Raw genomic sequence first — 129,805 nt, forward strand, 5'->3', positions numbered from 1 at the left:
CATAAATTATAAAATGATACTCATCAAGCAAAAGCCCACTGGTCAAGATATAAAAAGATAATGGGTGTATGATCCAGCAATCCCACTCCCAGGCATATACCCAGACAAAACTATAATTCAAAAAGATACATACACCTCTATGTTCATAGCAGCACCATTTACAATAGCCAAGACGTGGAAACAACCTAAATGCCCATGGACAGATGAATGGATAAAGAAGATGTGGTACATGTATACAATGGAATACTACTCAACCATCAAAAGAATTTGCAGGAACATGGATATACCTAGAGATTATCCTACTAAGCTAAGTAAGTCAGAAAGAGAAAGATACACCATATGATATCACTTATATGTGGAATCTAAAATATGATACAAATCAACATATCTATGAAACAAAAACAGACTCACAGATATAGAGATTTGTGGCTGCCAAAGGGGAGGGGCGTAGGGGAGGGAAGGAAAGGGAGTTTGGGATTAGCAGAGACAAACTACTATATATAGGATGAATAAACAACAAGGTCCTACTGTATAGCACAGGGAACTGTACTCAATATTCTGTGATAAACTATAATGAAAAAGAATATATATATGTATATGTATAACTGAGTTACTTTGCTGTACAGCAGAAATTAACACAACATTGTAAATCAACTATACTTCAATAAAATTATAAAATAAAATAAAATAAAAAGATAATGGGTGGCAAGTACTTCAGAAGCCTAAAAGGGAATCTAATCACCTTCTGTAAGAAACAGATTGCTAAAAGTAGAAAATGAGCATGTTCTCACTTCCCAGAAAGTCTCCTCATGCCATCTTTTGGGGAGGATATTGAAAGGAAGTAAAAGATAAAGAGCATGAGAAGGAAGTTACAACCTAAGCAAACCACTAAACTGTCCCAAATACAGGCCGTTGGTCTGTGAAAATTCCATTGCTATTTGATCATTTTTAAAGGCAATTTTCTTTTTTCTTTTTTTAATTAATTAATTAATTTTTGGCTGCGTTGGGTCTTTGTTGCTGCACGCAGGCTTTCTCTAGTTGCAGCAAGTGGGGGTTACACTTTGTTGCGGTGCATGGGCTTCTCATTGTAGTGGCTTCTCTTTGTTGTGGAGCACAGGCTCTAGGTGCACGGGCCTCAGTAGTTGCGGCACATGGGCTCAGTAGTTGTGGCACATGGGCTCAGTAGTTGTGGCTCGCGGGCTCTAGAGCACAGGCTCAGTAGTTGTGGCGCACGGGCTTAGTTGCTCATCGGCATGTGGGATCTTCCCCAATCCGGGGCTCAAACCTGTGTCCCCTGCACCGGCAGGCGGATTCTTAACCACTGCACCCAGGGAAATCCCCAGGGCAATTTTCTTCCTTTTTTTTTTTTTTTTACTTAATTTTTTTCAAAGTCAGTTATCAACCTTTATCATGAAAAATTCCCTGAAATATAAATTTATTCCAAGCAACAGCATACTCCAAGCCTCACTCATCATTGCCAGGTTTACATCTTAGATTCTGATCACAAGGAGCAAATGAAAGGCTGGAGGCTCTTCTTGAACTCATTTTCCATCTGCAAAAACCACTGTCTAGACAAATCTTTACCCAGAAAGAAAGCATCATCTTTGTTGCAAAAGCAAGATTGTCTAATAGTGTTACCAGAGCTTTCTGTACCTCAGTTTCCTCATCTGCACCTGTCATGCACAGTTTAACGAACCTAGGGCTGGTGTTTAAAGTGTACTACAAATATTAAGATGAGTTCCAAATGAAACTTTTGGTAGAGTTGAGTAATACAACTTGTAGCTTCCCCTTTAAGAATTAATTTCCCTATGGAATCACTTAAAACCAAAAGGGCTCTGCAGATTACCTCTGGGTTTAATCCTTTAAAGAAGCAAGAAACATCGGGATGAATTTAACTGAAACCCAACACTTAAGTACTTGCCTAAGTGCCTAAAATGGTTATAAGCCCTTCCCTGAGAGTTTTTAAGAAAAGAAATTCCTTTTCCTGAAATAGTTCAGGTTTCAAGTGAAGCTGCTACTCAGGAGAGTTAAATTAAATAACCTTTAAAAGTTTTTTCCAACCATTGGGTTTTTTTTGTAATTCTCTTATGCTTTCCCCCTCTCTCTCATTTCAAAGATAATCAGGAAGTCTCCTAGGATAAGGTTATCATATTCAAGTCTTGCCAAAAATGTAAGAAAAGAAACTCCTCTTTGATTGGATCAAGAGGAACAATTATACTTCCTAAAATGAGCTTAAGCTAAGAAAATGAAAAGGTTTATAAATAAGAAGTTCAGTACTTCTTTTCTGGTCTCCTTTCATCACTGTGTGATTTACTTTAATAGTAGCCTGTCATTTCAAACTAGATGACTCAGTGGCCTGGTCATGTGTTACAGGGCATTTCATCTGTGGTCACCCATCTTACCCATGAAGAAATTAATATTTAGTCTACTCTTTTTACTCACTGACTATTATTCTCTACCGTAACCTCCTGACCCTTGCCCAATCAGAAAGATTGGTGCTATTCTGCTTTTACTTACAGAGAAAGAACAAGGAGAAGATAAAATAGGACCTTGCTATTAGCGCGTGCTGGTTCATTTCTGATGGTCAGACAGGAAAAGCTGTTTTGAACTTTGCCCCATCAGTTCCTAAAACTGCAGCATAGGAATTTATAATTGTAACTGCCCTTTATCTTCCAAGAATGAAACTGTTTTCTCCAGTTGAAATTTAAGGGAATGAATTAATCGGTGTTTCTGGTAGGAGTGCTCTATAATTGCAAAGTATTGTGAGTATCACCATACAGTTTTTTCCTTAGATGGTCAATTAGGAGGAAGTATGACATTCTCAAAGCTAGTCTCTAATTTGGTCAGCAGACCCTACCAAGAATCTGATCCCCTCTCTGACCAGGTATAATCACAGTGATAAGTGACTTTCAAGCTTATGCCCATACCGTCCTAGATTTCTGATTTGCCCCGGAAGGAGGTTCCCATCACAGTGTTCTGAGTGCTGGCCTTTGGGCCTGACTTCCCAGTGTGCTTGGATTTGAGACTTTTTGCCTGTCCTTTAACTTGTGATTTGCCCCACCTCATGTTTAATTAGGGTTTTTATTCGGAGTGTAGAATCTTAAAGTTTACCCCTGTTGGATTTCATCTTGTTAGTATTGAAAGATTCCATAAGAAAATCTCAAGGCAAAAAGGGATCATAATGGACCTTCAAGGAAAGGAAATAGGAAAGAAGTCCAGAGAAGCAAAGAGTTAACTAGGAAGCCTAGTTGAGTGACTTCTAAATTAAGAGGGCAGACTGAACCCTCCATTTACTTTTGCTGCCTCCTAAAACCCCAATAAGTCAACAAAACAGGGATTTTTGGTTTAAGGCACAAACTCACAAAGATAAAGAGAACGGAGTGGCCATGGTACTAATAAAATTTTGGCATCTGAAAAGCTGATGGACGAGTGGTAACTAAATTAGCACCTCAGAGAATGCCAGTCCCTAAGCCAGCAGTGGGGAAAGACACAATCCCATGCGCTCCCCCAGAGTCCTAAAAACTTTAAGAACTGATGGCTTCAGGTTCTACTGAGAGTGAAGAGGAAGATGGGCTAAAACAGTTGATTAGATGAAGGTTGCTATTCAACCCCTGGAGCCCCTTCCCTACCCTCTTAGTAGGAGGTGTATTATCTGGAGTATAAGGCACCATCGAAGGTTGGCATACTGTTTTCAGAGGATTAAAGGGAATATTTTCAGCTCAGCATCATTCTTATAGACAAAATGTTAGTAGTTTCTTCTGTACAGAATCCGACCAGTCCAACAGGAAAGAGCCAAGAATTGAGACTTAAGTGCTCCTCAAACACATACCTCAGCCAGGTCATCATCATAGGTGAAGTCCACAAACAAGCCCCACCCACACCCTCAGAGTTTCCAAACAACCTGCAAGACTGCCTCTCTTAACTATAAGGAGACTTCTAAGGCTCACCATGCATCTGAGGAAAATCCCCAGTGTGAAAAACAGGTCACAACACACACACACACACACACACACACACACACACAAACTTGGAGGAAACAGAAACTGCAGAGATAAAACATCGCAAAACAATAATTAATAACCTCACAGGGCTTCCCTGGTGGCGCAGTGGTTGAGAATCTGCCTGCCAATGCAGGGGACACGGGTTTGAGCCCTGGTCTGGGAAGATCCCACATGCCGCGGAGCAACTGGGCCTGTGAGCCACAACTACTGAGCCTGCGCATCTGGAGCTTGTGCTCCACAACAAGAGAGGCCGCGACGGTGAGAGGCCCGCGCACCGCGATGAAGAGTGGCCCCCGCTAGCCGCAACTAGAGAAAGCCCTCGCACAGAAACGAAGACCCAACACAGCCAAAAACAAACAAATAAATAAATAAATTTATTTTTTTTTAAATGTCAAAAAAAAAGAATGTCTAATATATGAACAGTAAGATTTATATGAAGAATGAAGAAAGAACAGAAAAAAATGGAGGAGAGGAAATCTTCAAAGAAGACAGGCCATATATAATCAGGAATCAGAACGTCTGGAAGACAGAAGAAAATGCAGCATTGCTTTCAAAATTTTGAGGGAAAATGATTTTTCAAACCAAAATTCTATCTCATATATCAATTAAGTATAAACGTAAAACAGACATTTTTAGATATGAATAGTCTCAAAATTTTCCCTCCTACGTACAGTTTCTCAGGAAGCTCCTGAAGTATGTACGCCACCAAAAAAAGGAGTCAACAATGGGAGGGGAAGTTACAAGAAACAGAAGTTCCGAGTCAAGAGGAAGGCAAAGGGTTTCTCTAGAATGATGGTGCAGAGATATTCTGGGAAGACAGCTGTGCTGCAGGCACAGAGAGCAACCAAGTCAGACTGGAGCATGTTGGAAAGCTCAGGGAAAGATTTCTTCAAGAAGATGAAAATGATAGATGAGGTTGAAAGTGTTAAGAAGAGATTTAGACAATTGTGGAAAGTTTGTGGTTGATTTAATACAAGTATAAAGAAAACCAAGGAACAACAACAATTTTTTAAAAGACAATTATTAACCTCAGGGGAAATAAAAAGTTCTGCAAGAAAGGGTAATCATAGTATGCTCCCTGGCTCATCTGCGAATAGTATTTACATAGTTATAATAATGAAAACATGGAATCATCCTCTAACCAAGATGGGATGGTGTGATGGGAAATGTGTGTGTGTGTATATATATATATATATATATATATATATATATATATATATACATATATACATATATATATGTATATATGTATATATTGTAGTGGAGGGCAGTGGTGAAAGAGAATTAAATCTTTACCTTTCATGGAAGGAAGTCAACAGATAATGTCTAAAATGGGAATACCAAGAAATACCAATATAAACAATATCTCTAAATGACAATATTTAGAGATAGGAAGATAAATATTAAAAGAAGCAGCTTAGGACTTCCCTGGTGGCGCAGTGGTTAAGAATCTGCCTGCCAATACAGGGGACACGGGTTCGAGCCCTGGTGTGGGAAGATCCCACATGCCGTGGAGCAACTAAGCCCGTGCACCACAACTGCTGAGCCTGTGCTCTAGAGCCTGCAAGCCACAACTACTGAGCCCACGTGCCACAACTACTGAGCCCACGTGCTGCAACTACTGAAGCCCGCGTGCCTAGATCCCATGCTCCGCAACAAGAGAAGCCACAACAATGAGAAGCCTGCGCACCGCGGAAGAGTAACCCCCCGCTTGCTGCAAGTAGAGAAAGCCCGCACACAGCAACGAAGACCCAATGCAGCCAAAAAATAAATTAAATAAATAAGTAGATTAAATAAAAATAAAAGAAGATGGAAAGGTTAACAGTGTTCTCAGAACAACACTTGCCATTGACCCTCTCTGTAGGTGCTCACACTGTGTCCCCTCTATGTGCAGTGTCCTGGCTCATCAGACCTATCCCATGGAGCAGCTTGAGCCATAATCAAGTGGCCGGTGGCGAAACTGAGCAGAGCCTAGACACTTAACAAGCTAGGACTGAGGGCAGCCAAAAAACCCAGCCTTGAGACACCCTAGTTCCAAGAACATTTGGGAGAATTTTTGATCACGGGGTAAGGGAACATGAAACAGTCCCTGAAGAGAAAGAGGAAAAATAAAGAAAAAATAAGGGCCAAAACCAAGAGTCAGTGGCAAAACATAACAATTTCAATAACTGCCTAAGCCTAGAACCAACTCTTTCACTGGCTGACAATGCCACATCTCTTGACTTACCCCAAACTAGAATGATGGCTTGTTTTTGTGGCTTCCTTGTACCGTAATTAGTTTTCTTTTTATTTGTTTGCTTGTGTGTTGTTTAGAACCTGGCTTATTCAAAAAAAAAAAATTTAGGTAGCATGCTACTATAATATGTTCAGAGAGAAACTGAACAGTTTGTGTGGTTTTCTTTACTTCTCATAAAAAGGGATTTCTACTGACTGGGGAAAAAAATTATCCAAGTGGGAAAGGAGTACCATATCCTAGTATGTTAAAATAAGATTACAAAATTCTCTGCATCAACAGAATGACATCCAAAGTATGCATTTTGAAGCCAACGTTTTGCAGAGGAAAGAATACTATGCACTGTGTAAATACTTAGAGGAAGTTAGAATTTTTTTAAGCTACAGAGATGAAGGTGGTACTGTTGGAGATACCTCTGTGGTATGATGATGGGCCAAGCTTTGTGACAGAAACCATTCATTGCAAGAATTTAAAATGCAGTCATAAAATAACCCACAAATACTGAATGCCTAACCAGCAGTCAGCTCTCGATAATGCTAAGAACACATTATTTTTCACTGGAAAAGAAAAGGTGGTTATTTGTCTAGCCTGTTAAATATATTGATGGCTTTTTTAGCAAAAGTTTATTACTGTGAATCTCGTTCACTTGAAAAGCTTATTTCTGACATTTCTCACCTCAACTCTTTGGGGAGATCATTATACTGATGGATTCTTAAGTTTGTGTTATAGGAAATGAAAGCCTAGGAAGATTAAGCCATTTTTCCTTGGTCACTGCTATAGGAATTGGCTGGAGACATGTCCTTTGATGGCAGCAGCTCTTTGCTGCCACCTCAAATTTTGACCTTCAATGACATTTCAGAAGGCCTGGGAAGTGTTTCAATGTAAACGGGAAGAAAAATACCTTAAGTTTTGGCATTCCCAAGCCTAGAGCAAGTCTTTCTGGATCCTCACAGAAATCTCAATTTTCAATACTTTGCTTTTGCTCAAAATAATGCTGCATACATTTCCAATAACCATGAGTATGAGTAAAGTTTGATAAATAACGAGCAGTCCCCCACCAACTTGTACAGGTGGAAATGGGCCTGAAGGTCACTCACCATTCTCAAATATTTATAGAACAACAGCTGTGTATGTAGCGCTATCAAATGCCAGCATCACCAAGTCCCAGCTAGAAAGGTTCCTTCAGGCCAGTGGGGAAATAAGACAATTACATATGCAAAATGAAATAATAGTATAGGGCCATGAATCATTAAATGATAAATGAATGGATGGGCAGGAAGTAGCTAGTAATTTCTGAGAAAGGAGGTACCCTTGAGAATGGGCAGGTATCGTCACCCAGTGGAACCCGGCCACCTGTGTTCAAATCCACACCACCATCTGCCACCCCTACAACCTGAAGCAAATTGTTTTACCTCTCTTTGCTTCAGTTTCCTGATCTGTAATGAGCCAAGATAGGGGTGGGGGATATGTAGAAGGAAAAACTGATACTTTGCCTTGTTTTCTACATGATTATGTTTTTTACAGTCCATAGTCAGATGAACAAAAACCACTTTGACTCCGAGATAAACCAAAAATGTGTGATTCTGTCCCCCCAAATAAAGAAATCTTGACTATTTCCCATAAACTCCCTTAAAAAAGCAATTCTATCTCCTATTTCATGCAATGTTGTTAACTGAAAATACATCATGACTTTTTTTTTTGAATTTTATTTTGTTTATTTTTTATACAGACGTCATGACTTTTGAGAATATGATAATCACTCGAGAAAGTTGTTTTTTAGTGTGAACAGATATGTAACCTTGGCAACTTGGTAGGTTTTATCTCTTTAAATCCCTGGGTTTGGGTTTGCTGTGCCAGACCTTCTGAAGTTTGACTCTCCCGCATTCTTTGCAAGTAAACTTTTTCTTTCCGTTTTGAAATGCTCCTGTCTCTGAGCCTTCCTTTGACAGTAAGAATAGTACCCACCTCTTAAAGCTATTATAAGGATAGAATTAATATTTATAAAGCACTTAGCACGGTGCTAGGTTTTTGTTCAATGATAAAGTGGTAGTAGTATGAGAAGGCTTCCCAGAGAGGAGCAGACTTTATCTGGTCCAGAAAAATGAGGAAGATTTAGATGGAATAGGGAAAGGCATGAGGGCAAAAATGTCACAGCCTGACTGAGGAACCCTGAATAACCTCGTGGGAATGCAACAAAGGATTCGCTCTGAGTGTGGCAAGAGAGACAACACTGCTGGGAGTATCAGTTGTGAATTACACATTGAAGGGCACGGTCTTATTGGTGACGATAATAGAGTTAGTGATATTGTTTGTGGTCAGTGACATGACCACACTCTGCTGTAAGAAGTCCTTTTGTCCAATAATGCCTTTGGAAGCCAGAGCCCCTGTTAGTCCTGAATCGCTGTTTGAAGTTTAACTTGACTTTGCAAGCTGCCTGCTGCCTTTGCTGAAAATGAAGCAGACCATTGCTTCTTACCCACTCCCTCCAACCCCGACAATGCCAAAGTCTGCTGTTTCCTGGAAACCTGCTCAGAAGTCAGAATCGAAGCTATTTTGTAAACCAATTAGAGAAGCCACAATTAGCTCCTTTATTATGTCCTAATAGCATTTTTTTCTGCCCATCTTATTTGAGGTCAAACCACTTTGGCTCATCATATAATTTCTGCTAGCGTGTTGTAAGCTGTGCAACATTCATTTCAGTACTGGTTCTAGAACTCCTCTGCCACTGATCACGACACTACTCAAGAAGCTGAATTCATGTATGGACCAGTCTAGAGAACATGACTAATACTCTGTGAACTAGGAGTCTGAAGCTTAATTCCCTTTTGCTTCTACATTTTGTTTTCTAACCTCTGAAATTCTACGCTTCCTTCTTTTTTTTTTTTTTTTTAAATTATTTATTTATTTATTTATTTTTGGCTGTGTTGGGTCTTTGTTTCTGTGCGACGGCTTTCTCTAATTGCGGCAAGCGGGGGCCACCCTTCATCGCGGTGCGTGGGCCTCTCACTATCGCGGCCGCTCTTGTTGCGGAGCACGGGCTCCAGACGCGCAGGCTCAGCAGTTGTGGCTCACGGGCCCAGTTGCTACGCGGCACGTGGGATCTTCCCGGACCAGGGCTCGAACCCGTGTCCCCTGCATTGGCAGGCGGATTCTCAACCACTGCGCCACCAGGGAAGCCCTCTACGCTTCCTTCTTAATTTGATTTTCTAATTTTTTAAAAATCACTGCATCATGTACTGGAAACAAAGAGCTTTTCCAATTTCCTGCCAGTTAAAATCTTTGCCTTTCAAAATCTTTGACCCTACCTGAATCTTCTCATCCTAGGAGTTTTTCTGTCTTGGCTAAGGAGCTCATAAGCTTTGTGAATGTACTTTAATGAATGTAACTATTTATCTATAGCAGTTTTGATTTACTTATTGGCTAGATTAAATCATTTAGTCAGCATGGTATTGGGAAAAGAGCATTGAGTTCTTGTCCTGACTTTGACACTGTCTCATCACATGCCCTCAAACAAGACACCTACGCACACTAAGCCTGACTTTTCTCATCTGTAAAACAAGAGGGTTGAACTAGACTAGACAATACCTAACGTCCTTTCCAGCATTAAAATTTCATAATCCATGATCTCATGTGCATCTAATCGATCAAGATGTTCTAAGACAGGTCACCTCACTCCGTGGGTCTACACTGACTGCGATCAAAAACTTCTGACAAGGCTGCCAATGTTCTCTGCCTCCTGGGGTTCACACCCTAATGCTATCCTCTTCCCTCCAGTGTGAGCTGAACCTCGCGACTCCTTCCATCCAACAGAATACAGCAAAAGCGACTCCTTCCAACCAACAGAATACAGCAAAAGTGATGGGATGTCATTTCGTGATTAGGTGCAATACTGCAATGCAATCTGACACTAACCGCCGGGAGTGACTCCAGAGTCCACAGATTTAAGGGCACAGACCCCAACAAAATTGCCCGCACTTTAGATGCCAGACACAAGTTTGGGCATCCTCAAGCCACTGACCCTTCTGAGCATCTGGCTCCAGATCTAGGGATTCTCACTACCCTCTAGGGTTCAACAATTCATTCGAACAACTCACAGCACTCAGGAAAGTGCTATACTTAGAATTACAGTTTTATCGTAAAGGATACAAATTAGGACCAGGCAAATGAAGGCACACAGAGAGAAGTTGCGGAGGGCCTCAGATGCAGAGTTTTCATGTCCTCTCCCTGTAAAATTAGGACACAGCAACCTGTTAGCATGTCAGTGCGTTCACAAGCCAGGAAGCTCACTAAGCTTCAGTTTCCAAAGTTTTTATTGAAGTTTCATTACTTGTGCTGGGTTGATTTAATCATTGGTTGAGCTCAGTCTCCAACCCCTTTCTCTCCCTGGAGGCTGAGCTAAAAATTCCAACCCTCTAATCTGACTTTCCATCCTTTTCATCTCATAAACTCAGGTACGGTAGAGGGTCCCACCATGAATAACAAAGACACTCCTATAACTCAGGAAATTCCAAGGATGTAGAGGTTATCTTCCAGGAACCAGGAGCAAAGATGGGAAAAATTCTTTATTATACTTTAGGTTACAAAAGATTGTGACTTTCATCTTGCTAGCAGATCAAATCTATTACTTGTTTCAATGAAGCAAAAGGCGAGGTATTGAGGGAGGCCTCAGTCCAACAACCCTCAAAGAACTGAATCCAAATTATTAGAGAAATGCAAATCAAAACCACAATGAGGTATCACTTCATACTGGTCAGATTGGCCATCATCAAAAAGTCTACAAACAATAAATGCTGGAGAAGGTGTAGAGAAAAGGGAACCCTCCTACACTGTTGGTGGGAATGTAAATTGGTGCAGCCACTATGGGGAACAGTATGGAGGTTCCTTAAAAAACTAAAAATAGAGTTACTGTATGACCAGCAATCCCACTCCTGGGCATATATCTGGAAAAGACTAAAACTCTAATTTGAAAAGATACATACTCTCCAATGTTCATAGCAGGACTATTTACAATATCCAAGACATGGAAGCAACCCTAGTGCCCATCAACATACGATGTTTAAGAAGATGTGGTATATATATATATATATATATATATATATATATATACATACAATGGAATATTACTCAGCCATAAAAAAGGATGAAATAATGCCATTTGCAGCAATGTGGATGGACCTAGAGATTATCATATAAGTGAAGCAAATCAGACAAATATTATATGATATCACTTATATGTGAATTCCAAAAAATAATACAAATGAACTTATTTACAAACAGAAACATACTCACAGACATAGAAAGCAAACTCATGGTTACCAAAGGGGAAAGAGAGGGAGAGATAAATTAGGAGTGTGGGATTGGCAGATACATACTACCATATATAAAATAGATAAACAACAAGGATTTACCATACAGCACAGGGAACTACATTCAATATCTTGTAATAACTTATAATGGAAAATAATTTTTAAAAAGAATATATATATATATATCAGAATCACGTTGCTGTACACCTGAAACTAACATGATATTGTAAATCAATTATATTTCAATTTTTAAAAAAGCCAAAAGGAACTGAATCCAGTCAACAACCATGTGTGTGAAGTTGGAAGCTGATCCCTCCCCAGTTGAGCCTTCAGGTAACACCCTGATTTCAGCCTTATAAGAAATTCTCTCTCTCTATATATATATATTTTTTGGCCACTCCGATGTGGGATCTTAGTTCCTGGACCAGGGGCTGAACCTGCGCCCCCTGCAGTAGAAGCACGGAGTCTTAACCACTGGACTACCAGGGAAGTCCCAGCCTTATAAGAAATTGTGAAGCAGAGGACCCAGCTAAGCCCATCACAGATTTCTGACTCACAGTAACTATAAAATAATAAATATGTGTTGTTTTAATTTGTTAAAATTTTGGGATAATTTGTTACGTAAGAATACACATAACTAATATACTGACTACGTTGTGACTAAAAGACAGTGATGTCCTGAACACAGAGAACCTAGAAGGTTAAACCAAATAAATGGATTTCCTAAGAAATGCTAAGTAAATGAAAAAAATGAGATGGATCTGCTTAAGCAGAAAACTACTGGCATGGAGAGATTAAGTGACTTCCCTTAGATCAAACAGGAAGTAGTAAAGTGAAGATTTGAACCCACAGTGGCCAGAGTCCAGAACCTGTGCAATAAAAATTCAAACTGCAAAACCACAAGATAACTGCCCAAGGTCCCTTACTATCAAAGCGTTTCTCCCCTACAAGTTCTTAACTGCTGTTTATTTATATGCCATTGTTTCCAAAGAGGGTATAGAGTGTCTCAGTAATCCTACAATACACTGTAATAAAATTAAAATAAAATCTAGTGAGGAAATCAGAATGAAGAGACTATCAGGATAGAAAAAATAGAAGGAAGCTAGGAGGGCTTATTCACTGGGTAGAGGTGGGAGCCACAGATTCTGAACTCTGAATATTCAGCATTCCAGGACAGAAGAAAAAAATATGATCAATTACATGACGCACAGTGCTCTCAGAAGTTTAAAGCAATTTGTTGCACAGGAAAAGAACAACTATTAAAACCAGAGAAAATTTTTTTCCTGCAGGCTCTCACAAAGGAAATAGTGTGTAATATAGTCATCAACAGCCACAAAAACATCTATAGGGAACAAAAATAATGTTATCCAGCTTCCTGCTGATGGCTCAACACATGCACAGATTTTAGAGTAACTAGAAAAATGGATGCAATGCCTAGCTTCTCTCTCTTTCATTTTTTTTCTTTCTCAGTATTTTTTTTATTCCTCCTACTCTGATACCTGCTCTTTGGTAATTTGAGCATTAGAGAAAAAGCTGTGAAATCTTGGGCTGAAAATGAAAACCAAGTACAAAATCACTATGACAATTACTGTTATCATAAAGAGGAGGAGGAGGAGGAAGAAGAGGAGGATGTAGTTCCCTAAGTAAATCAACTGCTTCTTTCCTTTGGACAAACTAACCCTCCTCCATAGCTGTGTGTCCTGCATTCTGCCATCCCACTAGTCAAAATTTAAATGTGCTATTAGGACACGTTAGATCCCAACACTTGTATGTTCTCCGTTTGCAGTTGCAGTATGATACTATTTGATTTCTTTGCTGTGAAAACTAAATCTTACAACAGCCCAGCTGGGAATGTCCTGCCTCTTGTAACTATTTGAAGTCTCTGGATAACCTATTTGAACACTCATTATTTCCTGGATCCCAATGACCTTATAAATGAAGCTATTATATGATTATGGAAGAACTATTAAAAATAATATCAGGAAGCCAAGGGATATAAAACAAAGACATGAGTAATTGCTTTGGTCTGTGATCGTTAAATGTTTGGTTTCCATAAAAGGACAAGCACTTTAGATCGAGGCAGGAAGAGGCAAAACACTGTACAACTTCTTCCCAGAATGTCCTTTGGCAGATCAATGCCAATAGTTAGCCGTTTAATTTCCATGTGATTGTTAGAATAGACAAGCGATGGGACTTCCCTGGCAGTCCAGTGGTTAGGACTCTGCACTTTCACTGCCATGGCCCGGGTTCAATCCCAGGCTGGGGAACTAAGATCCCACAAGCCACCCCCATGGACAAAAAAATAGACAAGTGATTCTCAAAGGTAAGGGCCATCCCCCCCACCCAAGATGGGGACTTCTCAGAATTTGGAGGAGTGAACTATGTAAGTTGAAATCACATTATAATGTTCTAATATTATTTTACATTGGAAAAAAGGAAAGTGTACATTTTCAATATGAAAATGTCTGAAAGTAATTCTCAACAAGATCTTTGCTGCACAGAACACAAAGAAGCACTGTTTCTCAAGGTCATAAGAAAGTAGGGGACATGGGGGCATGCCTCGCTATGGACATACCCTGTAAATCAGTACAGGATCTGAGATTTCTATCATTATCAAAGAGGATACAGACTTAAAAGTTGAGAAACGTGCCAGACAGTTGACCATGACTGATTCATCTTCCTCTCCCTGGCACTTATCATTCCATTTACACAAAACTCCAGGACAAAAAAATCCAATCTGTGATTATAGAATGCATACCAGTGGTTGCCTGGAGCAAGAGGTATGAGGAGTGCGGATTGACTGGGAAGGAACACAAGGGAATCTTTTGGGGTGATGAAAATGTTCGGTATTGTTTTTACTTTAATTAAAAAATACGTCATTGATTAAAAATGCTAACCATCATCTGACAATGCAGAGTTGTCTCAAATCTTCAATTTGTGAAAAAAATGCAGTATGTGTGAAGCACAATAAAGCAAAGTGCAATAAAACAAGGTATTCCTGTACCACATTTTATTTATCCATTCATCCATCAGTAGACGCTAAGGTTGTTCCATATCTTGGCTATTGTAAAAAAAAAATGCTGCAAAAAACGTGGGGGAGCATGTATCTTTTTAAATTACTGGTTTCATCTTCTTTGGATAAACAGTCAGAAGTGAAATTGCTGGATCATATGATAGTTCTGTTTTTAATGATTTAAGGAACTTCCATACTGTTTTCCATAGTGGCTGCATCAAGTTACATTCCCACCAGCAGTGCAAGAGGGTTCCCTTTCCTCCACATCCTCACCAACACTTGTTATTTCTTGTCTTTTTGATGCTAGCTATTCTGATGGGTGTGAGGTGATATCTCATGGTGGTTTTGATTTGCATTTCTCTGATGGTTAATGATGTTGAGCATCTTTTCATGTACCTATTGGCCATCTGTATGTCTTCTTTGGGGAAAAAAAAAAAGCCTATTCAGTTACTCTGCCCATTTTTTAATTGGATTGTTTGGTTTTTCTGCTATTGAGTTGTATGAATTCTTTATATACTTTGGATATTAACCCCTTATCAGCTGTATGATTTGCAAATATCTTCTCCCATTCAATAGGTTGCCTTTTCATTTTGTGGATGGTTTCCTTTGCTATGCAGAAACTTTATAGTTTGTTGTAGTCCCACTTTTTTTTTTTTTTTTTCACTTTTGTTGTGTTTGCTTTTGGTGTCAAATCCAAAAAAATCATTGCAAAGACTGACATCAAGGAGCTTTCTGCTTATGTTTTCTTCCGGAAATTTTATGGTTTCAGGCCAAATTTATTTCTTAATTAGTATAAACATATGTTTGTTTTTTGTTTTAGGGTATTTTTCCTTTTTACTTATACCACCTAATTCCTCTAAAGTTATACTTAGAAAACTTTTTTGGTAGTTCTCTCTTTCCTGCTAGACCATAAGATTAATGAAGGCATGAAACCTGTGAATCTGGATCAGCAGTGTGTCTCAGGCATAAGCACTTAACACAAGTAAGTGTGAAAAAATGTTTGCTAAAAGCTACAGGCTTCAGAAACATTGTCTTGTTGAACCACAAATATTTTGTACATAGTCATATACTTGCCAATTCTGTTATATCTTTGTCCTTACTTCTTTGTGTTCTGAAATAACTTTTTATTTTTATGTTTTAAAATCATTTCTAAGACGTTACATCATTTTTCGGGGAAAAAATCAGTTTTAAAGTACAATATTTTTATTTGGGATTTCAGAGAATGTTCTATATCTTGATTGTGGTAGTGCTTGCATGAGCATGTACATTTGACATAATGAATCAAAATGTGTGCACTAGGGACTTCCCTGGTGATCCAGTGGGTAAGACTCTGTGCTCCCAATGCAGGGGGCCTGGGTTCGATCCCTGGTCAGGGAGCTAGATCCCACATGCCGCAACTAAGATCCAGCACAGCCAAAATAAATAAATAAACAAAAACAAAATGTGTGCACTTTGCATGCATATCCTACCTCTATAAAGCTGATTTTAAAGGGAATGTTAACATGTAATGGAACTCTTGATCCCCTTCACCCCAACATTCCTCCCAGTGTTCCCCATCTCAGGAAATGTCTACTGCATTCTTTTATCCCCAAGGCCTCATCAGAGAGGCCATCCTTGACCACCCTAGATTAACAGCATTCCTTTTCACTCTCTATCCCCCAATCCTGCTTTACTTTTCTTCATAACACATATCCTCATCTTACATATTATATATGTATTTTTTATCTCCCCTAACTAGAATGTATTTTGTATGTTTTGTTCCCTGCCGTATCCCAAGAACCTAGAACAGTACGTGGCACGTTGAAGATGTTCAATACATTTCTGCAGAGTAAGTTAAGGAATCCGTTTTTCTTTCCTCTTCTCATTGAAAGTCCTGAGCCCACAAACATCTTAAAATTGACATTGCTAAAGCTCAACTCTAGAAAGAGAAAGCTAAAGCTTTCTCTCTGCTGAAAGCTGAAACCTGTGGCTCTCTTAGTCTCTCCCTCCCGTTAAACGGCCCCATCATTCACCTTGTTGCTAGGAACAAGGAACAAGGAATCATCCTTGATTCCTCTTTCTCTCATTTACCACCTTCAATCCATCAAAGATCCTTATTTAGGTTTATCTCCAAAATATACCCTTAATTCATCTCTTTCTTTGCATCTCCACTGCCACCATATTAGTCCAAGTCAACATCATCACTGCTTGGCTTGTTATAATAGCTCCTGACTTTTCCACCCACATCACCCAATCCTCTCCCAGTTCAATCTCCACACAGCAGCCAGTGACCTTTTCAAATCAGAACATGTTACTTCCTGCTGAAAAGACTACAGTAGCTTCCTGGAGCTCTTAGAATAAAATCCAGTCTCCTTCCCATGGCCCAGAAGATTCTATGTGATCTTTCCCCAACCTATCACTCTCCTTCTCACTACCATCCAGCCACCTGGCTTTCTTTCAGAAGCACCAAGTTCATTCTGGTGTCGGGACCTTTGCATTTGCAGTTCCCTCTGCCTGGCATTCTGTCGCTTGAATCCTTCACTTGGCTAGCCCCTTCTTGTCATTCAGGTCACAGCTCAACCTCACCTCCCCATTACCACCCTCCTGAACTGTTCAATCTCAATTACACTTTGCATGCATCCTGTCACATTCTATGTCATTGCCATCTAAGATTACCTTGTCTCCTTATTTGTATAATTATTTACTGTCTGCCTTACTCCACAATGAGCTCCATAAGGACCTTCTCTCTCTTGCTCCCCGTGGCCTAGTGATTAGATGAGTAACTGGCATATAGGAGGTTCTCACTAAACAGTTATTATACAAATAAAGGAAAATTCACTTTTAAATAGAAAGAGGTAGAGACATAAGTTTGCAAGCGTTTTAAACAGGAAACTAGTTAACCAATTTCTACCAAAGAGGAAATATTTTATATCCCAATATTCGACCCTTTAACCTTAAAATAGTCACACTTTAATTCACTAATATCATTCCTGAGGAACTACCCTAAAGTTTTTTTTTTAAAGGTAAAAGCTATATACACAAAATGTTTATACCTCAGCTATAATGTAAATAAAAAGTTAGAAACAACCAAAATGGCTAATACTTGGTAAATGAGTAGATAAATTATAGACATTTCACATTATAACTACCAACCTTCTCTAATATCAAGGAGAAATGTATCAGTTTTGTTAAAAAACAGCAGAACACAACTTTCTGTACTTTTCTGTTTACAAGTATGTAAAATGTGAGTGCAGTACACAGGCAATTGCAGGGGCAAAACTACTGTATTAGAATGACAGAAATAGAGATAGTTTATGTTTTCAAACTCTTACTTAATGTTGAATCAATTAATTTTTATAAGAAATTTCTTATACGAAACAAAATAATGTATACCCTCAGATCCCGTGGGACTGTTCAATAATAGATACTTGAAGACAGATTTTCCAGACTTGCTGGAAACTGAGAATTTCTTAGCATTCTTGTTAATGAAGGTGCCTGAGCCCCATCCCAGATCCACCAACTCCAAACCTCCAGAGAAGGTACCCAGGAATCCTTATTTTTAACAAGCACTGATGATTTGGCAACCACTAATTTAGGGCAGCAAATGACATCATCATGACCTGAAAGATTTAATGTAGTTCTCAGTCCTCCAGTTGGTTTGCTCCCAACCATAAGTATATGTTTCTCAATCCCCTGCATTCCCTCTTATTAAAGAACCTCAGTGAACCATCTTAATAAGCCTCTCAACCTACTTTTTCTATGCGCTCACAAAGTAGCAATGTTCTCAAGCAACACATGGTAAGAGAAAAGAAATGTGGAGGCTGACTTGGATTACTCAGTGAATTACAGGTAGAAAGTAGATCATGATATAGTTTATGAGATCTGGAGACAGAGCAAAGGAAGCTATTTTTTTTTTAAGTAGCATTAAAGTGACTGTGATGGTAGTTTAGGGAGAGAGTACTAATGGAAGAAGGAAATCGATAGGAACACCAAATAGACCTTCCTATGTGCCCCTGTTTCTCATTTCCTCCCCACCCCTGGCCCAGGGTAAGTGTGAGAGGCCCAGACCCTATCCAGGGACCCAGCTCAAGTTTTACTAGGCTAAATGCTGAGAAGAAGTTCCCAAGGGGGGTGTGGTGTTCATATACTCATTCCCAACGTGCGATGACATGAAAGGGTGTTTCAAGAGCCTGTCAAATGAACTAAGGGTGTATAACAGGGGAGTCAAGAGAAAGAACAAAGGACAAAACAGGTCAAATGGCTCAGGGGCTAGGTCCTTGAATGGAGCAAACTCTTTCTTTAGACAACAATGCAAATTTGATGGTGAGGACTTCTCTGGTGGCGCAGTGGTTAAGAATCCGCCTGCCAATGCAGGGGACACGGGTTCGAGCCCTGGTCTGGGAAGATCCCACATGCCGCGGAGCAACTAGGCCCGTGCGCCACAACTACTGAGCCTGCGCTCTAGAGCCCGTGAGCCACAACTACTGAGCCCACGTGCCACAACTACTGAAGCCCGTGCGCCTAGAGCCCGCGCACCGCAACGAAGAGTAGCCCCCGCTCACGGCAACTAGAGAAAGCCCGCGCGCAGCAGCCAAGACCCAACTCAGCCAAAAATAAATAAATAAATAAATAAATTTATTTTAAAAAAAAATTGATGGTGAGGGCAGCAGAGTTCCTAAATGCCCTTCACTGTACTGAACAAGAGCGTCCTCCTACTGGTAATTGTGCTGGTCCCACCTGTAAGATTAGGTCCCTGACTGCCCTGGTTTCTTGTTTAACTCTGCAAGTTCACATTTAGTGTCAGAGTCCAGTCCAGAACATTATTAGCTCAGCTAGAGATTCTGACACGTGCCTTCCTCTCACTAGGCTCCCCCCTCACCTCCTGCTCTCTCAGATGACTTCCTAGAACTTAGAACTACTTCTTAATTCTGCCAAATATTGCCCCAACCCACCAGACAAAATGTCCTCTGATAAGAATGTTGTGGCCCAGTTTGCCAAGTCCCTTGAGAGAGTGGACGGCTGGCTACCCATCCTTGGGGGCAGTTTCTCCAGCTCTGGTTCCACCTAGTATCCTTCATCCCAGCCCTTGACACTATACTTGATTCAACATAAGAGATGACCAGGGACTTCCCTGGTGGCACAGCGCTTAAGAATCCGCCTGCCAATGCAGGGGACGCAGGTTCGATCCCCGGTCCGGGAAGATCCCACGTGCTGCGGAGCAACTAAGCCCATGCGCCACAACTACTGAAGCGCACACACCCTAGAGCCCACACGCCACAACTACTGAGCCCACACGCGGCAACTACTGAAGCTCCGCACCTAGAGCCCGTGCTCCGCAACAAGAGAAGCCACCACAATGAGAAGCCTGCACACCGCAATGAAGAACAGCCCCAGCTTGCTGCAACTAGAGAGAGCTCGCACGCCGCGATGAAGACCCGACACAGCCAAAAATAAAAGAGATGATCAATACCCAAAGAACATCTGAATGATGCTCAAGGACCTTAGTTACTTGCATGCACTTAATATTTTGTAACAGGGCCAATGATAAAGATACCTTCAAAGAGGTAACAATTTCTTAATTCCTTCAGAGACAACAAAGCCTCAAGAAGCTCAGACCTGAGCAGGAAGGCAGGCATCTAGCTCTTTAAAAGCCCCTCTCAGGGTATGCAGTAAAGGGAACCCTCCCTCCTCGTAAGCTGGTGCAGCCACTATGGAAAACAGTATGGAGGTTCCTCAGAACTAAAAATAGAGTTGTAATATGATCCAGCAATCCCATTCCTGGGCATATACCTGGACTGCACGCCTATGTTCATAAAAGCACTGTTCACAATAGCCAAGACATGGAAACAACCTAAATGTCCATCGACAGATGAATGGATAAAGAAGTTGTGGTGCATATATACAATAGAATACTGAGCAGCAATAAAAAAAAAAGAATGAAATAATGCCATTTGCAATAACATGGATGGACCTAGAGATTTTCATACCAAGTGAAATAAGTCAGAAAGAGAAAGACAAATACCATATGATATCATTTATATGTGGAATTTAAAATATGACACAAATGAACCTATCTACAAAGCAGAAACAGACTCACAGACATAGAGAACAGACTTGTGGTTGCCAAGAGGGAGGGGAGGTTGGAGAGAATGGATTGGGAGTTCAAGGTTAGCACATGCAAACTATTATATATAGAATAGATAAACAACAAGGTCCTACTGTATAGCACAGGGAAATATATTTAATATCCTATGACGAACCATTATGGAAAAGAATGTAAAAAAAATGTGTACATATGTATAACTGAATCACTTTGCTGTACAACAGAAACTAACACAACATGGTAAATCAACTATACTTTAATTAAAAAAAAAATTTTTTTTAAGCCCTTCTCACTGGCCTTCTGCTTTCTGAGATGCATTTGAATCGAGCAGATGGGATCTGAACGACAATTGTTAGTTCAGACACCATCAGATTCAGAAATATACCAGGCACCCCTAGTCTGCAGCTCTTGCCATCTCATTTTCTTTGATAAATTCTTGACTTTAACTCCCATTCCATGCTCCCAATTCTGCCACCCACCCTCTCAGCTCTTGGCATCTTCTTTTCTGACATGCAATACATTGGCTTTGCTCCTTAACTCTGCCCTCACTTCCCAATCTGGCTCTGATGCACTATTGTACCTGCTCCCCATACCTATGTCCTAACATGTGCCCCCTCCAGTAGGTATGGGACAATGACCAGGGGACAATCAAGACATTAGAAATGGTGTATGTGGTGTTTCCATCCAAAGTTTTCAGGTTTTTCTCTCTTTTAAGCTTCAGAATCATTCTAGCTTGCTGCTTAGGGCTTGAGACTCCAAACCATGGTGTCACATTTCGACAAAGCCTAGGAAAGTATGAAGTCGTTATTAATGAGTCATGGACCATCATTTCTTTTGAAGCCTCTGTAGGTAAGAGTCTCTAGTTAATCTTTTTTTTTTTTTTAATTTTATTTTATTTTATGTATTTATTTATGGCTGTGCTGGGTCTTCATTTCTGTGCGAGGGTTTTCTCTAGTCGCGGCAAGTGGGGGCCACTCTTCATCGCGGTGCGCGGGCCTCTCACTATCGCGGCCTCTCTTGTTGCGGAGCACAGGCTCCAGACGCGCAGGCTCAGTAGTTGTGGCTCACGGGCCTAGTTGCTCCGCGGCATGTGGGATCTTCCCAGACCAGGGCTCGAACCCACGTCCCCTGCATCGGCAGGCAGACTCTCAACCACTGCGCCACCAGGGAAGCCCTCTCTAGTTAATCTTGAATCAGAACCACTTTTGATCTTGAAGCTTTGTAGATCAGGATCTGCCTTGGGGAATAATTTCCTTCAGACTTCACACTGCTGTGGCTCACACGGGTGACAACTCCTCTACCACTGCCCAACCCCTGCAGACGTTAAAGAGCTGACCCCCCCATTACATTCCAATGACTAAGAACTGTAAACACCCCCCTCCACTCTGCATCATGATCATTTAATCTAATTCACTGGATATTTGTTAGCATCTACTCTGCCAATGCACCATGCCAGCTACTCGAGGCGTACCAAGATAAATGAGACAAGTTTGCTTTGAAAAGAATTACAAATCCAAATTTAAGGGGAAAAAAATCAAAAGTATTTATCAAAAAAAGTGGGATGACCTATTCCCCACAAAGTTTTATGAAAATCACAAAAGTAGAGGCCAGTGCCTGAAAGCAAGAGAAAAGAAGAGTTCTTAAATAGTTAACTGATGAGAAAATCTGAGTTCTAACAGTACTATGAACCTGAGTACACAATTATGCAATCTAAAAACAGCAGCTTCCTCATAGATTATGCCATGGGAGTGGGGATGGGAGGACACATAAATACAGAAAAGCCAACCCTGTAGCACGCCTAAGGAATAGGTGTGGAAACTTATTTGCAGTGAAGATTCTCAGAGTTTCTGATTTGGTAGATCTTAGTTAAGTCCTAGGAAACTTCATTTTTAACAACCGCTCCAGATTCTTCTGATGCAAGTTTCTGACCACAATTCTGAGACACGCTGATCCATAGCAACAGGAGATAGGGACAGATCATGCCTAGCTGTCCCAACACTTAATTGGAATATCGAGATTCAAATATCCTGCTGCCCTGCTATCAACTCATCATCTCTCGCCATCCTTCATTAAAATGTTGTCTGAATGTGCGATAAAGGGCCTATAGCAAGTGAAGGAGCCTGACATTTAAGCTTCCTTTGCTTTATGGTAAATCCACTTATGTGAAGAAGTGAACCATGGAGTCAAGAAGGTGGAGTCCCATGGTGAGACTAGTTTCCTTAAAAGAGGAACAAGATAGCCAACTCTCTGCTCTCCACCATGTGAGGATACAACAAAAAGATAAGCATCCATAAACCAGGAAGTGTTCCCTAACTAGACACCAAATCTGCCAGAACCTTGATCTTGGATTTCTCAGCCTTCAGAACTGTGAGAAATAAAGGGGTTTTTTTGTTTAAAAAAAAAAAGAAGAAGAAGAAGAAGTGAGCCATGGAAACATCTAGGTAAAGGACTTTCCAGGGAGAGGGAATGACCTTGAGGCAGGAGAATGTTGGGCATGAGGAGAGTAAGAGGCCGTGTGTCTGAAGCATAAGAGGGATGAGGAGAGCAGTAAACAATGAGGTCAGAGCTGTCATGGGGGCCAGAGCTTGTCAGGTCTTGTTGGCCTTTGTAAGGACTTTAGCTTTTACTGAGTAATGGAAACTATGAAGAAGAGAGATGGGATCTGACTTATGTTATAGTAGGGTCACTCTGGCTGCTGGGTTGAGAATAGATGAAGGAAGATGCAGGAACACCAGTTAAGAAGCCGTTACAATAACCCAGGCAAGAGGTGATGGTGGCTTGAACAAGCAGTAGAAGTGGTGAGAAGTGGAATATTCAGAATATATGCTGAAGGTAGAGCCTACAGGACTTGCTGATGGATTGGATGTGGGCTGTGAAAGAGAAGGGTCAAGAATGACTTCAACTCAGGGGTGCAGGGTTTCTTTTTGGAGTAATAAAAATGTTCTCAAATTGATTGTGGTAATGGTCACCCAACTCTGTGAATACACTAAAAGTCATTGAATTGGACACTTTAAATGAGTGACATATGATATTTAAATTATATCTTAATACAACTGTTTTTTTTAAAAATGACTTCAAGGTTTTGGGTCTGAGCAAGAGGAAGGATGAAGTCACCATTCATTGAGATGAGGAACGCTGTGGAAAGAACAGGTTTGATGGAGCTCAGTTGGGGATACAGTCACTTGGAGATGTACTAAATTTGAGATGCCTATTAGACATCCAAATGGAAATATTCCTTAGGCAGTTGGATATTTAAATCTCAAGTTCACAAGAGTGGATGGGGCTGGAGATATGTTTGTTTTAGAAGGCAATAGATGAGACCACCTAGAGAGTGAATATACATAATAAAGAGAAGAAGGCCAACGACTGAGCCCTGGGACACCCCAATATTAGGAGATCGGGGAAATGAAGAGAGAATGAAAGAAGAGACTAGTCAGGTAGGAGGAAAACGAGGATGATGTATGACCTGAAAGCCAGGCACAGCAAGTATTTTAAAGAGGGTACAACAACCTTCTCAAATGCCTTTGACAAGTCAAGTAAGATGAGAACTAAATATTGGCCATTGGATTTAGCAATGTGTAGCTCCTGCAGACCTTAATAAGAGTAATTTTGAAGGTGTGGCCAGGGTAAAAGCCTGATTGGAGCGGAATCAAGAGAGAATATGAGAAGAGAAATTAGAGGCAGGAAGCGTGGCCAACTCAAGAAGTTTTGCAGTGAAGGGAAGGAGAGAGATGGAGTAGTAGCTGCAAGGATATGTGAGGTCAAGAGCTGGGTTTTTTTGTTTGTTTTTTTTCTAAGATGGGAAAACTAATGGCATGTGTGTATGCTGAGGAGAAATATTAGGTAAAGAGAGAAATTTTAATGGAGAGAAAGGAAAATTGCAGGAGTGATTCCTTGAGTAGAGGAGGGAAGGTGGGATCTACTAGGGAAGCAGAAAGGTTAGCCCTCTCTGGGAACTAGAAAATTCATCCGAAGTAACAAAAGAGAAGGCAGAGTACATGGATAGGTCCAGGCCAGTGGGTACATGTGGGATGAGAGCTTGTGGAACTTCTCTTTTGATTGTTTCTATTTTGTCATTGAAGTAGTTAAGAAGCCAGATCAATAACTGAACGCAGGTGGGGAGGTGGAGGAGCATTGAAGGTTTGAGAAGAGAGGAGAAGCTGTGAAATAATCATTAGAAAACATGGTAGAGGAAGTGAACTTGGGAAATGTACAGTGATTGCAGAGCAACAGTAAGGCCCACTTGAGGGTCATGATCATGAATTTAAAATAAGAACAGTCAGCATGGTTACTTTTTTTTTTTTTTTGGCAGCCACATTCAGCTCTCTATTGCAGGCAGAAGTAAGTAGAGAGTTGGATCTAACCACACTTTAACCATATTATAAACCATAGTTTAGCCAGAAGCATGATAAAGCAAGAAAGGGCAAGCGAGTAGAGGATTTCTACAAGGGAGTAATGATAATGACTCTCAATGGAATTTGAGCAGAGTTAGGCAAGAAGCGATGTTATGAGAAGGATGAGGGACAGGAAAAAAACTAGCATGATCAATGGAGGTAGGTCCCAGTGGGTTCAGAGGATTATTAACATTGAGGTATTAGAGAGAGTGAGCTGCAAAGACAGGAAGAGATGGCCAGAGACTGGGGTGTTTGAAACATATATAAAAAGTTCCAGTCACTGATAATGACAAGGTCTACCACATGACTATGAGAGTAAGTAGCTGAGATAGAATGGAAGACAAGACCACTGGGAGCAAAGGAGAGGTTAGAGAAGGTGTATTAATCATGTTTCTTATTTTCTATATTTTATGATGCTTTGACATCTTGGGGCATTTCAACCTGGGGAAGGACTGCCTCTCCCAGGATTTGCATATTCCTAGAGACAGAAAACAACTTGCCTTTGAACATGTCTTTGATATGCACACCAACCAATTCAGAGTCCAACCACCTCCTTTTACCAGTCTCCGTCAGTTCAGAACACTATCCCCTTGCCCTAAATCACCCCAGAGCCAAGTACAGGACAACTAGAGACAACCTGGTAGCCCAGAGCCTGCTGAAATTGTTCAAGCTATCCAATCCTAAACTTGGTCAACTTGCCTATCTCGCTTCACCCATTCCTTCCCCCGAAAACCACAATAAAGGCCCTGGGCCATACTTTCCCCTGTGTTCCTTCTGCCTCATAGCTGATCGTGGTGCTTCCCCGCATGATTTCACATGGAATGTGTGTGTGTGTGTGTGTGTGTGTGTGTGTGATGTGGTGTGCCCCTTCCTCTCGGGAATTATAAGTAATAAACTCTCCTTTCAAGGTAGTTGTCTCTATGTCTGTCATCTTACCATACCTGATTAAAACAAAATCCTGGATACATTTAAAAACAGAGCATAAAGAAAATTAGGGTACCTGGAAGAGTCATTGGCACATGGTAAGTATTCAAAAAATTTGAGCTGTTGTTATAATTCTCTGGGCGCCTCATAGGCACTTAATCTCAACATGCCCCAAATCAGACTCATTTTCTCTCCTCCCACCCCCAGCCTGAGCCTTTCCCTATAATCCTCATCTCCATTCACAGCCCATCCAGTCATCCCATTGCTGAGTTTGTATAACAGTGTCATCTTTAACTTTTCCCAGTACCTTATTTCCAACATCCAGTCATTAAGTACTGTCAGGTTTTTTTCAGTCCTGTCACTTTTAACAATTTTAAACTTTCTGTGCATTTCTATTTTCCATCCTAAAAGTCACTGCTCTATTTCAGGCCCAAAATCTTATTTTTCCTTAACTACTACACTATCCTCCTAACTGGTATTGTTACCGAGTCCAAGCCCGCTCTGCTCGCCACATGACAAGCCAATAAATTGGGAGACGAGGTGTTGAGGCAAGGAATAGCAACTTTATTTGGAAAGCGGGGCATCCGAGAAGATAGCGGACTAGCGTCCTAGAGTACCATTTTATGGGGGTCTGGACGCTAGTTTCTTTTATAGAACAGAGAGGGGGAGGAGGTGAGGATGAAAAGTAAAAAGGCCATTAAGTGTTGCAAAAAAATCTCCTAGTTTGGCCAGCCTCGGGGAGGGGATGTGTTAATTTTTTCTTTCTTGTAGCCATTCACAGGTGGGCAGGGTCAGAATGTTTCCCTGTGAGCTGAACAAAGGCACTTTAGTTTAACATTTAGGCAGAGGGGCAGGGTTCCCTGAGGGAGGCCATTATGTACATCAGTAGCTATAGACAACATCCTTTTAGTGATTATAGTAACAAAAAGCAACAGAGAGCAAAGATTAAAGTAAAAGAGGGGCTTCCCTGGTGGCGCAGTGGTTGAGAATCTGCCTGCCAATGCAGGGGACAGGTGTTCGAGCCCTGGTCTGGGAAGATCCCACATGCCACGGAGCAACTAGAAGCAACTAGGAGCAACTAGGCCCGTGAGCCACAGCTACTGAGCCTGCGCTCCGCAACAAGAGAGGCCGCGATAGTGAGAGGCCCGCGCACCGCGATGAAGAGTGGCCCCCACTTGCCACAACTAGAGAAAGCCCTCGCACAGAAACGAAGACCCAACACAGCCATAAATAAAATAAAAATAAATAAATAAAGTAAAAGAAACAGATCCAATGTGGAGTCAGATTTTGTTCTTCCCTGTTACAGTATCACTACCTACCCACTCTCTGCCTTCCAATCTAGTCTTCCTATTACCACTAGAATCATTTTTCTGAAACACACCACTGATCAAGTCATTTCTCTACCTCAAAATGGCTTCCAATTGCCCACAGCAATAGTTTTCGCGTGTCTGCAGAGTGGTAGGTTTTGAGAAGCTGCCTCAGGCCACAAGAGAAAGGTTGAATGGGGTGAGTCTTGAGTCTTCCACTTGGCTTTAACTAGAAAAGATCTGTTTTTACCTGTTCTCTGTATTAGAGTTCTTGAAAGGTATTCACTGTAAAAAAAATCAATTTCACTACTTTATCAGTCTGGGTCCAATCAAGAGAGAGAAACCATACAGTATTTTGAACAGGAAAACTTTAATATATAGATTTAATACCTCTAGCAGCAGATTGGAACAATGAGAGATTGGATAGTAAGCAGTAAAGAGAACTCTAAAGAACATAGAAATGGCAAATATAAGGAGCAGCCATATCCTTTGAACTAAGATACAGCAGTGCCGAAGATACTCCTCCAGGCCTGAGGCCCAGACCTTGCTGGAGGGCACAGCTGTGTCTCACTGGACAGCAGAGAAGTTGAGGTTGTGTCATGCTGTGCTGGCAAAACTTGCTGGAAATAATCCACCCTCTGAGACTTACTGAAAGCGGAAAGCTGTTCTCCGGGAGGTGTCTCACCAGAGGCACTTTACTACAAAACCATCCGAGGGAGGAGGAGGTGCCAGGGAGAGCTGCTGTCTACTGGGTGCTCCTAACTACGATGCAGTGTGGGAGCTGGTGCAGGAGAAGCCACCCACGTGCTTGCTGCAGGAGCCTGCCAAACAAGCACACCGGAACCAGTAAGAAAACCCTTTCCTGTTGCAACATCTCTCTGGGAAGGAAAAATATTTACAGGGCCCATATTTGTTTTCACAAAGCAGTCAAAAAGGGTGAATTTAGAGCTCAGAGGCAATAAATGGATAACTGGCACAAGCATTTCAAAAGAATTAAGAACAAAAATAATCACCACTAGTCTATAGAATTAAAGTCCAAAATACTGTACACACGTGCACTTTCCTGATCTTCTGGTTGTTTACATAGTTCGTGTTATTTGCTCTTACTGTTCCTCTTGTTTGAAATGTCCTCACACCCTTCGTCACTTTTTAATTAAGAAAGCGTCCACATGTATCCCAATACCATCATCCTTCTAGGTAAAGCTGAAATGTAACCTCTGTGAAGTTTTCCCTGATCCTTTAAGTTGGAATTAACTACTACTTACATGTTCCTATAATTTTTGTTTACACACTTTTCTAATGGCAGGAGAAAGCTGAATCACTTTGTATGAAAAATAGTCCATGAAATTCAACTTTTCTTTCCAAATAAACTTTAGAAAGACTGTATATGAGGAAATAAGGAGACGCCAGTCCAGCCAGCCAGGTCAGTGGAATCAGTTCAGTGGATTCATGTGGTAACCAATGTTGCAGTCAGATTCACATCCTCTCAGGGATGTGAAACATCAGTTACGTTAGTATCTTCCCGGTGCCTTATCCATCTAGCAAGCAATAAGCACTTGCTGAATTGAAAGTTTAGTGGGCTAACTTTCCCTAGAGTCAAAGCTTTAAATTAAAAAAAAAAAAAAATGCATCTAATAATAGAACTTCAGACATGTGCCATGACAGGAAACTACTCATCTAGTCCAAAAATGTGCCTTAAAAAAAAAAAAATAGTAAAAGAAAAATAAAGTTGGAGGTCTTACACATTCTGATTTCAAAATTTATTACAAAGTTACAATAATCAAAACAGGGTGCTACCAGCATAAAGATAGGCATGTAGACCAAAGGAATAGAATAGAGAGCCCAGAAATAAACCCACTCATATGTGGTCAAATGATCTATGACAAGGGTGCCAAGATCATTTTTAATGGAGAAAGGACAGGCTCTTCAACAAATAATGCTGGGAAAACTGGATATCCATATGCAAAAGAATGAAGTTTGATCCTTACCTTGTACCGTATACAAAAATTAACTCAGAATAGATCAAAGACCTAAATGTAAGATCTAAAACTATATCTCTCAAAAAAAAAAAAAGGCAATAGCTTCATGACGTTGAATTTGGCAATGATTTCTTGTATATGACACCAAAAGCACAGGCAACAAAAGAAAAAATAAGTAAGTGGGACTACATCAAACTTAAAAACCTCTGTACATCTAAGGACACAATAAACAGAGTGAAAAGACAACCTACAGAATGCGAGAAACTATTTGCAAATCATTTACCTGAAAAAGGTTGAATATCCAGAATATATAAAGAACTTCTATAACTCAACAACAACAAAAACAATTAAAAGCTGAGCAAAGGCCTTGAATAGACATTTCTCCAGAGACGACATATGAATAGCCAACAAACATCTGCTCAATATCACTAATACTTAGGGAAATGAAAACTAAAACCATGAGGAGATATCACCTCACACTCATTAGGATGGCTACTATCAAAAAAAAAAAACAGAAAATTACAAGTGTTGGCAAGGATATGGAGAAATGGGAACCTCTGTGCACTGTTGTTGGGAATGTAAAGTACTATTGCTGCTATGGAAAACAGTATGGTGGTTCCTCAAAAAGTTAAAAATGAAAATACCATATGATCCAGCAATCCCACTTTTGAGCATATATCCAAAAGAACTGGATGCAGGATCTTGAAGAAATATTTGCACACCCATTTTTATAGCAGCATTATTCACAGTAGCCAAGAGGTAGAGGCAACTCAAGTGTCCATTGATGAATAAACAAAATGTGGGATATACATACAATAGAATATTATACAGCCTTAAAAAGGAAGAAAATTTTGACACATGCTACAATATGTATAAAACTTGAGGACATTATGCTAAGAGAAATAAGCCAGTTCACAAAAAGACAAACACTGGAATGATCCAATTTACATGAGGTGTCTAGAATAGTCAAATTCATAGAAACAGATAGTAGCATGGAGGTTACCAAGGGCTGGGGGCAGGGAGGAATGGGGAGTTGTTGTTTAATGAGCACAGGGTTTCAGTTTTGCAGGATGAAAGTGTTCTAGAGATTGCACAACAATGTGAGTATTCTTAACACTACTGAACTGTACTTTTAGAAATGGTTAAGATGACAAATTTTATGTTTTTTTTTTTTACTGCAATTAAAAAGGAAAAAAAATACATGGCTAATTAGAATCCATAGAAACCCTCAAAACTCTTTTTAGTTAGTCTATGAACTCACCCTTCTTTCTATATGTTACAAATCTGCTAACAAATAGGAAAAACAATGTCTGGTTTTAGTTTCCTCTTTTCATATATAAAGTCCATCTTCCTGTGGAGGTGCCACTGAATAGCTTAGCCCCCAGCATACCTCACTGTACCCAACCCAATCCTATCCTCTCAGAACCTTAACCAGGAAAGCAGATGGATAATGGGGCCAGGATAATGTACAGTGACTATATTACATTACAGTAAATTGACTTGAACATCTTTAATCCAAGGAATTCAAAAGTCCACCCATTTTCTATCTCAGCTCATCCTCATATTAACTTTGTGAAATAAAGGAAGGTAATATTATTCTCTCACTAAATATGAAACAAGAAACACACAGATCTTAACATGCGTAGGTCCATCCTGTACTAGAGATCATTATCCTGCAATGATCCTATGGTACGCTGATGGTGTAAAAACCACATTTAGAACTCAGAACTCCCAGAAGTTCAAATATCTGTTTTAGTTACAAGTATTTGTTTTGATTGGGAAACATCTCCAAAACAAGCATTGGTTTCAATAATTGAAACAAAGCAATCATTTGTTTTGAAACTTTTGTATTTCCTAAGAAGAAGGACATTCTCTTATGAGACCGCAATAAAATTATCTAAATCAGGAAACTTAATATGATTACAATATTATTATCTAACATATATTCCATATTCAAATTTTGCCAATTGTCACAGTAATGTTCTTATTGCTCTCCTTCCTACTCCATGATCCAATCCAGGATCACCCATGCATTTAGTGATCTTGTTGCTTTAGTCTCTTTTAATCTGGTAAAATTTCATAGTCTTTGTCTTTCATGACACTAACCTTTTTTAAGATGATGGAAAAAAAAAAAAAAAGATGATGGGATAGTTACCTAGATTTGTCTACCTCAAATACAGGTTATGTATTTTTTGGTAGGAATACCACATTATGTTATGTCCTTTTTAAGATATCATATAAGGAGCTGTATAATATCCGTTTCCCCCCATAACTCAGATGTTAATTTTGATCATTTGGTTGTGGTGGTGTCCACCAAATTTCACTATTGTAAACCTTTTTATTTTGTAATTGATAGGTAATTTATGGGGATTATTTTGAGACTATGTAAATATTATATTCCACATCACACCTTTACTTTCTAGTTTTAGCATCTTTTGATGATTCTTGCCTAAATCAATTTTTTATTGAGATACAATTCACGTATTATAAAATTCACTATTTGAAAGTGTACAATTCATTGGTTTTTAGTATATTCACAAATTTGTGCACCCATCACCATTACCTAATTCCAGAACATTTTCGTCACCCCAGAAAGAAACCTTTCACCCCTTAGCAGTCATTCCCCTTTCCTTTGCTCTTTCCAGCCCCTGGGAACCACTAATCTACTTTCTGTCTTTGTCGATTTGGCTATTTCAGACATTTCATATCAACGGATTCATACAATATGTGGTCCTTTGTGTCTGGCTTCTTTAATTGAACATGTATTCAAAGTTCATTCATACGGTAGTTTTAATCAATCCCTCATTCCTTTTTACCTAAATCAATTATTACTATGGTTCTTGAAAAATGATGATACTCTACATCATTCCATCGACACCTACTAGTTAACGTAATTTTTATCTCCCTTTATCAGGAGAGCACTTTAAGAAAATTGGAAGCACTTTAAGAAAATTGCACGATGAAGTTAATTTTAGACAGGGTTCCCTTGCCCTCAAGTCGTTTCCAATCTTGGAAGAAAGGGCTTACAAAGACTATCTTTCTTCCCTTCTTCCCACTCGAACAAGCAGCAATGTGTCTCTCTCCGCCTGTCATCCACGGGCTCCTCCCCCTTCTCCAGGTGCCCCTCCCCGGCGGCTCAAGAGGCGGAAGTGACGCACCGGAAGTGTCCCTCTTCCCCTTGCAGTGGGAGGAAGGAATCAAACCCCCAAGATGGCGGCGGCGTCGGAGGAGCGGATGGCTGAGGAAGGAGGCGGTGGCCACGGCGACGGCGGCTCCCCTTCGGCCATCGGCTCTACCCAGCGACTGCCCCCACCTCCCCCGCCACAGCCCCCGCAGCCGGGGTCCCAGGCTCCCCCGGCTCCGGCGCTGGCTCCGGACCAGCTGCCTCAAAACACGCTCGTGGCGCTGCCCATCGTAGCCATCGAAAACATCCTCAGCTTTATGTCCTACGACGAAATTAGCCAGCTCCGCCTGGTGAGGCCCCCACGGGACCCCCGCCGCCCTCTCCGCCGGGCCGAGGTTTGGGGAGGGCCCGAGAGGGAAAGAGCGTTCCCCGGGGAGGGAGCCGCAGCCGGCGCCAGAGCACCGAGCGCGCCCCTCCCGCCCCAAAGTCTCTGTCGGGGCCTGTCCGCGGGTCTTGTCCGGATTTTGCCCTTGCTTTGGGGCTGGGGGCGGCTGCCTGCGGGAACTTGGCCTTGGGGGACTCCGTGCCCCCCCACCCGGAAGCGGGGCCGCGGCCGGGGAGGCAGCGGGAGCTGGGCTTCCCACCTCCTCCCGACCTGAATGTGGACGCCGGAGGGGTCTCGCCACCTGCCTTTTGTATATTACCTTCCAGCCCCCGGCCGGAGTTGGGGGGCCAGCACTCCGAAGTAGGCGAGATGATCCCAGCCAGGTTTGGTTTGTCTGCGAGAATAACGTATTGTTCCCCCGCCCCCCACCCCCAAGTTTTCTTGTTGCAGAAAATAAAGTCGGATCGGTCGGTCCTCCCAAAAGCCGGTAGAGGTTTGGAGGAATTGGAACGTAGCCTCAACCCCAGCGCCCTAGTTGACCAGTAAAGTAGAGCCCTGAGAAGTGACTATTCCGGCTTTGCCTCACCCCTGATACTTCCCACCCACAGTGAAGCAACTTGCCCCTTGAGAAGGTTTTTTTTCTTTCCTGCAGTTCGTTTTCTAACTAGTGATTTACGCCCACCCGCCAGCTTTAGGAGAGGTTTTATACCTTAAAATCACAGTAGTTCAGTCCATGATTTATGAAAATAAATTGCCATTGGGATTTTCTTCATTCCAGAGGTTTCACTGAAGGTTTGATGAATGTCTTAGTTCAGTCAGGTATTTTGCTTCCTTTCAGTGAATTTATCTTTAAGTGGTAAGGAAATTGAAGGAGGTGGACATTTTGAAATGATTGCAGACCGAATCTGTGGTCGGGTTGTTTTTAAGAGGACAAAGACATATTGCTGAATGTGCTGTGTATAGCATTTTCTGAATAATCAATGTGCCTTATTTTAGGTTTACACCTCCAATCTAAAATTGATTATAATCGTGTTTTTGAAATGAAAGTATACTTATTTTTTAAAGGAAGCTTGTAAATATTCATTCAAACTGGTGGACAGTTGGGTTTTTTTTCTTGTCAACACAGCACAGTAACCATGCCAGTCTGCAGGATGGAAAATTCTTCATTTGAAAAGTGATATTTCAAAATGATTGTCCCTTAATTTCTAGGACATGTCATCCAGTTTCTTGTAGGATCTTAAATATTCCTTCAAATTTTTATAAAGGATGATGTTTGATCAGAATTCATGGTATACATTCCTGGTGTCTGGAAATTGGGCATAGCATTTGATTGAATTGAGCCTTTCAGCCAGACAATGCCTTTGTAAAGCTTGGGATGTTCACAGTTCTGTTTTATAAGTGTTGAGGAAAACTGGGGTGGGTGGGGGGTTTGTTCATTTGTTGGTCATTTTATTTTTTTAAAAATTAAAAACGTTTTTAAAGGGGGGAAAACCAGCCTGTCCTAGGGGACAAAGTTAAAAACACCCCACAATTTATTAGTAAATGACATCTCTTTCAAGTGAAATATTCAGCTGCATTCTTAATTTTTAAGCAGTTATCTATTCTAGTGTTTTAAAGATACAAATTTGTAGTTTCAAAGATTTTTTCGATAAGGAGTCCCTTACCACCCCTCCACTCCTACCCCCCAAAAAGATTCTGCTGCCAGTTTTATATCTTAAAGATGTTTTTTTTCCTCTGTTTTAGTAATGGGGAACTATTTCTTATTCCTTAAGGTTAATGGATAATTCTTAGATTAAATGGATAATCTTTTGTAGGGATTTGGAAGGGTCTTTGGTTGTAGATTCATTGGTTTGATGTCATAAGGTACAATTCAAGTAACATGAAAGATTCTTTCTTGCCACTAGATGTCAGCATTAATTTAATTACGATCATTTAATGAAATTGGCTGCCTAGAGATAGTGCTTGTTAGGTCCTTTACATGCCTTTTCTCATTTAAGTGACCATTTATACCTAAATGCTGTTTGCCAGAAAATCAGTAGCAGTGTGAGTGCTGCTATCTGGCATATAAATTCCGTAGTTTCTTGAGTGGAGTTAGGTTGGATATAACTGGAAGAGAGTGATATTTATTAAGAACAGAATTGGTTTCCATAAAGCTAAATGTCAGCTATTCAGTGGTTGATGAGCTAGTTTATTTATTTTTCAGGTGTTTCTTTTTTTCTTCCTTCCCAATTTACTTGCCTTATTAGGACCTCAGTCATAACTATTGTTAAATTAGAGGACAGGTGCTTGATCCATGTACTTAACTACTCTGTATTTTCTTGAAAAGATTTGCTCTAAGTTGAAATGGCTAAAATAACATTTTTCAATTACTTGTGCAGTTTAGTTGATAATTTGCTTCCTGTTGCCATGAATTATTGAAGTTTGACTCTCCAGTTTAGTTATTTCCAAGGGAGTGTCCAAATGCCTTATTAAATTGGATTTTGTTTTGTTTTTTCTGCCATTGACTATTTGCTCCAAAAATGTACCTGGAACTTGGAAATCCTGGTTACATAAAAATAACTCTTTAAATATTTAACTTCTCCAATATATTTAAAATTAATTGGATGAACACAACTTTTGAAATGACAAAACATGTACTTTGAGTTGTTTTGCCAGTAAATCACACAAATTTGTGCTGATGCAGCATTAGATTGTCACCTAGGCCTCCTTGACAGGTATGGGAGTTTTTGAAACAAGTGGCACAGGTTAAGAAGTGAGGTCCTACAGCTAGTTACAGAGCAGATCAAAGCTGACTTTGAACGTATAACTGACTCATGAGTACAGTGTTCTCACTCACTGAAGAAATGAGCATGGGAGGCTTTTTACAAGTTGTCTTAGGGAATCCCCTGGTGGCCCAATGGTTAGGACTCCCGCCTTCACTGCAGGGGGTTGGGGTTCAATCCCTAGTCGGGGAACTGAGATCCTGGAAGCTGCGTGGCACAGCCAAAAAAAAAAAAAAAAGTTGTTTTAGAGAGATCCTATCATACTTTTTCCTCTGTGATTCTAGTGGAGCTCCTATAAATTTAATGGAATCCTATTAGTGGTTCAGGACAAATTTGACTAAAAGTTAAATTCAGAAGTCCTGTTTATTATCTGGAATGAAATTTTCCCGTTGGTAACAAGGTACATAAATACATGCTTTTGTCCCAAGATATTTCTCTAGAGCACTCTATCTAGTTAAGTCTGTTACCCATTTCTAGTTCCTTTCCCATCTTTTCTTTAAATGTGTTTGAAAACTTCAGTTGTAGAGAGGGTTGATTGGTAGAAAATATGAAGGAAAATGGGAAGCCATTACTTGTTTTTTTAAGTAGGCAAGCTGTCTTCCTCCTATCTCTTGCTCTATACCAGTACTCAAATTTTTTTGTCTCGGGACCCCTTTACACTCTTAAAAGTTATTGAGGACCGTAAGGGCTTACCTTTGAAAAGTCTAGAAAACACAAGAATACGCAATGCATAATTCCCTTGGCTGTCATCACATGTCATGTTACCTCTAGAAAATTCTGCTGTATCTTGTGAGAGAATAAGCATGAAAATGGCAAATAACATCTTAGTATTACGAAAATAGTTTAGCTTCGCAAACTCTTGAAAGGATCTTGGGAATCCCAAGGGTCACACACTTTGAGGACCACTGCTCTGTATCACTGTATTATAGAAAATACACTCTCTGCGTTGCTGGGTTTTTTTTGTCCCCTACCATGTCATCATCAGGTTATTGATTTTATTAACAGGTACTTAAGTATAGGTAAGAAATTATAATATTTTGGGGACAGTTCACTCCTGCACAATCTCAAAGCAAAGGTGTTCAATCAGTAACCCTGTCCACAGTATCATCATTGAGACAAAACGTAAACACCTTCCTTGAGCATTTACAAAGCACTAGGACAACAAGTGCATAGTAGTAAATACAAGAATGTTGAGGTTAATCAGGAGAGGCTTCCTCAAGATCATGAATTTTCATCCAGTCAGAGGTAGAAGAACTTTCCCAGCAAAAAAAAGGCATGTAATTATCCTAATTGTTTTGCTCAGGCTAATATTAACATAAATTTATATTTTCTTTCCAAGTGAATATTTAGGGAGGACACGCAGAGAATTTTTAATTTGTTGTAATTTTACCAGCAGACGATTGAGAATTAACTCTGTCTCTCTCTGTATATAGTATTGTATCTTAAACAATCCCTGCCAGGTAGATAGAATTTTTTTATAAAAGATTAAAGTATTCTTATGAAAGAGGGGGCAAGTTGTATCAATATTTTTAATAGGTAAGGGAAATTAAGAGGAGTTCACTGAAAAAACAAATAGGCCTGGCTCATTCATTGTTCATTTTTTAAATGATTTTATCACCTGTTTGCCACATTTGCTTTATCTCTTTCACTTGTGTATGCTCATTCACCGTTAGCAAGTAAGGTGCAAATATAATGACATTCACCCTTGAATACTTCTTCTATATAATCACAATATCATCACTTCCAAGGGATTTAATATTACATTTTATACTCAGATTTCTCAGTTGTCCTCAAAATGTTTTTTTATAGCTTGGAGGGGTTGGGGAGGTAGTTAAGGTTCTTAAATCTAATAAAACATTAGACTCTTTAATCTAGAACATTCCTCCCACTTTTTCACTGTTTTCATTCTTTCATGACTTTTTGAAGAATCCAGCCCAGATGGCTTGTCAAATGTTCTACACAGCAGATTTGTCTGACTGAGAGGATTATAGGAAGATCTTGGTCTAGCTCCATCTCTAAACTTTAGTAGTGTGGTAAGAACCCCCCACTAATGTCCTTAAAATAAAGAAGTCCTACTTTCTAGACTAGTGCCAACAGTTTCTATAGCAGTGCAGTATTATTTGAGACTCTAATCAGTTGAGAATAATTAGGATAATCATTTCGATCTGTATAGCTACTGATCACTAAATTTAAAAAGATACAAATCAGAAGACCTGGATTCCTTTTTTTTTTCCCCCACATAGCTTGGTTTTTATTGAGGTGCTGTCCTAGGCACTTCTCCAATCCTTCAAATAATCTTGTGCAGCCAATACAAAAAAATAAGGAAACTGAGAGTAATCCATATTAGATTAAAGTCCATGTTAGACAGATACATATATATGTATATATATAAACAATAAGTATCTATTTGCTAGAAAACCCTGATTCTTAATTTCATTTTTTGCCCCTGAGTAGCTGGATGACCTTGGACGAGTCATATAAATTCTTAAGGCCTCAGTTTTCTCACTGTAAAAAGAAAGGACGGGTTCTGGTGTCTACATCCCTTTCAGTTCAAGGGTCTAATAAGCAGCCTAATCTTTGATAATAGCTTCCTAATTAATTGGAGAAAAACATGAACTGTTCATTTGAAAACTGGAGAGCACGAAATGAGTACATAAAAATGTGATTCCATTACAGTATTTCCTTGATTCCAAGGTATAGTTTCATATTTTAACCTTTTTTTTTTTCCCTTCTATTTTTTTGGTCTCACCGCATGGCATGCGGGATCTTAGTTCCCCGACCAGGGATAGAACCACTGGACTGCCTGGGAAGTCCCCATGTTAACATTTTTGAAATGAGAATGCATCTTGATCAAATTGCATGTATATTATTGTGGCAGTACTTTTTTTTTCTTCCAGAAGAGCTTTTGTTAAATTGATAACATACCTTAAAGTCTTTACAGCGTCTTAAACAAAATTGAAGAAGCCCAGCATACTATATTTCAAGGCATCTAACATATCTGAGAAAGAAATGCTGGCAATTATATTGTAATATATCATATATTGGAAGACCATTCCACTGTCAAATGTACATCTTAGAATCAACTAAGATTTGATATTAGAGATTAGGTTTGACAGGAAAAGTGTGGATTTCACGGATTTATGGCGTATGTGTCTTGCATTGAGAAGGGCCATAGTGGCACAACAAATTAAAAAAGATTTCTAAATAAATACAAGTGAAGAAAAATTTTTATTACTGACCACTAAAGTTAGATAATGATAAAAAGAATAAACATGGCATTTTAAATCTTGAAGTAATTAAGAAAGAAAAAAACAAATCTGTTCTTCATACTAGAGCAGCAAATAACAGAGGGACCAAGCTAAACGTCTTCATTGTAGACTGATTTGTTCCATTAGTTCCCTTTTGTTTTTATAGTATATATTTTCCTAATCTCTAAATACACTGATTGTTTTTGACATAGTCATCATCTTTGTATATCAGATTCTAGAATTTTATTTTTCTGTCTTGGGTAAATTGCCAAATTGCTAGGATTTTTGTTTTGTTTTAATAAATGGAAAAATGAAATTTCTTCCCTTTAGCCTTGGAAATAATTAAAATACCCCCAAATTTAGAGCTACACTTTAAATAAGATAATTTTGTTTTGCAAGTTAACATACATTGTCAGCAGTTAACATTAAACTGCTCACCTTGGGGAAAATTAGTGTATTGCTGTTTTTCAGAGGTCACTTTGCTTCCTTCTGAATCCTAAACAAAAGATAGATATATGCTCTATCGTGTCTTTGTTTTTATGCTATCGGTCAGTCAGTGCTTATAGAACATTTATGAATGGAAGAATACCACATTAAATACTGTTCTTTTCCTACAATATCAACTAATGCTTCAAATCTTTCTGGCTTTTGTGGTGCTATTCTAGTTTGTCTGTCTTTGTGACCTCCTATTTTCTAATTTTTTTTTTTTAGTTGAAGTATAGTTGATTTACAGTATTCGTTTTAAGTGCATATTTTCTGATCTTTTTACCAGCTTTTAATTATAATGGTCAGTTGAGGCTCCATTTATAAGCCTTTATTTTCTTGTCTTTTACTTCATTTGGGATTCATCTGCAGTGGTTTCAGCTATCTTCATGTGAAATTTCCAGAACCATATCTTTAGTCTTAACATTACAGTTGCTTACAGAAAATGACCAATCAACTGTACCAATACTAGAACTCTCCCAAAATGAGTGATCTTTTTCCTTTTAAACTTACTTCTCATTACTGTCTGATTTTCCTGCTCAAAACGTGAGAGATTTTATTCCTCTCAGCTTTGTCTACATATCTGATCTGTCTTCAGAAGTAGTTTGCTTGCTAATGGTTTATTCCTTCCAGGCTTTGTGCCTTTGTTCTGTCAGTATTAACTTGGCAGTTCTTGTCCCCTCTTCCTTTAAAGCCTAGTTCAAATCTTGTATCATGTGAAGTCCCTTGGTTGACCTTATCTGGTTATTTATTCATATTCTCATCCCCCAGTCAGTTGTATACTCATACTAGTCAGTACTCATTCCGTTGCATTTCTAGACTATTAAGAGATACCTAAATTCTAGTATTTAGCTAGATTCAGTGCAGCAAAATTCTAGTATAATAAAATAATTTAGAAACTACCTTGGAAATTAGTACAGCAGTAATTGACCTTAATTTTTCACTTTGTAAATAAACATTTTTTTTCAGTTTTGAGATGTAATTGATATACAGCACTGTATAAGTTTAAGGTGTACAGAATAATGATTTGACTTTAAAAAAATTAGGAAATCATCACCACAGTGGGTTTAGTTCCAGTATTTAACTCAGAAATTATCAAAGAGGTTATAGAGTCCACAAATAGAAAAAGTATTTTTCTACAAAGTTGTGTTAGAAGGTGTCTCACATCAAGTAGTTTTAACAGCGTTAACAACAATGCAACCCCCAATTTTTATTCCTCAGAGGCACTACTTTCAAGTCTTTGGGTTGTTTGTCTTCTATTTGATAATATCTGTTGACTTCCTACTACAAAAGATGAGAATTTAGCCTGCTTTATTCCCCCTCATCACACACAAAAAGACATACTCTCTTTTCCTTCCTCCAGTAACATGATAAAATTTCTTTTTTCCTCACATAAAGTTCAGTACCAGTGTTCATGGCAACATGTTTATGCAGGATTAGGGCACTGGTTCTCATTTGTGGTCCAGGTTTACCAGAGGGGTTCCCAAGACCCTTTCAGGGAGTCTATACAGTCTAAAATATTTTCATTACTTTACTAATATATTATTTGCATTTTTCACTCTCATTCTTTAATGCAGAAGAAGCAGATATGAAAATTCACTTGTTTCTATTAAACCACGGATCAAAGAGATTTATAAAAATGTAACCCATTAAATATTTTGTTTTAGAAACAGTTACGTATGTTAATACATATTGGGTTTTTTTTTTTTTCCAGTAGACACTGAACAAATGTTTATAACTTACTAGTTAGAAATAGATTCCACCATATTTTAAAATATAATTTAGAATTACTCTTAGTATCAGTACTTAAACCTTATTATGTTTTCATTTACTTTGAAATGAAAAGAACTGTTTACCTTCATACCTTTCATTTGGCATACTGGGATTTAGGGAATAGCTAGTATTTAATATTAGAGTATCAAAACCTTTATTAGCTCAACCCAGTTTACCAGAATTTTTGTCCTTATAATCTCAGGAGAAAGCAGACTTGTATCAAAAGTTTCATCAGTATTTCATTTCAAGTATTTGTCAAGCATTTGTTTTTAGGTGCTATGAGAGATAGAAGCATAAGACAGCCCTTGCCTAGTTGACTTAGCCTTGATGTAGATTTATCTGAATAATATCTCAGTGTTGCACTTTCAACAACACCTATACAGTGAGAATTAACATCCAGGTTGATGAGTTTGAGTCACTGCAAAATACTCAGGAAACAAAGAACAAATGTATTTTGTGTAGTAGGTTTCATTAAGATGAAAAAGATACTGGGATATCTCAGAAATATAAGAACTAAGTATGTGAAGCAAAGTTTTCAAATTAGTGGTAAGTTAAATTAAATTTATTTAACATAATTTTTATATAGCACTTTATAATTTACCAAGTGATTTAGTGTGTGTTATTTAATCCTAATGACATCCCTATATATTAGATACTATCCATATTTTACAGATGTCTGATTCAGGCTTTCAAATAGAAGCTGACTTGCTCAAGGATGTATAATGGTTGGAGTCAAATTTAGGTGTTCTGACTTCAGATCCTGTATTTTTACTGTATAAAGACACCATGTTTTTAAAGGATTCAAAGTAGTTAGGTTTCTGCTGTACATGTTGAAATATTTTGGAGGATATGACGGTATCTAGTATAGGCTTTGGCCATCATAATCTGTCATACTTAACCCAAATCACTAGAAGAAATAATTAAAAACTCTCATTCTGGTTATAGATCATAAAAACTTTGTGAGCGGTTAGACTCAAGTTTGAATATGTTTTTGGCCAAAGGAGAATTTTCTTATTTCAAACTATTAAAAACCTTCAAATATGTTGTTTTAATGATCATCAGGACTATAGTCTCTGACCGTAATAGCAGGGATACATCCAGAACATTCAACAAATACCTAAAGTAAGACTCAGTGCTTCCACTGCAGGGGGCATGGGTTCAATCCCTGGTGGGGGAACCAAGATCCTGTAAGCCATGTCTCGCAGCCAAAAAAATTAAATATATATATATATTTTTTTTTTTTTTTTTTTAAGGAGTAAAGTATTCCTTGCCTACACATAATACTAATTTTTAAATGCAATATTGTAATTTACAATGAGGGATTCACCCACATATACTGATTCAAAGATTCAGATAGCAAACTGGGGAACAATACTAGCACAGAGAATTTTGACCCATTGGTTATGAGCCTAAGTTAATTGTTACCAATTTGGTTTTTACTTTTTAAAATTCTTCTTTCTCATTCTCTCTTCCCATAGGTTTGTAAAAGAATGGACTTGGTCTGCCAGAGAATGTTGAATCAGGGATTTCTAAAAGTGGAGAGGTACCATAATCTGTGTCAGAAACAAGTTAAAGCACAACTCCCAAGGTATGTTATGGTTAGCATTGGCAATAATTTACAGTTGGGGATTTTGTTTGTTTCTTGATTTTTGTTTGTTTGTTTTTGATCTCACTAAGGGTTTACTTGGATTAAATGGTTTCCAAGTTTTTGTAGCAAAGGGTACACAGATCACAATAAATCATTTTACTATGGTTTGTTCAACTCTCACCATATCTGTTCAACATTTTGGTTCAAACTAGGGCATTTAGGCAAGAAAATGAAATAAAAAGCATCCAGATTGAAAAGGAATAAGTAAAACTCTCTATTCACAGATGGTATGATCTTGTATACACATGATGTTGTAAATAAAATACATTAATTATTAGAGCTAGAAACGAGGTCAGCAGGGATCCTGGATACAAGATTAGTACACAAAAATCAATTGTATTGGGACTTCCCTGGTGGTCCAGCAGTTAAGTCTCCATGCTCCCAATGCAGAGGGCCCAGGTTCAATCCCTGGTCAGGGAACTAGGTCCCACATGCTGCAACTAAAGAAAGATCCCGTGTCCCACAACTAAGACCCAGCACAGCCAAATAAATAAATAAATAAATGTATGTATAATCCTATGCACTAGCAATAAACAATCCAAAAATGAAGTTAAGACAATTCCATTTACAATAGCATCAAAAAGAATAAAAAAACTTAGTAATGAATATAACCAAAAAAGTATAAAACTTGTACATTAAAAACCACAAAACACTGTTAAAAGAAATTAAAGAAGACTTAAATGAACAGAAAGGCATTCTATGTTCATGGATTGGAAGATTTCATACTAAGATGGTAATACTCCTCAAATTGATATATATATTCAGTGCAACCCCTATCAAAATCCTAGCAGTCTTTTTGCAGAAATTGACACGCTGATCCTGTAATTGCTATAGAAATGCAAAAGACGCAGAATAATCAAAACAATCTTGAAAAAGAGCAAAATTGGAAGACTACCATTTCCCAGTTTCAGAACTTACTACAAAGTTACAATAATCAAGAGTGTGGTGCTGGCATAAGGATAGACATACAGGGACTTCCCTGGTGGCGCAGTGGTTAAGAATCTGCCTGCTGCGCCCTGGTCTGGGAGGATCCTACGTGCCGCAGAGCAACTGAGCCTGTGTGCCGTGGCTACTGGGCCTGCGCTCTGGAGCCCGCAAGCCACAGCTGCTGAAGCCCATGAGCCTGGAGCCCGTGCTTCGCAGCAGGGGAAGCCACCGCAGTGGGCCGCGCACTGCAGCAAGGAGTAGCCCTTGCTCACTGCAACAGGAGAGGGCCTGTGCGCAGCAATGAAGACCCAACGCAGCCAAAAATAAATAAATAAAAATTAAAAAAAAAAAAAAATCTGCCTGCCAGTGCAGGGGTCACAGGTTCGATCCCTGGACTGGGAAGATCCCACATGCTGCGGAACAGCTAAACCCGTGTGCCACAACTACTGAAGCCCATGCGCCTAGAGCCCATGCTCCACAGCAAGAGAAGCCACCACAGTGAGAAGCCTGCGCCCTCAATGAAGAGTAGCCCCCGCTCGCCACAACTCGAGAGAGCCCACATGCGGCAACGAAGACCCAACACAGCCAAAAAATTAATTAATTAATTAAAAAAAAAAAAGGATAGACATACAGATCAATGGAATAGAATTGAGAGTCCAGAAAGTGAACCCTTAAATTTTTAGTCAATTGATTTTCAACAAGAATGCCAAGAAAATTCAATGATAAAGGATTAGTGTTTTCAACAAGTAACGCTGGGACAAAAGAATGAAGTTGGAAACCTTTCTCAAACCATATACAAAAATTAACTGAAAATGAATTACAGGCTTAAGTGTAAATGTCAGTGCTGTATTATAAAACCTTGAGAGGAAAACATAGTCATAAACCTTCATGAACTTGCATTAGGCAGTGATTTTTTAGATACGGCACCAAAAGCACAAGTAACAAAAGAAAAAAGTAGACAGACGAGAATTCATCAAAGTTTAAAATTTCTGTGCCTCAAAGGACACCATCCAGAAAATGAAAAGACAGCCTGCAGAATGAGAGAAGACATTTGCAGCTCATGTATCTGTTAGAGGACTTATATCCAGATGGTACTAGAAACTCTTATAACTCAACAATAAAAAGATAAATAACCCCAATTTGAAAGTGGGCAAAGGATTCGATAGAAATTTCTCCAAAGAAGATATACTAAAGGCCAAAAAGCCCATCAAAGATACTCAGCATCATTAGTCATCAGGGCATTGCAAATCAAAATAGTATGGGATACTGGTTTACACTCACTAGGATGGGTGGCTAAAATTTAAAAAGACAAATGTTGGGAAGGAGGTGGACAAATTGGAACTTTAACATGTTACTGGTGAGATTATAAAATGGTGCAGCCACTTTACAAAACAGTTTCTCAAAAAGTTAAACATAGAGTCACCAAATGACCCAGCAGTTTCACTCCTAAGTATATACTCAGGAGAAGTGAAAATATGTCTACACAAAAACTTGTACACACATATTCATAGCAGCATTGTTCATCATAGCCAGAAAGTGGAAACAACCCAAAGGTCCATCAACAGATGAATGGATAATCAATATAATGGTATGTCCATATAATAGAATATTATTCAGCGATAAAAAGGAATGAAGAACTACTGAGACGTGCTACAACATGGATGAACCTTGAAAACTATGCCAACTGAAAGAAGACGGACACAAAACACCACATAATATTATGATTATGATTCCAATTATCTGAAGTGTCCACAATAGGCAAATCCATAGAAACCGAAAGTAAATTCGTTCTTGCCAGGGGCTGGGTAATGGGAGTGATTGATAATGGTTACAGGCTTTCTTTTTTTTTTTTCTTTTTTTTAATATCTTTATTGGAGTATAATTGCTTTACAATGTCTTTTTAGTTTCTGCTGTACAACAAAGTGAATCAGCTGTATGTATACATGTATCCCCATATCCCCTCCCTCTGTGTCTCCCTCCCACCCCCCCTCCCTATCCCACCCCTCTAGGTGGTCACAAAGCACCGAGCTGATCTCCCTGTGCTATGCAGCAGCTTCCCACTAGCTATCTATTTTACATTTGGTAGTGTATATATGTCCATGCCACTCTCTCCCTTCATCTCAGCTTCCCCTTGGCTTTCTTTTTGTGATAATGAAAATGTTCTGAAATTGGATAGTGGTGATGGGAACACAACTGTGAATATAGTAAAAACCCCTAAATTGTACCCTTTAAAAGTGAATTTTATTGTATGTGAATTATGTCTCAATAAAACTTTTTAAAAGTTTAAATGAGCTGATTTTATAGGCAAAAATATATGGTCTCTTGTCTTTATGTCCATGTGTAATTCTTTCATTAATTTCTCTAATAGCCATTAGGCTTGACAAAGCCAAAGAACAAAACAAAAAAAACCTATTTTTTTTCAAATATTTTATCAGTGAGTATTGGATTAATCCTTGGCAAGGATTTCTAAACATAGTGATTCATTTATCATTACAGTTAAACAAATTATGACCCAATTGTAGATTTCTAAACGTGTAAATGTTAGACTTACATTAAGGCATTTTGTTTGGTTAACATTGTAGTCCACAGTACTTCTTTTAATGGTTGCCTTTTTTTTTTTTTTTTTTTTTTTTCGGTAGAAGAGAGTCAGAAAGGAGAAACCATTCATTAGCTCGTCATGCAGACATCCTCGCTGCTGTTGAAACAAGGCTGTCTCTCTTAAATATGACTTTCATGAAGTATGTGGACTCCAATCTCTGTTGCTTCATCCCAGGAAAGGTAAAATAGAATCCCTTACCTAGAACAGCTGGATTGCACTATGTAAACTAAATTATTATAAAGTTACAGAGTGATTTTTTAAATAATAGAATTATTTCTACTCTTCAAATGTATTTCTATGAATGGATTTGTTAAGCTTCTATGCAGTAACATATAAATATGTATCATTTATGTGATCTTTATATTTAAAATTATGATTTTGAAATATACTGTAGAAGCGCTACTATTCTTTAGAAAAGCTTTTTAAGGGTTCATACTCAAGAAAAAATTTTGCGCTTTTACTTTTTGTTAAGATGCCAGAGATACAGCAATGAATAGGATAGGTATTGTCCCTGTCTTCAAGATTGTTATAATTTGGGGGAGGTGGAGTAGGAAAGACAAGCTGGTTTGGTTTTGTTTGAGAAATGTTTCATGAAGACAACTTACAACCTTCCAGATTTGACAAGAATAGATAATTACTGTGTAACAGTATACTCAGAGCTAAGTCATAGTGCTGTTTAACACAGAAATAAGTATATTGTGGTACCTTTATTGTTACTAAGTTAATAAAGATCCCAGCATTCAACATGCTACTCATACCTTCACTAGTATTTTGCTTCTTGAATTCAGTGTAAATTCAGAATGAAATAATGTCTATATCTTTTTATGTCGAAGAGATGGAGGTAGAATTAAAGGTCATTTTGCTACTTAGTTGATACTGGCAAAAGGTTCCCTTAACATGGTTGGAACTAATTAATACCTAGTAAAATTTGAATGTTCTCTTTTTGTTATTTCCATAGATAATTAACATTGGCAATATTTTTAATGTACTTTCTCCATTTTCAACTTTCTGTGACGTTTGTTGGGAGCCGGAGGAGTCCTGTTTCTTATTTAAAGTATACTTTGGTATAGCTCACTTTCCTCATATTAGCTACCAATGCTTCTGTACGGTACTATAAAAGGGTGACCAATTAGAAACTTTAGATTCTGATTCTTATGCCAGATTTTAACCAGGTCTGATTCATAGGCCTTAACTCTTAGGTGTTCCTGGGATGTTCACTGAACTAGAATAGGTTGTCTCCTGTAGCCTCGTAGTTTTTATTGCATATCTCATAAGGTTATGAATAGTTAAGACGCATCTCCAAGCTTCATAACCTTAGAGACAATTCAGTCAGTTGTTAATGAGAGTTGAGTAGTTTGCAGCGAAGTCCATGTGGCCTGCAAAGCCAAAGATATTTTAGTACCTGACCTTTGCAGAATGCCCATCTTTTGTTCTAATATATCAGGATCATGTGATGAGAATGATACTTACTATCTATACAAATGAAGTTAAATCCAGTTGAGTCCTGCTGGTTTTTTGGAAACCACTTGTTTTTGCTTTTAATTCTAGTACCAACTGAGGTGGTAGCAATGGAGAATGTCTTCAGCTTTCAAGCTGATGTGTATCACCCTGGGCATTTGCTCTGGACAGCTCCTTAACTGAGACCTTTACCTTGCCTGCAGTGGAAAAGTCTTCCATTTTTCCTTCATAGTACCCATTTCTTCCAAAGATCTTATCCTGATTTATTTTTCTCCTACAAATCTGAACTTGACTGGAAAAACAACCCCCAGAAAACAAATAATTTTTGTTTTTATTATCACCTTGGCTTCTTCTCTTTCTTACAAGTGCCATCTATATAGCTTATACCTTGCCTAAAACAACACTGTATACTCAGATTATTACTTTTTATTTTTATGTAGCTGTTACTTTTTAGCTTAGACTAAATCTAAACTGCTAACTTACACAGTTTGCAGTATTTGGGTTGTTTTATGATTGTTCCTTTTTGAACTTCTCATCCTTAAACTTTCACATTCTATCTTCAGAACATAAGGATGTGGCATTAATTTTCACATCCTTAAGTGAAGACATTCTATAAAATAATTTTCTTTCAGTCTAGCATATAATCTTGGTTTGGTATCTGATTTCTATAGTAATTTATTCTTGGTTTTTCCAGGCTCTTGCTCCCGGGTTATACTTAAAAGTTCAGGTGCTCTTATACTTTTTTTTTTTTTTTTAATAGTTTGGCAATTTCTTTAAATTTGTTTATTTATTTTTATGTTTTTTAATTTTTTTGGCTGTGTTGGGTCTTCGTTTCTGTGTGAGGGCTTTCTCTAGTTGCGGCAAGCAGGGGCCACTTTTCATCGCGGTGCGTGGGCCTCTCACTATCGCGGCCTCTCTTGTTGCGGAGCACAGGCTCCAGACGCGCAGGCTCAGTAGTTGTGGCGCACGGGCTTAGTTGCTCCGCGGCATGTGGGATTTTCCCAGACCAGGGCTCGAACCCGTGTCCCCTGCATTGGCAGGCAGATTCTCAACCACTGCGCCACCAGGGAAGCCCGGTGCTCTTACACTTTGTAAGAGAACTCTTTTTGTGGTTTTGTATAGAATATATCCATTTTGTTAAAATTCAGGTCTCCAGTAGGGATTTCATCTCTCAAATTACTTTTCACAAGTTACTTAAGTGAATCTGGGTAATATCCACATTAGTTTAAATTAGATTGCCTGATATGTACCAGAATTTTGGACCTTTAAACTAACAGTTGGGAAAATTTTTTTCTTTTAATTATTCTGTGAAAGAACAGTTGAATTTGTTCATAAAATTAAATGGCAGGATGAAGATAGAAGATTAAATATATGTTTACCTCTTAATTTCTCCCAGAACTCCAGTCAGTGGAGTGGAGTAAATGATCTAATTTTTAAAAGGAAAAAAAGATAAAGACCCATGAAAATGAGGTCAGAAAGTAGACAGTAGCAACAGAATTTTGGAAGCTGGAGAGTAGATGAATAAATGGTAACTGACTTAGCAGAACTGAGAAAGTTAATTCCTAAACTGGGAGTGGGGAAGCTGGGAGGCAACCCAGTATGCACAACTGAACCTCTAGAAAATTCTAGGTTGAAAGCTCCAAGCATTTCTGAAAATGGGGCTGAAACAGGAAGGTTGGTTGAGAATCTATATTTAAGAATGATTTAAACTTATAGGTCCCCTCTCCAACTCTAAACAAGCTAGAACATTGCCCTTCTACTCAGTGAAAACCTAAGGCTTATTCACTGGAGGGGTTTAAAATGTAGTCTCTTGACAAGGAAACCGTACTAATAGCAAGGGCATTAAAAGAAAATCTATCTAAAGATTTCAGACTAGTTGGGAGTTTGCCACTATGGGCTATGGCAGGGATCAGCAAATTTTTTCTGTAAAAAGCCAGATAATAAATATTTTTGGCTTTGTGGACCACATGGTCTGTGTCATGAATACTCAACTCTGAGAAACAGCCGTGATTCTACAACATGTGGTAAATGAATGGGTGTGTGCTTGTGTTCCAATAAAAACCTTATTTACAAAAATAGGCACAGGTCAGTTAGGGCCATAGTTGCAGACTCTGGCCACTACATTGATGTTGCATTCATCTTTTCTCAGAACTAAAGTTTAGATTCTTAGCTTATTCCTGTATACATTTCTCAGATCTTCTGTCTGACATATAGAAGTCAAACTTTTTATAGTAAGCTCTTGGTCAATATCAGCAGTTCACACATACTGAAAAACACATGTGAGTAGAGGCCAACTAACCATTCTGGGAGATATAATAATGAAAAAAAGACATGAATAATTTCTTCTCTTCACCATTACTAACAGCCCCAGTAACCCTTTTGTGCTTATTGAAACACAAACGTCAGTGTTTTCACAGTGTAAATGACTATGTAAGATCATGAAGTTAGATTTCCCTGAACAAACATAAAATCTACATATTATGTATTATTGGTTTGTTTTTAACGTTTTTGGTGAAGAATAACTGGTGGTGGTCACTTTCTTTATTCCTTTTTTGGGGGGTAACTTTTTGTTTTGATGCATTTTCACATTTACACAAAAATTGCAAAAATATTACAAGGAATTCCCATATATCTTTTATCTACGTCAGCAGTTATTTACCTTTTGTCTCATTTGCTTTTATTCTCTCTCTTCATATGTATTTTATTTTTTTCTGAACCATTTGAAGATAAGTTGGAGATACTACTGTGACCCTATATTCTTAAATATTTCAGTGTATTCCCTAAGAACTAGGATATTTTGTTACTTAACCACAGTACAGATATCAAACTCAGGGAATTTAACATTGATCCAATACACTTATCTAATCAGTAATCTGTATTTAAATTTCATTTCTTATCCCAATAATAGTTTTCCTAGCTATTCTTTTTTTTTTTTTTTTTTTTGGCTGCATTGGATCTTCGTTGGTGTGTGTGGGCTTTCTCTAGTTGTGGCAAGAGGGGGCTACTCTTGGTTGCAGTGGGCAGGCTTCTCATTGCGGTGGCTTCTCTTGTTGCGGAGCACGGGCTCTAGGTGCGTGGGCTTCAGTAGTTGCAGCACACAGGCTTTAGTAGTTGTGGCACGTGGGTTCAGTAGTTGTGGCACATGGGCTCAGTAGTTGTGGCTCGTGAGCTCAGTAGTTGTGGCTTACGGGCTCTAGAGCGCAGGCTCAGTAGTTGTGGCACACGGGCTTAGTTAGTTGCTCCATGGCATGTGGGATCTTCCCGGACCAGGAATCGAACCCGCGTCCCCTGCATTGGCAGGCGGATTCCCAACCACTACGCCACCAGGGAAGTCCCCCTAACTATTCTTATTTCTGAGTCCAGAATTCAATCTAGGATTACACATGGACTTGTTAATCCTCTTTAATGTGAGATAATTCCCTACACTTTGTGTTTCTTGAGCTTCACATGTTTGAAGGTCATAGGTCAGTTATTTTGAGGAATATATATCCTTCAATTTGAGTTTACCTAATGCTTCCAGAATGTTGTATTTATGTTTCTTTCAAAATTGGTTTTAATGTGAAGACATTCTTAAAAATATCTATTACTTGGAAGCATTTCCTCCTTTCACTATGCTGGTCCCCAAGTAAATATATACAGTCCGTGAACCTTTAAAATGAAAAAAGAAAAATCAGTCTATTCTCATTGATTTTTTTTAGGTCCCTGCTCTTATCCCCCTATACCCCACCTTTCCCACCATCTTGGCTAACTAGGAGTTCTGATCAGCTTTTTGTGTGCTCCATTCTTTTTTTCTTTCTTTTTTTTTTTTAAATGTATTTATTTATTCATTTATGGCCATGCTGGGTCCCCACCTCTGCGCAAGGGCCCCCTCCAGTCGTGGCAAACGGGGGCCACCCCCCAACGTGGCGCCTGGCCCCCCCACCATCACGGCCCCCCCCGCCGCGGAGCACAGGCTTCAGACGCCCAGGCCCAGCAATCGCGGCCCACGGGCCCAGCCGCCCCTCAGCTCGCGGTATCCCCCCAGACCAGGGCCCGAACCCGCACCCCCCGCACCGGCAGGCAGACCCCCAACCACTGCGCCACCAGGGAAGCCCGGAAGAAACAATTTTAAGTAAAAGGGGCGGAAAGGAAAATTAAGGAAATCTCAAGTAGAACAAAAAGACAGAAAATGAGAACATATGAGGTTCAGTATTTTAATAGGAGCTTTGTTTGCTAAACCGTAGATTAAACAAGATAGAAATTCTCTCATCTATAGTAGTAGAAATACTTAAATGATATTCATAGTATGTCATTTATTACTGTGCCAATTTAAACATAAGCATGATATAGTAAACTGCATGTGTTAGAAGTATGATAGTTGTTCACATTTGGTTTCTTAACATACTTTTTTAAAACTTAAAAATATTTTCATAACTATTATTTTATTATTTCAAACTTGGGTAGGATTCGGCATGTGGCATATTATTTGAAAGGTGTACAAATAGCCATTAAAGAGTTTAGGTGACCTTCCTAAAACCTGTGATCTTTACACTGGACACAAGACTCACACATTACATTCTTGTTGCTAAAGTAATTTTCAGAAAGTGATTAAACCTACTCAGAAAATGAAATATTTTAAAAATCAGGTAAATACTATGCTTTCTTAATACGTGCCTCTAAAGCCATTGTAGCCACTGATGACTGAATGCTAGAAGCAGTTTGGTTGTAACATGCTGTGTCCTTTTTTCTTCACGTTGTCCTTTGCTTATAACTTTTGGACAGAGGACAGAAAATATTTTTAATTTTATTGAAAACGTGGATGAGTCCATTTAACTAAAATAACCTCTATATAGTAAGCTTTGAAAACATTGTTTCCTAATGGAAGACTTGAACAAATGGAAAGAGATACCTTGCTTTCACACTATATTTAGAAGGCTGAATACAGTAAAGATAAGATTATTTCACAAATTGGTTTACAGATGTGATTTAGTATTAGTAATCCCTATGGGATAGTTTGATATGAAATTAATTCTGAAGAATCAGGGTTATGGAAGAGGATTCACTGCATAATAAATTTCTTTTAAAAACCTAGAATAAAGGCATGGTACGTAGTAGCACTACATGCATGTTGATTTCCTATGCTATCACCTGGCCATCCACATCATCCCTCTCCTCAGGCCACTCCTCCTTTAGTCATGTATACCCTTCTCCTGCTCAAACTTCTCTTCCCCATTGAAGTTCTGCTTATTTCTCATTGCCAAGTCCTTCATTAGTTCTCTCAAACAGATCTTATTTCTCTCTACTTTTTTTTCACACAGCACTTTGCTTGTACATTGAATTTACTCAGTTTGAGCTAGCCTTTGCTGTGTATGGGTCTTTCACTAAGTCATCTTGCATTGGATAAGATGTATGTTTTATTCATGCTTGAATCATTATAACAGTCATTTCTAGTCTAGCTCAAATATACTGTAAATATTCTACTGTCTACCAGTATTTATGTACATAAACATAATATAAATAGATCCGTTAATAAAGCTGTGGATACTCTTTCAAGTATTACATATTTTTTTAAAATTCCTCTCAATAAAAATTCTGTTAACTGTGACCTTTATATTCAAAATCTGGCCTCTAAAAATCATATTCTTGTATTGACTTTACCCCTGTGGCTTGTCCCTAAACAGTTTTATTTAGATGTGTCAATATTAAGCAATTTATGATATTTGACCATCTTTATCACTCATTTAACAGACGTTTATTGAGTATCTGCTCTGTGCCAGACACTGCTAGACTGTGGGGATCTGACAGTGAAACTAGGCATGGTCTCCTAAATTGAGCTTACTATATTATAGGAAGACAGACATTAACAGAAAAATGTAGTACTTAAAACTTGTAATGTGTATTCTGAAGGTAAAATAAAGGATTTGATGAAGATGTTAACATGATTTAAACTGAAAGAGGGTTCAGAAAAGACTGCTAACTCTTGAGAAAGTGTTACTGAGACCTCAAGGATGAGTAAGAAATTTGGGGCTAGAGAAGGTAGGGGAGATATGCAGGGAGAACATTCCAGAAAAGAGATCATAATGTGCAAAAACCCTGAGCAAAAAAGAGAGAGAGGGTTTGATGTAGTTCGAAGAGCTCATGGTTACTTTGTACCTGGAGCTGGAGTATGCGGGCGTTGAGGCCAGCATAAAATGATACTGGAGCGTCACAGTACTGATTTATAACACACATGTAAACACTGATAAACACAGAGCTACTGTGGGTCAGTTAGTATCCTAGCACTAGTACATAGACTCTCCGTCAATATGAAGTACTTTTAAAAAGATACTGTATTACTACTTCAGCTTATATATTTTGTAATTAACCATTTTGTAATCATATATAAATACTAGGTTTTTTTTTTTTTTTTTCAAAGCATTGAGCTTATGCTAGCTTCCATAAATTTTTACTATTTGGAGATACAGATATAGGTTGCATGTTTCTAACCCTTGAACTTAAACAAGCCAAACTGACTCAGACCTTGAAACCATTGCCATTGTTATTCCTACCTAAATGCTTTTCTTCCCAGATCTTCCAGTTCTCGTCATCATTCAGTTTTACCTTAAATATGTCAAAGAAGCCTCTCCTGACCAGTAAATGCTTACGGGTTAGGATTTGTTCACATAATTAAATTGTAAGCCCAAGAGAAAGTACTCTTTTCTTCATTTCTTTTTTTTTAAAATATACGTAATAGTTCCTAACATGGTAGTTCAGTAAATTTTTATTGAAAAAAAAATGTTATTTTCTTTTGGAATGAGTCCATAATCTAGTAGTAATGCCAAAAATAAATGTATCACTTAACCACTAGTGCCTCAGGATTCTGCCTTTGACTGTCCTATTCTGTATCTTCTCCCTTAGCAATGTCAGTCCCTGTTACGCCATTGGGTACTGAGGCCTCTTCATCATTTGGAGTTTCTCTCCTGATCTCCTAACCTGTATCTCCAGATATGCCTGCCTGTCTAGTATCACCTGCATGTCCCATGTAATTCAAAACTAACATATCTCCTCTCTTATTACATTTGCTTACATATACACCACCTTAGGCCAAGCCAATTCCTAGTCATCTCTCCAGGCCCACTGACGTGGCCTCTTCTGTGAAGTCTTCTCTGAGTCACGATAAAGACACATCCTAACAGTTTAATTTTGCTGACGTTTATCTAGCACACATGATGCTAGACTGACAAGGATCATCTCATTGCCCTGAGAGTCTAGAACGTGTTAAGGACTGTAATTTGTCCTGGTACTATTCTGCAAGATTTTATGTTTCTCTAGCAGTACTCAGCAGCCTGAATAAAGGAGAAGAAAAGGCCAGTTATAAGATTGTTCCATAGTTGGGTACCAGCTAGGTAAATGCAGTAGTGGAAATGAGTGGGATTCAAGGTGGTTTGAGATATTTCGGTGACAGAATGGTTTGGCTGATTAACCCACAAGTCTTGTGAGGTGAAGACTCATTGGAACAGATGTCATCCAGACTGGAGATCTTCAGAGATGTGCATTATTATCTTCAGGTGTACGCTGAAGCCATAGGAGAAAGTGAGGCTGACCTCTTAGGGATTAAAGCTGAGGGCAGAATGCCTAAGGAAGGTTCAGTTACCATTCCAGCAAGAGAATTAGGAATCAGGATTGCCAGCTTTCTTCTCCAAGTATGTATGCCTTGTGTTTCCCCATTTCAGTTATTATTAAAATGAAAAAGGATCTCTTGCTACCCTTTGGTGATAACAAGAAAGCGGGCTCTGAGGAGACCTCATTCCAATCCACAGCAAGTCTAAGAGAAATAACACTTCAAGGATAGAGCACATAGTGGCGGTGTGAAAGAGAGAAGGAAATCAGGCTGAGTCCCTGGGGCTTTGGGAAACAGATTCAGACTAGAATGAAGTAGGTTCAGAGGATTAGTAGAATATGGGTTTGGGTAATTCCCCCACCCTGACCCCTACTTGCATACAAGATCTAATCTCTTAGTTTAGTCTTCTAGTTTCTTTTGCAATTTGTATATCCCTCTTTACGTCACTTCTTTACACATCTCTCTCCCCAGTTACGCTGATTTCCTTCAGGGCAGGAGCTGTATTTTAATCATCCTGATTCCGTAACACCAGTACAGTACAGAAAAGATGCTTAAATAAATATAAATATGAAATGTATAAAGTATTATAACAAGCCCAAAGCCATGTGTTACAGATGGTAATGTTATCAGTGGTCAGTATATCAGTTAAGTCACCTGTAGGTCTTTATAGGAATTGCAAAACAAGCAGTCACTTTGCTCCCTGTTTAGCTGTTTTCTTTAAAAAAAAAAAAATCTAAAATGCTAATGAGAGCTCATTATTTTAGGTGATTGATGAGATTTATCGTGTGTTGAGATATGTCAATTCTACCAGAGCCCCTCAGCGAGCTCATGAAGTACTTCAAGAGTTAAGGGATATTTCCTCCATGGCAATGGAATACTTTGATGAAAAGATTGTTCCAATTCTAAAGAGGAAATTACCAGGATCAGATGTATCGGGAAGACTCATGGGCTCTCCTCCAGGTATCTTTTGTTTATAATGCGTTCAGTTTGTAATAATGTTCATACATAGATTTGTAACTTGCTTTTTTCCCCCCACCTAACTGTGTATCTTTAACTTTTCTGGGTCTGTAACTGTATCTGCAACATAATTTTTAATGACAGATTGGGCTACAGACCATAATTTATGTAGCTGATCCGCTGCTGTTAAGCACATTTGTTTCCAGATTTTCAGTATTTGAACTACACTCTGAAGAACAATCTTGTGGCTAAATCTTTGTACATATCCACAACTTTTAACTTGGCATAAATTTATTAGAGCAAATTGCTGAGTGAAAAGCTATATATATGTGAATGTTTTTTGATGTTTCTGACTAGTTAGTATTCATTATCCTATAACAGAATCAAATATACCAGACAAAACCCAAAAAATTCTTCATGGAAATAACCAGTTAATTATTTCAGCCCCTGGAGTATCTGGCTGCTACTTTAGGAGACAGGGTGCATAGGGCTGTTTTGAACATTGTCGGATCCTAGAGATTTGTGTCCTTATCTACTGAAAGAATGAATTGTTCAATATCTTCAACTCTTGCAAGTATTTTAAATCTGGGAACAAATTTTTAGTAAAATATTTTGTTCAGATTAGTTAGCTCCCTGGAGTACTCGGTGGGGTAACTGAGTGGCCGTCTGTAATTTAATAATAAAGCTTACAGCATCTCAGCATTAACACATCTGTTATTTATTGAGTACCTATTATGCGCACAGCATTGTACTGCGTCCTGTGGGGACTAAAATGAAGTATAATACATGATGTCTTCTCTCAGGAATCTTATTATTTCATAAGGTAAGACATATCCAGACTCAAATTATCGTAGGCAAGAGAAATAGTTTAAAGGAGTGTCCATTTAAATGTCAAATGAGTAGCAGAGAGAATCTTAAGGAAGATAAAATCATTGTTGGCTGGTCTGATTGAGACTTCACAAGAGGTGAGAATTGATCTGAGCCTTGTTAGTTGGCTAAAGGTAAGCAGAGAGAGAAGGAAGAATGCATCAGCCAAGGAAAATATTCTGAGTATTTAAATGTATAAGGAGAAAATTAGCAAGATGGGTTTTAGGGTATGGTTGGATCCATCTGGTCCTTTTAGAAAAGCTTCAGGAGATAGGGTTTTAAAAAAGTAGGTTATTAGTTTAAAATAGTGATTTTTATGCCCATGTTACATTCTATTATTCCTAAAACAGAATAGTTCCAAAGCCTTCCTACACCATGTCAGAAGTTCTTCCTGATCATCACATGTGATGTAACCCACTTTTTGATGGTGCCCTTGTCGTTTGGCTAATGTTGAAGCCTTTGCATATAACTAAGTGCAGAGAGGATTTGCAAACATGATAGGTCTGTACTTCTAACTCAGATGTTTATGTTTGCTTGTGTGAAATAATTCTACTCTAATTTTACTACTTATATTTTCTTACTAGGTCCTAAAAATGCTTTATAATATTTTAAATCCAAGTTTATGCCATTAAATGCCCATCTCCATTTGCTTGCATTCCACATATTGCCACATGAACATGAGAATCAGAATTTAAACTCATTTATAGTTAAGACACGGTGTCTGATTAATCCATCAGATCAAGTAGATTGCAAAGAAGAAATAATCAGAAGTGATATTATAAAGGATATTCTATCCTTGAGTAAGTTTAATTAATGAAGTATTACTGGTAGTGAGACATTTTAAGTGATTGACCATTTTAAACTATTTCTCCACAGTTCCAGGACCTTCTGCAGCCCTGACAACAATGCAACTCTTCTCCAAGCAAAACCCTTCAAGACAAGAGGTTACCAAACTCCAGCAGCAGGTTAAGACAAATGGTGCTGGGGTGACTGTTCTCAGGCGTGAAATTTCTGAGCTTCGCACCAAAGTGCAAGAACAGCAGAAACAGCTTCAAGACCAGGACCAGAAACTGCTAGAGCAGACCCAGATCATAGGTGAACAGAACGCACGGTTGGCAGAGCTGGAACGCAAACTGCGAGAAGTAATGGAAAGTGCAGTAGGAGACTCCTCAGGGTCTGGGCAGAATGAAGAGTCTCCTCGGAAACGCAAAAAGGCCGCAGAAGCCATAGACTCTCTTAGGAAATCTAAACGTCTCCGGAATAGAAAGTAAACCAGAATGTGCTTCTAGCTCCAGAGGAAGACCTGACTTCGTAGCTTGAGCAGTTCTGCATATCAGGACACTGTGAGCAACATGGTGTCCCTTAGCTCTAGGCTTTCAGAACACAACGTAAACTTGAACTCTCATGGTTTGGGACAGTCTTTTCCCGCTTCTCCTGGTTGAACTGATGCACAGAATCCTTTTATTTTGCAATAGATTTGTACTAACCAGACCTATCCTATCCTGTTTTGAGAAGTTAACTTTATTTCTGTGCAGATAATGTTTAAAGCAAGTTTATTTGTTTCTGCATATATGCACATTACATAAGGATCTTAAACCAGTCTCGACAGACTAGAAGTTAAGTTTAATACATAAAATGTCCTGTTCACTTGAAAGAAAAGACCTACTTTTTAAATGGGCAGTATCTTGTTTTTAAAAAAAAAGTTGACTTTTTGTTATAAGTGACCTTTGTCTGGAATGTCTGAAAAGTAGTAAATGCTTTTTGGTATTGAAGTAATGGGTAACTAAAACGGACTTCCATAGTATTGGCTGTAGAAGGGGCCTCTACAGTATTGACTATATATTTTTATAAACTACTGGCAAGGGACTTACCCAGTTGTTATATACATGTTTTTGGTTCACTTTTGGGGCCATGTCCTACATTTGCATGGATGGATGCATGCATTGCCTAGTCAACTCACTTAAAAAGCTCTTGCACTGGTATTTATCTTGAACCTCTATGCTTCTCCACTTGTTAGAGCAGCGTCTTAGTTCATTTAAGCGCTTAACATCTTCCATCGCAACAGCTTGCCTCTGGGGGCGGGGTGGTATTTGTATGTCCATTTGTCCTCCAGTTTTACAAGAATAAGAGAGTATTAAAGCCCATTGCTTTATCTATTCTCTCTAGGGTTCAGGTACACTGGCTAAGGCAGAACCCCAAATTCTTTACATTGATGTCAGACTTCAGGCAACTAGTACTCTTCCTTACTTACTCACACTGTGTATGCTCATTGATCAAACGTGGTCATGACCGGTGGTATAAGTAGGGAACCCAACCTGTGGGATGCAGTTTTGCCATTGAAAGAAAGTTCAGTGAAGAAAATTACACCATGAAAAAGCATTTTGATCGTTTCATTTCTCGCGAATGACCTGAGGGAAGCTTTTTAATATTAATTTCAAGCTTTCCTTATCCTGCAACTTTAAACAAAAGCTTTAATTTCGTTTGCACTCCTGTTTTGAGCTTGTAACTGGAAAAGCATGTCTTGCACTGTTCAACCTTCTAAGTGGTCACTTTAACAACCTCCAAATTGTGTACAGTGGTTACTTTCCCCAGCTGTATATTTTTGAAACAGTCAACTATTACTGTCCTAGTTTTATTTTAATGTACTAAATTATGTAGTCATTATTTGCCTGTTAAGTTCTTTTAAACAACTGTTGCCTTGGGCTTCAGTTATTTAAGGTAAACTTAGGTGTAGTGTAGAATACTATCCCTTTCCAGGTGGGAGTTTGACACCTGTATAAAACCTAAGGTTTCGGTATGTACCTTAGTTGAATAAAAGCACAAGGTCACTACCTTTTTTTATCTGTCCAACATGACATGGTTATGCATCCTTGAGATTAACCTCACCAAATGAAACTTTTTCTTACCAATTTTTAACATTGTCCTTACATAATATTGTCCTTAGATTTTGATCAATTCTTTGTCTATCTTTGAAACTCCATTTACAATGTAGTATGTTTTCAATGAAAAACCATAAAATAACATCCAAGTGTTTCATGGTTTGTTGGGAAGGTAATTTTAAAATAAACAATTTCCAAAAAACATTTGTCAGCCAAGGTCATCCATAAAAGTCCCTGTCTGGAACTCATTTTCTCAGCAGGTCTTATTTGTTTAATCATAGGATTTAGCCATATTGTCACAACTTTGGAGGAGGCCTACTGGAATACTCATGGCCTTTAATTGTCTGCTTTCCTGGTAATAGGAAGACTTTTAAGTAACAGAGTACATGTTTACAGGCTTACAAAGGGATATAACCTCAGATGATCTTTTTAATAGTTGTTAATTATTTAAAGTTCCCTGGGTCTCTTTTTAAACTACATCTGGACACCATAAATGTATCTATAGTCTTAGTTAACATGAGTATTTGGCTTCCATAATAAGCACTCACTATTAAAAGATAGATTTTCTGTTTCAAAGTCCAAATTTCTACAGTATACACTTGTAGTCATCTGCCCATAAGGTTAATGAGTTGCACTTGTTAATGCACAAATGTGGCCTAACAGTAGGAGATAAAGCACTACAGTTCAGTTTGTTTTAAGTCTTAAATCTTAACTAGCTAGAACATGTTAGGATGTTGCCTTGGCCCATTTGATAGCTGTTATACTTGCATTTGGGTAGTATAACGGTATTTAAGTTTCAACAAATCACAAAATATTTCCTTCACCTAAAACTGACATATGTTACAGGAAAATTGTAAATTAGCCTCCCAAGAGAGAAACCATCCTGCCCTGGATTATAGGTCGGTAATTTAAATGCTGTATGTTAATATTGTGTTGTCCTAGAACAACATTTTATAAAGTAAAGTATTCCTGTCATCTTCCTTGGCTGTCTTTCAGAGGAGACTTCTCTAATAAGTCATCCCACTTACAAATTGATTATGGTACAATACTACAAACAGATACAATGTGGAAGGGCCTATGTAAGAAATGGAGAGGACTGCCTCCTCACCCCCAACAGGATTCTCAGCTTATCTCCCACGTGGACTTGGCTTGGTTTTCACATATTCTGAATTATGTATTATTTTAGAACATGAGGATATAGAACCTGTTTTTTTTGTTTGTTTGTTTTGAGCTCCTCTTGATGTACAGAGCCTGGAAATAATGGGGCAAACACAAATGTGATCAGAGTAATCATACTGTTTTAAAAACTTGGGGTGCCATCAGGTCTAAAGCCACTGGTTTTGGAAGCAACTTTTTTTTTTGTAAAACGTGTTTTTGGAGTACTGAACTTTACAGGGGCTTGCCTTAATCTCTATTTAGTAGTTTTAAATGTATGCGCTATTATTCTACTTGTTAAAATGTTAAAATATTCTATGTAGCCCCTAAGGTGGGTAGAACAGAGTATAAGTAATGCCTAAATAAATAAGCTAAAAGGTGTCACTACAGCTGGATTTTTGAGCGAAAATGGACATATGAACATAGGCTATGTGTAATAAAAATAATGGCACCTTAAGATTGCACTATTTTATGCATTATTTTATATGCCATTTCATAGCCTGCACTTTAATCTCCAAAGAAACAATGTATGATGTCCCAGTTCCTTATTACTAACAAACTTTTTCCTAAGACAGGGCACTTAATTCTATTTTACTATACTGAAGTAGTTTCTTGGAGGTAGGTTCCTCTTTTGAGTTCTCTATTTCCTTAGCCATAATATTTTCTAGGATCTAGGAACTCCCTATCTTGTCTATTTCCAACAGTATATAATTTTAATTTAATGTAATGTAAAATCTCATACTTGGTGATCAGCACATTCTTATATCCTGCTCTAGCAAAATGAGTACCCATTTTTTAACACTTACCAAACCTTCTAAAAATAATCATATGCTGTAAGTAAGATTTGAAGCCAGGGATAAAGGCATTCTCAAAGGACATGCCATGTGTGATGCAGTCTCTTGGAAATGGCTGTTTCTAGTGTAAAATACAATTTGATAGGCCATTCAATGATTTGACTTGGGATCGGAATTCCTTTAACTAGTGCTCAAAAAGTTAATGAGTAAAGAACTACTTTAAAATAACAAACTTCTATAGCCTGCCATCTGAGGTGAATTATTTTCAAGAAATACTATATAATCTACAAAATGAAATTAGCAATTAGTTGACTGCTGCCTACCATGATTTTATTTTTAATAGCAATACATTTATATTTGTGGTAAACACTATAGGCTAAAGTAATGGCCTTTTCCAGCTTCCTAAGAATCTTTGTTAAATTTCTGAAATTGAAACATTAAATTGAAATTTTTCCTGTTGTGTCTGAAGAGAACCATGGGATTTAGAAGCATATTGGTAATCTATTAGGTCCATTGCCAAAGTATACATCAAAGCTATACCAAAAGTTTAGACGTGTTTAAAATTATGTGGTACCATGTCTGTTTACTTACGGTCATGAGCAACAGTAAATTACAATAGTTTACTTTCTGGAATTTTAATTGTTATAACCTAATTCAATTACTGGAAAGTGAAAAACACCTCCCGGGCACACAACAGGGTACGTAAATAAATGTGTTGTTACCAGTGTTACTTGTTTTCTTTGTATTTCATGCACAAAGATTATGGAGCTCTTCATCTAACAAATGCCATGCTAATAGCTACCACCTCTTAAAGCAGTACATTGTGTTAGTTTAATCCTCATAGCCACTTTATAAAGCAGGTTTTACTCTTTATAAGGAAGTTAAACTCAGGTTAAGCAACATATCCACAATGTTATACAAGTAAGTGCCTAAGTGGGATTTGAACCCAGACCTACCTGCCTCCAAAGCTTATGTATTTCTGCTACACTCTACTACATTCTAAAACAGCTGGGACCTATGAGACTCTAGATTACATTAATTCTTTAAACTCAATAAATATATAGATGAACATTTCATACATCACCAGAAGCAGTCTATGCCAAAAATCACTCATGTTAAGAGTAACATACAGAGCTTAAAATCATGAAGACTAGGCTTGAAGGAGGCAACTTTTGTCCTAAAGTTCTTTGACAATGGATTTACACTAGGCATACAGGTAAAAGAAAATATTCTTAAGGATTCTAAGAACCTGTAGTCTTAAATAGGCAGTCCTGGCAAGAGATGTAGCTGGAGGCCACTAGCACACATCCCTAGTTGCCTTACTATAATGTTGGCTACCAGTCAATACAAAAGTAGTGACCACCAATTCGCTTGTCCTGCCGGGGAAGAATACTCGTTCTCTTCCAGTTCGCTTTTCAAAATTCCTTCCAGCTCCAAGACTATTCAAAATTTCAATGCAATAAAATCATACAAATCAATTTCATCTCTGTCTCATAAAGATGTAACTAATAGTGAATTACTGGAAGTGAGATTTTCTGAGGAGGAACACACTCTTCTTTGATACATGCTTTATCCACTTTGTTTACAACTTAGATGTCAGAAAAGAGATCACAGATGAATTTATGCTGAAAGATGAGGGTGACAGCCGTGGTATCAGTTACCCCAACACCATCACTGCGTTCCAGTCATCAAGATATCACAGAAACATAGGGACTTCCCTGGTGGCTCAGTGGTTAAGAATCCGCTTGCCAATGCAGGGGACACGGGTTCGAGCCCTAGTCCGGGAAGATCCCACATGCCGCGGAGCAACTAAGCCCGTGCGCCACAACTACTGAGCCTGTGCTCTAGAGCCTGCGAGCCACAACTACTGAAGCCCGGGCGCTTAGAGCCCATGCTCCGCAACAAGAGACGGCACCGCAATGAGAAGCCCGCGCTCCGCAACGAAGAGTAGCCCCTGCTCACCGCAACTAGAGAAAGCCTGCACGCAGCAACGAAGATCCAACGCAGCCATAAATAAATAAATAAATATTTTTTTAAATTAAAAAAAATATATCACAGAAACCTAGAAAAATAAAGACAGCTGCTGTACCTCCCAGTCTTCAGAGGATCGATCAGGGTGGAAATCTTTATTCCTATCTCCTTCAGGTCGTTCAGTTGCTATGCAAAAAACACATTGTTGGGAAACCAAGAATCTTTATCAATATTGTTGCTTTAAAAATAAAAGGATATCTCTTTATTTATGAACTCCTCATGTTAATTCCTGAAACAATTCTTACGGGCTCCATTAAAGATTTTTATTCTCATCTAGAAAATGTGTTTCAACTTGCTTATATTCCTCAGGTTTTGGTGGGTCATTTCCTGAAAGCAAAATTATAGGAAATTGTGAGGAGAAAAAAACAGTGGCGGATGTTTGAGCACAAAGTACAAATTATGACTGGAAAGGAAATACAAATCAAGGATGAAATTCCCAAAATTCAGTAAATTTTGTTCATAGAAATACATTCAACCAAAGAGCTTTCTCAACTTTTATGTTTTCTTTAGATTTTTTTTCCCCTGGGTTCTTTAGATTGAACAAAAGTCAGTTTCTACCTGGAATCTGAAGCAGCAATGTAAATAGTAATATTGGCTCCGGGAATGCAAAACCTATGGCATGCTTTCTGTCTTAGGACACAGGGAAAACCTGTGCCTTCTCAAGGCTAAGCAGAAGATGGGGAGGGGGAAGCAGAAGCAGGGGACCTAAAATGCTTGTTCTGGGCTTCCCTGGTGGCGCAGTGGTTGAGAATCTGCCTGCCAATGCAGGGGACACGGGTTCGAGCCCTGGTCTGGGAAGATCCCACATGCCGCGGAGCAACTGGGCCTGTGAGCCACAACTACTGAGCCTGCGCGTCTGGAGCCTGTGCTCCGCAACAAGAGAGGCCGCGATAGTGAGAGGCCCGCGCACCGCGGTGAAGAGTGGCCCCTGCTTGCCACACCTAGAGAAAGCCCTCACACAGAAACGAAGACCCAACACAGCCATAAATAAATAAATAAACAAATACTTTAAAAAATAATAATAATAAAATTCTTGTTCTTCCTTTGAAGGGTTGCAGCAAGCTTACAAGAAGTGCCTTAGCTCTCTAGATAACCAGTTTCTATAACCCTAGGTGCTGCCATAGCAGCTGCTTTCCATTCCCAAAGCAAATGCAGCTTGTGCCTTCCTTGTAAGAGGACAATAAAGGAATGAATATCAAGGGGTTAACAGTGCTCAGCACATAGTAAGCAGGTAATAAATAATAAACTGTGGTAAACATACATAGGTAGATAGATATGACTAAGGAAATAGAGATACAGAAGATATATTGCATTGGCTGCATGTATTTCTTTCAATCCTTGCTTTAAGCATATTTAATTTTTTTTTTTTTTTTACTTTATGGCTGTGTTGGGTCTTCGTTTCTGTGCGAGGGCCTTCTCCAGTTGTGGCAAGTGGGGGCCACTCTTCATCACGGTGCGCAGGCCTCTCACTGTTGCGGCCTCTCTTGTTGCGGAGCACAGGCTCCAGACGCACAGGCTCAGTAGTTGTGGCTCACGGGCCCAGTTGCTCCACGACATGTGGGATCCTCCCAGACCAGGGCTCGAACCCGTGTCCCCTGCATTGGCAGGCAGATTCTCAACCGCTGCGCCACCAGGGAAGCCCTAAATTTTTTTTTTTAAGCACGGAAAACAATTAGCTATTACAGGCTTTCTAGCCTCCTTGGGAAATTTATTTTCAATATTTTAAAACTTTTATTTTCAATATTTTTAATATTTCACAGGACTTTTTACACTGCCCGGCAGTGCTTCCTTGAGAGCCACAGGAGAGAAACCAGTCTTTTTTTTTTTTTTTAATATTTATTTATTTAATTTTATTTTTGGCTGTGTCAAGTCTTAGTTGCAGCACGCAGGATCTTTTGTTGCGGGGCGCAAACTCTTTGTTGTGGCACGTGGGCTTCTCTCTAGTTGTGGCACACAGGCTCCAGTGGGTGCAGGCTCAGGAGTTGCAGCACATGGGCTCTCTAGTTGTGGCACACAGGCTTAGATGCCCCATGGCATGTGGGATCTTAGTTCCCCATCAAGGGATCAAACTCCGCATTGGAAGGCGGATTCTTAACCACCAGACCACCAGGGAAGTCCTAAGAAACCAGTCTTGAAATGCTCATCCTTCTCCACCTTGGGCTGAGGGCTCTGATAAGGAGGGAGGACCTCGGCCTGAACCTGGTAGAATAGAGGGGCCTCTTCAGAACTCCACTCCCTTCACCTTAAGACACAACAGAGTAAGAGTCAAGCATATGTGCAATGGAACCAGAATTGAGTGCCTATTCCCAGCTCTACCAATTATGAGCTATGTAATACCAGCTTGGGTAGTTAATACTTTGAGGCTCAGTTTCATCATCTGTAAAATACTTCCTACCTCAGAGAGTTGATACAAAAGTCCAAAGGATTCAGGGAAGGTGGTGGAGTAGGAAGAACCAGGAATCTGTCTCCCCACTTAGACAACAATTACACTGGCAGGATCTGTCTGATGTAATTATTTTGGAACTCTGGGGTCTATTGAAGACTTGCGCTTCCAAGGAAAGACTTGTGGTTAATTTGGGTCAACTTCGGGTCCTAGCACAGGAGCAGCCAGCCACCCATCCCCCACCCATGATGGGCTAAAAGGACCCTGTCCCCCAAATATTTGGGATCTGTGCTCTGATCACTGATCGCTGCTTCTGATCACAGAGGTGCAGACAAAGATTGCAGGAAGCCACTGTTGTAGCTCCTTCCATTGTTGCGAACCTCTCTCCCACCAGCTCTCCCATCGCCTTCTAGGAGATTTAAAGAGCCAGCACCCTTTCCACCACCACCCCTTCATCTTTCTCTTTTTTAATGTCTGGGAGCCAGACATTAAAGACGAGGATGTTCAACAACCAGTTTATGTACTGGGAAAATTAGAAAGTGACCAGGTATGCTGAGAGAAAGTCTCAAATAAAGACCTGAGAGGACATTAAGTTTACACCTCAGGCAGACCCTCAGCACAGAGACAGCCTACAACAATTAAAATAAATAAATATACAAAAACAATTACCAAAACCCAGCAAATCCTGGGCATGCAGGAGAATATGATTCCCAGAGTTACCACATTATTAGATTTAAATATCTAGTTTTCAATAACAACAACAACAACAACAAAATCACAAGGCATACAAAGAAACAGAAAAGGATGGCCCATTAAAGGGGAAAATATAAATCAACAGAAAATGTCCCTTAAAAAGGACTAATGGGGCTTCCCTGGTGGCGTAGCGGTTGAGAATCTGCCTGCCAATGCAGGGGACACGGGTTCGAGCCCTGGTCTGGGAAGATCCCACATGCCACAGAGCAACTGGACCCATGAGCCACAACTACTGGGCCTGCGCGTCTGGAGCCTGTGCTCCGCAACGGGAGAGGCCACGATGGTGAGAGGCCCGCACACCGCGATGAAGAGTGGCCCCCGCTTGCCACAACTAGAGAAAGCCCTCACACAGAAACAAAGACCGAACACAGCCAAAAAAAAAAAAAAAAAAAAAAAATATATATATATATATATATATATATATAAATAAATAAAAATTAAGAATGTTTTTCCTTCACACTCCACCCTTGGGTCATTAAAAATTGCAATGGAAAATATGAAAAAAAAAAGGACTAATGACAGATATACTAGACATATTTTAAGATAACTTTTTAAAAGATGCTCAAAGAACTAAAGGGAGATATGGAGAAAATGAAGAAAATGATGTATGAACAAAATGGAAATATCAATAAAGAGATAGAAAACCTAAAAAGAAAAATAAATTTTGGACCTGAAAAGTAAATAACTGAATGAAAAAATTTACTAGAAGGCAGATTTGAGCAGGCAGAAGAAAGAATTAGGAAACAGAAATAGGACAAGGAAATTATTAAGTCTGAGGAACAGAAAGAAAAAGATTGAAGAAATGAACAGAAACTAAAAGATCTGTGGGACACCAACAATAGGCCAAAAAATACATTGCGGGAGTCCCAGAAGGAGAAGAGAGAAAAGAGCAAAGAGAATATTTGAAGAAATTATGGTTGCAAACTTCCTAAATTTTATGAAAGACGTGAACATAAACATCCAAGAAGCTCAATAAACTCCAAGTAAGAGGTACTCAAATAGACCCACGCTGAGACACATATAATCAAACTTTCAAAAACCAAACACAAAGAGAGAACGTTGAAATCATACAAGAGAGAAGTAAATCATTACATACAAGGTATCCTCAATAAGGTTATAAGCAGATTTCTCATCAGAAACTTTGGAGGCCAGAAGGCAGTGGGTCAATATATTCAAAGTGCTAAAAGAAAACACTGTCAACCAAGAATCCTGTATCTGGCAAAACTGTCCTTCAAAAGTGAGGGAGAAATTAAGACACTACCAGATTAAAAAAAAAAAAAAAGAAAAGCTGAGGGGTTGTGTTTCCACTAGATCTGCCCTGCAAGAAATGCTCAAGGGAGTCTTACAAGATTAAATGAAAGGACCCTAGACATTAACTCTAAGCTATATTCAGAAATAAAGATCTCAATAAAATTAAATACATGTGCAATTATAAAAGCTAGTGCTACTGTAACACTGATTTGTAAGTGCACAGTTTTCCACATAAATGACAAGATTAACACATTAAGAAAAAAATCACTAGTCTATCACAGACTTTGAAAACAAACTTACGGTTACCAAAGGGGAAAGGTGGGGGGGGGGGGAACGGGATAAATTAAGAGTTAAGGATTAATGTATACACACTACCATATATAAAATAATCAACAAGGACCTACCATATAGCACAGGGAACTCTACTCAATATTCTGTAATAACCTATATGGGAAAGATTCTGGAAAAGAATGGATATATGTATGTGTATAACCAAATCACTTTGCTGTACACCTGAAACTACCATGACATTGTAAATCAATCATACCCCAATATAAAATAAAAATTAAATTTAAAAAATCACTAGTTTTAAAGCTATTATTATTGTAAGTTTGGTTTATAATTCAAAATCTTGTTTTCCACATAATTTAAGAAACTAATGCATTTTTAAAAATTATTAGTTTATGTTTGGGGGCACACACTGTAAATATAAAGAGGTAATTCTGTGACATCAACAACCGACAGGGAAAGGGATGGAGCTGTGAAGGAGCAGAAATTTTGTATGTTATTGAAGTTAGGCAGGCATAAATTCAACTTAGAGTATTATAAATTTAGGATGTTAAATTTAATCATGGTAAACACCAAAAAAACCTACAGAATATACACAAAAGGAAATGAGAAAGGAATTAAACATTTCACTACAAAAAAACTGACTAAACACAAAAGAAAAAGTGTGAGGAAAACAGCTAGAAAAATGACAAAAGTAAGTCCCTCCTTATCTGTAATTATTTTACATGTAAATGGGTTAAACTCTGTAATCAAAAGACAGAGATTTGCAGAATGGATTAAAACACATGATCCAACTATCTACTGTCTATAAGACAATTCTGATGCAAAGACACAAATAGGTTGAAATTCAAAGGGTGCAAAAGTATATTCCATGCAAATAGTAACCAAAAGAGAGCAGGGGTGGCTATTCTAATATCAGACAAAATAGCCTTAAAATCAAAAAAGTTTACAATAGATAAAGGACATTATAAATTAGCAAAGGTTTCAATACAGTAAGAAGGTATAACAATTATAAACATTTACACACCTAATGACAGACCATTAAAATATATGAAGCAAAAACTGAGATAATTGAAAGGAGAAACAGATATGTGAAAATTAATAAAGGGAAACCTTATTTTAAATGGAGTCAGGAAGCCCTGAAGGGGAGCTCTCATGAACATACCATTTGTCACAGCTTACTTTACACTCTTGGACAGGAAGAAGTTTACTACCACATCAGAAGGAAGATTTTCTCCTCGCCCAGCAATAACTCAGCCAATGAGAAACCACCACTCCCTGAACTTTCCTGCAGTGGACTTTTGTTCAAAACAACCCCTCCCATGGGGACTTCCCTGGCAGTCCAGTGGTTAAGACTCCACACTTGCACTGCAGGGGGCACGGGTTCAATCCCTGGTCAGGGAACTAAGATCCCCACATGCCACATGGTGTGCCCAAAAAAATAAAATTAAAAATAAAAAACAGAACCCTCCCAACTCCCCGCTTTCCTCGGCTTCTCTTCTTTGTTCTCTGGTTGCCTATGGTTCACCATAGTTTGCATGTCCCCAGTTGCAATCCCTCTGCTATTCCTGAATAAACTTGACTCTACTGGCTAAAAAGCTTGCCTTTTTGTTTTAAAGGTTGACAAATTGTTCTACAAGAATAGCTGGAGGGGCTTCCCTGGTGGCACAGTGGTTGAGAATCTGCCTGCTAATGCAGGGCCACGGGTTCGGGCCCTGGTCTGGGAAGATCTCACATGCCGCAGAGCATCTAGGCCCGTGAGCCACAAGTACTGAGCCTGCGCATCTGGAGCCTGTGCTCTGCAACAAGAGAGGCGGTGATAGTGAGAGGCCCATGCACCGCGATGAAGAGTGGCCCCCGCTTGCCACAACTAGAGAAAGCCCTCGCACAGAAACGAAGACGCAACACAGCCATAAATAAAATAAATAAAATAAATTTTAAAGAAAGAAAAAAAGGTTGCCAGTATAATACTTCATTGATTAAACTTCCTGACTCTTTAAAAAAAAAAAAAAGAATAGCTGGAGACAACAATACTGCACTTACAATAGTGGATAGAACAACCAGACAGAAGGTAAGTAAAGAAATAGAGGACTTAAACAGCACAACAGACCAACTGGATCTAACAGACTTATACAAAACACTCTATCCACCAGTAACAGAATACACATTCAGCTCAATACACATCATTCTCAAGTCTTTTCCAGGATAGACCATATTTGAGGCCGCAAATTAAGTCTCAAAAGATTTTAAAAAATAGATTACACAAAGTATTTTCTTCCACCACAATAAGATGAAGTTAAAAATCAATAACAGAAGGAAAGTAGAAAATTCAAAAAATTATGGAAATTAAACAACATACTCTAAAACAACCAATGGATTAAAGAAGAAATCACAAGAGAAATTAGAAAATACTTAGAGACTAATAAAAATGAAAACAAAACATACCAAAACTATGGGAAACAATGAAAGTGGTATTAAGGGGGAAATTTATAGCTTGCATTAAAAAACAAGAAAGATCTCAAATCAACAACCTAACTTTACAACTTAAGGAATTAGAAAAAGAAGAATTAAACCCAAATCTACCAGAAGGAAGGAAATAAAGATTAGAGATAAATGAAATAGAGAGTAGAAAAACAATAGAGAAAATCAATGAAAAAAAAAGTTGGTACTTCAAAAAGGTCAGTAATATTTAAAAACATTTAGTCAGAGAGATGAAGGAAAAAAGAGAGAAGAATTAAATTACTAAAACCAGAAATGAAAGTAGAGACATTACTACAAATCTACAGAAATAAAGAGGATTATTTATAAGGGAGTGCTATGAGCAATCATGTGCCAACAAATTGGATAACCTAGATGAAACAAACAAATTCCTAGAAACACAAAAGTTACCAAGGCTAAATCACACACAAAAAAATAGAAAATGTGATAGACCTATAACTAGTAAGGAGATTGAATTAGCAATCAAAAATATCCCAAAAAGAAAGGCCCTAGGTGTAATGGCTTCACCAGTGAATTATACCAACATTTAAAGAAGAGCTATTACCAATTCTTGTCAAACTTTTGCAAAAAAATTGAAGAGGAGGGAGCACTCCTCATTTCATTCTGTGAGGCCAGAATTACCCTCATACCAAAGCCAGATAAAGACTTAAGAAGAAAAGAAAATTACAGCCCAATATTCCTTATAAACATTGATGCAAAAATCCTCAACAAAATACTAGCAAACTGAATTCAGCAGCGTATTAAATGCTTATACACCATGACTGAGTGGGATTTATTCCTGGAATGCAAGGATGGTTCAATAATACACTGCATTAACAGAATGAAGGGGAAAGTAACACATAATAATCTCACCTGACACAGAAAAAGCATTTGACAAAATTCAACACCCTTTCATGATAAAACACTCAACAAACTCGAAATAGAAGGAAACTACCTCATCATAATAAAAGTCACATATGAAAAATTCACAGCAAACATCATATTCAATGGTGAAAGAATGAAAACTTTCCATCTAAGATCAGGAACAAGGCAAGGAACAAGAATTTCACCACTTCTACTCAACATAGTGCTGGAGGTCCTAGCTGGAGAAATTAGGCTAGAAAAAAGAAATAAAAGCCATCAAAATTGGAAAGGTAAAAGTAAAATTGTCTCTGTTCATGTATGATATGATCTTACATATAGGAAACCATAAGATCACACACACACACACACAAACTGTTAGAACTAATAAACAAATTTAGCAAAGTAGCAGGATTCAAAGTCAACACATAAAAATCAGTTGCATTTCTATACACTAACAATGAACTATCTGAAAAGGAAATTAAGAAAACAATTCCACTTATAACAGTGACAAAGTGAATAAAATACTTAGGGATTAACTTAATTAACCAAGGAGGTGAAAGACTTGTACAGTGAAAACTACAAAATACTGATGAAAAAAGTAAAGAAGATGTAAATATTGGAACTCATTCTGAGTTCACGGGCTGGAAGACTTCACAGTGTTACCATGTCAATACTACCAAAAGTGATCTACAGATTTAATGCAACCCCTATCAAAATCCCAATGAAATTTTTTGCAAAAACAGAAAAATCCATCCTAAAATTCATATGAATTTTCAAGAGACCCCAAATATCTAAAAACAATCTTGAAAAAGAGGAGCAAAGCTGGAGGACTCACACTTCCTGATTTCAAATCTTACTACAAAGTTACAGTAATCGAAACAGTGTGGTACTGGCATAAAGACAGACATATAGATAATGAATGGAATAGAGAATCCAAAAATAAACACTTGCATATAAAATCAATGATTTTTGACAAAAGTGCAAAAACCATTCAAAGGCTCTTCAACAAATGATTCTAGGAAAGCTGGATATCCACATGCAAAAGAACAAAATTGGATTCTTCCCTAATACCATATACAAAAAGTCACTCAAAATGAATCCATGACCTTAATGTCAGACCTGAAACTCTTAGAAGAAATTGAGACAAAACTTCATGACATTGGACTTGGCAATGATTTCTTGGATGTGACACCAAAGGCACAGGTCATAAAAGAAAAAGTGGATAAATGGGACTTCATGAAAATTTTTAAATTTTGTGGATCAAAAGACACTATCAACAGAGTATAATGGCAACCCACAGAATGGAATATTTGCAAATCATGTATCTGATAACGTGTTAATATCCAGAACATATAAAGAATTCCTAAAAATCAAACAAAAAAAAAGAAACAAATTACCCTATTCAAAAATGGGCAAAGGACTTGAATAGACATTTCTCCAAAGAAGATGAATAAATGGCCAAGAAGCACATGAAATGATGCTCAACATCACTAATCATTAGAGAAATGCAGATCAAAGCTACAATGAGATACCACCTCACCACACACCTCACATTAGGATGGCTAGTATATAATTTTAAAAACATTTCTAATACAGAAAACAGCAAGTATTGGCAAGGATGTAGAGAAATTGGAACTGTGCACTGTTGGTGGGAATGTAAAATGGTACAGCTGCTGTAGAGAACAATATGGTGGTTCCCCAAAAAGTTAAAAGTAGAATTACCATTTGATTCAGCAATTCCACTTCCAGGTGAATACCCAGTAGAAATGAAAGCAAGGTCTCAAAGAGATATTTTCATACCTCTGTTCATAGCAGCAGTATACATAATAGCTAAAATGTGGACGCAACCCAAGTGTCCACTGATGGATGAATGCATAAGCAAAGTGTGTTATACACATAAAATGGAATATTATTAGCCTTAAAAAGGAAGGACATTCTGACATATGCTACAATGTAGATGACCTTTGGGGACATGATGCTAAGTGAAATAAGCTAGTCATAAAAAAACCAAAAACTGTATGATTCCACTTTGTTGAGGTACTTAAAATAGTCAAAGTCATAGAGACAAAAAGTGGAATGGTGGTTGTGAGGGGTTGGGGAAGAGGGAACTTGAAGCTATGGTTTAACAGGTACAGAGTTTCTGGTTTACAAGTTGGAAATGGATCTGAAGGTAGATGATGGTGATGGTTGCACAACACTATTTATGTATTTAATAACACTGAATTGTACAGTTAAAAATGTTAAGATGGTACATTTCATGTTATGTGTGTTTTACCACAATTAAAAAATTGAAAAAAACATTCTTTATATACAAATAGGGAAAGATCTACAAGATTGATTGTTAAGGAAAAAAACAATGTGCTGACAAGTATTATAGTATAACAACTTTTGTGTAAAAAATAAAAAAGAAGGAAACAACATACTGCGATCTAATTTCATGTATATGCATAAAGAAACTCTAAAAAAATAGCGAAGGAGTTAACAGGGGTTACATATTGGCATTGAGCAGCTTTGCAATGGGGAACAGGAATCTACACGAGATTATCCCAAGAAACTTGTTTGTATATTTTTCTATTTTTGAACCATGGAAATGTATCACCAATTCAAAAATTAAATTAACAAAATTTTAAATCTTATAAGTTATGTTCCTTTTTTTGAAAATAGTATACCTATGCTATAACTGAATTTTGGAACATATGACATCAATGATGTTGAAAGGGAAGTAGGTAGTGGGAAAATAAAGGACTTTAAAGAACTGATGATTGCATTAGCCATCATTTTTTAAATTAACTTTATTGAGGAATACATTAAATGCAATGAAATGTATCCATTTTAAGTGTACAGTTCTCTAAGTTTTGACAAATGTATATACTCATGTAACCACCACCACAACTGAGATATAGAACTTTTCACCACAGCAAAATATTTGCTTTGATCCTTCCTAGTTGATTCCCATCCCAACACCAGCCCCAGACAACCACTGATCTGATTTGTCTTTTCCAGAGTTTCATATAAAAGGAATCATATATGATATAGTCTTTTGAGTGAGGTTTCCTTCACACAACATAATATTTCTGAGATCTGTGCATGTTGATGCATGTGTCAGTAATTTGTTCCTTTTTATTGCTAAGTAGTATTCTACCATATAAATATACCAGACTTGTTTATCCTGTCACCTAGTGACAGATATGTAGATTGTTTCTAGTTTTGAGCTATTATAAATAAATCTGCTATGAACAGTCACAGCTATTATAAATAAATCTGCTATGAACAGTCACGGACAAGTCTTTGCATTAACATGTTTTCATTTCTCTAGGGGAAATACCTAGGAGTGGAATGTCTGAGTCATATGGCAAGTGTATGTTTGACTTTATAAGAAGTGCCAAAATGTATCATTTTACATTCTCATCAGGAATGTATGAGCATTCCAGTTTTTTTTGCATCCTCATCAACGTTTAGTATTGCTAGTTTAAAATTTTTTTAGCCATTATAGTGAATGTGTGGTGGAATTTCGTTGTTATTTATTTATTAAAAAAATTAATTTATCTATTTATTTTTTGCTGCGCGCAGGCTTTCTCTAGTTGCGGCGAGCGGGGGCTACTCTTCGTTGCGGTGCGCAGGCTTCTCATTGCGGTGGCTTCTCTTGTTGCGGAGCACAGGCTCTAGGTGCACAAGCTTCAGTAGTTGTGGCTCGCGGGCTCTAGAGCGCAGGCTCAGTAGTTGTGCCACACGGGCTTAGTTGCTCTGCGGCATGTGGGATCTTTCCAGACCAGGGCTTGAACCTGTGCCCCCTGCATTGGCAGGAGGATTGTTAACCGCTGCGCCACCAGGGAAGTCCCTCATTGTTATTTAAATTTGCATTTCTCTGAGGTCTAATGATGGTAAGCATCTTTTCACGTGCTTATTATACACATGTGCTTCTTTAGCGAAATGTCTTTAAAACTTTTGCCCATTTTGGAGGATTGCTCGTCTTGTTATTATTAAATAAGAGTTCTTTATGTATTCTGCTTACAGGTCCTTTGTTGGATATATGCATTATGATTATTTTCTCTCGTCTATGGCTTCCTTTATTTTCTTGACAGTATTTTTAAAGAGCAGAAGTATTTAACTTTGAGGAAGTTCATTTTATCAACTTTTTCTTTTATAGGGTGTATTTTTTGCATCCTATCTAAGAAATCTTTACCTACCCTAATGTCACCAAGATGTTCTCTACTGATAATTTTAGGATTTTAAATTACATTGTTAAGGCCTAAGCCCTATTTTGATTTAATTTTTTGTGCGTGATGTGAGATAAGAGTGGAGTTTTATGGGTTTTACATATAAATATCGAATTGTTCCAGCAACAATTGTTGAAAAAAAACTATCCTTTCCCCCTGTCGAATTACTTTGCCCCCTTTGTCAAAAGGCAATGGGCTAGGTGACTTCCCTTGTGGTCCAGTGGATAAGACTCCACGCTCCCAATTCAGGGGGCCTGGGTTAGATCCCTGGTCAGGGAACTAGATCCCACATGCACGCCGCAACTAAGGAGCCCGCCTGCCGCAACTAAGACCCGGTATAACCAAATAAATAAATAAATAAAAGAAAAGCAAAAATGTTTTTTTTAAAAAAAACCGATGGGCTATATATGGTCTCTACTCTGTTCAGTTGATCTATGTGTCTATATTTGTACGCCCACAACACTGTCTTGATTATAGTAGCTTTTTGGTATATTCTTAAAATTCAGTAATGTAAGTCTTCCAACTTTACCCTCTTTCAAAATTGTTCTGATTATTCTAGATTCTTTGTAATTTTTTTTTACTAATTGTAGAATTAATTTGACAGCTGATGGGATTTGGATTGGGGTTACATTGAATCTACAGATCAATTCGGGGGGGGGGGTGATATTTTTAATAAGCTACCCCAAATATGGAAGCTCGGTATATTGAATTTTTTTTTTAATTTTTTTTATTGAATATTTGAAGCTGAAGGAGTTTGAGAAAATGGCTGAAGCAGGAAGGTCCCTCTAACCACCCCACTTCTCCCCTGTCACAGTCATGAACCCCTCATGTGAGAGATGCCCTCCCTATACTCAGAGGAAAGGAGCGTCCTTATCTCTGAAGATAAAGGGATGCTGAGATGCTAACAGATAGGCCTTGCTAGGTTTCCTCCAGTTTTACTGCACGTACCATGTTCCTTAACCTATCATAGTCCTCCACACCTGTCCACCCTTCATCAAGCCTAGCTTAAAAATACTCAGGTTTAACTATTTCTTCGGGTCTTCATTTCCTTGTGAAGACTCCCACGTTACGTAAAATTTACATGAAGTAAATTTGTATGCCTGTCTTTTGTTAATCTTTTTTCTGTTGGTTTAATTTTCAGACTGTAGGAGGATCAAGGAAAACTTTTTCTTCCCCTCCAGTTTCTGGTGCCCACACAGGAACTCCTTCAGCTGGGAACACCTTGCTGGGTCTGGAAGCTGTAATAAAGAGATCTTGGACCCCTGACAAAAACCAACAGAGGTAAGAATTCTTACCTCATTAATCTCTCAGATCTCTACCTGTGGGGACCTGTCAAGTGAAGGTGGTAAGAGTCTTTTCCTTTCCAAATTCAGATAAGCAGGAGAGAAACATTTGAAAAAATTAGTTCTCTGGATTATGACTCTGGTTAAAATTTGGTTTGAGGGTACCCACTGGTTGTCGATCCTTTCCCTCCTAGGAAAGGATTGCTTTCCTGTTTGTTTCTCTTTCTGTGCCCTGAGAACTTGACTTGGTTTTCCCCATTAGGGCATGCAGGTTCTGCAGGTGCAGGGGCCAATTGTCAGATTAGGGGCCCCCAAAGTATACAGGGGCAGAAATGTAGGTTTCACCCATTTTGTGGCTAGCGTCCTAGAGGCTGTTGCCTGCTCTGGGGTGGAGGGTTGTCTAAGTCTTTCTATCTTTTAGCCATCTTTGGGAGTGGCTCTAGATATTGGGAGGGCTGCACCTTTTGCACTCTCTTTGAGGATGCACCTTGCATCCATGTCTTAGTCATAAAAGGCTTATTGGTTTTGGTTTCAAGTCACTTGATAGTCACTTTTTTTTTTTTTTTTAAGGAGCTACTTGGAAACTGGACAAATGAAAAATCTTAAAGGACTTCCCTGGTGGTGCAGTGGTTAAGAATCTGCCTGCCAATGCAGGGGACACAGGTATGATCCCTGGTCTAGGAAGATCCCACATGCCACAGAGCAACTAAGCCCGTGCGCCACAACTACTGAGACCGCATGCCACAACTACTGAGCCCACATGCTGCAACTACTGAAGCTCACAAGCCTAAGAGCCCGTGCTCCACAGCAAGAGAAGCCATCGCAATGAGAAACCTGCACACTGCAACGAAGAGTAGCCCCCGCTCGCCGCAACTAGAGAAAGCCCGCGCGCAGCAACGAAGACCCAAAGCAGCCAAAAAAAAAGAAACTTAAAGATCTTCTCCACAGATATTAATAAAGTGGTTTAGCCATCTGAGTGGGTAACCTTAACTTATTCCATCTGCCAGAAGCACAATTTGGATCCAAGTGTTCTTTTATGAACTAGTGAGTTTTATATTGATATACCTGACACATGGTTAAAATTTTAAAGCAAAAGCTGTAAGATCTCTGTATTTGTCTGGCTGTATGTTATGTGTGTATGTGTGTGTGTGTGTATGTGTGTATTATGTATAAGTGATATTTTTCTACCTCCAGATGGTATTACCAAATTTATTTATAAAATCCCTTAAAGGAGTTCTATTCAAATTGGCTTAGAGATAAGTGAGTGCTCATATAAATTAAGTATTCCTAAAACTCTCAGAAATATAGACAATAACCCAAATTTTTTTTAAATTCATGTGATCTGGTGTAATTTTGATAAATAAAGTTAGTTTTCTAATTGTTGGTAAAATAAAAAATAGGCATGTCTTCAGAGTTGTCAGCATTACATATAATGCAGACATACAATTTTTTTCTACCTAGGTTTACTAGTCAAACAAACTTATATTATCTCTACTAGATGGTTAAGATTATAAAACTGTAGGGGACTTCCCTGGCGGTCCAGTGGTTAAGACTCCACACTTCCAGTGCAGGGAGTGCAGGTTCCACCCCTGGTTGGGGAAATAAGATTCTGCATGCCCCGCGGTGTGGCCAAAAAAAAAAAGATTATAAAATTATAAATCCAACCTATAAACAAAATGTACAATTAGAAATGAATTGCTTAATGCATGTCAAGTACCGTAGTGAAAAAGAGAGACAAGAACCATGTTTTTAGCTTCTTGCACGCTTTGCTTTTGTGATTTTTTTTTTTTTTTTTAATTTTCTTGGCCGCCACGGGGCATGTTGGATCCTAGCTCCCCAACCAGGGATCTAACATGTGCCCCCTGCATTGGAAGTGTGGAGTTTCAACCATTGAACTGCCAAGGAAGTCCCTGTGATATTTTTGATACTTACCTGATTCTCAACAAATAAGTTGATGACTAGCTTTGTTTAATGTCTCATGAAATTTTCCTTACTAATCTAAAAATAATTGTTAAGAAGAAGTGAATTCTTAAAAAACTAAAAATATAGCTACCATATGATCCTGCAATCCCACTCCTAGGCATATATCCAGAGAAAAGCATAATTCAGAAAGATACATGCAACCCCAATGTTCATTACAACACTATTTACAATAGCCAAGACATGGAAGCAACCTAAATGTCCAGCGACAGATGAATAAAGAAGATGTGGTATATATATATATACACACACACACATTGAAATATTAGTCATAAAAAAAGAATGAAATAATGCCATTTGTAGCAATATGGATGGACTTAGAGATTATCATACTAAGTGAAGTCCGGAAGGTTTTTACTCTGTGAGCCCTGGGGAGGGCCAGGCAGAGTACAAGGTGTCCACAGGAGGGGTGGGTACAGAGAGGAGGAGCTGCGGCCTCAGTCTTGCTTCCCGGTGTCAGTGCCGGAGGAGCGAGGGGGTGCGGGGCTCTGGAGCCCCAGTCCCGGGGCCCAGCTCGACACCTGCCTGCCCAAGTTCACACCGGAGTCCTGGGCAGTCCTGAGAGCACAGAGCCCGCCTGAAGTCTGGGTCAGGAGAGGAACGCTGGGCAGAGGGAAAAGGCCGGCCTGGGCTGCCCACAGCTGATCTGAGTTTTTCCAGGGCTGGAGTCTGTCTGCGGCAGGAAGAGGCACAGCCCAAGCAGGCACAGCTGAAGCCTGGTGCCGCTCTGTCTGCCAGACACCTTTTCATGTATGGGGATTAGTATTTAATTCATACCAGCAGAAAATATAGACCATATAACAATGGAATATTACTCAGCCATAAAAAAGAACAAAATAATGCCATTTGCAGCAACGTGGGTGGACCTAGAGATTGTCATATTGACTGAAGTAAGTCAGACAGAGAAGGACAAATATCATGTGATATTTGTGGGATCTAAAAAAAATGGTACAAATGAACTTATTTACACAACAGAAATAGAGTTACAGATGTAGAAAACAACCTTATGGTTCCAGGGGTGGAGGGATAAACTGGGAGTTTGGGATTGACATATACACACTACTATATATAAAATAGATAACTAATAAGGACCTACTGTATAGCACAGGGAACTCTACTCAATACTCTCTAATGACCTGTATGGGAAAATAATCTAAAAAAGAGTGGATATATGTATATGTATAACTGATTCACTTTGCTGTACAGCAGAAAGTAACACAACATTGTAAATTAACTATACTCCAATAAAAATTTTTTTAAAAAAAGGAAAATATAGACCAGAACCCTAACCCCAACCTCCTACCATGCCTTCCTATTTCAAGGAGTCACCACTTTCTGCACACTGGTCCTCAGCAGGTTGTCTCCCCTGGAAGTGGTACAAGTTGAGTCTAGGTCTGAGGATCAGTCAGTCTCCATTTTATGGTCTCTTTCTCTCTTCCCAAGTCTCCAAAGCCCACTTTAGCTTCCATATCATCAGCTACAGGTTCTTTATGGATACTGATTTTCCTACAATTAAAAGAGAAAGAGGATACACATGCTACTCTGAACTCCTAGCAATTGTCATGGAAACATTCCCACTTAAGGGCTATTCTCTCCATCTGGATTATAGAGTTCAAACGCATAGCAATTCTACATAGCAATTTGCCCATTTTGCCCAAGCCAATCACAGTTGCTATAGACATTTCTCGCCTTGAGCTGATACTACCAGAACCACCCCAACCCTTTAGCAAGAAGTTTCTTTCTTCCGGACATTCTCATCAACCAATGTGAACAATGAGGCATTTTCCTTTCAATCTCCTGCCTTCATCCTGTATATCTATCTGCCCAGGAAATTTAGACCATCCTCTAGTACCCTTTCAAATTTAGTTTTCTGTCCTAGCAATCCACTGTTTTAAATTCAGCAGAGACCTCAGAGAGGCTTTCTGCACACAATTTAAAGCTCTAGCTGCAAGATGATTTGACTCAGATTACAGTCTAGGGGTTTTGTAATGAGCCAGTACTGCAGATGTTAACTGTATGAAATAAAATTTAAATTAAAAATGTATTTTCTGGGACTTCCCTGGTGGTACAGTGGTTAAGAATCTGCCTGCCAATGCAGGGGACACGGGTTCGATCCCTGGTCCAGGAAGATCCCACATGCCGCAGAGCAACTAAGTCCGTGAGCCACAACCCCGCGTGCCTAGAGCCTGTGCTCCGCAACAAAGAGAAGCCACCGCAATGAGAAGCCCACACACCGCAACAAAGAGTAGCCCCTGCTCGACACAACCAGAGGAAGCCCGTGCACAGCAATGAAGACCCAACACAGCCAAAAAAAAAATGTATTTTCTACTAATTTTTAAATTTATTGTGAAATATAGCATAAAACTGTTGTGTATAACATTATTTACAGTATAAAGAACAACAAAAAATACACTGTGTACTAAAGAAGAAATCAGCCCCTTCATAATCAACAGGACTCTGTTACATATTATAAGAGTTAAAAACATAGCTAACAACAACAAAAATACTACTGCTTCAACAACCATCATGACCCCTTTATCCTTTCCATTCTTCTGAGTGAACAGCATAACTTCCTTTGTTTTCAAAATGTGTATTTAAATGTGTTCTCAAATGTACTGGTCTTTGGGAGTGTGTATAGTTGTGAGCTCAAGGCCCTTCCCACTGAATGGATCCCAAAGAAATTCCATTGAATCTGTAGATCAATTTGGAGAGTATCACCATCTTACAATATTAAATCTTCCAATCCATGAATATGGGATGTCTTCCCACTTATTTAGGTCTTCTTAAATTTCTTTCAACAATATTTTATAGTTTTCAGAGTACAAGTTTTATACTTGTTTTATTAACGTTATTTCTAAGTATTTTATTCTTTTTGATGTTGTTGTACATGGAATCGTTACTTAATTTAATTTTCAGACTGTTCCTTGCTAGGGTAGAAACATAATTGATTTTTGTATATTGAGCTAATTTTTTGTTTAAGTGGATTCTTTAGGATTTTCTATATACAAGATCATGTCATCTGTGAATGAGATTGTTTTACCTTTTCCTCTCCAATCTGGATGATTTTCACTTGCTTGCTTATTGCCCTGGTTAAACCCTCCTAAAAGTCATATGGATTTTCAAGAGACCCCAAGTAGCCAAAAACAATACTGAAAAAGAAGAACAAACCTGGAGGACTCACACTTCCTGATTTCAAATCTTACTACAAAGCTACAGTAATCAAAACAGTGTGGTACTGGGATAAAGACAGACATATAGACCAATGGAATAGAATAGAGAGCCCAGAAATAAATCCTTGCATGTATAATAATAATGTAATAATTTTTGACAAGGGTGCCAAGGTCATTCAATGGGGGAACACATTCTTTTCAATGAATGGTGCTGGATAGCCACATGCAAAAGAACAAATTGAACCCTTACCTAATACCGTATACAAAATTCACACAAGGGACTTCCCTGGTGGTCCAGTGGGTAAGACTCCACGCTCCCAATGCAAGGGGCCTGGGTTCGATCCCTGGTCAGGGAATTAGATCCCACACGCATGCTGCAACTCAGAATCCACATGCTGCAAGTAAGAAGTCTACATGCTGCAACTAAATGTCCCGCGTGCCACAACTAAGACCCAGTGCGACATAAATAAATAAATATTTTTTAAAAATTCACATAAAATGGATCCATGACCTAAATGTAAGACCTAAAACTATAAAAGTCTTAGGAGATACATAGAGCAAAATTTCATAATGTTGGACTTGGCAATGATTTCTCGGATATGACACCAAAGGCACAGGTAACAAAAGAAAAATAAACAAATTGGACTTTATGAAAATGAAAAAAACTGTGGATCAAAAGACACTATCAACAGAGTTAAAAAGTCAACCCACAGAAAGGGAATAAATATTTGCAAATTATATATCTGATAAAGAATTAATATCCAGAACATATGTGAATTCCCCAAATTTCTATATTTGACTTTTAATTCATTCCACTATGGTCAGAAAACTTATGTAGCATGTTGCAATTCTTTTAAGCATTTTGAGACTTGCCCTGTGGCCTAAAATGTGGTGTATCCTAGAGGATGTTTCATGTGCACTTGAGAAGAATATGTATTCTATTGTTTTTTGTTTGTTTGTTTTGTTTTTTGTTTTTTTTTAAATTAATTAATTTATTAGTTATATTTGGTTGCATTGGGTCTTTGTTGCTGCGCGCGGGCTTTCTCTAGTTGTGGTGAGCGGGGGCTACTCTTCGTTGTGGTGCGCAGGCTTCTCATTGCGGTGACTTCTCTTGTTGCAGAGCACAGGCTCTAGGCCGTGCGGGCTTCAGTAGTTGCAGCACAAGGGCTCAGTAGTTGTGGCTCGCAGGCTCTAGACCGCAGGCTCAGTAGTTGTGGCGTGTGGGCTTAGTTGCTCCATGGCATGTGGGATCTTCCCGGACCAGGGCTCAAACCCGTGTCCCCTGCACCAGCAGGCAGGTTCCCAACCACTGCGCCACCAGGGAAGCCCCTATTGTTTTTTCATGGAGTGTTCTATGGACATTTTTTAGGTCTAGTGGGTTTAAATTGTTTTTCAATTCTTCTGTTACCTTGTGGAACATCTGTCTAGTTGTTCTAACCATTTTTGGAAGTGGGGTATTGACATCTCCAGCTATTACTATTGAGTTGTCTATTTGTCCCTTCAATTTTATCAGTTTTGCTTCATGTATTTTGGGGCTCTGTTCTTAGATGCATATCCTAATGGACTGACCCTTTTGTCATTATAAAATGTCCCTTTTTATCTCTAGTAACTCTTTTTTTTAAGTCTATTGTGTCTGATATTAGTAAAACCACTCCAGCTTTCTTATGGCTGCTGTTTGCACACATATCTTTTCTCACTCTTTTATTTTCAAGTTATTTGTATCTCTGAATCTGAAGTGTGTCTCCTGTAGTCACCATATAATTGGATCTTTTTTTAATCTAGTCTGTCAATCTCTGCCTTTTGATTGGATTGTTTAATTCATCCATATTTAATGTTATTATTGATATACTTGATTTACATTTGCTTTTTTACTTTTTGTTTCCTATATGTCCCATCTCTCTTTCCCTCTATTCCTCTTTTACCTCTTTCTTTTGCATTAAATGAATATTTTCTTATGTAAAATTTTAATTCTAGTAATGATTTTTTTCACTGTGTGTTTTCATTATGTTCCTTGTGGTTACACCAGGACTTACAATATGTATCTTAACTAATCAGAATATTTCAAATGTATTCTAACTTAATTCTAGTAAGATGTAGAAATGTTGCTCCTATATAGCTCTATTTCCTTTTCCTCCATTTTGTGCTATTATTGTTAAACATATTACATCTATATGTGTTACAAATCCAAAAATACACTGTTATAATTGTTACTTTATATAATTTTATGTCTTGTAAGGAAACTGAGAGGAGAGAAAGTACATATAGAGTTTGTTATACTAACCTTCTTATTTACCATTTCTAAGTCTCATTTGCTCCTGTGGAATTGAGTTACCATCTGGTATCATTTCCTTACTCCAAGGCAGCTTTGCCCCCATCATGTCTTTTGTGCTGTTGTTGTCAAATATTTTACATTTCTATATGCTCTAGGCCCAATAATACATATATATATACACACACACATATATATATATACTGCTTTTAAAATTAGTTAAGAGAAGAAAGTAGAAGAAATAGGCATTTCTGCTGTCTTTTATCATTACTTAACATTTACTGGTGCTATTTATTTTTTCATGTGGACTCGAGTTACATTCTGAGGTCATTTGCTCTTAGCCAAAGAACTTCTTTTAGTATTTCTTAGCAAGTGGCTGTTAGAACAACAATTCTCTCAGTTTTTATTTATCTGAAAACCTCTGTATTATGTCTTCACTTTTGAAAGATAGCTTTGCTGGATATAAGGTTCCTGTTTGACAGTGTTTTTTTCCCAGCACTTTGAATATGTTATCCCACTGCCTTCTGGCCCCCATTGTTTCTGATGAGGGGTCAACTGTTAATCCTTTGGGGTCTTCTTTTATGTGACGAGTAATTTTTCTCTTGTTCTTTCAAGATTTTCTCTTTGTCTTTCAGCATTTTTACTGTAATATGTCTTGGTATAGATCTCTTTGTTTTGTGTTCATCCTGCTTGGAGTCCATTGAGCTTCTTGGATGTGTAGAATAATGTTTTTCATCAAATTTGGGTAGTTGTCAGCTATTTTTTCAGCTATTATAATTTTTATTGGAGTATAGTTGATTTACAATGTTGTGTTAGTTTCAGGTGTACAGCAAAGTGAGTCAGTTATACATATACATATATTCACTCTTTTTTGATTCTTTTCCCATATAGGCCATTACAGAGTATTGAGTAGAGTACCCTGCGCTATACAGTAGGTCCTTATTAGTTATCTATTTTATATACAGTAATATGTATATATCAATCCCAATCTCCCAATTTATCCCTCCCCACCTCCTTCCCCCTTGATGACCATAAGGTTGTTTTCTACATCTGTGACTCTATTTCTGTTTTGTGAATAAGTTCATTTGCACCATCTTTTTAGATTCCACATATAAGCAATACCATAAGATATTTGTCTCAAAAAGGGATCTTGACTTAGGACCTTTTAATTGGTTGATTTTTTTTTGCTTTGTTGTATACTCTTCATTTCATAGATCTACACCAAGATGGTTCTGCTTCCCCACCACCTCCACTGCCAGAAAGAACCTTAGAGTCCTTTCTTCTTGCTAATACAGATTGTTAGAACAGTACTCTCTCTCAAAAAAGTTATAAAAATGAGACAGTTAAAGGTTAACAATAAAGTAGGACCTAAATGGAAAATGTACAAAGAATTATTAAATTAGACAAAAACAATACATTTCAAAAACCCATAATGTATTGCAAAAATAATGCATTAAAAAGTCAAGCTAAGGGGCTTCCCTGGTGGTGCAGTGGTTAAGAATCCTCCTGCCAATGCAGGGGACACAGGTTCAAGCCCTGGTCCAGGAAGATCCCACATGTCGTGGAGCAACTAAGCCCGTGCACCACAACTACTGAGCCTGCGCTCTAGAGCCCGCAAGCCACAACTACTGAGCCCGCGTGTCACAACTGCTGAAGCCCACGTGCCTAGAGCCCGTGCTCCACAACAAGAGAGGCCACCGCAATGAGAAGCCCGTGCACCACAACGAAGAGTAGCCCCCGCTCACCGCAACTAGAGAAAGCCTGCGCACACCAACGAAGACCCAGAGCAGCCAAAAATAAATAAATAAATAAAATTTTTTTAAAAAGCTACACACCATTTCCTCCACTCATGTGTATGGTTGGCTTCACACAGATGATAAAACTACTTCACCCTGTGAACTGTTCTGTCACCGGTTTGTGGTGTTCACTGGCTCTTGAGCCCTGCCTTCGCCACAGTACAAGTCCCTTCCAGATCATTCCCTCTTCCATTTGGGATTTGGAGCCAGACAGTCTTGGTTCCTTCTTAGTGTCTGCCACTATGTAAGCTGTGTGATCTAAGATACATCACTTACCCTCTCCAGGTGCTAACTTCCTCATACGTACAACACAGGGAGTATGTGACATATCTCTCATCAGAAGTCTGAAGTCCAGGGCTTTTCTTTCTAGCCTTTGCCCTTTGCCCCTCTTCCAAATCATGACTTTGCTTTTGCATAAGCCGTAGCTGCTGGAGGATGCAAGAGTCGTCAGAGCATAACTGCTTTTGGATGAGCTGGACGTGGACGGGTGCTGACAGGAGCAGATTACGTTTTCTTCGATAACTGTCGTTTACCCTGTTCTGCTGAATTGTTCTGCCCTGACTCAGAGGAAGTCTCAAGCAGAGCCCAGAGCCTTTCAGTTTCTCTTGATCACTAACCAAATTAATTCCCTTTATGTGGGTATTTAAAACTGAAGTCTGTTCCAAATAAACATGATATTGTCTCACGGGACTAAAAGCTTCTTTCCTCTTTCTACCGGTCAGGCCTGATTTAGGCTTAGATGTTTAAATGGAGAAGGGCAGGGAGAAGGATGTCTTCTGTTTCTTCTCTCTTCCTGGCTTTTCCTCTGCCCCCGCTTGCAGGACTCTGTGGCATCTAACTTGGGGGAGAGGAGGGTGGGGAGATGGAGGGGTGGTGATAAGGCAGATTTTTTAAAAAGGACAAGAGTCCCACATTACTGGTACAGTTTTCCTCAGCCATGCCAGCAACCATGAAGGTGCAAATCCAGCCCTTGTCAAATGGTTATAATCTGGCTCACCTCACCTAATTCACCTACTGGCAAAGCCACAACCTGCAGAGACCCTCTGTCCACAGACAGCTCCCGAGTACCTCTCACCTTTAGGCATTGTCAGGCCCGAGCCAGAGACCAGCCTCGTGTGTCCCCAGACACAAAAGTCAAGTTCTAGCGGTGGTTCCATGAAACCCTCCTCATTTGGCCAGGATTAACAAAGCGTGCAGAGAAGAGACGCCCAGCCCACCACAAACTCACTCTAAAGAAATTCTATGACCTTCTTTTTTTTTTCCTAGTGATTTAATTTTTTTTCTTTATTTTATTTTATTTTTTTGGCCACGCCATGCAGCTTATGGGATCTTAGTTCCCAGACCAGGGATTGAGCCCCGGCCCCCAGCAGTGAAAGTGCCAAGTCCTAACAACTGGACTGCCAGGGAACTCTCCTCTATTACCTTTCAGGATTATTCTCTTTGATTCTTCTTACAGACACTTCAGGGGGGTGATAAGCTAATAATAGCAAAATGTATTCATCATCTTTGAGCATGACCTACGTGGCGCATCTGACCCCCTCCTGTTCACAGTTTTGGAGCCTCTGATAAAACTCTTAGAAAAAAGGAAAAGCCAAATGTGTATCCAGCTTTAATATACTTAGGATTATACTTCTAAACTTGCTGCCTAGAGATGTTCTCACAAAACCTATCACACATTCCACAAGTTTGAATTCCCTCTCTCTGATTTCACATCTGCAGGTGAGCAGAGAGACTTGACATTGATTCCTGCATACACTGAAAACGCATTATGTATTTTTCTGTGGTACCAGACTATCAGGAAGCAAAGGTGTCTGGCTCCTTTCAGCAGAAACAAGTGAAAGCCCACGTGAGTGGGAGGCAGAGTCATGCTTGCAGGGCTTTCTCATAAGATTCCCTCCTGACACACTGATTCTTTGCTTTAACTTACAGCCTGTGTCTCTTCAATGCCTCTAGGGTTGATAGAAAGAAATACATTTTGGAAATATGATGGCCTTTTCCACCAGTCTGCTCCTTCAGCAATTTTGCCACAAGAGTAGTTTCTCCTAAAGTGTTTTTCTACAGAAAAGTATCACTTTACCCCTATTTTCCAAATAGTGACATAGGTGAAAGAAGACGCAAGCAACTCTGTTCTGTATCTTCTGTAGTGTGCATGGACCCATCGTAGGTCAACATTTTTTCCTTATAGTAACATCACTTCAAAGGCCAACCTGAACTGGTTGTACACTTTTCTTTTTTTTGTTTGTTTTTTGTTTTTGTTTTGTTTTTTGCATTTAAAAAATATAATTTTAATTTATTTTTTATTTTATTTATTTTTTAAATTAATTTTTATTGGAGTATAGTTGCTTTACAATGTTGTATTAGCTTCTACTTACAGCAAAGTGAATCATCTATACATATACATATATCCCTTCTTTTTTGGATTTCCTTTGCATTTAGGTTGTACGCTTTTCTTATTTGAAAACTCGTTCTTATTGCTGAATCAAAGTTTATGCTAAGGGACTTCCCTGGTGGCACAGTGGTTAAGAATCCGCCTGCCAACGCAGGGCACACGGGTTCGAGCCCTGGTCCGGGAAGATCCCACATGCCGCGGAACAACTAAGTCCGTGTGCCACAACTACTGAGCCTGCGCTCTAGAGCCTGTGAGCCACAGCTACTGAGCCCGCGTGCCACAACTACTGAAGCCCGTGTGCCTAGAGCCCGTGCTCCGCAACAGGAGAAGCCACCCCAATGAGAAGCCCACGCACCGCAACGAAGAGTAGCCCCCGCTCGCAGCAACTAGAGAAAGCCCGCACACAGCAATGAAGACCCAATGCAGCCAAAAATAAAATAAATAAATTTTTTTAAAAAAGTTTATGCTAAAACATTTTCAGACTCACTTTGGAGAGATTAGCAGCAGATGACAGGTTGGTTCCTGTAGTAGTAGTTTCTAGTGCAAACTCACCGACTGGGTGTTTTAAATAACAGAAATTTACTGTCTCACAGTTCTAAAGGCTAGCAGCTTGAAATCAAGCTGTTGGTAGGGCTGGTTCTTTTGCTGTGAGGGAAGGGTTTGCTCTAGAAATCTCTCCTCAGTTTGTAGATGGCTATCTTCACATTCACACAGCATTCTCCCTGTGTCTCCTCATCTTTCTTCATTAAAAAAAAAAACAAACAAAAAAAAACACCTTTGTTCTTTGGATCATATCATCTCTATTTATCTATAAATTCAACATATTTTTCTTCTGCCGGTTGAAATCTAACGTTGAGCCTCTCTAGTGCATTTTTCATTTTAGTTCTTGTGCTTTTCAACTCCACAATTTCCCTTTGGTTCTTTTTTGTAATTTCTATCTCTTCACTTATATTCTCTATTTGATGAGACACTTTCATCATACCTCCCTTTTCCTCTTTAAGCACGGTTTTAGTTCTTTGAGCATATTTATTGTCACAGCTGTGAAGCGTCCTTCAGTCTGAAATCTGGGCCCTCTCACAGGCAATTTCTGTCATCTGCTTTTTCCCCATATATGGGTCACACTTTCCTGGTTCTTTGCATGTCTTGTTTTTTTGTTGTTGTTGTTTTGTTTTGTTTTGTTTCCTGCAAAATGGACTGTTTAGATAATATATTGTAGCAACTCTCAATACTTATTTCTCCTCCCCCTATCCCTCAGGGTTGGCTGTGGTCTCTGTGTGCTTGTTTATTTGTTAAGTGACTTGGCTGGGTTATTTTAGTGAATTCTATTTCCCCATCATTGTGAAGGCCTTGATGTTGCTCACTAGGGGGCATGGTCTTGCGGATGTGCAGTCACTCTGTCATTAGCAGGGCACTTTTGATTGTACCTTTCCCTGATCTGTTAAGATGTCTGCTTCTGTTTGTATTACACCCAGCTGTTGGGTTTCTCTAATTGCTGGCTGATAGCTCTATTATTTTTGGCGATGTCCTTGAGCATAAGTTGCTCCACAATCTGATCCAGGTAAATTTGAGTCCCCTTCCAGGGATACAAGCAAATTGAAGTGAGGATAAATGAGGGCCCAGTATTCTCAGTCTGCCACAACTGTTGTAGAGCGTCCACTCTATGAGATGGCTGAGTGAATGAATGGACCCTTGACTTCCTGGCTACATTCTCCTGGAATTTAGCCTCTGCAACGTGGAACTGAGGTGAGGGGGTTGAGGTGGAAGCATGAGAAATGCTGGCAACCCGCCCCTCCTGGGAAGACACCATAGCCCTTGACTGGGAGCTGGGGAAATAGGGAGCCTTATCTTCTTGGCCACAGCTACCTGGAGAGGAGCATCTGTTATGCTGAGCTTGGGTTGAGGGGAGAAAGAGCAGGTCATGGTTCAGGTGCCATAGACATTTGTTGTTCTTACTGAGATTTAGTAGATTTTCTTGAATAAATATTTTATTTGCTGTATGCCCTTAAGGTACCTTCCAGAGACTTTAGATAGCTGTTGTGTTCTAAAACTTTCACCAGTTATAGTTATCTTGCTGGAAAGGAGAGCTTCTAAAATAGTATCTTATTGTGGATTTTAATTGCCTGTCCTTGATATGTAATAAGGTTGAACATTTTTCTCCTCATCCTGGGTCATTTGTGCTAGTTTATGCCTGTTTGCCCTCAGATCCATTCCTCATGTTTTCCTGCAGTGCACTGCAGAGGGGCTCACCCCTGTGGGCTCCCATGTCAGCTGGATTCCAGCCAAATTTGGCTAATAGTGTCCCCTCCCACTGTGGAGGACACTTGAAGGCAGGAGAGTGAAGCCAGGGATTTCTCCCCTCCCTTCTTTACCCTGGGCTTTGCTTGCTGTGGTTGTGACTTGAGATTTTCCCAGACATGCCCACGGCGATTTCAGCTTTCATTGGATAATGTTGCCTTCTGGGGTCCTAGAACATTTTCTCCTACATTTGTCGGCCCAGCTGAGGGGATGAGAGTGGTTTCCCACATTGTCCTCACTATCCCATCTGCCTCTCAACTCCTCTGTCACCTGTATAACCAGTGCCTTGCATTAAATTCCCTCTGCTGTAAGTACTTGATGCGGTGTCTGTTTTTCAGGTTAGACTCTCTGACTGATACACCATTAATGCTTCCTTTTCTGTTAAATTATTTATTTTTTTCTTTTTTTTCTATAGTCTGCCCTCCTTTTCTTTTTAATTCTTAAGAGTTCTTTATATATTTTGAATACTAGTCATTTATTGATTGTATGTGTTGGAAAAACATACAATCAATAAATGTATACATTTATACATTTATACATACAAACTCTTCTCTCTGTTTATGGTTTGTCTTTTCACTCTTTTTTTTTTTTGTCTGTGTTGGGTCTTCGTTGCTACGCACGGGCTTCTCATTGTGGTGGCTTCTCTTGTTGTGGAGCACGGGCTCTAGTGCACACAGCTTCAGTAGTTGTGGCATGCGGGCTCAGTAGTTGTGGCTCACAGACTCTAGAGTGCAGGCTCAGTAGTTGTGGCGCACAGGCTTAGTTGCTCCGCAACATATGGGATCTTCCTGGACCAGGGATTGAACCCGTGTCCCCTGCATTGACAGGCTGATTCTTAACCACTGCATCACCAGGGAAATCCTGTCTTTTCACTCTTTATGATGACTTTTGATGAACAGTTTCTACAGTTAATGAAGTAGTCTACTTTCAAAATATGTTTTCTTGATGGTTTGTGCCTTTTGTGTCTTCTTTTAAGAAATCACTTTTCTAAACTTCCCTAAATAATATTTTCTTCCTAATTCAAAATCTTCTTAGCTTAACCTTCCACATTTAAGTCTATAAGATAGGTTGAACTAATTTTAGTGTAAAATATGAGGTGGGTTCAATCTCATGTTTTCTCATATTGATAACCAATTATCCCGGCACCATTTTTATTGAAAATCTTCCCTTTTCCTCACTGATCTTATATTTCTATATACTGATAGGATTTATTTCTGCACCCTCTATTCTGTCCCATTATTATATTATTTATCCCTGAATTAATACTATGCTATCTATATTACACTACACTGTATTATTAATATGCTATCTTAAATTATATTTTAAAGCTTTAAAAGAATTTTTTTATCTGGTGAACTAAGTCCCCTTACCTTGTTCTTTTATTGATATGCCTTGGCTATTCTTGACCCTTTTACTCTTCAATATAAATTTAAAATCAGCTTATCAAGTTCCACCAAAACCCATTTGAATTTTTATTAAAATACATTGAATTTGTAGATCAATTGTAGGAGTGGGGAGAATTGACACCTTTGTGGTATTTAGTCTTTCAATCCATAGACATGGTCTATTTCACAATTTATTTAAGTCTTTTATGTCTTTCAGTAAAGTGTTATTATTTTCTTTTGAAGATCTTACACATCTTTTGTTAGATTTGTTTCTAGGTACTTTTTTTATGTTATCATAAATGTATCTTTTGGGCTTCCCTGGTGGCGCAGTGGTTAAGAATCTGCCTGCCAATTCAGGGGACACAGGTTCGAGCCCTGGTCCGGGAAGATCCCACATGCTGCGGAGCAACTAAGCCTGTGCGCCACAGCTACTGAGCCTGTGCTCTAGAGCCCGCGAGCCACAACTACTGAGCCCACGTGCTGCAACTACTGAAGCCCGCGTGCCTAGAGCCCATGCTCTGCAACAAGAGAAGCCACCACAATGAGAAGCCTGCGCACCGCAAGGAGGAGTAGCCCCCGCTCGCCGCAACTAGAGAAAGCCCGCGCGTAGCAACGAAGACCCAATGTAGCCAAAAATAAATAAATAAAAATAAATTTATTTTTAAAAATAATAATAAATAAATGTATCTTTCTATTTGATTGCATTACTTAACTGGTTGTTACTGGTGTATAAAAACACAAAAGATATGAAGGGAATCAAAAGGTATAAGCTTCCAGTTATAAAAGAAATAAGTCATGGGAATGTAATGTACAGCATGGCGATAATAGCCAATAATACTGTAATGCATATTTGAAAGTTGCTAAGAGAGCAAAGTTCTCATCACAAGAAAAAAAATTCTGTAATTATATATGGGGACGTATGCTAACTAGACCTACTGTGGTGATCACTTTGCAATGTATACAAATATTGAATCATTATGTTGTACACCTGAAACTAATATAATGTTACATGTCCATTATACTTCAAAAAACATAAAAGATCTTTGTACATTGATTTTCCATCTACCAACCTTGCTAATTTCTCTTATTTTATTGGAATAACTCAATTAGATTGGTTTTTCTATATAGATATTGCCAATAAAAATGAATTGTATCAAATTTTTTCTGCTTCTTTTGAGATAATCATATAGTTTCCTCCTTTAATCAGCTTGTCTACCATTCTTGCATTCCAGATAAGTTGAGAGAAGACAGGAAAAAGGCATGATTGCAGAGCTTTCTTGGTATAATCAGAGAGACTGAAGTCTCATAGGGAGGCCCTGTTTTTGGCAGGATGCTGAAGCAGGAGATTAGCAGTCATTACGGGAAATGTCTAAATCCAATGGGCCTGAGGACAAACACACAGAATCTTGTACAACCAGCTCCTTAGGGATGATGAAATCAGCTGAGATATCATCCCTCCAAAGAAGTGAGGTCCAAAAGCCTTGTGAAGGCTATGGCTGGAAGACACTTGGAGTCTGGGAAGATGGGTCTGATGTTTAGACTCAGACTGGAGAGCACTGTGGGACTAAAGATACCAACAGTAAACAGGAGAACATGACGCTCCCAAACTGAGCAGGTCCAGACGCACTGAGTGAGGCCAGCAGAGCAAAGAATGGAACAGGCAGGGTGTAGTTTTGCCCCCAGCATTCGAAGTCAGCTTTAGTTATAGATGAATGTGTGAACTGCTGTAACTGTCAATTTATATGTGCTAGTTTACCAATTAAGTAACAGATTATAAAATAAGTAAGAAATGATATTTATTGGCAATTAACTACTGACTGGAAGAGTTGTCTTTGTTATTTACTGTCAAAGAACGGATGACCTAAAGTTATTATTATGACTAAAGTTCATTTGAAGTGAATAAAGAATGTCTTCTGTAATTACTCTTCTACAAATTAAAGTTGGCAAATCTACCCACAGGCTAATACCTCTTAATACCATTATTAGATCTCAGCTGTGTCATTGTCAAAATACAGTTGACCCTTGAACAACATGGAGGTTAGAGGTGCTGACGTTCTGTGCAATTGAAAACTCGTGTATAACGTTATAGTTGGCCCTCTGTATCCCTGGTTCTTCATCCTCGGATTCAGCCAGTTGTGGATTGTGTAGTCCTGGAGTACGTATTTATTGAAAAAAATCCATGCATAAGTGGACCAGCGCAGTTCAAGCCCATGTTGTTCAAGGGTCAGCTGTAGTCTTAAAAAATGAATTGCTAAAATTAGAACACTCCCTCACACCATATACAAAAATAAACTCAAAATAGTTTAAAGATCTAAATATAAGACAAGACCTAAATATAAGACCATAAAACTCCCAGAAGAGAAATAGGCAAAACATTCTCTGACATAGATCATAGCAATATTTTCTTAGATCGTCTCCCAAGGCAAATGAAAAAAAAAGCAAAAATAAACAAATGGGACCTAATCAAACTTAAAAGTTTTTGTACAGCAAAGGAAACCATCAATAAAACAAAAAGACAACCTATGGAATGGGAGAAAATATTTGCAAATGATACGACCGACAAGGGGTTAATTTCCAAAATATACATACAGCTCATACAACTCAATATCAAAAAAAGCAAACAACCCAATCAAAAAATAGGCAGAAGACCTAAATAGACATTTCTCCAGAGAAGACATACAGATGACCGACAGGCACATGAAAAAATGCTCAATGTTGCTAATTATTAGAGAAGTGCAAATCAAAACTACAATGAGGGGGCTTCCCTGGTGGCGCAGTGGTTGAGAATCCTCCTGCCAATGCAGGGGACACGGGTTCGAGCCCTGGTCCGGGAAGATCCCACATGCCGCGGAGCAACTAGGCCCGTGAGCCACAATTACTGAGCCTGCGCGTCTGGAGCCTGTGCTCCGCAACAAGAGAGGCCGCCGCGATAGTGAGAGGCCCGCACACCGCGATGAAGAGTGGCCCCCGCTTGCCGCAACTAGAGAAAGCCCTCGCACAGAAACAAAGACCCAACACAGCCATAAATAAATAAACAAACAAACAAACAAACAAAACTATAATGAGGAATCACTTCACACCAGTCAGAACGGCTATCATCAAAAAGTCTACAAATAATAAATGCTGGAGATGGTGTAGAGAAAAGGGAACCCTCCTACACTGTTGGTGGGAATGTAAATTGATGCAGCCACTATGGAAAACAGTATGGAGGCTCCTTTAAAAACTAAAAATAGGAGACGGGAGGGTCCTCGGCTAAAGCCAAAGGCGGATCAAAGTGGTGGGACTCGCGCCGCTGCCGCGGAGACGTGAAGGCCCTCCGCACTCCTCCTCGGCATCCGGGTCGGTGCTCGCCCTCGCTGTCCTGTCCCCGGCCCCATGGAGAAGACGGAGCCGATCCAGAAGGCCAAGCTGGCCGAGCAGGCCAAGCGCTACGACGACATGGCCACCTGCATGACGGCCGTGACGGAGCAGGGCGCCGAGCTGTCCAACGAGGAGCGCAACCTGCTCTCGGTGGCCTACAAGAACGTGGTCGGGGGCCGCAGGTCCGCCTGGAGGGCCATCTCGAGCATCGAGCAGAAGACCGACACCTCCGACCAGAAGCTGCAGCTGATTAAGGACTATCGGGAGAAAGTGGAGTCCGAACTGCGGTTCATCTGCACCACGGCCCTGGAATTGTTGGCTAAGTATTTAATAGCCAATGCAACTAATCCAGAGAGTAAGGTCTTCTATCTGAAGATGAAGGGAGATTATTTCCGGTACCTTGCTTAAGTTGCTTGTGGTGATGATCGGAAACAAACGATAGATAATTCCCAAGGAGCTTACCAAGAGGCTTTTGACATAAGCAAGAAAGAGATGCAACCCACACACCCAATCCGCCTGGGGCTGGCTCCTAACTTTTCTGTATTTTACTATGAGATCCTTAATAACCCAGAACTTGCCTGCACACTGGCTAAAACGCTTTTGATGAGGCCATTGCAGAACTTGATACACTGAATGATGACTCATACAAAGACAGCACCCTCATCATGCAGTTGCTTTGAGACAACCTAACATTATGGACGTCAGACAGTGCAGGAGAAGAATGTGACGCGGCAGAAGGGGCAGAGAACTAAGTGCATACAGGGTGTCATCCTTCTTCCCCTCAAGAAACCTCTTTACTCATCTCCATTCCTTATTCCATTTGGATTTCCTATAGCAAAGAAACCCATTCATGTGTATGGAATCAACTGTTTATAGTCTTTTCACACTGCAGCTTTGGGAAAACTCCATTCCTTGATTTGTGTTTGTCTTGGCCTTCCTGGTGTGCAGTTACTGCTGTAGAAAAGTATTAATAGCTTCATTTCATATAAACATAAGTAACTTCCAAACACTTATGTAGAGGACTAAAAATGTATCTGGTATTTAAGTAATCTGAACCAGTTCTGCAAGTGACTGTGTTTTGTATTACTGTGAAGATATGAAAATGTAGTTAATTACAATTTAAAGAGTGTTCTACATAACTTCTTAATTTCTACATTCCCTCCCTTACTCTTCTTCGGGGATTTTCTTTCAGTAAGCAACTTTTCCATCCTCTTAATATATTCCTTTTTGGTAGGAATCCAGAAGTATTAGATTGAATGGAAAAGCATTTGACATTTTGAGGCTGGGGGTCACAAATTAAAATGCCTCCTGTATCATATATGATGGAGGTCTTGTGTATCTGTGACAACAGGGAGTTTCCTCATTCACTCTTCATTTGCTGCTGTTTAAGTTGACAACTTCCCTTCCCAATAAAAATTCACTTACAAAAAAAAAAAACTAAAAATAGAGCTACCATATGATCCAGCAATCCCACTCCTGGGCACATATCCAGAAAAGATGAAAACTCTAATTCAAAAAGATATATATATATACCGCAATGTTCACAGCAGCACTATTTATAATAGCCAAGAAATGGAAGCAACTTAAGTATCCAACAACAGACAAATGAATAAACAAGATGCGGTACATGTATACAATGGAATATTACTCAGCCATAAAAAGGAATGAAATTGGGTCATTTGTAGAGATGTGGATGGACCTAGAGACTGTCATACAGAGTGAAGTAAGTCAGAGAGAGAAAAACAAATATTGTATATTAACACATATATGTGGAATCTAGAAAAATGGTATGGATGATCCTATTTGCAAAGCAGAAATAGAGACACAGACATAGAGAACAAATCTATAGATACCAAGGGGGAAGGGGGGTGGGAGGAATTGGGAGATTGGGATTGACACATATACACTATTGATACTACGTATAAAATAAATAGCTAATGAGAACATACCGTATAGCACAGGGAACTTAATGCACTGTGGTGATCTGAATGGGAAGGAAGTCCAAAAGGGAAGGGATATATGTATGTGTACGGCTGACTCATTTTGCTGTGCAGTAGAAACTAATACAACATTGTAAAGCAACTATACTCCAATAAAAATTAATTAAAAAATAAAATAATCAAAAGTTGATCCAAATAGTTGGACCTCACCAAGGTAGAGCTGCAGATCCAAGTTTCCCAAGTGTGAAATAGACAAGAAGGCTTGCCATTCAATTTTTTTTCTTTCCGTATAGGATTTGTTGGGAAGACAAAGAAGAAGTGATTGGTGCCATATACAGGTAAGGATACAAGACTGGCACTTGTCTTATCTTAGGAGAACACAACCAGAAAGGATCTTAAAGATTATTTAACCAGGAGTTCCTAACCTGAACTCAGAAAACTAAGCTGTGATGGGCTTCAAAAAGTATGTAAATACTACCTGCTCCCCAAAATTGTATACAACATTTTGTGTATGGGTGTTTCTCTGGAAAGAAGATAGTTTTCATAATATTCTCTAAGGGTTTGTAACCTCCAAAAGTATTAAGTATAATTTAATTAACCATTAATACTATGATCTGATTACTCAAGTAAGAATGTTATTTGCTTTTCCTTCCCAAAGTTTCTTGTTCATTAGAACTCAAACAAACAGAAAAGCAAATAAATAATATGTTTGAAGTTGAGGGGAAAAAAGATACATGTACCCCAATGTTCACAGCAGCACTGTTTATAATAGCCAAGATATGGAAGCAACCTAAGTATCTATCAACAGATAAATGGATAAACAAGATGTAGTATATATATGCAATGGAATATTACTCAGCCATAAAAAAGAATAAAATATTGTCATTTGCTGCAACATCGATGGACCTAGAGATTATCATACTAACTGAAGTCAGAAAGAGAAAGACAAATATTATATGATACCACTTATCTGTGGAATCTAAAAAATAATACAAATGAATCTATTAATAAAACAGAAACAGACTCATAGACATAGAAAATAAACTTATGGTTACCAAAGGGGAAGGAGAGGGGGAGGATAAATTAGGAGTATGGGATTAACAGATATGACTATATATAAAATAGATAAGCAACAAGAATTTACACAGGGAACTATATTCAATATCTTGTAATAATCTATAATGGAAAATACTCTGAAAATATATTTATATATATAACTGAATTATTTTGCTGTATACCTGAAACGAACAATATTGCAAATCAATTATACCTCAATTTTTTAAAAATGAATTGCCCATTCAAAAAATTTTAAAAATGGAAAATGAAAAATCCACATGGAAGAACACCTTGATTTCAAAAGTATGACTGCCCTCTTCTGAAAACTACATTGTCTGATATTTCCCAATATCATCAGGAACTACTGGTATTCACCCACAGCTTTTTTTTTTTTTTTTTTAATGTATTTACTTTTGGTTGTGTTGGGGCTTCATTGCTGCACGCGGGCTTTCTCTAGTTGCAGTGAGTGGGGGCTACTCTTCGTTGCGGTGCATGGGCTTCTCATTGCGGTGGCTTCTCTTGTTGCAGAGCACAGGCTCTAGGCGCGCGGGCTTCAGAAGTTGTGGCACACGGGCTTAGTTGCTCCTTGGCATGTGGGATCTTCCCGGACCAGGGCTCGAACCCGTGTCCCCTGCATTGGCAGGCGGATTCTTAACCACTGCGCCACCAGGGAAGTCCTCACCCACAGCTTTTAACAGCAGACTGGATAGTGCCTTTCTAGAATAACTGGGATGATTGCTTCAAGATAAACTACCTGGCAGGAGTAAGGAAAAGATATGAAAGATAATACATTAAGAACTTTTAAAAGTCCACACTAAAGAAACATGCCTATGTGTAATGAAAATACTTGTTAATCCCCACAAAAATCCTGTAGCCGAATTATTTTCCTTTTCTTTAGAATGTCAAAATCCACATTCAATTCAAATGTAAAAGGTGAAAAGGATTAAGTGAAAACATTCCCTCCCAACCCTTTCCCCTAGATTCCCACTTACTCTCTTACAATAATAATCATTTCTTGGTTGTCTTTCTAAACCTGTATTGTCTTTTAAAACCATATCCAAGGAAACACATATTGTATATGTATTGTGTATTATATATACTCCCCGCCTCAGCACATACCCAGTGTTTTGCATTTAACAGTACGTTTTGGAGATCAATTCGTATTACGACATAAAGACCTTCCTCATTTTTTTTTTTAGTGTGGCATAGCATGACACTGTAAGGTTAATTGCATGTGCCATTATGTGTTTGTTTTAGTTTGTCTGAGGTTTTTTTTTTCCCCTGGTATGAAACGTTAACAGATATGGACTTCAAAAAAAAACAAAAACAAAAACAACTGTAACCATAATATAACACTATTATCACACTTAAATTAACAATAATTTCTCAATATCATCACACATCTAATCGATATCTGAGTTAAATGATCTCATGTCAATTTTAAAAGCTTTTGACAATTTGAATCACAATCTAAATAAGATCAATACGTTGCAGCTGATTGATGTTTTTAAAGCCCCTTTTAATCTGTAGGTTTTCCCTCTTTTGTTTCCCTTGCATTTTATTTATTAAAGTACCCAGGATGTTGTCCTAGAGTTTCCCACAGTCAAGATCTTGCTGATTCTGTCTCTATGGTGTAGTTTAACATCCTCTGTTCCTTCTATTTTCTATACATTCGTAGTTGGATCTAGGGGTTTGATCAGATTTCCTTGTGGTTTTGTGTGTGTGTGTTTGTGTGTGTGTATGTGGTGTTCTTTTATTATAAGAACACCCTGTTGGTTATCTTCCTTTTTGTAATCTTAGTCAGTTTCTTTTTTTTTTTTAAACATCTTTATTGAAGTATAATTGCTTCACAATGGTGTGTTAGTTTCTGCTTTATAACAAAGTGAATCAGCTACACATAGTCAGTTTCTTTTTTAATGGAAAAGTGGTAATTAATTTTGAAACAAAATGCCCCCTCTTTCAGAAAGACGTGGTGGTTCAAACGACTTCTGTGACAGATGTAAGGCTGAGCAATCACCTTGTAAGAGAAATGGTCACACAAGAATAATTCAGGCAAAACAACAAATTCCTCATCATTTTTCACTCTCAACAATAGTGATTTCCTTTTTCTTAATTAGCTCTTAATCACCACAAGCTCCTCATTTCTTCCTGAGGTATTATTTCCAGGAGGCAGCCAAAAACGGCTCAGTGAATAAGCTGCTTTTCAAAATGAAACAAAATTTGGGCGAGTCGCCATTTATTTATGACCAAGGATCCTCGTGATCGAGCTCCGGCCTTCCCCCGAGGCGCTAAAGAGCAGTCTTATTTAACTCGAGACCTTTCTTTCCTTTTTCACCTTTTTCCGGCCTCGGGCACCGGCACCGCGCAGGACAGGCCGCAAGAAGCCGGGCTTTGCATGAACTCGGCCTCTCAGCCGGTCACCGAGTCACAGCATCTCAGAACCCCCAGCCAGCGAGCCACGGAATCCCGCCCACCACGGGGGCCTCCGCCCAGCCTGCCACGCTCCGGGGCGGGGGTGGTGGGGGTGGTGGTTGGGGCCGAAGGGGCGAGGCCTCGAGGCTCCGCCCCGGTCGGCGTCTGCTCTCCGGCTCCGCAGCAGCCAGCTGACTCCAGTCGCGGAGCTGCAGCCTTCGCTTTCATCTCCGCCTCCGCCTCGGAGGATCCCGGCCAGGAGCGAGGGCCGGCCGCTGGCCCGCGAGCCGCCGCCGCCATGGGAAACCGCGTTTCGCGGGAAGACTTCGAGTGGGTCTACACCGACCAGCCCCACGCCAGTCGGCGCCAGGAGATCCTGGGTGAGGTCCGGGCCCGCGCCCCGTTATGTGCGTGCGCGGCCTCCCGCCACCGGGACGCGCCCGAGGCCGGTTAAGAGTCGACTCCCTGCCGCGTCTCGCCGCCCCGGCCGCCTGGCCGCGTGGGAGAAGCCGGGGGAGGCGCTGGGCCGGAGCGGGAGGGAGGGAGGGATCCCCGCGCTCCCCCGTCCCACCGCGCGGCCCCGGCCCTTCGACGGGGAGGCGCAGGCGCGCCCCCAAGCGCGGGCGTGCGGTCGGGGCCAGGGTTTGCTCAGAGCCGGGTCCCCGCGACTAGGCCACCCTTGGGTAGATCCTCTCGCTTGGAGATTCTCGTGCCGCCGGTCGGCACCGTTTCCTCCCCGTCCCCGTCCTCCTCCTCCCCCTCCCCCCTCCCCCTCCCCTCCCCTCCCCCTCCTCTCCCTCCTCCTCCCCCTCCTCTCCCTCCTCCTCCCCCTCCTTTCCCTCCTCCTCCCTCTCCCGGTAGCCGGCCCCGGCAGAGCCAGGCTGCGAGCGTGTGCGAGGCAGGGCGTGGTCCTGGAGCATCTGGCGGCCCACGCGCAGGGCGCGCTGACGTTGGTCGGCGCCAGCAGGCCATCCTGCCGCCGGCGGCTGCTGCCTTGGGCCAGGGAGGGGACTCGTGGTACCCGACCCTTTTGATCCCAGGGGCTTCTCGGGCCGGAAGGGTAAGCGTTCCAGGGTCCGGATCCTGCTGCGCTCACGGTGTTCTCATTGATCCTCGCAACGAGGCTCATGCAAGAAGGGCAGATTCATATATATTTTTCATCCATCCCAGTTTTGTGGACGAAAAGGCTGAAGTATGGAAGACTTGCCAAGATTAGCCTTCTGGTTCCCTGACTGCTAGTTTAGGGCCTTTACACCAGGTTAACTAGGCCTTATTCAACTCTCTAGAGGTGTAAGGCGCTCAGCTATTTGCAGCTTCTATATTATATAGAGAATTCTCTCATCTCTCCCAGGGTACTCTTAATGGTAAGCTAGGCATTGTGTTGAGTGCTTTACAAACATTACACAATTTAATCCTCCCAGTAATTAGGTAGGTGTTATCCCTGTTTTAAAGACGAGGTAAGAGTGAATAAGTAAATGTTAGAGGGGGATTCTGATCTGGGTTAGATTGCCTCCAAAGCATTGCTTTAAACCTCTTTGCTATTGTTTCAGAGATCTGGAAACTAGTGGGTGGTAAATTGAATAGGAGGAATTCTTTCTCATACACAGTATTCCCCTAGTTTTTTTTCTCTGCATCCATTTGTGCACTGAAAAGAAAAAGCAAGCCCCTGATTTTTGTTGGGTAAGTTAGAAATTTCATGTTTTCACAAAAAGAAAGGAGTTAACCCTTTAAAAACTTTCATGGTCGAGCAGACTCTTCAGAGTTGTCTCTTGGACTGGAGTTCACCTTCTCCAGGTTGCCTGCCTCCTGAATAAAGCAACCTTTCCTTTCCAGCCAATACTTGTCTCTTGAGTCCCGCAAACAGCGGAACCAGGGTTTGGTAGCACGTGGTCACAGATCTAGTAAATGGAGGAATCTAGATTTAAACCCATATCCTTCTGACACTAGGGACTATTTTACACTGTTAAAGAACTTTATAAATTGTTTTAAAAAAAAAAAAGAGTTAGTAGATCCCTTTGAAATGGATTTGTTAAAATTGAATCAGTAAGTTGGGAGCTTGAACGTTTATAGTTGCTGTTAGGGTATCCTTTTAAGAGAGTTTGGTTCTTGGATGCTTTCCTTTTATTTTTAATCAAAATGTGTATTTTGCAAATCACACATAGGAGATAGCATATGGTACATTTTATCTATGCCTGATCAATACATTACATAAGAATAATCTGGTATCCACGCTATAAAAACCAACTCCTGAATACTGGAACTTAGCTATCTATTTAAAATTCAGAAAATCAAGGAAGTAAAAAGGTGCTTGTTCATGCTTATCTCAACACGGAACCTTTTTTCCACAAACTTATCATCACTGGACCGTTTCACTTGGAAAGTAAAAGGACTACATATTTCTCAATGAAAACGTCATTTTCCCTGCAGGTGTAAATAAATACTGCTCAGTGTTCCATTTCAGGGGTGGAGATGGAATACCCTCAGGAAAGATAAAAATCTGGAGACTTGTTTAAATTATACTTAAATGATGAGATATTTCTCAAATGTATCAGGTTTTGGGGGGGAGAGAGGCACCAGAGAACATGGATATGTTGTTTAACAACCACCATCTGTACGCTAAATTTACAAAATTTATGTACGAAATTAATGAAGGCTAGGGACTAGACCATTATTAGTGGGTCAGATAATCACAAGAAATGCTTCTTTTACTGCTGTACTTCCACAGGGAAAAAGCATTTCTTTTTAACAGCCTTACTAAGATATAATTCACAAACTATAAAGTTCCCCCCCCCCTTTTTTTTTTGGCCATGCCACAGGGCATGTGGGATCTTAATTCCCCGACTAGGGATCAAACCCGTGCCCCCTGCATTGGAAGCGCAGAGTCTTAACCACTGGACCGCCAGGGAAGTCCTGAAAGTTCACCCATTTAAAGTGTACAGTTCAGTGAGTTTTTATAGTGTATTCACAGAGTTTTAAACTATCACTACAATCTAATTTTTAGAAAGTTTTTGTCATCCTAAAAAGAAACCCTATACTCATAAGCAGTCTCCATATCTTCCAGTCCTGGGCAACCACTGATCTTTCTGTTTTTATAGATTTGCTTATTCTGGGCGTTTCTTATGAATGAAATCATAAAATATTTGGTCTTTTGTGACTGACTTCTTTCACTTTGCATAATGTTTTCAAGGTTCACCCATGTTGTAGCATGTATCAGTACTCAGTTCCTTTTTGTAATTTTTCTGTATGGTGTAAGAGAGAAGTCCAGTTTTATTCTTCTGCATATGGATGACCAGTTGTTCCAGCACCATTTGTTGAAAAGACTGTTCTTTCCCCCCTTTAATTATATTGGCGTGCTAATATTGATTTTTATATACTATTACAGCTTTGCAAAAATTTGTTACAGAATTACTTGGAGGAAGTTGATTTGTCTGAGAAAAATGTGCCATCTTTGTTTCATGATTTTAGAGTAACTATGAAGTGTGTGTTATCTTCTATCCTTTGTCAGACGTGTCAATTTAATCTAGTTTTATGTAAGGTAAAAATGCTGGAGCTCTAAACAGAAATAACACATTTTAATACAAAAGATTTATTACTTATCCACCAATGAACTAAACACTTGTTATTCTATGTTTGGAGGACTGCTCAAAATGCCCATATTTTAATGAATGACTTATTTGAGCTTTTCATTTATCCCAGGGTAATTAGTTTTAGACTCAAACCTATTGAGTAATCAATAATCAAAAAGTAACCCTCAAAAGGATTGTTTTTTTTTGGCCTGTTGCCTACAAAATTGTTAACATTGATGAAATGAACTAATAACAAGAAAGATGAGAGGTTAGGGAGTGGAGACAGAAGAGGGGAAAGGAAAGAAACAAGAATAATTACCTCGAATTAACACTACCCTTATTTCTTATATATAAAACTAGACTTAAATAACTTCCTGTCTTGCATTTTAAGCTTTTATTGAATTCTTCATTTCACATTTAGAGAAAAGAGGGTGAAGCTGCTCTTCTTTCTTCTGAATCTTTTCAAGAACACTCGGAATGACCTGTCCCAAGAAAAAGGTCCTTCTTCCCTTTGCTGTCCTGGGTCAAACATACTTGACAACACACAAAACAGAAGATGTTCATTATATCTGGGCTTCCATCTCTGGAGTGCCGGGATACAGAGAAGAATCTGCATTTGCCTGTAGGCGACACTTGCCTGAAATGCAGAGGTTTTTATTACTGGCCTTTTCCATAATACTTGGATATTTGCATGTGAATTCAACAAATAAGCATTGTTCAGTTCTAATGCAGAAAGAAAGAAAGAAGGGGGGGGTGGTGTTGTGAATCCATAGAGTTCTTTGGAAATTACCCTAATTTCCCGGTGACTAGAAAAAGTCTACATTGGCAAAACTTTACATATCTAAATGTCTAAAAATAGGAAAATGGTTAGAAGTTACAACTGGCAACTAGAAGTGATTTAGTCATTAAAAAGGAAATTATGAAATCTAAGTATTATATTGTATATAATATGTATATATTATATATAAGTATATTGCATATATAGTATATTGTATATATATTACATAAAAGTATATTGTAATAGTCTGTAAATCTGTCAGACACATAGGTTTATCAGATTATGATTACCACTTTGTAAAACTTACAAATTTAATATACAAAAAATTGTTAGCAGTGAAAAGCCAACTAGATAACATGAAATCTTTACTCATTTGTGACTATCTTTCTGTTATTGTGGAGAGTCTAGATTTTGAGGCTCATTTTTTTCTGCATAAATTCTCAATTTGTTGTGACATAGTATTTAGTAACTTTACTGTTGAATACACTCCTTCCCTGCAGTAGACAAATATTTGATAAAGTCTCTAATAGAGGGCATATAATGACTTGGAAAAAGAAAAAAATTAATCGATGTGTTAATTTAATTGATGTTAGTTAATTATAATTGCAGAACTATTGTGCACTTTTCTCAGTCTCTGATTTTTTGTTTGTTTTTCCCTTACAGCAAAGTATCCAGAGATAAAATCCTTAATGAAACCTGATTCCAACTTGATATGGATTGTAGTTTTGATGATTCTCACTCAGTTTGTTGCATTTTACTTAGTAAAGGACTTGGACTGGAAATGGGTCCTATTTTGGGCATATGCCTTTGGCAGCTGCATTAATCATTCAATGACTCTGGCTATTCATGAAGTTTCCCACAATAGTGCCTTTGGCCATTGCAAACCTATGTGGAATCGTTGGTTTGGAATATTTGCTAATCTCCCTATTGGTGTTCCATATTCAGTTTCCTTTAAGAGGTATCACATGGATCATCATCGATACCTCGGAGGGGATGGCATCGATGTGGATATTCCAACTGATTTTGAAGGCTGGTTCTTCTGTACCACGTTCAGAAAGTTTATATGGGTTATTCTTCAACCTCTCTTTTATGCTTTTCGACCTCTGTTCATCAACCCCAAACCAATTTCTTACCTGGAAATTATCAATACCGTGATCCAGGTCACTTTTGACGTCGTGATTTACTACGTTTTGGGAATTAAATCTTTAGTCTACATGTTGGCGGCATCCTTACTCGGCCTAGGTTTGCACCCAATCTCTGGACATTTTATAGCTGAACATTACATGTTCTTAAAAGGACATGAAACTTACTCATACTATGGGCCTCTGAATTTACTCACCTTCAATGTGGGTTACCATAACGAACACCATGACTTCCCCAACATTCCCGGAAAAAGCCTTCCCCTGGTAAGTAAAGGATTTGATACATGTTCTAATTTCTGATGGTTATATGATCAAAATTAGTCTTGATTTGCACATTTAAAATGGAATCTAGTATATTTCGTCCATCTAGGCTGTTCATCAAAGAAAACAGCAAGAGTCCAGGTCCTGAGTTGGGCAGCAGCCTAACTTTACAAAGAGTTCACTGTCCTGGATCCCTAAGCCTAGCGGTAACACGTCTCGTTTAGAATGTTGGGGGATCTGCAAAACTGGCTAACATGTAAAGTAATTCAGAAACAGAGAATGAATTCCCTCTGCGAAGGGAGCAGAAGTTCACATAACCTTTATCACTGTTAAACTGAATACACTTAGCTAAGGTTTGTGTTGGTTTGTTGTGAAATACAGAGGTCCTACATAATTGCTCTGCAAAATAAGTGAACTTCAGTTTCCAGTACCACAGACTTGCCACAGGTAGGGACCATCTGTTTTCTGTCACATAGACTTTCAGTGTGTCGTTTGTGGAGTAAATGAAAGACAGCACATTGACATTCATCCTTTCACCCTTCCCAAAAAAGGATGATCCTCTCCAAACTTCAGTTGTATTTCTGATGAGTTCTCTTATTAGACTTGCCACCCTCAGAATGGATAGCTTTTACAATTCCATTACCAAAAAAATGTTTCCGTAATTCTAAAAAGGGGAAGTGATATGATGTGTAATATCAGTTTTTTTTTATTTTTTTATTTTTTTTTTTAGCTGTGATATAAGGGAACCATAGCCAGGTATTTTATGCTATATCATAGCCACCCAACCAAATTTTATAGATTTCCTCTTCAGTTTTTAAATGTTGGCTGTCTGCAGACTCGTATACAACATGACAACAAAGTATAACGTTTGATTATTGATTGGCTTGCCAATTGAGGAAAGAAAAATCTAGAAAGGACATTGAGTTAGTGGGGAAATTTTGAATCTGGACCATGTAATACATAATACTGTGTCAGTGTTAAATTTCTTGGGTGTGGTAATGGTGTTATGGTTTTGTCGGGGAATGTCCTCGTTCTTAGGAGATATGTGTAGAATATTTAGGGGTGAAGTATTCGGGGTTAGTTTTCATATAATGTCTGCAACTTTCTTTCAGCAAAGAAAGAGCAAAGTATGTGGTGTGTACTATATATGGAGAGAGAGAAAGTGGCCGTGACATAGTGTCAATTGGTGGACCTAGGTGAAGGGCATATGGGTGTTGGTTTTTCTGTTCTTTCAACTTTTCTGTCGGTTTTACATTTTTCAAAATAAAATGGGGGAAAACACCACACAACTGGCCGAAGACAGCTTTGAAACCGGTGTAATGTGGTGCTAGTGCAGCTACTTTGTGTCATTTTGGCCTGAAGAGTGCGCCCGCCTTTGCTTGCCTCTTCCCTGACTAGGACAGTACATTTCTATATTTTAAGAGGTTATGGTTTAAGGAGAAAGCCAGTCACCTTCGGAACAAAATAGTTAATTTTTTCCAATATAAGCCACATACTTTGACTTGTAATTTTCTTGAACAGTCCCTGAACTGTTCAGCTCAAACATTGCTTGACCTAAGGCCCATGGTTCATCAGTGAGTACTGAGTTCCCACTCCATTCCACAGTTTTCCTGTTTAGCTAAACTAACAAACCTTCTCAGAGTTCTGTAAGTCTTCCTTTTCCTGCTTTTTCTGTGGTGTATACCAAGGAGTATCTTGTTCTACAGTTGTTGTGCTGCACTAGTTATGTTGCATATAACTGTCACGTGGTTAGTTAACAGGTATGTATAGCAAGGTTTCTTTTAACAGCTTTATTGAGATGTAACTCATAGGTACAATTCATCCATTTAAAATTGAATGGTTTTTAGATTGTTCAGAGTTGTACAACCATCACTGTAATCAATTTTAGAATATTTTTATCACAATAACAAGGTTCTTTAATTTTTTCTATGTTTTTCGTGCCGTCTCTCTTCAACATCTTGGATTCTGTGTTTCTGTTTTCCTTTGGGAGTTATTAGGGTAGTTTTTGCACATTTTGTTGAAGCCACAGAATTTTTTCTTACTCAGCAGTAACTAGTTTTGCTTGCTCATCACACTGGCAGTAGTCATTTTTTTAAAAGACAGTCTTAACTTGAGATGGCTGAATTGCACACTTGATAAGTGATTAATTTCTAACTGGCATGCCACAATAATTGATCAGTATTTGTAGGTTCCTTAATGGCAGGGGATCAAGTGGTGCCTTTAAACCCTACAGTGGCGGCCATGCAGTACGACACTTAAAAAGCAGCAAGCTGATTGGATTGCAAGTATTTGTTGTTAAAGATTCCAGCTGCCAACTTTTACAAGTAAACCAGTATATGTAGTCCCTCAGAGCTTGTTGGAACATCAGTAATTCTAGAGGATCAAGTGTATGTTCCTGCTGAAATGTAGGCTGCTTTTTGTTTAGAATTCCCAAAGCTGCTGCTTTTATTTATTTATTTATTTGAGAGGGAGGCAGGAGAAAGTCTCATGGTTTCTCCTGAGTGTGTGTGTCAGACGTTCATCTGTCGTCTGTAATAGGACTCAGTTAGCACTCACTCATCTTGCTGTATTTTCCCTTCCAGGTGAGGAAGATAGCAGCTGAGTACTATGAGAGCCTCCCCCACTACAATTCCTGGATAAAAGTACTGTATGATTTTGTGATGGATGATACAATAAGTCCCTATTCGAGGGTGAAGAGGCATCAAAAAGGCAGCGTGGTTCTGGAGTAAATGTCATTAAGGCCAAAGGAATTCCTCTCTGAAACTCCAGAATAGCTGAGAAAGTGGAATTTTTGCATTACTAAAAAGACCAGTGATGTTTAGAAGCTGCCCTCCTACAAATTCAAAGTCTGATCTTCATGGTATCAAGACGCTAATCTGCCTGTAAACAGTCAGCCTATCTGTGCAGCATTCAGCTTTACTCACAGGAAACTTGTTCATTGTATTACCACCGTGGTGGATGTTTTCACTTAGGTCTGACACTTTGTAAGCATATCATAAGAAAAGCTTTTCAAAAGCTATTTCTAGTATGTTGTTTTCACTATAATTATTTACTTTATTAAAACACCTAATAAACAGCTGTTGATCACAATAAATAGTGTTTATCATATTTTTTTAAATTTTACCGTCTTTACACTATAACCAGAGTACTGGGAGTGAGCTTACTTTAAAATTTAAAAAGGCCTGGAAATATTTTTCACTGCAAGCCGAATGACTCATTTTTAATTTTTTCTGTTGTATCAATACATGGAACCTAAATTAGTGCTGAGTCCTGCACAGCCTATTCATACGTAAAGACATTATTGAACTTAATCACATCCAACATTCAACTTCCTTTTCAGATGCGTGGACTCTCAAATTAGAAACCACTCAACTAACTGATAAAGAGTTTCTTGTCATTTCGTTTCAGCGGAAGCTGGTTGGGTCTGATGGTAGATGGTGTCAAGTAGCCAGTATCGAGGGCTGTTAGGCTGGCAGTCCTGGTTACCTGAAACGTGTCATTTGGGTAAATTTAGTGTAATATGGTGAACTATTTTTTTATCTTTTGTTTTTTTTTGGCCGGGCTGTGCAGCATGTGGCATCTTCCCCTGACCAGGGATCAAACCCTGTGCCCCTGCAGTGCGAGCTCAGGGTCTTAACCACTGGACCGCCAGGGATGTCCCTGGTGAACTATTTTAAAGTAATCCGTGGTATCAGACAATCAAATAGTCTACAATTTGTACACAACACCAACCCTCTGCCATCCTGAATACGAGATATTATAAAATTCTTACTTCTATAATTCCCAGCTGTATTGCAGTTTCACATGCTGGTGGTGAAGAGTACAGCACTCACCCTCAGAAGGACTGGGTTTTCACAGACCTGATTTGGGGAGAACAGAGTACTTTGCTTTCCCTTCCTTATCCTCTTGCCTGGGAAAATTCCTACTGTCTTCGAACTATTGCTTAATGACCCTTTGCTTTAACGTTTAGAGTGATGATAGAACCAACTTTACAATTCAGATGTATGGGCTCAGTCAGTAAAAGTATCTATGAAACCTACCCTTGGGTTTGACATTAAATGAGCCCTCCACTCACTCCCCTTAGCTGTAGAACTTTAGTCAGTGGCTCAGCTGCCAGGCAAGTGCTGAAAACCCCCAGATCTCCTGCCAGCTCAGCCCCCTCTCAGTTCCATTTCCTTCCTGGTCCATAGAGGGTCGGGGGGTGCCTCATTGTCCTTCCCCAAACTTGCCAGTTCTGCTTACATGACCTCTTGCCTGACGGAGGTTTCAGCCTCCTAGCGGTCTCCAGGCCAGTCTAGCTCCCATCTGCCAGCTTGGGCCATTCTTTCTGTCACTGGTGACTTTTCCAGAGAGAGACCTATGAATCAGGGCGGTAGGAAGGCTGGGCAGCAGAGCCTTGAAGGCACAAGGATGATAGGTCCTGAGACATGGTTCAGTAGCTTTGCACGAGTTCTCCCTTCTGTCTAGATTCCCTTTCCCCATTCCTGGTCTGGGTCCTTCAGGCTCACACCAGTATTTGGTAGCCCATCCCTCTCCCCAGCAGGTCAGGTGCCACTTTTTGGACTCTCCAACCAGTGTTTATCTCATTCGTGGTCCACATACTGTTTTGTAAATACAGTTTGTTTTCCCCTGAGGCTGTAATTTCTTAAGGGCAGGGATTATCTTTTATTTCTTTGTTCCCCAACCCTAACAAGAACAGTGCTTGGCTCAAAGTAAGTGCTTAATGAATGGAAGGAGACCAACAGAGGCTATCCTTACACTTGAGAAGCTTTTCATTGAGAAGCTTTTCATCAAAAACAGAAACAAGGGCTTCCCTGGTGGCGCAGTGGTTAAGAATCCACCTCCCAATGCAAGGGACATGGATTCGAGCCCTGGTCCAGGAAGATGCCACATGCTGCGGAGCAACTAAGCCCGTGCGCCACAACTATTGAAGCCTGCGTGCCTAGAGCCCGTGCACCACAACTACTGAGCCCACGTGCTACAACTACTGAAGCCCGTGCGCCTAGAGCCTGTGCTCCACAAGAAGAGAAGCCACCGCAATGAGAAGCCTGCGCACTGCAATGAAGAGTAGCCCCCGCTCGCCGCAACTAGAGAAAGCCCGCGTGCAGCAATGAAGACCCAACGCAGCCAAAAATAATTAATTAAAAAAAAAACAAAACAGAAACAAAAGATGGAGGGCATTTGAATAACCTTTAAGTGAGTGTGTGTTCAGTCCACTGAACACTGTGGCCATTTATTGAGAATTCTTACTATTCACTGAGCTCTGAACTAAGTTTATGCATAATCTTATTTCATTCTCAGTATGTCTGTGATGTAGGTAGTACTATTACTATCTTCATTTTATAGACGAGAAGACAGGCTCAGAGAGTAGCTGGCTCAAGGTCACACTTGGTGAGTTGCAGAGACAGGATCTGAGAGTGAGACAGTGACTCCAGAACCCAGACTCTCGACCGTGCTTCACAGGGCTTGTCTAATGAGCCTAGTCCTGCAACGGGAGCGGGAAGGAAAACAGTTCCCATGCATTACCAAATGTGCTTTCGTTCCACTGTCTTGTCCATCCGTTCCTGTGTGTCAGCAGTTCTGGCCAGATCTCGGGGGGTTTTTGACTTAACGATCTAAAATTCTTTTTTATTTTTTTTTAAGAGGTCAGCTTTTTATTGAACATAATACAAAGGAGATTTAAGCAAAAAGACCAAAGCCTATGCCATCGTCAGACTCCTCAGAGCCGCCTTTTTTTGCTCCCATTTTGTCCTCCGTCGGGGCAGGACCTCCTTCTGGGCAGGGCCACCAGCCCTACGTTGCAGATAACCGTCTTGATGTTGACATTGGCCATGGCCTTTGCAAACAAACCTGCCCAGAAAGGTTCGACATTCACACTGGCTGCTTTAATGAGGGCGTTGATCATACCCTACATTAGTGGCACCTGATCCTCGTGCAGGATAAGGGTTGGGTAGATGCAGGTGAGCTCGGAGACAGAGGCTGTGGAGGGGTGTGTGCAGAGCGGGCGGCTGCCAGGTGCAGTGAGCACCAGAAATGAGGGCCTCACTTCAACACTGCCTTAGCTTCCTTGGAAAGATCAAGCATTTTAGAAGAAGCTGAGGAAAGGGCCCATCTAAATTCTAATATGAAACACTAAGGTTTAAATCCAAAGTAAAAATGCACTTACTTATTCATTCTGCAGGTACTTGGCCAGGCACTGCATTAGGCAGAGAGGATGCAAAGACAAATCATGGTCCCCAGTTAAGGAGCTGATGCTCTAGTGCTGGGATATGCAAATGGAATCAGAATTCAGTAATAAAGCCATTTGGGCTTCCCTGGTGGCGCAGTGGTTAAGAATCCACCTGCCAATGCAGGGGACATGGGTTCAAGCCCTGGTCTGGGAAGATCCCACATGCCGCGGAGCAACTGGGCCCGTGAGCCACAATTACTGAGCCTGCGCATCTGGAGCCCGTGAGCCACAACTACTGAGCCTGCATGCCACAACTACTGAAGCCCATGCGCCTAGAGCCCGTGCTCCGCAACAAGAGAAGCCACCGCAATGAGAAGCCTGCGCACCACAACAAAGAGTAGCCCCCGCTCGCCGCAACTAGAGAAAGCCTGCGCACAGCAACGAAGACCCAATGCAGCCAAAAATAAATAAATACAATAAATAAATTAAAAAAAAAAAAGCCATTTGCAGCAACATGGATGGACCCAGAGATTATCATACTAAGTGAAGTAAGTCAGAGAAAGACAAACATCATATTATATCACTTATATGTGAAATCTAATTAAAAAAAGATACAAATGGGACTTCTCTGGTGGTCCAGTGGCTAAGAATCCACCTTCCAATGCAGGGGATGTGGGTTCGATCCCTAGTCAGGGAACTAAGATCCCACATGCCGCAGAGCAACTAAGCCCGTGCACCACAACTAGAGAGAAGCCCGTGTGCACAATGAAAGATCCCACGTGCCGCAATTAAGACCCGACACGGCCATAAATAAATAAGTAAATAAATAAATAAATTTAAATAAATAAAAATTGTGAATCACTTTGTTGTACACCTGAAACTTACATGATATTAAAAAAAATAATACAAATGAACTTTTCTACAAAACAGAAAGACTCACAGATCCCGAAATAAAATTTATGGTTACCAAAGGGGAAACGTGAGGGGAAGCAATAAATTAGGAGATTGGGATTAACATACACACACTACTATATATAAAATAGATGACTAACAAGGAGCTACTGTATAGCACAGGGAACTCTACTCAATACTCTGTAATGACCTATATGGGAAAAGAATCACTTTCCTGTACACCTGAAATGTACACAACATTGTAAGTCAACTGTACTCCCATAAAAATTTTAAAAAAAGAATTCAGTAATAAAGGACTGAGTGCCTTACACAGGAGAGTCACGATGTGGCTGGAACTGAATGGAGGGCACACAACAGTATCGTTGATCAGTGTCTGAACTCTGCCAGTCCCCAGAGGCTCGCATTTTAATCCGTGTTGGCCTGGGGAGAGAGATCCCATTCCCCACGTGTTCACACGAAGACACGGAGGTTCCGAGAGATCAGCGTGAGGGTGTGTGCTGTGAGCAGCAGGGCCGTCCACGCCTGTGCTCTTGCTGTTCCACTGGCCCAGCTGACTCGGAAGCTTCTTGGCTTGGATAAGGAAGGAAATGTGTTATTTCTTGTCTTCTTCAGAAAACTCTCCAGGAGCCTTAGTCATTTGAAATGAAGCAAGGATAGTCTAATCCTAGGGCCAGGAAGGCCCTGAAAAAACTTTACCCTCAGAAACCCAACAGCACTAAACCCCTGAGACCGTCTCGGTGGATCTGATTCTGAGATAGGACAAGGATGAGGGTGGTACCTGCAACGGGGGCTCAGAATGGAGGAGAGGTGGCAGCAGAGGCCTGAAGACATCAAAGCCAGAGATCCCCACTGGGCTGAGGGTGAGGTCTGCGATGGGGATTAGCAAAAAACAGTGTGGTGACAACCCAGGGAGGGTCCCCGTTGCAAAAAGGAGCAGGATTTGACAACAGAAGGATGTGCAGGTCAGAGCATGCTGGTACTTTTGGTTGGAAAACTGATTACGTGGTAGAGGAAGAAGAAGAATGGGGAGCGTCATCTGAAAATGGAGTTTGTTTTTGCCAAATTTAATCCAAATTGGCAGATGGTTCATAAAGCAAATAACTGGACCCAGCAGAGGGGATGTTTTCAGATGCTGACAACTGAATGCATCACGGCCGCTCAGAAGGTAGCTGCTATAACAGGCGTGTGTGAACTGGCACACGAAGATCAAAAGGAAGGGGTCTGGGCTTCCCTGGTGGCGCAGTGGTTGAGAGTCTGCCTGCCAATGCGGGGGACACGGGTTCGAGCCCTGGTCTGGGAAGATCCCACATGCCGCGGAGCGACTGGGCCCGTGAGCCACAGTTACTGAGCCTGCGCGTCTGGAGCCTGTGCTCCGCAACAAGAGAGGCCGCGATAGTGAGAGGCCCGCGCACTGCGATGAAGAGTGGCCCCCGCTTGCCGCAACTAGAGAAAGCCCTCGCACAGAAACGAAGACCCAACACAGCCATAAATAAATAAATAAATAAATAAAAGAACGTGAATTTCTAAGAAAAAAAACAAAAAAAACAGGAAGGGGTCCAAGGGGGTCTGGGGCACACACTTAGAATTTTCTTCAAAAGGCAGAACCCAAAGAAACCCAAGCAGCACTTCTAGAGTTAAGAGTGGATTACGTGGACTTCCCTGGTGGCACAGTGGTTAAGAATCCACCTGCCAATGCAGGGGACATGGGTTCGATCCCTGGTCTGGGAGGATCCCACATGCCGCGGAGCAACTAAGCCCGCAAGCCACAACTACTGAGCCTGTGCACCACAACTACTGAGCCGGCGCGCCTGGATCCCGTGCTCCGCAACAATAGAAACCACCGCAATGAGAAGCCCGTGCGCTGCAAACGAAGAGTAGCCCCCACTCGCCACAACTAGAGAAAGCCCGTGTGCAGCAATGAAGACCCAAACACAGCAAAAAAAAAGAAAAAAAGAGTGGATTACGTGTTACCAGGCACACATCCCTGTATTTGTAATCCCCAGCAAAGGCACAGTATTGTTGCATAGTGAAATGACCTGGAGGAACTGAGTTGCCCTCAATGTTGGGTTCTAAATCCTTGTAGGTCAGCAATTCGCTAATCCAAGGAGGGCCACTAATATTCCTCCCCTGTGAGGTTATTATTCAAGGCTGCTGGAACAGGCCCTCGGACCCAGAGTAACCCTTCATTGGTCAAAAAGGGAAGGGGATAGTCCTTTGTTTCGCAGTGGTTGAAGCCTCCAATTTCCCTCCCACTTATTAGCTGAGATTTTTTTGGCACATGGAGGTTAGGGTTGAGGTTTCCGGCCCCCTGAACAGCAGTCTCCGATCTTAGCCATAACCACACATCTTTTTTTTTTTACAATTTTGCAAGCAAATTTTATTTATTTATTTTTAAAATTTTTATTGGAGTATAGTTGATTTAATAACCACACATCTTGACAACTGGTTTCCCCTCCAGGCTGGGCCTTAAGCGTGCCAGAAAGTGGTTCTTTTCTGCTGTTGTCTTGAGTGAAAGCACTTTCCTATCACCTTTCCATGCTTTGTCATGTCTGCTTCAGCGCTGACAATGAAAGCGCTGGCCTAACCAGCCAGGCTTCTAAACCCTGCGTGTCCCCTTGGTTCCATGCACACCCGACCAAGTGTCCCCGCTGGGGTCGCTGCTTTCTCTTCACAGGTTCATAAATAAATCTGGTAGCTCACCCACTGCACTCTACTTTAAGGACTTTTAGAGTTGAAAACAACTGCAGATTCTAATTCAAACTCTGCCATCCCTCGATTTCGTAAAAGCAATTTTTTCATCTCCAGCTACCTTCTCAAAAACAGATAAATAAAAGCAAGAGGATTCACCAAAAATCAACTCTGAATGACAGATTCATCAAATTCCTGAAGATTTCATTCTTTCCCTTCAGAGTACCTGATTCCCTCTGGGGCCCCAGCCCAGGGCCACCAGACAAGCTGGGTCTAAAGCAGTTTGACCAGAGCTGTTTCCACCAGAGGGAGGAGCTGGGCCAGAGGAAAGGGCAAAAGTCAAATTCCAAAAACCTCCTTAGTCCTTTGGGAACTGAGTTGGCATTTAGCTAACTGATCTAGAGTCCCTGATTCTCTTCCTTTGTAGAGTCAGGAGGTTTCTCCAACTATGTGTGAGATTCCTCCGCCCCTGAGCTCTCAGGCCAGGCTCCCTGGGAGGCGCCTGGGTGGGTTCCGATAGTCTCACTCATCCCTTTGATCCCTTTGTTGTCTCCTTTCTTAAAGGATCAGAGATAAGAGTGATCATAGGGACTTCCCTGGTGGCGCAGTGGTTAAGAATCCGCCTGCCAATGCAGGGGATATGGGTTCCGGCCCTGGTCTGGGAAAATACCACATGCCAAGGAGCAACTAAGCCTGTGTGCCACACTACTGAGCCTGTGCTCTACAGCCCGTGAGCCACAAATTTTTATTGGAGTATAGTTGATTTAATAACCACACGTCTGAGCCCACGTGCCACAACTACTGAAGCCCGCAAGCCTAGAGCCCATGCTCTGCAACAAGAGAAGCCACCGCAACGAGAAGCCCGCGCACCGCAACAAAGAGTAGCCCCCGCTCGCCGCAAGTAGAGAAAGCCTGCGCGCAGCAACGAAGACCCAACACAGCCAAAAATAAATTAATTAAAAAAAAACGAGTGATCATGTATTAGGAAAGTCACTGTCTTCTTTCTTTCTTTCTTTCTTTCTTAAAATAAAAACCCTACACCCTGACAAGAATGGTTATTTTTTTTTTTTAATATTTGTTTATTTATTTGGTTGCTCCAGGTCTTAGTTGCAGCACGTGGGCACCTTAATTGCGGCTCGCGGGCTCCTTAGTTGTGGTATGCGAACTCTTGGTTGCAGCATGCATGTGGGATCTAGTTCCCTGACCAGGGATAGAACCCGGGTCCCCTGCATTGGGAATTCGGAGTCTTACTTAACCACTGTGCCACCAGGGAAGTTCCAGTGTCTTATTTCAATTTAGTATCATTATTTCCTTTTAAATCTCACAATGTAAAGTCGGTAATCTTACTTCCATTTACAGGAGGAGGAAACAGAGAATCAAAGAAGTTAGGTAACTTGCTTCAGGCTAGCCAGCTTTTTGTCTCCCAGAACCCAGACCTTAAGTAGCTTGTTCCCAAGCCCAAGCCCTAGCCCACACAGCGTGAGGCTTCATGACTGAAGTTACTTACTTATCTCTGAAGAACCTCTGTTTGTTCGTGTGTGAAGCAAGGGTGTGGGGCTACAGTGCCATCCAGTTTGGAATCCTGGGGTCTCTGAATGCTCTACCACAAAGGCTGAAACCCACCCACTCCCCAGTCCCCTCCCCATAGTCCAGGGAGAAACACCTAACGATGCCACAAGCTGTCTCTGCAACCAGCTCAGGCCCATGGTTGAACTTCTAGGGAAAAGTGACATTGCTCCAGACACATTTGGACCTGCCTGCCCTGAGGGTTACCCTGTAAACGTTTACTGAGTAAACTCATAATGTAAGCACAAGTGTAGGAAGAATTTAATCTACTTCACAGAATTATACGGTAAGAAGCCAAACTATTTCTGAGGATGAAAGGGCGATAAACCTACTTGTTCCCAGAGAATCCTAACTGGGGGGCTGACAATATTGACGGGGGTCCTGCCATGTGCCAGGCACTGGGCTATTGCCTGGGCTGGTCTCTTCATGCTCTGTTAATCTTCCCGTTGGTAACAGCCTCATTTCGCAGCCAAGAAAACAAATGAATAGGAAAGAATAAGTAACTCGTCTACAGCCACAGTCAACTCAAATCCAGTGTCTAAATTCAAAGTCCATGACTTTTGCATTTGGACTTACAATGAACATTTTTCTTGAATTCAGAGCCCTCTCCTAATTAGTGTAACGTGTGAAGTTTTTTTAAAGATAATATCAATTCCAACACTCCCAGGAATTTGGACAGCAGGCCCAGCGACAGGGTGGCACCCAAAAGGGTGGGAGTGGGGGTGGGTGGCATAGCCTGTAACCCCCTCAAGTTATTTCCACATTTGACTGGGCCACAGGGTGCTTAAGCAGAAGTCAGAACAGGAGCCTGTGGCCTGGAGCTCACATGTAACCACAGATTTTTAAGAGCTATCTCAGAAGCTATGGTTTTCCAAATAATGCAACCCTGCAAAGCCCAGTTTAGATACTCCAGTTGCCATCTTAGCTAAAGGAGGCAAAACCTGGGCCCAGTTTGCCAACAAGAAAGGAAGGTGACAGCGGGATTCTGTGAGCTCCTCAAAATGGCAACTCCTCCTCCTGAACAGGAGGACAATTGGCAGCTACTTACTAAGCCTCAGCTGTAAAACCTAGTCGCCAGGGTCCCAGGGATGGATTGTGGAGATGAAATATTTAAGGCACTGTCACGGGGAGGGTTTTGGTTGTGATGACGTCCACTGCCCCTGGGAACATCAAGGTGCTGATGGGTCATTTGGAACAGTGCCAGAAACCAAAGGCGATGTCACAACTGTTCCAAACCATAGCAGTTAACGTTTGCTACCTCAAACTGTGGTCTGCCACTTGGGTTTTGTACAGAATTTTTTTTTTTTAATTGTAGTAAAATCCACATAACAAAATTTACCTTCTTAACCATTCTTAAGTAGTATTAAGTACATTCACATTGCTGTACAACCGATCTCCACAACCGTTTCATCTTACAGAGCTGAAGGTCTGTACCCATTGAACAAGTCACCCTCCCCCAGCCCCCGGCATCTGTCATTTCTACTTTCTGTCTCTATGAGTTTGACCTGAGTGGTTTTCTCTTTTCAGCAAAACTCGTCAAAACTTCCACACCACCAGCATTCCACGGCAGGCCTGTCTCACACTAGAGGAACAAAAGCAGGTAATAATTAGTCAGAGAGGGGGCCGCACCCATCCCCAGCTGCAGGCGAGGGCAGCTTTCAACACCCTGACTCACTCCCCCCTTGCAGCTGGGGCTTATTAAGTAGCTGCCAATTGCCCTCCTGGAAGGGGTGCCCCAGCTTCGGAGCCGCTGTTGGGCAACCGCAATTGTGTTTCTATCATTAGCCAACACAGGGGAGCTGAAGCTGGGTCCTGGTTATTCAGGGATCTCCGCAATTAGCGCAGCTTGTGTCGAGATGATTTGGTTCCCAACGACCTGATCTGAATAGATACTTGTCGTGGGACTCGAATGGACACATGAAATTGGGTTTTCAAAACACAGCTTCTGGGCTTCCCTGGTGGCGCAGTGGTTGGGAGTCTGCCTGTCAATGCAGGGGACACGGGTTCGAGCCCTGGTCTGGGACGATCCCACATGCCGCGGAGCAACTAGGCCCGTGCGCCACAACTACTGAATCTGCGCGTCTGGAGCCTGTGCTCCGCAACAAGAGAGGCCGCGATAATGAGAGGCCCGCGCACCGCAATGAAGAGTGGCCCCCGCTCGCCGCAACTGGAGAAAGCCCTTGAACAGAAACGAAGACTCAACAGAGCCATAAATAAATAAAAAAAAAAGAAGAAATTGAAAATTGTATTAAAAAAAAAAAAACACAGCTTCCTGTGAGTGTGTGTGTGTGGGGACGTGTCAGGCCGCAGGGGTGAAAAGGGAGGAAGGAGGCGGCCTCTCCCCACAGCGGCCCTCACCCCACCTCCCACGTGACTCGCATACCTGCGGAGACACAGCGCACGCGCACGCACGCACGCACACGCACGCACGCACACACGCGCGCACGCACGCAGGTCTCCAGGCTTCCGCTGCCTCTCCCGTGCCTGCGCTGAGGCCACAGCGGGCTTCCTTTCGTTCCCGTGCACCCGGGCCGCTCTCCTGGGGCCTCTGCGGTCGTCGTGTCCCGCCTCCCTGCCCCGGGCCGCCCCCCAACGCTAAGCCGCGTCCCTGCGTGGCCAACGCCTTCTCAGCACCCAGGTCCCGCCTCAGATGCCATCTCTTTAAAGAGGCCTTTCCTTACCAACTGCCTGCTTCTGAGCGTCCCCAAAACGGACCCAGAAACAAGAATTTGGTGCAAGCCACTTATTTGGAAGGTGGTCCCAGAAGCACGACGAGGAGATGGGGAAATAAAGTCAGATAAAGGTCACCTCGGTGCTGCGGCTCCTGAGACTGGACGGACCACACCGCAGAACGTCCCACCAGTGGTTACGGGGTGTCTGCCTCAGAGTAATTCCAGAAGCCCTCGATGTCTTCGGCGTGTTTTTCTGCATCTGCGCTTACGATAAAAGATCTTTAAAAAAGTCCCTCTGAGGGAGGAGGAGGCTGAGGTGTACATTCACCAGCTCCTGTTCCTCTCTGGCTGGTGCTTCTCCTGAGGCCACTTCTAGGCTGCTGGGGGTGGGGGCAGAGGAAGCCCTTGAGAGGCCCAGGAGGGCTTCTGCAAAAGGGGGACCGGGACCTCCAGAGTGGGTGGAGAGGACAGGAGGGGCACTGACGGGTCTGCTGTGCCCCTCGCCGCACAGTTCGCCACCCACATCCCAGGGGTAGAGCTGCTGCCACGCTGAGGAAGCTTACACCCCAGAGCCCCCCGCTGGCACAGGCCCCCTGCAAGCCCTGGAGGAGCCCTAGCCTTGTGTTGGGGGTTGAATCGTGTCCCCCCAAAAAGACACATTGAAGTCCTAGCGCCCATACCTCAGAATTGGACCTTATTGGACATAGGGTCATTGTGGATGTGATTAGCCAAGATGAGGTCGTGCTGGTGGGGGGAGGGATAAATTGGGACTTTGGGACTGACATATACACACTACTATATATAAAATAACCAACAAGGACCTACTGTATAGCATAGGGAACTCTGCTCAGTATTCTGTAATAACCTAAATGGGAAAAGAATTTGAAAAATAGATACATGTATATGTAAAACTGAATCACTTTGCTGTACACCTGAAACTAACACAACATTGTTAATCAACTATACTTCAACATAAAATAAAAATTAAAAAAATAAAAAAGACAAGGTCATGCTGGAGGAGTGGGCCCCTGATCCAACAAGACTTATAAGAAGATGTCAACACAGGGACAATGCCATGTGAAGGTGAGGATGGGGTCGTGCATCTACCAGCCAAGGAATGACTGGAGAGAGGCCTGGAACGCATGCGCCCTCAGAGCCCTCTGAAGGAACCAACTCTGCCGACACCTTGGATTTCTAGCCTCCAGAACTGTGAGAGAATTGCTGAGGCTCCCAGTTTGTGATACTTTGTTATGGCAGCCCTGGGAAACTAACAGCCCATGTATTCTTTTTCTAAAAGAGGGTCCCCAAATAAGCTTCAGGCTCCACAAAACTGGGATCTGCCCTTGCCCATTTCCCTTATTTTCTTCCTAGTACAACTCTCTACCGGAAATCATCCTATCCAGATATTTGTTCAGTTCAGTCATGAACCATCACATGGGCTTTGTGAGAGCAGGGGCCGTATTTGTCTGTTTGCCACCGTGTCCCCAGCTCTCCAACAGAGCCTGGAAGTGCTCACTAAACTTCCACTGAGTAATAAGTATTTAACTGGCTTCCAAGGGGGTTTGGATACATGGAGCACGGCATTGTTACCGAACCAAACTTGGGTCTGCTCACCCAATAAAGCCAATATGCTGACACTGGGTTGTGGTGAAGGAAAGTATGCATTTACTGCTGGGCTCCAAGCAAGGAGTCCAAGTGGCTAGTGCTTAAAAGGCCCACACTCCCTGAAGGCTATCAGGAAAGGTTTTTAGACAGGATAAGGGGGGGTTGGGGTGGGGTGCATGATCAGCTTGTGGACATTCTTCTGATGGGCTGGTGGTGAGGTCATCAGGAGGCAACATCATCCACCTTCTGGTTCTGGGATCTGCGTGCTTGAGGGCAGCATACAGTTAACTTCTTCCACCTGGTGGGGATTTCAGTATCTGCAAAACAGCTCAAAGGACATGGCTCAGAATATTATCTATAGCCCTTGAGGAGAAACTAAAGATCCCTGACTTTGTTTAGTGGCTAAACTATTATTTTGTCTTGCTTGACTGTTTTCCTTTGCTTCTGCAGTTTCTCACTCCTCTGAATAAATTTATTCATTAGAACTCAGGGAAGGCCTAGGAGGATAAAGTTTTTCTATAAACAAGAGCCAGGCAGAGGACATGGGTGGGAGGGGTCTGTCCCAGAAAGGCCAGCATAAGGCAGACAATACTAGAATGGAGTCCAGAGAAGCTGGTTGGCAGCCCTCACTTTACAGACCTTTCAAAAGTCATCGTTTCTTGATGAGGGTTGGTTCACAAAATCATTCAGGGTTGGCGGACCTGGCATGGTGCTATGGACTGAATGTTTGTGTCCCCTTGAGATTGATATGTTGAAGCCCTAACCCCCAATGTGATGGCACTAGGAGGTGGGGCCTTTGAGAGGTATTAAGTTTATTTTATTTTATTTTATTTTTATTTATTTCTTTCTTTATTTTTGGCTGTGTTGGGTCTTCGTTGCTGTGCACGGGCTTTCTCTAGTTGCAGCGAGCAGGGGCTACTCTTCGCTGCGGTGTGCAGGCTTCTCATTGCGGTGGCTTCTCTTGTTGTGGAGCACGGGCTCTAGGCGTGCAGGCTTCAGCAGTTGTGGCACACGGGCTTCAGCAGTTGTGGTGCACGAGCTTAGTTGCTCCGCGGCATGTGAGATCTTCCCAGGCCAGGGCTCGAACCCGTGTCCCCTGCATTGGCAGGCAGATTGCTAACCCCTGTGCCACCAGGGAAGTCCGAGAGGTATAAAGTTTAGATGAGGTCATGAGGTGGGTGTGGGGAGCCTTCATGATGCAATTAGCGCCCTTATGAGGGGAGACACCAGAGTGTCCTCTCTCCACTCACACGAAAGAGGTCATGTGAGCACATGGTGAGGTGGTGACCGCTACAAGCCGAGAGAGGAGGTGTCAGACTGAAACCTACCTTGCCGGCACCTTGGTCTTGGACTTCCAGCCTCCAGCACTGTGAGAAATAAGTGTCTATTGTTTAAGCCCCCAGTTGGTGCTATTTTGTTAAGGCAGCCAGAGCTGACTGAGAAAGATGGTATCAAGTAGTTCATGTAAGAAACATCTTAGATTTTTTTAAACTGACTGCAAGGAAGGTGATTTTTTAAAAAAAAGACAAAAAAAAAGAAACTTAGGGCAATTTGGGTTACCTATCCAGCATGCTGTGTTAACCATCAGACCTCACCTGGAGTCTTGGGTCTAGCTCTAAGAGAGAATAGCTTTCCAACAATCAGAATGGCCTCAGAAAGGCCTGGGCCAGCCTGCAAAGCAATGAGGTGCCCTTCTCTGCAGGGGCTTCTTAAGAGATGGTGCCTCCCAGTAAGAGACAGAGCAAAAGGATTCTGGTCCCAGGGCCTTGGAGTCAGGTGTCGCCAGGGGGCCCTTTTGATCTCGGAGAGGCAGCAGTGAGTGGTGGCATGAAGTGAGATCTTAGTTCCCTGCCCAGGAACTGAACCTGGGTAGCCTGGATGAAAACCAGGAATCCTAGCCACCATAATCCCTGGCTCCTGCCCCCAGTGAAAAATGCATTTCTCATGAGGCAAAAACTGTAAAAACAGATACAAAGTTTATTATTAGAGACATAGCACAACAACAAGTGGGAGAGCACACAGAGAAACAGTTTGCTTACTTAAGACAGAAGCAGGGCAGAGATGCCCACTGGAGAGCAAGGGTGTGGGCGTCCTCCCTAATGAGGAGGAACGCAGTAAAGAGGCAGTGAAGTCATCTATATAGGGCAGTTCTGCCGGCTCTTTGTTTACCTTTGGCCAATTATCTGGTTTCTTTTTCCACACCTGATCTGCCTCAGGACCCTCTCCAACATGCACGCGCAACTTTTTTCCAAGATGGATTACAGCCCAGAGGCCTATGTGATGGCCTTAACACCACATATTATGGGGTGGTGCCCCTTCCTTTTTGCCCCCAAGGAGCCTTTCTGTGCATGTGCAATGTTTCCCTTGCCCCAAGGATGGGAAATGTATGACCTCTTGATCTTTTAACAGGGCTTAGTCCCACTCTATCCCTGCCATGAAAAGGTCCAATGTCTGGTTATTTACCCTATTTCTGTTGCTGGTAAATATGTAGTCCTGGAGCCCGTTTGTCTCTTGCTTCAGGAAATGTAAACAGGGGGCTGGTAATGAATGTCCGGCCTGGAGCCCATCTTCTTCTCACCCCAGAAGTGTGAACAGGAGGCCAGTTGTAAGTGTCTAGCCTGGAGCCCATCAATCTCCTGCCTCACTTTCCCCTTGGGGAGTCATTCCTTGTAGGAATGAAGGTGGGTCACTGGGATAGGACCCCAAAAAGGCCTGCTTCATGGGGAAGTAATGTTAACATCTGACCAGGGACAAAAATCACCCCAATCCACCTGATGAGAGAAAATCTTAGAGGCACATATTTGACAGCTGTTAATAGTGGTAGTCTCTGAAAAGCAAGATTATGGATGACATATACCTTTTTGCTGCCTTTCTGTAAATTTCTACAAGTTCCTTTAGCAACAGAAAAATAAATGAACAGTTATCCACACGTGTCTTAAATGGCTCTCCCATAGCAAAGTTGGTCATTCTATCCTGGCTCCTCACTTAATCCTTTTTTGTGCCAACCAATAGCCAGCACTCAAGAGTACTTAAGTCCTCTCTCCTTTCCTGAGTCACCGTTTTTTTGCCCTGTGACTACGCTTGGGGCGTTATTTAAACCCTAGACCTTTAAACTTTCCATAATTGTGCTTTGTTTCCTTAAAGAAAGGGGTTTTCAGTGGATAAGACTTGCCCAACTCTGCCTCTCTCTAGCCATGGGCAAGTTTCTTTATTTGCAAACTGAGGATAAACAGTCACACATCCCTCCCAGGGCTACAGTGAGAAGTCAATGAGTTAAAATGTGGGAAGGCTGGCAGCTCACAGCCACTGTCTCTCAGCCTCGAGGTAATGACCCGTGAGGCCACCGGGAGTGCAGGTGTGACGGCTCTGCACGGCCCCTCCTCTGCAGAGGTTAGGGGTCATCAATGTCACAGATGGAGCTTGGGACAGGAGCAATGCTGTGACGCCCTGCCCTGGAGAGTGAGGAGGACAGAGGCAAGACCAGACCACCAACCTGGCCTGTTATGGGGCTTGAAAGTACCTGAGGGTCTGCCGGTCAACCTGGAAGAGGCTGACCAGGTGTCATGGATCTGATGAAGAGGCTGGTAGGACATGAAGGGACAGTGGCACAGCTAGGAGTAGATGGCTTTGACTGACGGACATTTAGGTTCTGTGGTCTCGTGGGGCAGAGCACCCTCTCCCCCAAAGGCTACCTGCCTCTCTTTTGCTCCTTGTCCCCGCCCCCCCCCATGTAAAATAACCACCGAGCCACAGACCCAGGCACAGCTCTCGCCAGCCCTTTCCCTCCTTTTTCTTCACAGCACTTACCGCTTGTTCTATTTGATGTGTGTGTGCGTAACATAGACATACCTGGACTTACTGACTCTGCCCTTTTCTTCTCCCCATGCCCTCCCTCACCGTGGGAGGGGGAGACGCCCTTGGGGGAGGGACTTGAGTTTTGCTCTGAGCTGTACTGTCCGAAACTAGCACTGAACCTGCTCACAGTTACCAGTCAAGAAATATTTGTTGAATCAATTAATGAAATCTCTCCTCCCACTTACATTACTGCTTTTCAGTTTCTGATTTCAAGTTACGAGTGGACTATGGACTGCAAACTACTATATCTACTGTGCCCTGATGCTGATTAAAAAAAAAAAATCAATCTTTAGACTCACCTGAAATGAACTTGACTTGATTTTCATCTGGCGTCTGAACCTGTTACAGGTCCCAAGTGAGAACAAATTTAGCATCCTTTAAGATTTGAGACCTCATGTAAATCCCAAAGTCTTCCCTTTCTTCCAGCTTTGTCACACACTAAGCAGTGGGAAGGAGGGTTCCTGGCATTTGTCCCTCATCCCCTTTGCTGCTAATCATGCTGTGCTCCCTTCCCGGATCAGCTCTTGACCTCAAATGCCTCTACTGCTCTCCTGCAGGGATAACAGGAGCCTGTGAAGTTCCACTGGGGCAGATTTTAATTGTCGTGTGTCAGCTCATCCCACAGCCAGCTGCTTGGACTCGGCTGCAGGGGAAGGAAAGGAAGGAGGGGGGAAAGTGTGGCACCAAAGCTGTCACTGGGCTAATAACTCTCCAAAGACTTCACCTTGAGAATGAGGGTGGCAGGCACATCTGGACTGCACCTGATCTCCAGGGCGGCCTCGTTTGCTCAGTCAAGATCATCAGGAAGCCAGCGTTGGCAGATCTCGCTTTTGCTTTCTCTCTCTTTTTTTCAACGTGACTGAGGCTTTAGCTGGTCATGTAATTTACCTTAGTACAGCATGCAATATAGTCAATATTATTATAATAATTTTGTATGGTGACAGATGCTTACTAGACATTGTGGTGGTCAATTCATAATGCATATAAATGTCAAAGCACTATGTTGTACACCTAAAACTAATATAATACTGTATGTCAACTATATTTCAATAAAAGAAAAAAATCATCTGGGGAAATTTAATGAGCTGCAGCTCCCCAAGCCCCATCCAGGAACTCTGATTCAACAGGTCTGCAGTGAGGCCCTGGTGGCATTTTAAAAAAAAATTTCATTGAAGTTGAATTACAATGTTGTGTCAATTTCTCTGTACAGCAAAGTGATTTAGTTATATATATATATTCTTTTTCATATTCTTTTCCATTATGGTTTGTCACAGGATACTGAATATAGTTCCCTGTGCTACACAGTAGGACCTTGTTGTTTATCCATCTATATATGACAGTTTGCATCTGTTAACCCCAATCTTCCAATCCTTCCCTTCCCCACTGTCCCCACCCTTGGCAACCACAAGTCTGTTCTCTATGTCTGTGAGTCTGTTTCATTTTCACAGATATGCTCATTTGTGTTGTATTTTAGATTCCACATATAAGTGATATCATACGGTATTTTGTCTTTCTCTTTCTGACCTTCTTTGCTTGGTATGACAATCTCTAGGTCCATCCATGTTGCTGCAAATGGCATTATTTCATTCTTTTTTATGGCTGAGTAATATTCCATTGTATACATGTACCACATCTTCTTTATCCATTCATCTGTCAATGGACATTTAGGTTGTTTCCATGTTTTGGCTATTGTAAATACTGCTGCTATGAACACAGGGGTGCATGTATCATTTTGAATTATAGTTTTGTCTGGATATATGCCCAGGACTGGGATTGCTGGATCATATGGCAACTCCCATTTTTAGTTTTTTGAGGAACTGCCATACTGTATTCCATAGTGGCTGTACCAATTTACATTCCTACCAACAGTGTAAGAGGGGTCCCTTTTCTCCACACCCTCTCCAGCATTTATTATTTGTAGACTTTTTAATGATGGCCATTCTGTCCAGTGTGAGGTGGTACCTCATTATTGTTTTGATTTGCATTTCTGTAATAATTAGCGATGAGCATCTTTTCATGTGCCTATTGGCCATCTGTATGTCTTCTTTGGAGAAATGTCTATTTAGGTCTTCTGCACATTTTTTGATTGGGTCATTTGAGTTTTTTTGTTACTGAATTGTATGAGCTGTTCGTATATTTTGGAAATTAAGCCCTTGTCGGTTGCAACATTTGCAAGTATTTTCTCCCAGTCCATAGGTTGTCTTTCACTTTGTTTATGGTTTCCTTTGCTGTGCAAAAGCTTGTAAGTTTGATTAGGTCCCATTTGTTTATTTTTGCTTTCATTTCTATTGACTCGGGAGACTGCCAGGTAGCATATTTTTAAGAGCCTCAGTTGATTCTTGTGTCATCCAGAGTTGAGAAATCCTGACAGAGGATTCAAAGGCCTTTTGTAGCATTACGATTCAATAGTCTTGAGAAGGAGACGAAAAGTAAACTCTAGGTAATATTTTGCAAGATAAAACACATGCTAATGCTGCTGGATAACCTGAGATCCCCTGCGATGTGGAGAAATACCCATTGTTCTCTAGGATTCAAAAGCATTTGAAAAGCACAGTGCAAACACTGGCTTCTGATTATGCCCAAGGAGGGATGTGGGCATACTCTAAGGTTCCTAGAGTTAAACATTTGCCCATTTTCTTAAATCTTTTACTTCCGAGGCTGGGCAATACGATAGCTATTTCTTTGCCTCCACCCTATCCATTTAAAAATCACTATTTAAAATATACGTGGACAGGACTTTCCCTGGTGGTTCAGTGGTTAAGACTCTGCGCTTCCACTGCAGGGGCCGCGGGTTCGTTCCCTGGTCAGGGAAGTTCTGCATGCCATGTGGTGCGATCAAAGATAAATAAATAAATAAATAAAGTCTTGTCTGTCAGAACATCAGAGTTTACTGAGTGGCAACTGTGTAGAGAGGTTTCTGATACTAGCTGCTTGAGTTCAAAGAAAAAAATGTTATCCACTATTTAATAAAGATTATTATTATTACAGCTCACACTAGTTAATGATTTAGAAGGCATTTTGGTAGTTCCCCAGGGGACATGACACAGAAGTCCATCTCCTGCCCCCCAAAGCCAGTAGGATGTAGGAGAAGGACAAAGTCTTTAGAGTTAAGAC

The 129,805-nt window shown here is 40.2% G+C and overlaps 2 protein-coding genes, 2 long non-coding RNA genes and 1 pseudogene across 8 annotated transcripts; 3 read left to right on the forward strand and 2 right to left on the reverse strand.

Annotated features, from left to right (window-relative positions):
• Positions 1 to 32,401: 32,401 nt before the first annotated feature.
• Positions 32,402 to 62,604, forward strand: FBXO28 (F-box protein 28). The gene is made up of 5 exons (XM_082390017.1): positions 32,402 to 32,713; positions 42,493 to 42,602; positions 46,229 to 46,367; positions 55,990 to 56,185; positions 57,926 to 62,604. Exons 1-5 carry the CDS (start codon positions 32,450 to 32,452, stop codon positions 58,318 to 58,320), a joined length of 1,104 nt encoding a protein of 367 aa, XP_082246143.1. The 5' UTR covers positions 32,402 to 32,449; the 3' UTR covers positions 58,321 to 62,604.
• Positions 62,605 to 62,608: 4 nt separating this feature from the next.
• Positions 62,609 to 101,576, reverse strand: LOC309627860. Of its 2 annotated transcripts, XR_014243997.1 has the most exons (4): positions 101,313 to 101,576; positions 99,477 to 99,819; positions 80,709 to 80,911; positions 62,609 to 64,235 (listed from the first exon to the last, which is right to left on the reverse strand). It is a non-coding gene; the product is annotated as an uncharacterized lncRNA (long non-coding RNA). The 2 variants fall into 2 exon arrangements; XR_014243996.1 differs by lacking the exon at positions 80,709 to 80,911.
• LOC309627833 (14-3-3 protein theta pseudogene) lies at positions 87,673 to 97,193 on the forward strand (annotated as a pseudogene). Its single transcript has one exon. The product of its transcript is annotated as a 14-3-3 protein theta pseudogene (transcript).
• Positions 101,577 to 101,627: 51 nt separating the features above from the next.
• On the forward strand, positions 101,628 to 110,318 carry DEGS1 (delta 4-desaturase, sphingolipid 1). 3 transcript variants are annotated; one of them, XM_082389992.1, is made up of 4 exons: positions 101,671 to 101,857; positions 105,465 to 105,665; positions 106,485 to 107,227; positions 109,807 to 110,318. In XM_082389992.1, exons 2-4 carry the CDS (start codon positions 105,521 to 105,523, stop codon positions 109,951 to 109,953), a joined length of 1,035 nt encoding a protein of 344 aa, XP_082246118.1. In that variant the 5' UTR covers positions 101,671 to 101,857; positions 105,465 to 105,520; the 3' UTR covers positions 109,954 to 110,318. The 3 variants fall into 3 exon arrangements, with proteins under 3 accessions (XP_082246117.1, XP_082246118.1, XP_082246119.1); XM_082389991.1 differs by lacking the exon at positions 105,465 to 105,665 and having other exon boundaries at positions 101,628 to 101,857; XM_082389993.1 differs by lacking the exon at positions 101,671 to 101,857 and having other exon boundaries at positions 105,511 to 105,693.
• LOC309627864 lies at positions 110,156 to 117,607 on the reverse strand. Its single transcript, XR_014243999.1, has 2 exons — positions 114,615 to 117,607; positions 110,156 to 113,486 (listed from the first exon to the last, which is right to left on the reverse strand). It is a non-coding gene; the product is annotated as an uncharacterized lncRNA (long non-coding RNA).
• Positions 117,608 to 129,805: the final 12,198 nt, after the last annotated feature.

The sequence above is a fragment of the Balaenoptera borealis genome, assembly GCF_965194805.1.
Source record: "Balaenoptera borealis genome assembly, chromosome: 1".
In the NCBI taxonomy this organism is placed as follows: Eukaryota; Metazoa; Chordata; class Mammalia; order Artiodactyla; family Balaenopteridae; genus Balaenoptera; species Balaenoptera borealis.

Excerpts from the sequence above, each read along its gene's own strand:
- FBXO28 (XM_082390017.1), top strand. The coding sequence starts at position 32,450 with ATGGCGGCGGCGTCGGAGGAGCGGATGGCTGAGGAAGGAGGCGGTGGC. Across the intron at positions 32,714-42,492 it reads AAATTAGCCAGCTCCGCCTG|GTTTGTAAAAGAATGGACTT; the intron begins GTGAGGCCCCCA and ends CTCTTCCCATAG. Across the intron at positions 46,368-55,989 it reads GTTGCTTCATCCCAGGAAAG|GTGATTGATGAGATTTATCG; the intron begins GTAAAATAGAAT and ends TCATTATTTTAG.
- DEGS1 (XM_082389992.1), top strand. The coding sequence starts at position 105,521 with ATGACCTGTCCCAAGAAAAAGGTCCTTCTTCCCTTTGCTGTCCTGGGT. Across the intron at positions 105,666-106,484 it reads AGAAGAATCTGCATTTGCCT|CAAAGTATCCAGAGATAAAA; the intron begins GTAGGCGACACT and ends TTTCCCTTACAG. Across the intron at positions 107,228-109,806 it reads CCGGAAAAAGCCTTCCCCTG|GTGAGGAAGATAGCAGCTGA; the intron begins GTAAGTAAAGGA and ends TTTCCCTTCCAG.